We start from the raw sequence: 144,179 nt of genomic DNA, 5'->3' as shown, positions 1-144,179 counted from the left end.
ACTTCGGCACTTCGGCACTACTACACTTCGGAAATTCTGTAATTTCGGCACTTCGGGACTTCGGCAATTCGGCACTTCGGCAATTCAGCTATTCGGACATTCGGAAGCACCCGAATGTCCGAATTACCCAAAATTCGGCCGAATTTTAATTCGGACCGAAACAAATTGCACATGTCTACTCTATTCCCTCCCCCTACCTTCCACAAGTATTACCTCTTTTGTATCTCCATTATCCCCCTGTCCCTCCTCCATTTCTAACCTCTATTAGCCACATGACACCCACTTCATCATCAAAGTCCTTCTGTCACACTGTTTCACAATCTCTATTTCCCTCATAGTGTGTTTGCCTCTCACCCAAATTGTGTCCATATTATAAACTTACTATTTTGTGCTGGACTGGAGTGTTAGGTGTTGATCTTCCTGTGTACTCCCTCGCAGAGCTCTTCAGTGGCAGGCAGCCATTCTCTGTGTGGGAGTAGAGAGAGCATAACTCTGCCTCCCATGACTCACTCTGCACCGGGAAATTCCTGCAGCAGTGTGAAGTGAGAAATCCCCCGTGTGCACTCTCTCTCTATGACTCTAACAGCAGGGAAGACACTGCAGGGAGAGCTCAGATAGTCTTTCATCTCCAAGGTGAGATGAGCCTTCTGGCACCTTGCAATCCCTAAAACAGCCTGCCTGTCAGTAGTACTTGCGAGCTGTGTTGGCCCCATGGTGCCCTGTGCACAGCTTGCACATCCCTAAGACCGGCCCTGCCTGCCCGGCATCCGGAACTGCATGTCCCGGGCGTCAGGCTATAGGAATTACGCATCCCTGGAAATGGCGTTCCTGCTGTAGAAAAAGTGCAGGAACGCCGTTCCCACTTGTTCCTGCGGGACCCGAGCCCTGCACTGGGTCCATTGTGGGTGCAGGGTGTGTGTGTAATGTGGGTGTTTGGGGTTAAATGTTAGTGTGCTCTCCTGTCTTGATAATGCTTGCAATCAACTAGCCTGTACAGCACCACCTTTTAGTTGCAAGGATCTGGCAACTGAATAGCAAGGCTTCCTAATTTGCATATTCAGATCCACAACTTTATGTTGTTATGTTATGTTCTCTCCAGTGTTTGGGAGATGGACAGCTGAACGCTTCCATGGGACAGTGTAGAGATGCTGGACAATTGTGTACCTGTTACGCTACTAGGGGTGATTTGGATTGCAACTCAACTGCAGCTTGTAATCTCCCTAATTACAATAGTGAAGAAAGTATCAATACTGTAGCTTTAAGGAAAGAGAGAATCACTGGTAACTTGATTCAACCAAAGTTTTAATAAGTGTTAAACTTAAATTAATTGCATTTAGGCAACGATCCAATGAGAAGAAGTGCAAGTAATCAACAACACAAAGTTCATTATTAAGTATTTCTCCAGAGATGCATTAAAGGACCACTATAGTGCCAGGAAAATATACTCGTTTTCCTGGCACTATAGTGCCCTGAGGGTGCCCCCACCCTCAGGGACCCCCTCCCGCCGGGCTGGAAGGTGAGGAAGGGGTTAAAACTTACCTTTATTCCAGCGCCGGGCGGAGAGCTCTCCTCCTCCTCTCCGCCTCCGATCCTCCCTTTCGGCTGAATGCGCATGCGCGGCAAGAGCTGCGTGCGCTTTCAGCCGGTCTCATAGGAAAGCATTTACAATGCTTTCCTATGGACGCTTGCGTGCTCTCACTGTGATTTTCACAGTGAGAAGCACGCAAGCGCCTCTAGCGGCTGTCAGTGAGACCGCCACTAGAGGATTTGGAGGCTGGATTAACCCATTTATAAACATAGCAGTTTCTCTGAAACTGCTATGTTTATAAAAAAAAAAAGGGTTAATCCTAGAGGGACCTGGCACCCAGACCACTTCATTAAGCTGAAGTGGTCTGGGTACCTAGAGTGGTCCTTTAAGTAACATTCGTTCATGAGAATAATCTTCAATAGGAACAATAATCAAGTAGCTAAGAATATTTGCAAAGCAAGAACAGTTCATAGTGAATAAGCATGATGGGAGTTGTCCTTCATGAGATTAGTAACTTGAAGCACTGAATGTAATTGCAAAGCAAGAACAGTTCATAGTGAATAAGCATGATGGGAGTTGTCCTTCATGAGATTAGTAACTTGAAGCACTGAATGTAATTGCAATGCAAGAAACAGTTCATAGTGAATAAGCATGGTGGGAGTTGTCCTTCATGAGATTAGTAACTTGAAGCAATGAATGTTTGAGTAAGCAAGCATTAGTTAATTAATAAATGATATTGTAGACAAATAGCTGAAAGATATACTCAAGGTTAATATGGGTAGTCCTCCAATAGTTCAGAGATAGGGTCCACTTGTAAAGTAGCAAAGTATCCGTTCTCCAGTAATCCTTTATTGCAAGCAGCAATCCTTGCATTTGCTCAAAGGCTGGAACGGCTTGTCTGAGCTTGTGGAGAGGTAAGTCTGGTGGAAGTAGCTCCCAGTAGCTGAGCCTGTGGAGCCCGCGGTCTCGCGGAGGCAGCTCACACGTTAGCTCACACAATCAATCACCAAGCACCCTCTCTCTGGCCCAGTCTCCCTAAATACCGTCAGAGCTGTGTCAGAGGGGGCGGGGTCCGGCTCCTCACCGCTGAGTGCCGAACCCGGAAGTGTTACTCCATGACAGGACCCCCCACCTAAGGAGCACTCTCCGGGTGCTATTACCTCGGTTTATGAGGGTACCTCCTGCGAAAGGCAGTAATCAACTTCGATAAATGTATTTCAGAAGAATTCTCCCATGTGTTATCTTCTTCTCCATAACCCTTCCATTTAATAAGGTATTGTAAGTTACCTCTATGAAGTCTGGAGTCAAGAATTTTCTCTATTTCATATTCCAATTCTCCTTGTACTTCAATGGGGTCAGGCTTCCACAATTGTTCCCTATGGAAGGGATCTGGGAGAAAAGACTTTAGGAGTGAAACATGAAAAACAGGATGCAATTTAAGTGATGGAGGAAGTTTCAATTTTACAGCATTTTCATTAACAATGGATTCAATTTGAAAAGGTCCAAGAAAAAGAGGACTTAGTTTCTTAGAAGGACGGTTAGTATAAATATTTTTTGAAGATAGCCAAACAGTGTCACCAATTTTATATATTTTGAGAAGAAACCATTGGATTAGAAGTTGTCTTGGGAACTTTCGGGAGCAAGGAGGGATGGAATCCATAATTTGAAAAGAATGGTGTCATTTTGTTGCTTGTATGTATGCAATTATTATAGGCAAATTCGCAATGGGTAACCAATTACTCCAGTCATCTTGTAAATACGTACAGTAACAACGAAGGTATTGTTCCAGACATTGATTGACTCGTTCTGTTTGGCCATTTCTTTGTGGATGGTATGCTGATGAAAGTTTAAGTTGGATTTGAAGTGAAGAACACATTTCCTTCCAAAAATGTGAAGTAAATTGAGAACCTCTGTCTGAGATTATTTCTTCAGGAAATCCATGTAATTTGATTATATTGTCAATGAAAACTTTGGAAAGATGAGGGGTAACTTTGTCAAAGGAATGAAATGTGACATTTTTGTGAAAACGGTCTATGACATGGTGGTGTATTTCCCCCTCTCTGGCCCAGTCTCCCTAAATACCGTCAGAGCTGTGTCAGAGGGGGGCGGGGTCCGGCTCCTCACCACTGAGTGCCGAACCCGTAAGTGTTACTCCATGACAGTACCTGGCCTATGCTGGTGCAGGAACCCACCCTCCGAGCCACTTGTGAATGACTGGCCTGATAACCATGGAAATGACCCCTCTTTCTCCTCCTCTTCCTCCTGTGCCACATCCCCTTCCATCATCACCTGAAGCGTTTTTTTCAAGGAGACATAGAAGCGGGATAGTAAGGCTGAGAACGGTGTCATCGGCACTGGCATGTTGGTGGCAGGGCCGGCGCCCCCTGTAAGGCGACCTAGGCAGCCGCCTAGGGCACAACTTAGCAGGGGGCGCCGGATCCCTGTGCCCGGTGTGGCTCCTCATGCTGCGCCGCCTGAGCACTTTTACAAGCCTCAGGCGGCACTGCAATGCTGCATGGAGGGCGGCCGGGTTTGAGTGACCGGCAGGAGGGAAGCGCAGAGCGCTCCCTCCTGCCGGTCTCTCCATGTAGCGTGGCTGGGTGGCGCGGAACGTGGGACAGGAACCTCTGTTTCCTGTACCCGGCCGCCGGCGGAATGACAGGAAGGGCTCACACAGAGGTTCCTGTCCCGCGTTCCGCGCCGCCCGGCCACGCTACATGGGCAGGAGGGGGGGGTAAGGACCACTAGGGGAGGGAGGGGGGTATAAGGACCACTATGGGAGGGAGGGGGGGATAAGGACCACCATGGGAGGGAGGGGGGATAAGGACCACTAGGGGAGGGAGAGGGGGGGATAAGGACCACTATGGGAGGGGGGGGATAAGGACCACTATGGGAGGGAGGGGGGGGATAAGGACCACTATGGGAGGGAGGGGGGATAAGGACCACTAGGGGAGGGAGGGGGATAAGGACCACTAGGGGAGGGAGGGGGGTATAAGGACCACTATGGGAGGGAGGGGGGATAAGGACCACTAAGGGAGGGAGGGGGGATAAGGACCACTATGGGAGGGAGGGGGGGTAAGGACCACTATGGGAGGGAGGGGGGGATAAGGACCACTAGGGGAGGGGGGGTAAGGACCATTATGGGAGGGAGGGGGGATAAGGACCTCTATGGGAGGGAGGGGGGGATAAGGACCACTAGGGGAGGAAGGGGGGGATAAGGACCACTAGGGGAGGGAGGGGGATAAGGACCACTATGGGAGGGAGGGGGGGATAAGGACCACTAGGGGAGGGAGGGGGGATAAGGACCACTAGGGGAGGAAGGGGGGATAAGGACCACTAGGGGAGGGAGGGGGGATAAGGACCACTAGGGGAGGGAGGGGGGGAGATAAGGACCACTAGGGGAGGGAGGGGGGATAAGGACCACTAGGGGAGAGAGGGGGGATAAGGACCACTAGGGGAGGGGAGGGGGAGTAAGGACCACTAGGGGAAGGGAAGGTAAGGACCACTAGGGGAGGGGAGAGGGGAGCAAGGACCACTAGGGGAGGGGAGGGTAAGGCCCACTAGGGGAGGGGAGGGGGAAGTAAGGACCACTAGGGGAGGGGAGGGTAAGGACCACTAGGGGAGGGGTGAGTCAGGACCACTGGGGGAGGGGGGTGAAGGAACACAGGGGGAACGGGGGTGGGGAGGTAAGGACCACTGAGGGAGGAGGAGGGGAGGTCCACTAGGGGTTTGGGAGAGGGAGGACCACTAAGGGGGGGAAGGACCACCAAAGGGGGGGTAAGGAGGGAGGACTACTAAGGAGAGGGGAGGAGGGTAAGGACCACTAAGGGGGGGGAGATTACCACTAAGGGGGTGTGGGGAGTAGGGGAAGGTCTACTAAGGGGTTTGGGAGAGGGAGGACCACTAAGGGGGGCAGGGGTGAGTGAGAAGACCACCAGGGGGGGACTGCAGAGGGACAGGGGGCCAAGGGAGAGCACTAAGTGACAGAAGGGGAGAACACGGAGGGACAGAAGGGAAGGGGAAATCTATAATTGACCGGAGGGGAGAGCACCATGAATTTTTAAAAAAATAATAAAGAGCTGTTCCCCTCTCAGTCCCTATCCTACCGCACAAACCCTCTCTTTTACACTACACACATACACAATGCATCCCCCCCCACACACACACACAGAAACATACAATGCATTCCTACTCACACACAGACACACCCGAAACACACAATGCATCCCTTACGTTCTCTTACATAATTAATGCACCCCTTACAGACACACACTGCATTCAATTACATACACAGAAACAAACCTTGCACCCCTTACACACACACACACACACACACACACATAAACATACGTTGCATTCCTTACACGCAAACACACACTACATCCCCTATAAACACACTACATCCCTTACACAAATTGCACACATAAAACATCCCCAACTCATGGATGGGCCATGTAGGTGGATTTGTGGGTGGGCATTGTAGGCGTATGCCCCCTGGGGGCCCAGACCTTGAGCTGTGTAAGGGGCCCTAAAAATGGACCTGCTTCCTGTTTGTTAATTGTTGTGAGCACTGTTAAAAACAGTCTCCAGAGAGCCTCTTCTACACCAGACCTGTGGAGCCAGACTGAGCCCATCATCAGCCTCTTGTCCTCATCTGGTGGTAAGTAGGCAATCCAATATATTATTAGTGGCACTAATCTCTAATTTACCTCACATTAAATGGATACTATAGTCACCAGAAGCACTACAACATAATATAGTGGTTCTGGTGTCTATAGCCTGTGCCTGTAGGCTTTTTAATGTAAACACACTGTCTTTTCAGATAAAAGACACTTTGTGAAGACTGGCGTTGGCCCATATGGCAGAGCATATGGGCGGGGCATTGTGATGTCACATGGTGGGCAGGACATATGGGAGGGGCGGCAAAAATGTTTTTGCCTCGGGCGGCAAAAATCCTTGCACCGGCCCTGGTTGGTGGAGTACTCGAAACAGCGCAACATGGCACACAGGTCTCGCATGGAGGTCTACTCATTGGTGGTGAAGTGGTGCTGTTCCGCAGAGCGACTGACCTGTGCGTGCTGCAGCTGAAACTCCACTATCGCCTGCTGCTGCTCGCACAGTCTCTCCAGCATGTGCAAGGTAGAGTTCCACCTTGTGGGCACGTCACATAAGAGGCGGTGAGCGGGAAGGCCAAAGTTAAACTGCACCGCAGACAGGCGAGCAGCAGCAGGGTGAGAACGTGAAAAGCATGCACAGCCGCTACAGTGAATGTCACATACTGTTCAAGTTGCGGATCAGTCTGGTGATGGCTTCTGGTATCCAATACTCATATAACTGAAGCTGCATCAGGGTCCTGGTATGAGGCCGCACAAATGCTGGTGCTCAACACCAGGGGGCGTGCGTTTACCCTGCACCAGACCCTGCTGATCCATTCCACACTGTGTCACCTAACTTCAACATCAGGCATACTGGGTCCCGGTTGTCCGACCGCCGCCCAGACAGTGGCTGGGTCCCGGTTACTGGACTGCGAAACTGCAAATGGCTCGTTAAATCTGTTATGGTTCCTTTTATCGCTCCATCTGTTACATGGATAACTGTGGGAATCCTAAAGATAATACATGCCGACGAGAACTAGGGGATGGCCACTCCGCTTTTGCACCCTGCTCCTTCTAATTCTGTGCTGGTGCCTCTGTGCGACCAGCGCCTCTTCCTCCAAACTGCACATGTCACTCGCATGACCTTGATTCCATGTGGGGTCTAGGACCTCATCATCCTCCACATCATCTTCCACCCACTCCTCAACCCTGCACACTGCAGAAAGCTACAGCAGTTCGCACCTGTGTTTTTCCAGCATGTAAACTCTGCAAAGGACATATGGGAATTGTTTTAGAATTGTATCCAGGCAACCGTTTTCCCTTTAAACTGACCTCTCAGTTTGACTTGTGAGGGTATTGCCTCAGAATTACAATATTCTTATATTCGTATTTCACTGTTCTTTTTGACTGTCAGATATGAAGTGCAGGCCGCAAATGTACTATTTAGCACCAAAAAAAATTTGAATTGGTCAAACTGCACTGTAACCACAGTATTTGACGGTTCTATTTGACTCTCAGATATGAAGTGCACCGCAGGCCGCAAATGTACTATTTAGCAGCCAAAAAATGTGAATGTTTAAAAATGCTATGTCACAGCACTATTTGACGGTTCTTATTGACTCTCAGATACGAAGAGCACGCCCCAAATTTACTATTTAGCAGTTTTGCACCAAAACAATTTGAATTTTTACAACTGCGCTGTAACCGCAGTATTTTACGCTTTTTGTGACTCTCAGATATGAAGTGCAGGCCCCAAATTTACTATTTAGCAGATTAGCAGCCAGAAAATAAGAACGTTTACAATTGCGCTGTAATCGCACTATTTGAGGCTTCAATTTGACTCTCAGATATGAAGAGCACGCCCCAAATGTACTTCTTAGGAGCAAAAAAGTGGGAATTTGTCAAAGTGCGCTGTAAACACAGTATTTGACGCTTCTATTTGACTCTCAGATATGAAGTGCAGGGCCCAAATTTACTATTTAGCAGATTAGCAGCCAAAAAATTTGAATGTTTAAAACTGCTATGTCACAGCAGTATTTGACGCTTCTATTTGACTCTCAGATATAAGGAGCACGCCCCAAATTTACTATTTAGCAGTTTAGCACCAAAACAATTAGAATTTTTACAATTGCGCTGTAACCGCAGTATTTGACGCTTCTATTTGACTCTCAGATATGAAGTGCACCCCACTAATGTACTAGTTTGCAGAATTCTTTCCTAATCTGTCCCTGAAAGTGGCAGCATCCTCTCCCTACACTAATAAGAGCTCATGTGACGTGCGGCGCTACGTGACTCCAGCTTATATATAGAGGCTGGGTCACATGCTGCACTGGCCAATCACAGCCATGCCATTAGTAGGCATGACTGTGATGGCTTCTTAGGGCACACAAGTCAAACGCTTGTTTATTGGCTGCCCTGCAGCCTTTCAAAACGTGCCATTAAATCGCTGAACACTGAACTCCAACCCAAACATACAGTGATATGTCTGTGTTCGGGTGCGGGGTCCAGAAAACGTAATGTTCGGTACGAACCCGAACTTTACAGTCCGGGTTCGCTCAACTCTACTTGATTTTATCTTATTTGTATGAATATCTCTGAAATCTTTTTTTTCATTTAACTTTTAGTCACACAGTATATATGACACGGCTGATATCTAGGTATGAATTTATCAATTGCCGACTGATACTATATAAAATATGTTTAAGTCCTCTCACACCACTCTCTGCTGAAGTGACACACATGGTCACCAAACACGTTAGGCGAGGAGTAGACAAGTGCTTGTCAGACCAAATGGTGGAACTCACGCTGGTCTCTGACTGAAAGGACGGCTGTCTGCACATCACCCTATCCTGCTTCTCCCGGCTGGCAGGGCTGGATTAATGTAGGGGCTGATGGAGCTGCAGCTTTTTTTTTTTTTTTTTTACTACTCTTTACATGCTCTTGCTTAACTATGGAAACTTAAGAGGGATATAGGGGAACAAAACTAGATCAAAACTGTCTGACAATGAAATTAGTTAAGGTAAAGCTTGACTTTGCGCACTATGCAAATGCTCTTGCTGCTTCAGTCTCTCTAACACTGTTCCCTTTCTTCTACACTCAGTACATACACTTTTTCTCTGTTCCAGACTGTATAACAGGAGCTTCTACCTGCTAGTAAGAAGGTAAGGAGAGGAGTGGACCAGCGAGTGCTAGGGGACAGTCGTTAGAAAGCGTAGATCTAGCGTATCATTAGATGCATCTTTGCCAAGCCCAGGGTGCTGTCTGCACCATATGCCCTTGGTTGGTCATCCTGCATGATTGGCAGGCAGCCTGACGTGCATTTACTTAAAGCGGCACTGTCATGCCGAACTTACCTTTCCTCAATCTTTTCCTCTTCTCCCCCTCTCTCAGGATCTGTTCTTCTTTTCTTTCTGTCTTCTTTAGTTTTCTTTAAAATCACACGACAAAGTAGGGACTCTTTGCCTTATGGAGGTTTCCTCCGCTTGACCAGTTTGACCAGCGGAGGAGCAAAGTGTGCTTCATTTCCGCTGGTCAGAGCAATTTTCCCATAATTCTTACCTTTCCTCTGTGATCTCGCGATGCTTCCTGTCATTTTAGATGAAACCGCCAAATTGAGTTCAAACTGAATGAGAACAGTATGTTCGTTTGTTTTAGAACGCAATTCTGCACTTTGTTCTTATCGGAATTTCATTCAAATGAATGGAACTCTGATCTTATTCATTGCTGCGGCTGCATCTTGCAGCCGCTTGGTAGATAACTCCCTAATTCCCGCGATATCAGGGATCTATCTACTAAAAGGCTGAAATACCTAAATTGGTCTTTCAGCCACATTTCCTAATACTAAGTAAAGATTACTTAGTATTAGTAAATGATCTGCCCCTACTCGCTAAACCACGAGTAGGGGCATGTCTATTAAAACAGTGAGCAGTAAAAAAAAAAACTATTGGCCCCACCCCTGAGAGGTGGATGGGGGCCATAATGGACAATCAGGGGGGGACACCTACTGTCCTCCCCCCAGCCCCCACCCCTGCATGGTGGGTGGGGGTCATAAATTACAATGGGGGGAATAAAATAACTAACCTGTAAAGAAAAATTAAACTTACCAACTGACGTCTTCTTTTTTCTAAAATCTTCATTTTTCAGCCCCAAAAAGGCCAAATAAAAAACCATCATACCCGTCGAACTTAAAATAAAATGAAAAATCCGAGTGCAAAAAAAAAAAAACAGACGAAAAAGAAAAAACCTGAGCGCAAAAAAAATAATCCATCTTCACCCATGGAGGGCTCGCGCAGACTGAGCTCTGCAAGGCAGGGGAAGGCTTACAAAACCTTGCCCCGCCCTGCAATTAGGCTAAGAACACTCTGATCGGCTGGTTTAAGACAATCAGAGTGCTCTTTGTCATTTTACACAGCGTGGGAAAATTCCAAAGAACTTTCCCACGCTGTGTAAATTGACACAGCACTCTGATTGGGTGGCTTGAAATCCATCCAATCAGAGTGCTTTGTGTCATTTTACACAGCGTGGGGAAGTTCTTTGGAATTTTCCCACGCTGTGTAATTTGACTCATAACTCTCTGGTTACTTAATCCACCAATCAAAGAGTTATGAGTCAAATTACACAGCGTGGGAAAATTACAAAGAACTTTCCCACGCTGTGTAAAATGACACAGAGCACTCTGATTGGGTGGCTTGAAATCCATCCAATCACAGTGCTCTGTGTCATGTTACACAGCGTGGGAAAGTTCTTTGGAATTTTCCCACGCTGTGTAATTTGACTCATAAAACTCTGATTGGTGGATTAAGTAATCAATCAAACAGTTATGAATCAAATTACACAGCGTGGGACACATTGCACGACATCGCAGATGCAGCCAACTTCGCTGAAAGGATGGGTCTCCCCCACCTCGAGACCTCCAATGGCGAGAGATCTAACAGGGCCCAGACACCACCGACCCGGAGAGAGGAAGCACCACATCACCGACTTCGCTCACCTGCTGAAGACCTACACCCCAACGATCAGAACTAAACACCACCGACTGGCAAGAGGACTCCACATAAAGGCCACACCTGACATCCCAACACAGACTGCACAAAGTCACCCACCCAGAGACTCCGACACATGAAACCCCAAGACTCACCCGGAGCTGATGCGACGAAGATCTTCAACATCACCACAGCTAACCTGACGACTAAGAAGCCGACTCTTCATAACAGCATCATAAGTATTTCTTAATATTGGTAGGGCATGATTGCAAAACACACCACCACCCACCTCCGCACCATAGCTTAAACCACTTTCACCCCGATAACTGCCCACGAGACACCTCCACAATTGTTATGGATATGGGACAGAAGGGAACACAGCACAGGGGAGGAGGAAAAAGAAGGGGAGAAGAAAATAATATATAAAAAAAAAAAACAAACAAAAACAAAAAAAAAAAAAAAAACAAACAAAAAAAAAAAAAAAAAAAAAAATATACACATATAAGGGGGGGAAAAAAAAAAAATACACAAAAAATGGGGGGGGGAGAAAAAAAAAAAATAAAATAAAATAAAAAAAAAAAAAACAGTGAATAATGATAACATTACCCCATCAGAAACTACCACAAGCAATGGACACACCACAACCCCAACATAATAGAGAGCACCCACTACCACCATACACCATACATAATATTTGGGGACACCAGGGAACTGACCAAAACCAAAAAAAAAAAAAAAAAAAAGAGGAACAAAGCCAAAATGGTTCAACAGTGCTCCCCATGAATGCTTAACACCTTGAGTACAGGAGATACAATAAGCCTAGCATTGTAATAATAACCAGCAGTATAAAGCTTGCAAATACTGCACATCTCATAACGAATGGAGCACTTAAGGACTAGATTTGTACAGAAGTGTCAAGTGATAGGAGACGGGGGGTTTGATGAGAATGTAATGACATTGGGATTGTATTAATATTAGGTGTGCAACCAAAACGTTCTACTAATGTTATGAATATTGCTGATCGAATAGCAGGCGCTGTTATATAACTGATCTATGTTTATCTTGAACAGGAACGCTTCTGACTAACCAGGGTATACACACCACGATATCCTGCCCAACTATGATGACTAAATTACTAGACGAAACCCGTACTGGGACGCATCACCCTCTGGGGGAGACTTACAACGCTCAACAGACAACTGACTCTGGGTACAGTAAGCACCTCCACCACACATTCTATGGCACCACACTCCTGGGGCCTCTCCCCGTTCCTCCCCGACCGCCCCCGCCCCTAGGGGGGGGGCGGGGGGGGAGGGGGCGATGCCACAGGGCCCAACACATGGCATACACAATACTCGGACCTCGATACATTAGGACATTGCACCGACAAAAATATAGGACCAGAAAACGACTCTGGCTACCCGCCACCACAGACCACCACACTACCTACTCTTACCCCTACCCTATAAGGAGCGGTCAGGCGCACCACCCCACCACCTGCTGGCAACGTATAAGACCAGTAGTTTGGCCCCTAGGGCCCTTTTCAATAGAACCTCACACCCCCTACATCTCACCCTCCCCAACCCACACCCCTCCCTAGAACCCACCACTGAGGCACGGGATCACAGCCCGCAACCAGGCACATTCGCCACCTCGCCCATAACCCGCATAAAATCTACACTCCACGTCAAGAAGCAGAACCAGCATAGGATCTAAGCCGTTACGATGCCCCTATCAATAAAATGCGTTTCTATCAACGTTAACGGCCTCAACACACCCATTAAAAGGCACGGCCTACTACGATGGGCACACAGGCAACACATAGACGTACTGCTCCTACAGGAAACGCACTTCACGTCCACGAGATCGTTCCCCCTTACAAACCGTTACTACAAACAAAGCTACATGGCCCACTCCCCAGATACTAAAACTAAAGGGGTGGCAATTCTACTCAAAACCACATGCCCCCTGACGGACGTCGGGTGTGTCATGGATCCACAAGGACGATATGTTACAATAGAAGGAAAAATAGGCGCTACCCCCTATGCCATAAGCTCAGTCTATGCCCCATCTGTTCCTAACAGCACGTTCTGGCAACATTATGCATCGCACCTACAGGCGTATGCAGGCAAACGCTTAATAATAGGAGGAGACTGCAACGCCACACATATCCCGGCCATAGATAGATCAACTCGCGAGACGAACGCCCCGCAACCGTCCAGAAACGACACATATTTCGCACAATTCTTAGCCACACAATCATTAGTCGACATATGGAGGGCACAACATCCGACCACCCGTGATTACACCTTCTACTCACACCCGCACTCATCATACTCACGTATAGACCACTTTCTCGTATCCCCGAACCTGACAACGCAGATAAGTCACTCGTCCATAGGCACTATCTCACGGTCGGATCATGCCGACATAACTATCACCATCCGCATACCAGACCTAAAACGACCTTGGTCGTGGAGGCTGAACCCACTACTCCTACACGACACCCAAATCAGGCTCTCAATCGCCAAAGCCATAAAAGACTATTTTGACACCAACACTACCTCGGTTGCTTCCCCAATAACACTGTGGGCTGCACACAAACCAGTGATCAGAGGAATCCTCATTAGCTTAGCCTCTGCCCACAAAAAAAGAAAAACGCAACAAATAACGGAGACGCTAACCGAGCTACGAAAACTAGAAATGAGCCACAAACATAACCCACAACCACAAACGCTACGAGACCTAATTGCCACAAGAGACCTCCTCAAAAGACTCACACACACAGACACGACCAAAGCCATGATGTGGCTTAAGCAGAAATACTATGAAACGGGCAATAAAGCAGACACTATGTTAGCCCGGCGACTCAAGAAACGCATAGAATCCAAAAAAATATCATCAATACGCACAAAGACGGGCACAATTAGCAACTTGCCTGATCAGATAGGAGACACGTTCCAACAATATTTCAAATCACTATATAACCACTCCCCACACCTCAACCAAGAGAACGCAACATATCGGGAACAACTGGACAAATACCTACAAGGCACATCATTACCCGCCCTATCCCAGGCCGCCAAACAAACCATAGCAGCTGAGGCAACGGTAGAGGAGGTTGCGACAGCCCTCGGGGCCTGTAAACCCAACAAATGCCCAGGCCCAGACGGATATACTGCCCTCTACTATAAAGAATTCAGCCCCTTACTCCTCAAACATCTATGTGCAGTGTTTAACGCTACCCTGAAAGGAGATCACCTCCCACCCGACATGACGACAGCGAACATATGCCTACTCCCCAAACCCAATAAAGACCTCACAGAACCGGACCATTACAGACCGATCTCCCTACTCAATGTAGACCTCAAAATTATGAGCAAAATGATGGCTAATAGACTCAACCCGTACCTAGAAAAATTAATACACCCAGATCAGGTGGGTTTTGTCCCCAACAGGCAGGCACTGGATAACACGCGCAGGAACATTGACCTCATCTGGCTGACCCAACACCGCAAAATCCCCACCACAGTAATATCATTAGATGCCGAAAAGGCATTTGACCGCCTGCTATGGCCCTTCCTGTACCGCACATTAGAACACATGAATTTCCCGAGCTCATTTCTCGCATTCTTGCGGGCGACGTACCATTCCCCGCAGGGAGCCTTACTACTCCCCAACATCTCCCCACCTAGATTTCCGATCCTAAACGGAACGAGACAAGGCTGCCCACTTTCACCCCTCATGTTCGCCATATCCCTAGAGCCCCTTCTTCAGGCAATCCGTACCAACCCTAACATCGAAGGTGTCAACATCAGAGGAGACTCATACACAGTATCCGCTTACGCAGATGACATACTCCTCACGCTCACCAACCCAGATCACTCCATAGACCCCATGCTAGCCACCATACACGAATACGCATTAGTAGCAGGATACAAACTGAACATCGCAAAATCGGAAATACTACCGATACAACTGTCGGACTCGCAACTATCCAACCTAAAAAACAAATATCCATTCCGAATATGCCCCTCTAACATAACATACTTGGGAATTCAACTCCCAGCTGACCTAAATACATTATATGGGAAAAATTACACACCGCTTCTGCGTAAAGCACACACCGACCTCCAAAAATGGGAATCTCTGGGAATATCATGGCTAGGCCGGATCACATCAATTAAAATGAACCTTCTCCCCAGATTGTTGTATCTCTTCCAGGCACTACCCATACCTCTCCGCACAACAGATTTCAAAGCTTTACAAACAGCGGTTGACAAGTTCGTTTGGAACGGGCGTAAGCCCCGGGTCCGCAGAACCACGCTATATGTCCCAAAAAAACAAGGAGGCTTGGGGTTACCAAATTTCATACACTATCACGCAGCTGCACAACTGACCCAAATCCAACACTGGCATGCACCTCCGCAAACCAAACGGTGGGTAGACATAGAACACACAATTTTTGGAAGAGATCACCCGTCTCTCTACATGTGGGTCCCTAAACCATACAGACCACTGCCCCCCCCAACCGCCCCCTCCATCACTCACTCCCTGGACCTATGGGACAAACTACAGACCAAATATAACCTATCCTCTTTCCTCTCCCCAATGACCCCGATCTGGAGGAACAGACTGTTCCCACCAGGACTAACCCCGAAGCACTTCGCTAGCTTCGACCAAAGAGACATGGACAGGCTTAAGCACTTATACATAAACAATAAGGTGATACAATTCTCGGAAATCAAAGAGGCGGACACGCTGACGACATTCGATCACTTTAGATTCATTCAACTACGCAGCTTTGCCTCAAACCCGATAATTCAACAAGCAGGCACAGCAACGCCCTCCCGATTCGAAAAAGAATGCACACACTGCCCGACCAGACGGGGACAAATTTCAGACCTGTACACATCCATAGCAACTCACCCCACTCAAATCACGCTCCCGTACATAGCAGCCTGGGAGAAAGACCTAGGACCCCCGGGAGACAACACTGACTGGGCTGACATCTGGGACACTACAGCGTCAATATCTATCTGTGTAACTCACACAGAACAAGCATATAAGATGCTATTCCGCTGGTACCTTACGCCCAAACGCTTAGCAATTATACACAAAACACCCGACACTTGTTGGAAAATGTGCGGCGAACAAGGAACGTTCCTCCACTGCTGGTGGACCTGCCCCAAAATCAAACCCCTGTGGACGCAGGTCACTGCTCTACTGACAAAAATCTTGCACAAACCGTACCCACTAGACCCATGGGCGCTGCTGCTCTCCAGACCCTTGGAAGACCTAACCAGAGCAGAAAACAAACTTAGTGCCCGTATCGCCCTTGCAACAAGGAGAGCAATAGCGGAACTATGGTCGACCACTCGAATCCCTTCACCAACGATCATCACCAAAAAAATATTAGATCACATACAAATGGACAAACTTACGTCCTTGATCCATGACACACCTCGACGCTTCCACAAAATCTGGGACCCATGGATCGAGGGAGACACCACACTGCCATGGTAGCGCTAACATACGCAACAACAGACCCGCCACCTCTGGAATATGGGCCCACCAACACACACGATTGAAATGGCCCGCTAACTGTAAGGTCCCCATAGAGCATATCCACCACCTAACCCCACCGGGAACATCGGGCTGGGATCCCGTGCCGTACCTCACCCTACCTAACCACCCAAAGTACCCCCCACCGGGGAGAACTCTCCAAAGACTTACTCCCCACCCAGGACACCATTACCTTACCCCGACACCAGGCTCAGATACTTAGATTCCCCACTATATCATGACACACAAGCCCGAACACACGCAAACCCAAACTACAAAAGACGCTTGTGACTTAGGTCCAGAACTGACCCCATGAAACAAAAACAGACTTTCTACACCATAACTCACGACGACCAACTGCATCTTCTCTGGGAACCGCAGAGGGAGACACGGGAGGAGGGAGGGAGATAATAGAATGACTACTACCGGAACGCAACAAAGACTCCCTAGAAACCACAGAGACGCATCAAGCCATACGGGTGTACACTGGATAACGATGATATACACCAAGACAGCCAAGGTCCACCCACTATCGATTTTGCCCCCCCTCCCCGCCACACTAACTCTCTCGCTCTCAACACCCCGTTGAGAGACCAAACCCTTCCCAACGATGCATAGTGACAACACATATGACGGACAAGCAGATGAATATACGGGAAAACTATTCAGAATGCTTGGGGGTGAAATATACACCACCAACCCTCCCCGAAATTCCCCACATGATACCACACCCCCACTTATGTGGGATAATTACAGCAAAACCGAATAGGGCAACCGTACCCCCTCCCCTTCCTAGTTCTGTACCCTTCCCTAACCCTTAGAATCAAAGCAGCAACAAATGTTACATATGTAATACAAACGTACTAACAAACATCTAATAATGTAACCAATGAAAGACCTTATCTTATAAGTATCTCATGTATGTCTGTCATTCACATGGTAATTAAGCGTTTTGATCTTTGTAATAATATTAATCTTATTCCCTTGTTTCCTTCTGTACCCCCACCCCAATGACAATGAACACGTTATAAAATATGACAAAAATAAAGAATTTTAAAAAAATAAAAATGAGCAAACAGGGTACCCGTACCCCCTCCCCTTTCTATTTTTGTACCCCTCCCTAACCCTTAGAATTAGCACAGCAACAAATGTTGCATGGATAGCACAAAAGTACCAACATACGTATGATATTGCAACCAATGAAAGACCTTACCTTGCAAGTATATTATGTATGATTGTCATCACAATGGTAAATAAGCTATTTGACCTCTGTAACAATAATTTTATTCCCTTGTTCTTTTCTGTACCCCCACCCCATTGACATTGAAAACATTATAAAATATGACAAAAATAAAGAATTTAAAAAAAAAAAAAAATTACACAGCGTGGGAAAATTCCAAAGAACTTTCCCACGCTGTTTAAAATGACAGAGCACTCTGATTGGGTGGCTTGAAATCCATCCAATCGCAGTGCTCTGGGTCATGTTACACAGTGTGGGAAAGTTCTTTGGAATTTTCCCACGCTGTGTAATTTGACTCATAAAACTCTGATTGGTGGATTAAGTAACCAATCAAAGAGTTATGAGTCAAATTACACAGCATGGGAAAATTACAAAGAACGAATAGATGAAATTCCGGTTCGCATTTGGTGGTGACTAGGGGGTCAGTTAGATGTAGTGGAGTCGGGAGGGGGATTAAAAAACAACGGGATTCTGCCATGACAGTGCCGCTTTAAAGATGAAAGCTAGAGATTAGCATAGGGTACGTGTTTTCTGATCGCTATATCCCCTGAGTTTCCCTCCAGCACCACCTCCACCAGATCCATGACACTCGGGAGGTATAACTGTTTTACTGTTTTCTATCAATAAGATTCTGTAATTAGGCCCATCATATATGTCAGCACCAGATCCCATGGGCTCCTACTCAGGCCCTGCGGGCCGATGCAGAGAGGTTTGAAGCTGCATTGTAGGGACTTTGTTTACTGTTAGGCGCTTACTCACCATGAAATTGTGAATGTTCTTAATCTTTTTTTAATGGTTTTATTTACAGACTACAATATGGTCTGTCTGTTTTAATTCTAGGTGTGACTGAAGCTAAATAGATATTTTCTCTGTATCATTACTACCTTACTTTTAGCTTAAGGTGATTGATTTTATTATTATAAGAGATTCTCTGTACTTCTATGTATTGGCTTCTGATTTGTACTACATTGTTGTGTTTCTCTCTTGTGGCACTTGGTATACCATTTTCTACACTATTTATTTTCCTTTTTATCAATCTTTCTTTTATTTGAGGCATGTGAGAGGTAGAGAACCTACAGGTACAGAAAGAATATAGGAGTCATGGCAGAGGACAATACAAAGATATTGTCAGATCCACATACATACACCTCCTAAGGTAGACAGACCCTTTTTTTTTTTTCAGCTGTTATCATGAGAAATACTGATTGTGTAACAAGAGGAGACAACATGCCAATAGTGTATTGTAGCTGTATAAGATACATGGTATGCACAATTAAAGTAAAAACCTATAGAGGAATCAGAACACATGCAGTGAGTCGTAATATCAGCAGGTGATTAAGTAGCGACTGCGGTGACTTGTCTCAAACAGTTGAGAAACATGCAAGTCGTGCCCATAAGAGAAGCTCAAGTCAACCTACACCCTGCGTGGGTAAGGCTTTGCCCTTCAGATGGGGGGAACCCCTTGAGAGAGTGTCCCTATGAGACATGTGGTCCAGATGACAGAAGGGCAGAAGTGGATTCTCCCACACTGCATCATGCAGTTACCAGAGTCCCGATGAGTGGTATTTCTGGAACCCCTCCTACAGAAGCGGCATTGGCATAGGCCCCACATTCGCCTACTCCGTATCAGCAGTGATTGCGTTGCTCTATGCAATCGCTGTTCACTCTGCCCTTTAAGAGAAGCCACGTTCAAGCCTCGCGGTGCACCCAATGGTGAAGACCGAAGAGCAGTAGGTTGAAGCTGTATGCCTCTAGATGCCTTCAAACCGCACTCGAGTTTGGTCCAGAAGTCCTGAAATATTCTGTTGAGTCTCTCCAGGACAGGGGCCATTGTGGCAGACAAGTTGTGGCGCGGGCACATGGTGTGCGCCATTTCGTGTCAGAGAAGGTGATTATCGCTTGTAGTTGTTAGAGGACACCCACCGCAGCCCTGAAGAAGTTGCCAGGCAATGGGGGGGGGGACAGAGGAAGTCCCTTAGGAATAGCAGAATTTGAAACAGTCAGCACGGGGATCAGCCGCATCCCCTGTGCCAGCCGTTAGTAGGCAGCTTAAAGGCCGCAGGTCTGCCCCACTCCTGATCCGCAGAACTCGATTGGGTCGATGCCCAGAGCTACTCCACCAGGGCTCACACTGCACTGTTATTTCTTATGTTCACTGGTTTGCACACTTTTCTGCTTAATTTGTAGCTTTTGTCACAGAGCTCTCCAAGTATGCAACCTTTCAGTATGGCGGTCAGACTCTGCCCCCTTATTTTCCTTTTTATGGTCAAACTTATGTGGACCGCTTTTTTCTGGAACAGTTATAATATATTTTTACTGGTATTTTTCTTATTTACGATATGGTGTTTTCACTGGTTTTACCACTGGACAATTTTTATTTTATTTTATTTTTCAATTTGACACATTGTATTAAGGTTTTGGGGTACAGAAAGGAAAGAGGGGTTTCAGGGGGTGATTGTCAATCAAGTAATCGATGCATTGTTTGTCAAGAAAACATCACGTCAACATGGTAACATAAAAATAACATAAAGATAATGCAGATAATATAGGGATACACTCCCAGTATCTGGTTAGTTCTTCTGGGTCTGTTTTGGGTGTATCTACCATCTGTTCCGTTCTATCAAGAAACTAAACATTTTCTCTTCTTTAACCAGTCGTGGTTGAGGTTTAACGACCTGGGTTGACAATTGGGCAGGGTACAGAAAAGAAAAGAGGATGGGGGGTGGGTAGGAAGGGGACGCATATAGCAGTAGTCTCGTCAATGATTCTATCAATGCTTTGTTGGCTCATGTGTGTTTCTGTTGGTACACTTCTTGGCTGCGTACCTTAGTATCTTATGTTATCTTAGGGGAGGGTAGAGCTCCCCCCGCTCCTGGTCTTCCCTCGTTAGTAGCTTTATGTGTATAATTATCCCATATGGATTTGGCTTTGATGGTGTTGGGGTTAAATGTAGAAGTGGTGGGTGGGGGCCATGTTGGGGTTAAATGTAGGAGTGCGCCATTTGCTCGTAGTCCCAGTTAAGGGTTACTTGTTCCCTTAAGGCTTTTGTGCTCGGGACTTTACCTGTTTTCCAGGCTCTCGCAAGCAACGTGTTCACCACTATTAAGATCTGGAAAGTAAGTTTGGTCAGTGGTTTAGGTATATCTCTCGGTAATATGAACAAGATACAGTGGTTGGGGGTACAACACTGCTCTGTTTGGGTAACGTTTGATACCTCCTTTGTGACCATTTTCCAGAAGTCCTGGAGGCTCGGACAAGACCACCAGACATGTAACATTGTACCCACTCCCTCCCCGCATCTCCAACATTTATTGGATACATTTGAATATATGCGGGCAAGTCTATCGGGTACGTAGTACCATCTGTACATAAGTTTTCTCATCAACTCAAAGTGCGTTGCGCATGTTGTGTTACCACTATGCAGGGGCGGGCTGGGCCGGGGGGCACGGAGACAATTGCCCCCCAGGCCGCCCTAAATCCTTTTAAGACCGGCCGCGGCAGGCCGGCCCTTTAAATACTGCAGCCGGCTGAGCGCTCTGTTAAGAGCCTCAGGCGGCTACAGCTTCTCCCCTCCCTCCCCTCCCCTGTAGCGTGGCCGAGCCACTCTCTGGTCTGCGGTGCCCGGCCGGAGTGCTAGGAAGGTGCACGCTCAGTGTGCACTTTCTGTCAGTCCGGCCGGTTACAGGAAACAGAAACTCCGCGCGGAACAAGAGTGTGCACCTTCCTATCACTCCGGCCGGGCACTGCAGACTGGAGAGGAGCTCAGCCACGCTACAGGGGAGGGGGGTAAGAAGAAGGAGGGTAAGAAGAAGGAGGGGAGGGGGGGTAAGAAGAAGGAGGGTAAGAAGAAGGAGGGGAGGGGGGTAAGAAGAAGGAGGGTAAGAAGAAGGAGGGGTGGGAAGGTAAGAAGGAGGGGAGGGGGGTAAGAAGAAGGAGGGTAAGATAAAGGAGAAGGGGAGGGGGGCAAGAAGAAGGAGGGGAGGTAAGAAGAAGGAGGGGAGGGGGGAGTAAGAAAAGGGGGAGTAAGAAGGGAGGGAGGGGGAGTAAGAAGGGAGGGAAGGGGGCGTAAGAAGAGGGGGAGGGGGGAGTAAGAAAAGGGGGGAGTAAGAAGGGGGGGAGTAAGAAGAGGGGGAGGAGGTGGGGGAGTAAGAAGAGGGGGAGGGGGGAGTAAGGAGGGGAGCTAAGAAAAAGAGGGGAGTAAGAAGAGGGGGAGGGGGAGGGGGAGTAAGGGGAGGGGGAGTAAGGAGGGGAGATAAGAAAAAGAGGGGATTAAGAAGAAGAAGGGGGGAGTAAGAAGGAGGGGCGATAAGAAAAAGAGGGGGTAAGAAGAAGAAGGGGGGAGTAAGAAAAAGAGGGGGGAGTAAGAAGAAGAGGGGGTAAGAAGAAGAAAGGGGGTAAGAAGAAGAGGGGGGTAAGAACAAGAGGGGGAGTAAGAAGAACAGGGGGGAGTAAGAAGAAGAAGGGGGAGTAAGAAGAAGAAGAGGGAGTAAGAAGAAGAAGATGGGGTAAGAAGAAGAAGGGGGAGTAAGAAGAAGTAGGAGGGGGTAAGAAGAAGAAGGGGGAGTAAGAAGAAGAGGGGGGTAAGAAGAAGGGGGGAGTAAGAAGAAGAAGTGGGGGAGTATGTATGACCCTGTATGACCTGGTCTCTAGCGGGTGCGCATCTATCAATGCTGTGTAAGTGGTAGAGAGTGCTTTCCTCGGGGGGGGGGGTTCAACACTTGCATAAAAATGTTATTTAGACCCATCAACCTTAATGCTTTCAGTGACTCGTCCTGTATCCAATAAGATCTAAAAGAAAACATTCCGTACTAGACAACGATGAGAATACAAAAAAGAAAAACAAGAAGAAATAAAGACACTTAAAATAAAATACAAAGAACAGCAATCCAATGTTTTTCAATCTTTTGTCGCGAGCGACAACGAAGGGGTGGGGGAGGAGGTAGGAGTGTCTAAAAATGAAATGCCTATAGGCTCCTACAGAATAACTCTGGCCCTTAGTGTTAGATGTGTTTTGATGGGAAACATCTTGTATTACTGAGCGACTAACACGGAATCCAATCGGCTATAGGAAAATCCAAAATAGGGCTTTCAGACTCAGAACATTAATGTTTGTTTTAATATGATAATATACTGTCGTTCTTGAGATATTGCTTAAACACACTGGAACAAAATGTCTGTTTTCTGTCACCTTGCATACAGTAACACTCACCCCTGTTTAAATACTTTCTAAAAATACCGTCTTACTTTGATTGATCTCCGTGATCACTTCTGTACGTATACACTAATAGAATACAGTCCGATTTGTTTTGTTTGTGTGTAACACATAGGAAGGTGACTTGACGTCCGTGTCTGTGCATAACAGGAAATGAAGTAATCCTTTTTGTATTATTAATGATTCAGCATTTAGGTATCCTCTCAGTTCCAAGAGATATTAGTGATATAATATTTAGTTACTATAAACAATATGTTAGGTCATATACATCATTGGTAAAGCCATGTATGTTAAACAAGCTATTCAATATATATATATAAAGAGAGAGAGAGAGAGGGGGAGAGAGAAAGAGAGAGAGAGAAAAAGAAACACTTGAGTTCAGGAGATGCATGGAGGCTACTGTGCACGAATGGCAATTGCCGCGCCAATCAGCATCTACCTGATATACATCAGGTACCGAGTGTGTCCATTGCATTATCTACAATTCGGAGGGTAGTGAATAACTGAATTTCTTGCAGCCTTCCAGCTGTTTGTTCTTTCACTATGAAAGATGTGAAATGTAAACAATCCTTACAGCGACCCCACAGTAAAGTCCAATGGAGTAAAATCAGTGGCTTTTTTTTTTTTTTTTGTCATTCGTTCATGACAAATTATAGCTTTGTGTGAGTTTTTGTAACATATACAAAATCTGGCTTTATTAATGGTACATTCTAGGAAACTGTACCAAACTTCAAAGGACCACAGGCAAAATACATATCACATGGCTACGGCATTTATATCCATATATTAAAATGACTTTGTTTATTATATTTTGTAATATTGGAACATGCTAGAGAATTGAATTCTTTATAAACAGTTATCAATGTTTTATTATAACACTGGTCCTAAAGGCTATGTTTACTCAGCGTAGATCATTCTAGCTACCAAATTGCATTTGTCAATTGACTTGTTTAATTTCCACGGCTTACACTTTACGTAGAGCCATATTTGTAACACAGCAATACCATAGCTAAGAGACAAGAAACAGCCAACATTATCACCATAATACATGTGCACGTTTCCTTTCTGCAATTAAAGTGTTACTCCACCTCTTTGGGGGAGGGTTCTATATAAAATTCCATACTGGGCACTATTCGTTAGTTCCCCCCCTTTCATTGTGTAAACCTGCTAAAAGCAAACTGGAATCCGGCACCAGGTGAAGGTCCTGGCGTTGCCTTCAATGCCCCTCCCTGATGTCAGCCACGGCCTTGCTCTGTCCAATCACAGGCTTCTCATTGGACTGTTTTGCTGGCTTATAGCGAAATTCGAGCCAGGGAGGGGGAGTGAAGAGGAAGATTGGGAGCGAGTGGGTTGTTTTTAAACAAGAAATTTGATTGGAAAGCGGGGAGAGGAGAAAAAAAAACGTCCTTTGCCTATGTGCAGTGTGCGCTAATGAGTGACTTATTTAATGCACAGAATTGACAAAGTCACGTAACAAGCCCCCCAGCGCACAAGTGCAGATTACTCTGTATGTGCAGCGCAGTGGCAGAACTAAAGTAGAGAGGGCCCTGAAACAAGAATTGATTGGCGCCCCCTATCGCAAGAATGGAAAAAGGGTAGATTGTCATCTGTCGTACAACTCCCACAAAACGTTCCCAGCTTGGGATTTACCATTTGTCCATCCTTACAGGGTTGTATTTAACATTGAGCAGTGTTTGTATGTTTGAATGCAAGCATGTTTTTGTATGTGTGTGTGAATGTAGGGGTGTATTTGTGTGTAGTGTTATGTTGTGTCAGTTTATGTAGTGCTGTTATTTGAAAGCAGTGGTTTACTTGTGTTTAGTACAAAACTCAATATCCACAAAGAAAAAAATCAACAGACATAGGGCAGTATTGTCTGTATACATAGACTATAATAATTAAAATGATACACTCATACGGATGAGAATGTGGTAGGCTTATCACTCATCAAGTGCATTCTCCTACTTCTGGTCCTCGGTCTTCTTAAAGTTGTACAGGACATATGGATAAGCAAATATACACAAAATAGTACAGCACTTATCATTATAATTATTATTGCCATTTATATAGTGCCAACAGATTCCATAGCACTTTACAATATTATAAGAGGGGGGATTTAACTATAAATAGGACAATTACAAGAAAACTTACAGGAACGATAGGTTGAAGAGGACCCTGCTCAAACAAGCTTACAGTCTATAGGAGGTGGGGTATAAAACACATTAGGACAGGACATAGCAATCAAATAAGGCGGGAGTGAAGCAGAGCTGGAGAAAAGAGTAGAGTCCTGCCCTTTAGGAGAGAGGAAGAGACAGGTATGTGAGGTAGAGGTTACTCTGGGAGGCCATAAGCTTTCCTAAAGAGATGGGTTTTAAGGCACTTCTTAAATGATTGAAGACTAGGGGAGAGTCTGATGGCAGTAGGCAGGCTATTCCATAGGAAGGCATTCGCCTGCGAGAAGTCCTGCAGGGGTGAGTACTGCAGCGGACAGGAGAATGTCACGGGCAGAGCGGAGAGACCAAGAAGGGGCATACCTATGGATCTGTGAGGAGATATAAGAGGGGCTAGAATTGTTCAGTGCTTTATAGGTATGGGATAGCACTTTGAATTGACTCCTATAGGATACAGGAAGCCAATGTAAGGACTGACAGAGGGGAGAGGTGTGAGAGAACCGACTAGAGAGGAAAATCAGTCTGGCGGCAGCAATCAATACAGACTGTAGCGGGGCAAACGGTTTCTGTGAAGACCAATTAGGAGAGGGTTACAATAATTTATGCGGGAAATAATTAGAGTATGGACAACTTAGTGGCATCTTGCGTAAGAAAGGGGCAGATGCGGGCTATGTTTTTTTTTTTTTTTTTTTTAATTCTTTATTTTTGCGTGCATGGTATTACAAGGAAACATTTGTGATGCGGCAACAATTGTCATCATTAAAGAGGTGAACAAGCTTAAACAAATAGTTGTCTAACATTCTGTATTATGCACTTTTTTATATGTTTTCAAGCAAGCTGTGTGCAGGTTGGGATTGCGTGTTTGGATTGTGGGTTCGTGCTGTGCGTTTCAAGCTTGGTGGGGCTATGTTTTTAAGATGGATCAGTAAACTTAATTTCAGCTTTAATTAAAGCGATGACTTACAATACTAGAGCCTGTCATAGCGCACAGCAGAGCCAGCATTTGGATAGTGACTCTGCATCCTCTGATCTCTCCTGTTGGCATCGGACCATGACCATCGCGGCCCGATGGCCAGCTGGGCTTGGTACTACATGAGAAGCTTAGCCTTCAACCTTGTGTAAGGGACACAGCAATCAGGAAGAGCACAGAATCCTGACCCTCTTATTGGCAACTGGGAGAGTGCAGCCACTTTATGAAACTACAGAATTCAATTTGTAAAGTGACATAGAGGGACACTCAATAATACAGCACTTTGAGGTTTGGAGTGTTACTTTAAAGTCATAATTATAACTGAGGTCTAATTTCTGAAAGTGGAATTTATTTTATTTACTTATTTATTTACATAGCGCCAACATATGCAGCGTTTTACAACTATAGAAAAGGTAAAAAAAAGAGTTCCTTGCTCCAATGAGCTTACAGTCTATGAGTTTACATATTAGTGGTTCCACCTGCAGAGTTAATGTTATTTCATATATACTCCTGCCTGTTGTTTTTACTCTTAATAGCGTTGGGGTGAAATGTCAGCTCTTGAGCCAACACCGAGCTAGACAGTGTGGTATTGGCAGATGCAATGACACAGAATGACGTGTAGAGGGCGCCATACAGCCTCATCCCGATGCATCCTGCTCTTAGACCTCCCCGTTAGAAGAAGCTGTGAGCTGTGTTTTTTTTTAACTCTCACTGCCCCTCTCATTGTGTCCTGGGACCGCACTGAGCACTCTCCTTCTCACACTGTCTCTACATCCACCTCTCCCGGGAAGATGTCGCCTTTAGCTTGTACCAGCCTGTTTGTGGGATACTTTGTGGCTCTTTGCTGTAAGTTTCTGGGATCTGCTCCTTTCTGATCTTTTTGGCTGCTTTTGGGGGTCTCTCCCTGTTGGTTTTCCCACCCTTGGCTTGTTAAATCAGGTTTGGGCTTTGTGTTCTGCTTTTTGTCCTAATTCCCAGGAGAAGGAGGGGGGCTCCCACAAGGGGCAATCCCTTTAACATAGTTTGGGAGACTCTCCTCCCTCCCTATCCCCCTGCCCTGCATGCACTCTGTCTGCAATACAAAGCATGTCTCCTCTTTATTTATTGCACCCTTTGGGCTTTGTTATCCAATCTTTGTGCTGATGGTAAAATATTGAGAACCCTGTTTCAACAAGTGACATCTCTAGGGGCTTATCCACTAAAGTGAATTTCATATCTCAGGCCAAAAGTGGCTGCCCCGTAAGCCATAGCTAACTTGGAGTATTTTTCCTGTGTAACTATTGTCCTGAGATGTGAAATTCACTCTGAATCCTCACTTTAGTGGATAAGCCTGTATTTCTTCCAATGTGCTGTATTCTCTCTGCTAGGTGTTTGAAGTTTCTAGGGCTGGGATGACCAAAAATGTAAATCCCTAATTGTTGCAGGACTGCAACTCCCAGTAGTTGGAGATCTATATTTTAGACAATACTGTTCTAGAAGGTGTGTGCATGGGAATCTCAGGGGAATACAGAGCTGGAGTAGAATGTCTACTGTCAGGGGGAAAAGGGCTGAACTGTTCTAGCTATTGGTGGCTAGTCTGGGCAGATATTTGTGGACTACAATTCCCATGGTGCTCAGCTAGGAAATGAAGTCCACTAACATCTGCAGTGCCGAATGAGTTATTGCAGATTGCAAAGCCTTGAAATATCTTTATTGTCATAAATCCTGTTTTAACCGATCTCTCTTTAATGTATAACGTAATAATGTGTTTAGCCTAAAAATTATATATACCTATAACCATATACACAAACACGCTAAGGATGACACAAGTGTAACTCAGAAATAGTACAAATGTATTCCTATTTCAATAGAAGGAGGGTAACTACAACAAGAGATCCAAGATAGAGAAATCGAAAGGAAATTTTAGGGTTAGACTAAGGAAATCCTTTTTTTTTTTCACGGAAATAGTTTTAGATGCATTGAACTGACTTCCCAAAAGTTGGGAAAGACTGATAGTGTAAATAAAAGTGTGATAAATCTAAGTAAAGGCACACCGCTGTCCTGAGCGAGGAACAAAATGTACTTAACAAAACATGAATCATTAATAGGTATTTATTCTTTAAACCAGTAATTATGGAGCATTTGCAACGAAATTACAAACGTTACATCAAAATAGATAAACTGAAAAAATGGAATAAATTACCTAACTCACTTGGCTGTGTTGGCTTAAAATGTACATTTTCCTTGTTACAGTGAGTTTTATATTTTGTTTTATGTTTTGTGACAAACTTTACATACCGGTATATATATATGTATATATTTATTTTTTTCTATGTTCGAAGTTGTCTGCAGATTATGTTCTTAGTTAATGACATTCACAGATTTAAGTATTTTGGTACATTAATTTGCATTTCCAGTGAATGGTCGGCGTAAATGGGTCACTTTGCATTTGTTTGCCACCAAAAACCTCTGTTTTGTGTTTTACACATTGTATTATTTTCTGTGTTTGCATCCAGACAGATGAATTAAGACTGGTAGCCTGAAATATTTTGTCGTGGACTAGTATAAAATATGACTATTCACAGAGTATAAAAAATAAATTAAAATACCCATTATAAACCTTGATCTACCTTTTACATCATTAGATCTGAATTTTATTTTTAATGGGAATGTGTTGCGTTCCATAATGGTGTTCACTAATCTGAGGGTTGAGTAGATTTGGTATTATGAATATTAGGCAAAAGTAGCTCAGATAGAAAATTAGTCATTTTCATTTTTTCCCCTGTTTGAGCTATACACTCAGACACCTACCTACAATACATACCTTTGCCTAAATTATACAATCCACTCGTCACTCTTTCACAATTGTTTTAGTGAATAATCCCCTTAAATTTGCTTCAGACATAAAAACTTTCCCAGGATTTATGACCACAACAGTTTTTGAAGAATGTTGTCACACTTTCGGATATACACATTAAAAAAGCCATCAGCATTACAAGCAGTACTATCATTGGAAAATCTTTTGCATACACCACGAGAGCATGAAAATTGTTTCAATATTATGTAAACATTTTTTTAAACTCTTGAGGAGGATCTTAAGATGTTTACGATAATAACACTTGATTTTCAAGTTTCTACCTCTTGTAATAAGAAGATATGTTCCCAGCATGCACCAGTCCCATCGTCCAGATAAGCCTTTGATTTCATATTATATTTGTTAAAATAAAAGGTTCTACCGCAAATTTAGTTATTTAAAAAAAAGAAAAGGCCTGAATATTAGCTGCTGACACTCATGTTTTACACTTTAAAAATTTCACCTTATCTGACTAGTATTAACCCCTTAAGGACACATGACACGTGTGACATGTCATGATTCCCTTTTATTCCAGAAATTTGGTCCTTAAGGGGTTAAACATTACAGGAATTTGTAAAAAAAAAAAAAAAAAAAAGTAATCATTCTGGATTTACTTATTTATTTCTTGTTTGAACAAAGATTGCCATGGTTTTATCTGGTGACATGCACTTTCCCCAAATCTTCTATTATTGCTTTCAATTTGCTCGTTTTTTTACTAGTATTTACCAAGTTAATGACAAAATTTGGCATTGGCGTTACGCGGCTGAAGGGGACATAAGTGTAAAGTAGCGATTAGTAAGACACATAGCTGAAATATTTCAAAATCCCAAAATGTATTTTTATCTTGAAGGCGAGCTTGAAGAGTGGGCAAGGTTATTTATTTCGTTTTTAAATTAGGAGTTAAGAAAAAGAAAAAAAAATGTCTACAAATACAGTAAATCTGTGTAACATTTTATAACTCTTACCAGAAGTAGGAGATAAGGGGAGATTAAATAATTCCCTAAAACCCAGACCCCTTCCAGCAACAAGATAATTCAGACGTTTCACTTCCAAATTACATTGAAATTTGGACGACAGTAATAGGTCTCAAGCCCTGGACTGCAGCTTCAATGTTACTTTGTAGACCTAAAGCCCATAGGGTGCTACCTTGTCATTTCCTACATTATGGTTACTATTTACATAAAGTGTCTCCTGCTGATCTCTCTTGTGCTAAATATGCTGTTCGGAAACACAACCAATAATTTAACATTATCTGCTGGGATCCCTGACCGAGGAATGAGTCTTCCTCATTATTGACATGTTGATCATGCTAAACACATGCTAGACGTATTACAGATGGCAAACAGTCGCATTCTGAGGCAAAAAAAATGCACCGATTTAAAAGGAAGCAACTGGTTTGTGGTCGTAATAGAATTCCATTCTTACCTTTTTATTTTAATTATTTAAAGAATGTGGAATTTCTAACACGTGGTCAGGATTGTCTAAGGCTCATAACTGGAGGGGTGAGAGGAATTCAGTTGACAAATTCCCACAGGACAATCTAGGTTTTGAACCTTGTATAGTGTGTGTGATTAACTTATAGAAACTGTTTCAAAATTCAGAAATATTCATAATTAAGGGTTTTATATACTTGCTCGTTAGCAAAGCATTTTACTGAGGAGACTTTTGCTCTTCTATTTCTCTCCCCAAAAATATTTTGTGATTCCTAATAACACACTTTAACCTGTTGATCAAATTGTTGAACACAATAGCACGTAAAGGCGTACAAATATTCCTAACAATCTACTTTGTAAAGAAATGCCAGCCAGTAACTAGTTACTAGTATCAACTCTGTAATAGTATTTTTAAAGGGGATCACACAGAACTATTTCTGTTTAAATGTAGTTCATACCAACAGCTGACGAGTCTGGTCTCTGCTTAATTTCCAAAGGTTCACTTATATTTAAAAACATTTTGTTTAATTGTCTGAGCCCTTTTTTTATGTTTCTTCTGTGTTTTTGGTCACATTCCCACCATGAACAGATCTGAGCCAGAGGAAAGATTAGAGGGGTGACAGTCAGATGAATGCTTTATCCCGTGGCTTACATTAGGAGTAAATTATTAATTTTTTTCTAAGATTTACAGCTCCTGTGGATGAAGAAAATCTGTTCTGTTTCCATCTTCAGCCAATAGCAAAGATTATAGCCATCTGTGAATTTTCTGTAAAACCATACAGAGAATAATATACCACCATGCCCTGGAACTAGCTAGGTTTTTATATGGTGTCACTGGACTTGATTCTTTCTGTAGGCAGGGAAATTTATGTGTGTGTGTACCCCACAACTTTTGTTTTTTGGGCATAATTAGTCTGTTCCTGGACCCACACTAGGAGACACTGAACAAGAGAATTTGAAAGGTTCAATTCTAAAAGGTTAGAGTGTAAACTGAGGTGGAGAACCTAGAACCTAGATGTTTGGCTGGTGTGAAGACAATGTAGGACAATGGTTCCAAACTTTGTCTTCAAGGCAAACCAACATTACAGCATTTACCATGTTTAGTTCTCTTCCAGTGAGGTTACTGCGAAAACATGGGCCGCTGATACATAAGCCTGACGCCCACAAACAAAAGGAAACATTGGCACTGGAGATGTTAGTGAACTACATTTCCCACAATACTTATCTGGCCTATTTAGACACCATAAGAAACACAGATGTAAAACTTTATCAAAGCAAAATTGTGTTCTCAGCATTTGTTGTTTTCTGCATTCATGGTTGCCAGGTTCCCTTAATAATTTGGATGTCCTCAGTAAATAGCATGTGTTCCTTGTCTTTATTTTATCTTCTTGGCCTCTTTTCACTTTTCCTGCACATGACATGAGCTTTATTCCTGATTTTTATTGAAATAATCTTTCTAGCAGTAGGACTATGTTAGTTACGGTGATCTTTACTAACCAGCAATTTCGGGTATCTGTGTGTTTTATTACTTCTATATAAAAAAAAAATAAATCAATAGATAGATTGTAAAAGCTTCTGGTTTGTCTTTGTTTCGGTGAAGCCCCCAGGCTTCCGTGCATAAAACGGATCGTTAGTAGGCTTAGCTGTAGTCCCATTGTATGCTCAGGCCTGCATTGTTTGGTAGCTCTTTGCAACTTGTTGAAGGACATCACTTTCTGGGAAATCTGTTCCTCAGTCGCTAACAGTCTCTTAGATGATATTTAAGACTTGCCAGTGAATCACAGCAACTTATTTTCCCATAGAGCCCCCAATGAGAATGTTCTTTAAACAAAATGTCAGTGTTTGCGTCTTTGTTTTGTTACCTTTAAACTTTGAAGGATGAGAGGGACCCCTGGCAGTGAAGCTAAAAAAGGAACAACTAAGCATATTTGTGACTTGTTTCTTATTCCTAGGGTACTATGTCGTTTTTTTTAAAAGAAATGTTGCAAAGCTCCAGTCCCACTCTCCTTTCCTCGGCATCTCCTATGTTACCAGCCCAGATTTGGCTTTGGTAGTGAATCCATCATACTGAAATGCACTGCATTTGCACATATTAATGCACTGAATTAACAGCAATGCAGATATCCTGTCTGAGCTGGTTACTTCTCAGAATCAAAGGAATCCAAGAGAATCAGATTTAAATGCCAGTTTTACAGCTGAACCTGTGGCATCAGAGGAACTGCCAGTTTTTTTCTATAAAATCTTGAAAGTGAAGCTAATATTTATCATTCTGGATCCTTAGACTAAGCTATGCTGGCATTTAAAATGAACATTCTGCTAAGATAGCTTGGATCCTTGGTTAAAATGACTATAAGTTGCTATTAGTGGTCACTTTTTTGGGTAGAGAGGTTCCCTCTTTAAAACTGGAGGCTTTTTCAAAAGAATATAAGTGAATAAGTGTATAAGTGAATCACAGAGCTCCATAGTAAGAGAACTAACAGTAAATTTGTGATGTGTATTAGTGAATCACAGAGCTCCACATCAATACAACTAGCAATGTGTGATGTGCACTAGTTACTCAGAGTTCCACTGCAACAAAACTAACATTATTATGTAGTATGTCTGAGTGAATCACAGAGCGCAACAAGAATAAAACTACTAGTAACATATCAGTGTGTGCGAGTGAATGACTGAGCTCTGCAGCAATAAAACGGCATTACTTGTATGTTTTTTAACCACATTACTTCTTTGCTGAAAGTGCTCTTACTTTAGTAATAAGAAAACAATAATTAAAAATTCCCTTCGCTGTTCCCGCAAGCTCATTCCTACACATTACTCTCCTTCTCTGAAGTGCTACGCAATACATGTTCAGCTCAGAAATGCGATTTCCATTTTAAGTCCTATAGATCCCTAAGTTTAGTGTATCGTGCATATTCTTCATGATGATAGGCGTTTAGAACACGCCAAGCATGCCCGAACATGAATGCCGTGCTGATCGCATGCTGATATACAGATATTTATATATAGTTTCTCTTCCACCAATGGCGTTTCTGCCACTTCTATATATACATATGTGTGAATGTGTATATATATATATATATATCCATTTTGGGTTTTCTAGAAAGCTGCTTGGAATGGTGAAGCATTTTAAACATGCCGTGTGCTGTCATGGGTGGGTTACTTGCATGGTTTACACGGCGGAGAATATTTTTGCTGCATACCACATCAGTCAGATCCTTATATAATCACTCAATACAAGAGAAAGCTTAGAAATGTTTCATCTTGCTAAAGTTTACAAGTAACAATAAAAAAATATCTCATATAGTACATGATATTTTAATTTTTTATGTCTTTTAGTTTTCATTTGGTATTTCCCACAAACTATTAGATTTAGTGTTATGTTTACAAAACAATGTTTCTTTATAGCACAGTAAAGGGAGCAAATATATTCTATATATTCTTATATGTTAAATATGTTCTTACATATTTAATATTGCTTGTGATCTGGCTTTGATCAAACACCCTCTCAATAATTTGACAACCTACTGGATTCTCAAAACGCTGATGTAAAGGGTTAACATATCATAATCAAGGCAAATAACTAGTAAAACATATAACAGTTTTTTTTGTAAACGCAAAGAGCAAAGTTATTTTAGATTTATATGATGTCTGCAATTTAAATCCCAGTTATTCGTTCCCTGAGAAACAGGTGTGCATGTGATGATGAGGTTGTACAACGAGCTGGTAAGGATACAATGTTGATACTTGCAGGTACACTTTGTCCTGGCTAGATTTGAATGCAGCGAAGGTATGATAAGTACGAGAGTGAATGGGCTGTGGTAACTGTAATCAGGTCAATGTACTGGACTGCGAGAACAATAAAATCCTTGGATGTGGATTAGTAAAATCTGGGGTGATTAGGATGCAGGGAATGCAGGTGGGACGATTTGGCTGTATCTATGGATGGGTGATAGGACGTCGAGGCCATTTCTTTCTTGTATGAATACCTATGGTGCGGAGACTGCAGGTGCATCCCTACTGAGAGCCAAACATGGATAGATGGAAATTGTAACATTTGGAAATTCAATATGGCAAAGCAGGTGCTATTTTTAATACAAAGTGCTAAATGTTGAGAGACATTCCATCGGTTTCCATGGTGATTTCTCCTTTCCCCAGAATACCACCTGTTTTTTTCCTTACTAAATCTCCCTGTTAAGAAACATTCCATTGGTTTCCACGGTGATTGCTCTTTTATATAGCACTTTGCCTCAGAATAGCACCTGTTGTTTTTCTTTATAAATATTCCCAGTTAAGAAACATTCCATTGGTTTCCATAGTGACTGCTCTTTATTTAGCTCTTTTGCCCCAGTATAGAACCTGTTTTGCCATTGGTGAATATCCCCTTTAGTGTTTTCTTTTGTCATGTCAGCTATATAGACCAAATAATTTAAATTTGTCAGCTCATCCCAGCTTTAAAGGGACACTATAGTCACCTGAACAACTACAGCTTAATGTAGGCAATCTAATGTAAACACTGTATTTTCACGAAAATACAGTGTTTACATTGATTGATAGAAATACCTCCAGTGGCCGTCACTCAGACGGCCACCAGAGGGACTTCCTATCATGTAGGGCCCTAAAAAAGCCCTGTACACGTCATACGTATTAAAATATGTCTGACGTGTGCAGGAGAGAGAAGGCACTGTGTGCGCGCCTTCTCTCTCCAGCCTGTCAGCAGAGGAGAGGGGGCTGGCAAAGACCGCGAGCTGAGCTGTCAGTCATCTCAGCTCGCGCCCGCGCGCATGTGCGGTAGTGCGCTCAGGACTTCAGAGGGCGGCATGAATGCCGCCCTATGAAGTATGTGTGCATGTGCGGCAAAGCCGCGCATGCGCACAAGGGAGCAATGACGCTTCCAAATGGAAGCGTCTGATTGCTCCCTGCTCGTGCCCGCCTATTTCATCATTTTGACGAAATTGGGGGCGCAGCTTTACGAGGCTCCCGGCGCTGGAACCAGGTGAGTAAAATACTCTGCCTGGAGAGTCCCTTTAAGAGTAAATATAATAGGAAAATAAATTTAAAAAAATAAGTTATCTTCACGTACCATTCAATATAATGTAATGTATATTTTTTTATTCTTAAAACGTTATTTTATGTCGAAGATTCCAGGTTGTATTTCTGCGATGCTCACATTTTGAGAGTGGTCAGTTGTTTTGCTCAGTTAGCCTCTGTTTACACTATTACTTGATCTATACATTTTCTAGTGATCCTACCAGTGTGATGTATAGATTAAATTGTATTCTGTCATATTAATATACTAACGTTTCATTTACAAACAGTGAATCTCAGTATCCTCAGCCACTAATTGGCCGGCTAAAGATATAGGAATGTATTGTTTTGAAGAGCTGAAATCGCATGGTGTGTCTGATGGCTTGTGCCAACTATATGATTTTCTTTCCCCAGTGATATGGTATACAGCCAATACACTCACAACTGCAGTAATTAAGTGAAGTGCCTATAATTCAATCAAGAGCTGTAATAGCGTGCTTCTGGGTCAGCAGTTTTAGCTTGGATTCAGGATTTTAATTAATAAGGTTTGAACAAAAGAGAGCTACTTTGTAATTTATTCAGGATGTACAGTATTAGCAATGTGAGGCCATACCTGAAATAACAAAATGTGGGAATTTTAAAATTCAGGAAAAAATCATATATTTAACCCAAAGTTACATTTTTTATTCACTATTGGGAATTTGGGAGTCAGATCCAGACATTAGTCCCAAATATACAAATATAGTTTGGTGTCTATTAAAAAAAAAATTAGCCAAACATGGACAAATTAAATAAAAAGTATAGAATAGCTATTTAGTTGGTATCTGCTAAAATTTTGCTTCAAAAATTCTGCTCACCACTCTGGGCTGCATGAGAATAATGTATGTAGCTCATTTTAGATCATGTTGCAAATGATCTAATTCTAATTAATAAAACGTGTGACATTTCACCTCTGGAGTGCCTTGGAACATTTTAAAGCAGGGCTGTCCATAAAGTAGATCTCCAATTGTTTTTTTAAAGTAGAGGTGCCCAAAAAGTAGATCCACAGATGTTTGAGAACAACAGCTTCCATGATGCTTTGCCTTTATGAAATACTCAGACTGATTGCGCAGAAGTAGTATGGAGTACTTTGTCTCATGGGCAAGCCTTAGGTTGGCACAAGTTGACAAAGTTGGAGCTCCACAATCAGCTTTTCTCCAATCCCAGCATCTGTGGGATTCAGACATTGTTTTCCTTTTGCGAGATGTTATCTATGGAGGCTCCGGCAGTCTCATGGGATCCTTCTTTGACCTCAGTGTTGGGCTTTTGTGCTTGTGCAAGGGTACATCACTGACATGGCTTCTGAGAGAGGAAGCTACAGGAGCTGAAAAAAGGTTTAAAGGAAAAGGATTGCGGTCACTGAGAGCGACTGCTTCAGGAAAGTAAACCTACATTGCACTGTACCCTATGGCGCCCTGATGCTAACAGGAGAGGTCACCTTAAGTGACAGATCTGCTTTAAGGAGAGCTGAACTATACTTGCTGCCTCTTTGAACCACTCTTTATGTAATGTTCATACATATTTATGGCTTGTCCATGGATTATCTCTGACCAAGGTGGAAGTCATTCATTTTCCTTTCAAATTATCTACTGTAGCTCAAGGGATCTATAAAACATTAAATCAATATTTTTTTTTCTAGTTCTTAAAATCTTGGAGTTAACAAAATCAACTGCTGATAAATAGCTGTTAGCTACCCAATTTAATAATATTTATTTTATTGAACATGGAGTAGTCATGTACATTAGTACAGGAGTCTGACTTATTCAGCAAGACTTATAGAGTCAAACTAAATAAAAGAACATTTAATGTTGGCACAAGCTCTGCCACCTCTCGCGTTTACCCTAAGCCTATGATGGGGGGCAGTGGGGGGTCAAACATTAGGTCAATGAATCCCAAATCTCCTTGCCCATTTAGAATAACATAATCTGAATGCTGTTAGAGAGAGGCTCGAATCCTATAGCACAAATTTGTCCATGCACCCCATGATCCTAATAACATATCCCCTAACACTGAGAGGTATGCAGGTCGGGCCGCATGTATGGGCCTTTAGGGTCCTAGTGTCTATGCACGGTGCGAGTTTCCTGGTGTTCCCAGCTGCAGGACACCAGGGAACTAAATCGAGATAGCAGGAGAGGAACTTGAAATCAGGACTGTTCTGACAAAATAGGGACTGTTGGGGGCCTGTAATTAGTAACATTTTAAATCTTTTCCCCTGTTCTATGAGTTACCTTGAGAACATCACTATGCATCTCAGAAAATCGAACACAGAATAACACCTGTGTGAATAAAAACTTTACAGCAGAGGCACTCAGATTTATAGCTCCCAGCAGAGTCATAAATCAGATTTTTAGAACAGTAATTTTCTCAATCAGTGGGGAAGAAACAGAGGTCATGCCGGGAAATTCTCTACATCCATCAGCTTAAAGTAGTGGGCGTAACTTTATTTACTCAGCAGGGAAACTATAAAATAACTTGGCTCAGGAGCTGATAAAGCCGTCATCATGGACCACTAATCCTATGATTTAGGGTTCCCCATTAAAATATGGGCCTAAATAATATTCTTCAAGTAATTTCCTTTCTGTGACTCGCCTTTTGAATCTAAAAAAGCCCCGTAAACACCTAGACTGTAATCTTTTATTTTTGCATCAGTTTGTATCTCTAAAGTTTTTGTACTTTTTTGTTCTCTTTACAAAAAACGCTCTTTGAAGTATTTTGCTGATTGTGTACAATTTTATTCATTGCCCTTTTACTGCACTTTTTTTCAAAACCCAAAACTGCAGACACCATGAGTCAGCACTTGGCAAGTTCCAGACGATTGACAATGACTCCTAAAAATATGTTGGATGTACCATTTGTCTGATTTCTAATAATATCAGACTGGCTTTTAACTAACTTATGATGGCTCCTGACATTTTTAAAACATTTATCTATAATGGAAATGCAATAAGCAGAAAATCCAGTATTGAAAATTAAAATGTTACTTGATTGGTGGAATGTGCTGGGATTATATCAAGGACCTAACTTTTACTCCAGAACATCTTGAATACTTATGAGTCAAGAATAAACAGGTTCCTGGACAAATCCACTTGGCATTTTTTTTTCTATGTTGGCTTGATAACATGATGAGATTTTTTTTCTGAATATTCATATTGTAAACCTCTAGACTCATTTTATACAAAAGGCATTGTATGTGATTCAGATCTAGGGAACTGTGCAGGACATACATTGAATGCTTGTAGAACCAGCTTGAGATGATACCTTTTTACAGAACGTTATACCATAGGAAGTATTCTCTTGAAAAATTGATTAACTGTAACCATAAAGTAATGTGTTCTGAAAGGCAATGTTCAGATTTTTCTTATTCTAATGATGTGGAGAATATTTTCTTGGTATACATTCACAAAGTGTATACCATGAAAATATACTCCACTGCTACACCATTCTGTGTATACTAGGCAGGATGGATCCACTGGTTCATGTCGTTATTGCTATAATTTTACCCTATAGTATCGAAAAAAACAAATCAAATTGAAGGGATGTGGTAGGTGAAAGTGATATAGCTCAGGAGGGAAGATCAGGATTACCCAGATCAATCCCCAGCAGACGGTGACATGTTGCAAAGAGTGGTCATTGGAGTGTTTATTGCATTTATGTCAGCTTCCGAGGGTCTGGTCATTCTTCTCTGACCTCTTTCATTAGCAAAGTGTTTTCACTCTCAGGACTGCTGATCACTGGTTGTTTTGTTTTATTGTGTCATTCCCTGTAAACTCTACAAACTATAGTGAATGAAAATCCCACAAGGGCAACAGTTTCTGAGATGTTGGAACAAACAATCAATCATAGCATGGTGAAAGTCATTTAGATTACTTATCTAATGCCTTCAGCAACTGAACCCAATGACCATTTCAGCTTGCTTTAAAGGGACTCTCTAAGCACCATAACGAGTACAAAACCACGTTAGTGTTACAAGCCTGTGTGCTTTCCCCAGGATGCATAGCCTACCCACTACTCTACATTATTAGGTGCACATCCATCCAATCTGTACATTTGATAGGCAAAGAACACTGTTCTAATCCAACGTTGGATGGATTCACACTTAATAATCAAAATTGAAATTTTTGCCATGTTAGTGCAACCGCCGAGGGTTGGATATGGGTGCTGGGGGAGAGTCCTACTTCAAAACGGTTTGACAGTAAAACAGGAGATAATACCAGCCCAGAAAGGCACCTGCAGCGGTTGTGGTCCAAGTTGGCTAAAGACATTGATCCAGGAATAGAATGGTTCCCTCTCAACCTACCAATCCTCACCAACTGAGGTCATGCTCCCACACGCAATTTCTGGCTTCTCATATACACTTACCTAGCTACTTATAGGTAATTCAGAGTATACTTACTCATAAACATGTAATTAGCTACACAATAACGTAACACAACATTCACATCTAATTGGGAACACACGCACGTAGCCAGTTATACACTCACTTCTACAGATACACACAAAAACATACACTCACATGCAAGGTTACAAAACACTAACATACAATGACATACAAAGATACTCTCACTCACAAAGATACATGTATGCATATATATTTACATACATACAAGAACACACAAAGTCACACACAGAAGGATTAGCGGCAAAATAAATTCCTCATCTAATTGGGGTCCACAGGGGCACACATGAACCCTTTATTGATTGGACCACTTAACCAAAGAGAGTGGACAAGTGAGTGGAAGGAAGACTGGGAGGGAGGAGAGAAAATAAAAAAAATTGGTCTGCTCGGGTAGGCAGGAGGGCTGTTCACAAGAAGAGGGTGGGAGGGAGGGGACACCCAGGCTTCCCTTTGTTGGACCCCTGCAAGGGGAAGCTGATTACCTCTGTTGTCCGTGTGCTGTACGTGCTGATGAGGGAGGTATTTTATGCACAGAATTAACATTTAGCAATCTGGAACAGAGGTCTGGCTGCCAAAGGGTAACTAGCCCCCGGCACATAAGTGCCAATATTTCAGTAAGTGCAGTACTGACTTATATCACCATGATCACTTTTGGAGAAACCCTTTAAAGAAATTTCCAACATTGAATCAAAACTGGCTTTGTGACGAAAAGCTCCAGAAGGGGTGAAAACAGAGTTGTGCATGGATGGATATTAGAACGTAGTTTGGCATATAATAAAGTAGCTCATTGCAAGGAGAGCTCATTAATAATCATTTCATTATGTGGGTACTTTAGAGGTCACCTTTATTAACATCGTCTCTTCACCTGGCAATTATGTTTTTTTCCCCCGTTGCTTGTCAAGTAATACAGATAAATATGTAGATTAATGACACATTGATGCTTTTTTTAGGCTCATTACAATGCTAATTCCATAATGCTAATTTGGTACCTACTAAGTTCCACTGTCTGATTGTACATGTTACATTACGGCTTGGAATGGAAAACTGGGGAATGTCTCAGTCTCTTGGAGTTATAAATTATTTTAAGACACTGGTATTTAGTTGTTGCCCTTCCTAGAGGTTTTCACATACCTCTCATAGTCCTAATATGGCTCTGAGTCAAAGGCCAGTAGTCATCCATTCATAGCACTTGTGAGGCTACTTGTTTTTTTTTTTTCCATGCACAGACAATATGGCAACCCAACTTTAATTTTGAAGTTTACTATAAAAAAAAAGGAAAAATCCTTTATTTTCAAAAGTCCTGGTGAGATGTCTTAAAGGAACACCATATTCACCCATACCACTTCATCTTGATGATCTGGGTGCAGTATCCCTGTTCCCTTAACTCTGCAATTTAAAGCACGGCAGTGTTTGGAAACTAAAATGTCTACATTGCAGGTTAAGCACACTTCTAGCGGCTGTCAATATGACAGCCACTAGAGGCGCTTACTCTGAAAAACTGACGCAAAAGCCCCCATGGGAAAGCATTTCTTTAATTCATGAAGAGCATTGGATTGGCCATGCCTGCTATATGACATCACAAGAGGCAGAGATGAGATGTAAGTAAATCTTATCTTATAACATTTTTATGGTTCCTGGGAGAAGGGGCAACCTGTGTAGAGTTAGAGACAGGGGCACTATAGCGTTAGGAATATATGTTTATATAGTGTTCTTTTAAAACACCTATTGTAATGCCAACTGACATTGTCTCTCCTGAGACAATCCAATCAAAAATTCATAGAAGCCAAATTCACATAATTAGAATCTTTGTAATTATATACACCACTCGAATACAAATATTGAATTTTTTTTAAGTACTTGGTATATTCCTCACTTCATACCAGTGCTCATTTTACCTCCGAAGTGTGCATTTGTATGAAGATCAAACAGTACAAATATTTCATTTTTAAATGTGATTCCACGCCCTCTGTATGGGTTTTATAAAACCAGCATTTCAAGAAAGAAAAATCTACACAGTGACTTGTCCAGAATTGGTGGAGTTTTATTAATGCTATATGCAATAAAATACAGGCTCTGAATATAACATTTGGTTCTCCGGACAAATAGTGGCTGGACGCCAACCCTTTAATCTCCGATTCTTTATTTGTATGTGTTATATCCTCTCATCTTTGAGGAACCGCTAGATATCATTATTGAACAGAACATCTCTCCTTATCTGCAGGAAGGGAAATGTATAAAGGGACATACAGAGAGGGGGGAGATGTTTTATATTTCATAGTGTTTCTTCAGTTGAATGTTTTGGCACAAAAAAACAAAATGTTGATTGAGACTTGTGCTTATTATGGGATTAGACTTACGGTACGTTATAATAGTTTCTAATATCTACTACTGTATGACTCTTAACTGGTCAATAAAAACATTTAGAATTGTATAAGACATATGATCATTAAAGGAACACTATAGTCACCTAAATTACTTTAGATAAATAAAGCGGTTTTAGTGTATAGATCATTCCCCTGCAATTTCACTGCTCAATTCACTGTAATTTAGGAGTTAAATCACTTTGTTTCTGTTTATGCAGCCCAAGCCACACCTCCCCTGGCTATGATTGACAGAGCCTGCATGAAAAAAAAACTGGTTTCACTTTCAAAAAGATGTAATTAATCTTAAATAATTGTATCTTAATCTCTAAATTGAACTTTAATCACATACAGGAGGCTCTTGCAGGGTCTAGCAAGCTATTAACATAGCAGGGGATAAGAAAATCTTAATTAAACAGAACTTGCAATAAAGAAAACCTAAATAGGGCTCTCTTTACAGGAAGTGTTTATGGAAGGCTGTGCAAGTCACATGCAGGGAGGTGTCACTAGGGTTCATAAACAAAGGGATTTAACTCCTAAATTGCATAGGATTGAGCAGTGAGGCTGCAGGGGCATGTTCTATACACCAAAACTGCTTCATTAAGCTAAAGTTGTGTCCCTTTAACCCCTTAAGGACACATGACATGTGTGACATGTCATGATTCCCTTTTATTCCAGAAGTTTGGTCCTTAAGGGGTTAATAAATGCAAATTCCTGAATACCATGAACCAGGGGCCACTCCTACATATACCTGCTTTTAAGAGCCATTATCAATTCTACAGTAGATCCACAGACTATAACTCCCATGATGCTTTGCATGCCTTTAGAATGACAATGCATCACAGAATCTGTAGTTTTAAATCATCTGAGGGTCTACCTATTGGGCACCCTGTTCCAAAGATATTCTAAGAGCATGCAAAGAAGCATCATGGGAGTTATAGTTCTACAACATCTGGAGATCTACCATTTTGGAACCCCTGTACTACACTATATTGCTGCTATTTTCTGCTCTTGTTTTTTATACCACTTGGAGCTCTCATACAGGAACAGGATATTCAGCAGATGCAGAGGCTGGGTTTGTACCGCCCAGGCACAGATTATTGGAGCTTAATATCAGCTCCAAAAATTGTAAGTGTGTTTCTTTTATTGACTCCAATAATAGCATCAAAATACTACACAATATTTTGTACCCTGCCCTCTTGTTTTTACATATTGACCTGTCCTGATTTGGATCTGAGGACATTTCCAAGGCGCTGCTTCCCTTTACGCCTTCACATGAAAATGACTGATGGTGGTGACACTATATATTAAAACAACTTTATTAACAAATCAACATAATGAAAAGTTAGGCAGAGTTAATGAGCACCTCAATATGCACCTGGGCCCAAGGAAGATAATGGTTTTAGTCTGCTCTTCCTTGTCCTTTTAAATGTGGCCTGGGAATATGTCATTACAAATGTTGGGCCTACACAGAATCTACACAAAGAACCTTTTTGCTAAAAGGTTTCTTTGGGAATGTGGTGCCTTTAGTAAGTCTAGTCCTGTGCAGTGAAACAATCAATCTCTATGGTATGCTAGCAGATACATAAAGGATATAAAGACAAACTTAACCTATTAAGGAAGCATGACAGTCTGTACCGTCATCTGTCCGTCAAACTTCTTATTTCAGACGAGATTTGCCAGAGGTCATATGGTCTTTAGAAACCACATTAGGATGGTGGCAAATGGTGTTTTATTCATTAAAATCACTGTTCGTTTGCCGTCTAAATACTAACCTACTAAATGCACAAGCACAGGGCACTGAGCTATAGATCGCATACAGTAATGCCTTAGTAATTAAAATAGAAAACAATTGAATGTCAGTTCAGGAAATATATAAAGTCAAGGCCAAAAAAAAAAAAGCCTAAAGCAACTAATCTGCTCAGTTTCAAAAAAAATGTTAAGTAACCTCAGAGCAAAGAACAAAATATTCTTAGTGCCAAATATGACTTACCTAAACCCTGCAATATTGCAACTACAGTTAACTTTTAGAGTACCAGTAATATGGGATCATTCATAATATTAAACCTAAGATTCCAGAGGCAGATGCTATGTTGACGCATGCAATCTACCCATCCCTGCTTTAAAAATGACAACCTTTTGTATTGAATTTATATTCTGGCTTGTACAGTACTCGTAAGCCTTCTTGAACTTTTCCACTGTATCGCTAGACAAAGTTCTATAGACCCTAAAACAAAGAGGGGTCTACTGACTACCCATGACTTTATAACTGTTCACAAGCAAATATGCTGCTAATAATATGACAAGGCAACATTTGTAACTACACTAACTGCCAACATATTCAGTTACTTGTCAGAAAAACAGGGTTACAGTCTGGGTTTAACCTTGTTGCCACAATTCACCCTGTTACAGGGCCTCAGAATACACAAACAATTTCATTGCATGAATGCTTTCCATTTGCTTTTTATCTCCCCCCTCTGATTCTCAGCAGAAGTGTTTCTCGGCTTCTGTGATTTTGTGGAATGCTTAGGAATGTTTGTTACTGTTGAGTTGCACATGAAAAGCTCCCCCGGCATTCACTCATATGCTACACGGTTGATACCAGCCACAGGGATCCCTTTGAGAACTCTGGCTTAATTAATTGATTGTACTATGCAGCATATTAATGCTACATACTGTTGTGAACTGTTTTACAGACCCACAGCACGAATTAATAATTCTCATGCTGCAAAAACATGGCCTTCTACTCAAATGTTTAAAACAAATGACAGCGGGTAACCAAAATAAATTGGGAACATATAAAAACATTCCTATCTGATACCCAGACTATTACATATTACGGCTGCAGATGCTAAGAGCTACATACCTGCCTCCCACCCCCCAATCCCCGGTTACTGAAGGGATGAAAACCCCTTCAGTCACTTACCTCAGGCAGCGACATATCCCACGTCGCTGCCTGCTCCTCCCCCGCTGCTCCACCTTCTTCCTCCGTCGGCCGGTGGGCGAGACTGATCCCGCCCACCGGCCGAAGAGTCCCAATGCGCATGCGCGGCAATGCTGCGCATGCGCATTGGCGCACCCCATAGGAAAGCATTGAAAATTAATTTCAATGCTTCCCTATGGGGAATAGAGCGACGCTGGAGGTCCTCACACAGCGTGAGGACGTCCAGCGACGCTCTAGCACAGATAATCTGTGCTAAGGACCAGGAAGTTCCCTCTAGTGGCTGTCTAGTAGACAGCCACTAGGGGAGGACTTAACCATGCAAGGTAATTATTGCAGTTTTTAAAAAACTGCAATAATTACACTTGCAGGGTTAAGGGTAGTGGGAGATGGCACCCAGACCACTCCAATGAGCAGAAGTGGTCTGGGTGCCTGGAGTGTCCCTTTAAGGACATTTAAGTAGTGTCGCCAGATGAAGGACACCAAGGAACAAACTCGAGAAAGTGTGAGATGAGTGCAAAAGCAAGACTATCCCACTTAATCCCGGACTGTTTGAGCTGTTTGTTGACACCATGTTAACTTCCAATATCATTCTTTACTGCTTTGTTTTTCGTTTGCTTTTTTTTTTTTTCTCAAAATCAATTTTGATTGGTGTAGCAAGATACAGCAAAGTAAAGATGTCAGCATTATTACACAGTAATGAATGCTGCAGAGAGTGAAAATTATAGGAGCAACATGTTAAAGAGTTAATGTCACCCTGTATAAGCAAAATTGATATATCTATCACCGAAGGACCCAGATAAGTGTCAAACCAATTGAAAAATTGTTTAACTACTTACCGTTCGATAGTGCCACTGCCAGGAGACTGCAGTGCACAACAGTGCTTATGGTTCCTACACTGACCTTTTAAGTGACAATCAAAAAGTGAAAATCTAACATTATGAATTATAAGTGAAAGCTTAACGGTGAGAATTGTAAAAGATCTAATGTCATCAAGTGACACAGCTGCCATTATATATCATTTGTAAGAATAAAGTGTTACCGTCAGACGGTTTAGTGTCTCTGGGCTTCCCGTTAGTCTCTGTTTTATCAATTTTTGCTGGTAGTTTGTAATACAGGAAGTGTGTAGAACATGTATACTAGCATCTTGTCACACAAGTACATGAGTTCACGCAGTAACTCAGAATAAAGCAGGGAGTATGAAATTGATCTCTTGTTCGTAGCCCTTGCTTGGTGCCAGTGGAAATCTAATTCTAACAGAGTCCTGAATATTATTTTTTATGGGCCCAGAAAGGTGGACATTACACATCTGAGATTTAGTCTTTAGCGATGTCAGTCAAATGCTCAAGATTGCACCACTGGTTCGGACTCCAAATGTCTATTACAACCTATCACATGACATCAAGTGTTTAAAATTATTTGAAAGATAACATAATTTTATGTTTCAATTTGTGCCACTTCAACCCATTTCCTTTACATCTGAAAACATAAAACATAATACATCTGAAAACTGACAAACCGTGGTTAGTTAACTCATCTGACCCGTTGGAAAGTACATATAATTTTTTAATAAGACAGTAAACCACACTGACATCTAAGCTCACGCTGACATTCGCAACTGATAGATTATGTTCTGTAAAAAAATAAAGAAAACATAATAACCAATTTTTATAGACCAAATGTACGAGTTTAAGTTTTGCTCAGGTCGCTGTTCATCTTACTGCAGAGTACTGTACCCTGACTGTGTTTACGTTCATTTTTATTAGTCCTATATAAAATGTCATATATAGAACCGAGTATGAAACAATCCAACTGGCAAAGGAAAGAGAGTTACATTTCACTGTCTGCCCACTTTTAATTGTTATTGCAAGAGCACTACACTATATGTCGATGTGATACATAGAGACACTCACAAAGTAAATGCTTACATTGGCTTGTCATAACAAACTTAGAGATGTTTGACATGCGTGAGCCTTTATACATTGTAAATCCAATACATGTGGGACAAATCTCATCTCTTGATTAATGAGCATGTTAATGGAAACTCCCACTTAAGGGCTTAACCCTTATACTACTCTATTCGGAGCAGCCAAAGTAAAGACCACCAAGTATTGCCGTACTCATTTCATGGTGCTTTACCAACCTTCAAGTTGGTGATCTTCCCAATCTTCTCTTACACAGTTTCAACACAACTTGAGGAGATTTTAAAACCATTCAATTAGGTTGTTTTGTTTTTGGGTTGTGCTTTTAAGATTTATGGGTCTATTCAGCAAAAGTCTGGCAAGTTCTGTTGATTGTAAAATCCCCTGGATATTGGGCAAAAGTAACATCCCCAGGACGTACTTGGAAACCAAAGTAATCTGAATGTACCTTTCCTGGTTAAATACTTTGTTATTATTATCATTGTGATCTAAATTGCTAAAGTAATAGACTTGGTCATTAATAATACACAGCGTGGCTTAAATGGATGTTCAAGCACCATAACTACTAGGGCTTGTGGTGGACAAAGTGTTTTGAGAAAAAGTTAAGGGATTCACATCACGCAATGCGTGATCAAGCTGTAAAAGTAAAACCGCTGGTAAACAGGTTAGTGAGGATTCTGTGTCAAATCAGCCCATTGACTTTGCCAAATAGACTCGAGCTACACATGCCAATTTGATGGGACTGAAAGGGCAAGACGGCCACGCTGAAAAGAATAATAGCTGAATCCTCCTTTACCCCAGTGTCCTCCATCTTTTTGCATGACGTGAACACTGGGGTTAAAATGTCAATACGTGAGCCATTGTTTCGGAATTGTTCTCTGTGTAGAATTTCTGTATATATATTCAAGTCATCTGCAAAGGCAAAGAAAATGACCTGTACAGACCTTAAAGTGCAGGATGTGTTTTGCAAGAAATGCATATAGAAGGGCTGCACTGGCACTAGCAGAGTATCGGACAAAACAGATTTCCGTTAAATCATTCAGGCATATTTACAATAGGACAAATGGAAAATTGTTGCTTAAATACACTCAAAATGGATGATGTAGTCTTGACTGTTTATTAAATCATGGCTGTCCGACCCAAGGCTTTTGGGTAATTCTTGCTTCGTCTACTCAAATGGTTGTAGACTTTTCTTTAAATCCTAAGTGATTCAATGCTGTTTCTTGGCATGTGGCCGCTGTTAATGGGAGCCGCAGTGCTTAGTGGTGGATATAATAATGCATAAAAAAAAGGACTTTAAAAGTTGCATCTTGTTGCTGGGCTGATAACACTGTAACGGCAGAATTTCACTTCCAAATACTCCTTGTTATTGTACTTTGAAAATACTCCATTGAAAAGATTGTCATGACATTATTTGTGACTAAAAACTGTTTTAGACGCTGTTTTTGCAGTTGGCTCCCATTATGATGGAAATATGCTTCACAAACTGCAGCGATGTTAATGCACATTCCCCAATTTTCACAGATTCGGTTTAACAGTCCTATTTTGGGCTGCTTATCCTGTTGTCTCGAGTTCCTGGTGTCCTGTTCCTGGTGACACCATATATATGTCCCCAACAAGCTGAGAGTGAAAGTGTTGTTAAAGGGATACTATAGGCATCAAAATAAGTTTAGCTTAACCCCTTAAGGACCAAACTTTTGGAATAAAAGGGAATCATGACGTGTCACACACGTCATGTGTCCTTAAGGGGTTAAAGTGACACTATAGTCACCAGAACAACTACAGCTTAATGTAGTTGTTCTGGTGAGTAGAATCATTGTATGCAGGCATTTTCATGCAAACACTACCTTTTAAGAGAAAATGCAGTGTTTAAATTGCCCCTAGGGACACCTCCAAGTGGCCACTCCTCAGATGGCCATTGGAGGTGCTTCCTGGCTCAGTGCTGCACAGTAGGCAGCAGTGCCGTTCAGCGTCTCCACGCTCTGCATGGTGACACTGAATTTTCCTCATACAGATACATTGATTCAATGCATCTCTATGAGGAGGTGCTGATAGGCCAAAACTGGTTCAATGCATCTCTTCAAGGAGATGCTGATTGGCACAGTGTGACGTTGTGCTGTGCATGCGCAATAGCCTCCTAATGCTTTCCTATGAGAAAAAATACAAAATTATGATCTCGTGGGAAAAAAAGATGTTTAAACACCTTTTTACTGCAGTCTAAGGGGGGTCGGTTGCCTAAATAGTTAGTTTAACACTGTAGTGTCAGGAATACTTTTGTATTCCAGACACTGTAGTGTTCCTACAGAGCCTAGATTACCAGACTCCAGTTGAATGCATTAAATGGCTATAATACCACATACTGTCTATGTAAGTACACAGATATGTGTATTGAAAATTAAATCATACCATACCTCAGTCTCATAATGCACCAAGGTTCATTTCTGGATCTTCTCCTTACATGTGTTCTGGTACCTTAAATGAGCACTATAGGGTTAGGAACACAAACATGTATTCCTGACCCTATAGTGTTAACACCACCATCTAACCCCCTGGGCCCCTCATGCCTCCATAAATATAGTAAAAATCTTACTGGATTAAAGCTTGAAGCTGTAACTCTGCATGCTGTTAGACTCAGAAAAACAAGCAGTGTGCTGACATCATCAGAAGTGGTGGCCTGATCCAATCACAATGCTTCCCCATGGTATTGGCTAAGACTGACAAAGAGGCAGATCAGGGGCAGAGCCAGCATGATTCAAACACAGCCCTGACCAAATCAGCATCTCCTCATAGAGATGAATTGAATCAATGAATCTCTATGAGGAAAGTTCAGTGTCTGCATGCAGAGGGAGGAGATACTGAATGTTTGGATGCATTTTAGGCAGCCATGACCCAGGAAGGATCTCTAACAGCCATGTGAGGAGTGGCCAGTGAAGTTATCACAAGGCTGTAATGTAAACACTGCATTTTCTCTGAAAAGACCGTGTTTACAGCAAAAAGCCTGAAGGTAATGATTCTACTCACCAAAACAAATTCAATAAACTGCTGTTGTCCTGGTGACTATAGTGTCCCTTTAATATTTGCTCATGATTCCGTGGCTAGTTAACCTTATTGTTGCAGTCTAAGTTTGTACTAAATATTAGCTTATCATCTACCAGTTATGTCTCTGTCTCTGTAGATCTGGCTGTGACAGACTGCACATTTCTCTATAGCAGTCTGTTTAAAGGCTGTTTACTTTTCCCTCCTTGCTTGCTAAGCGCAGTATTGTCAAGTACACAGAAGCGGAACATTAGTAATTCAAACAGAGAGAGTAATGCTACCCCAAATGATTGGGAGATATGTGATACAAGTACCCACCCAAGGTTTACAGGTTTACCGTCAGGTCGCTTATCACGGATGGCTGTCTGTCTGTAAACCGCATGGTTCGAACCAATTAATTAAATAATGTAACATTACATAGATAGGCATGAGAGATACCGGTTCTTGCCATACAGATCACCTAATGGATAGATTAAACTTTGTTAAGTGGGCTGGCAAGAAGTTTGTTTTGTATAATTTATTGGTAGACACTTTGCCAGTTGCTTCTAAAAAAAGTGGTGTTTACTGACTTGCACTGCTGATAGAAAGAAAACAATGGTCAAACTATTATTTTACAGAAACAACTCAAGCATCACAATCATTATAGCTCTCTGTAGTGGTTATATTATCAGAAGTGCCCTGGGTGCACCCACATTGTAAGTAGTCACGGTGTTTTTACATGGAGTGAATTTTTAACTTGCGGTTGGCCAGGCAATGCTACCTGCCTCCACTACCAACGATGGAGAACCGGAAGTTCCTAAGCAGGAGCTTCTGTTGGCTCTCCTAAGCTAAACTCTACAGTAGAAGGCTCAGCTCATTGGTTTAACCCCTCAAGGACCAAACTTCTGGAATAAAAGGGAATCATGACATGTCACACATGTCATTTTTTTTGTAAATCTCTTTTTATTAAGAGGTAGAATTGTAGAAATCAGAGTGTGAGGCTCGCAGGCCTCTAAAACAACGTTCGTAGTATGAAAAAGCATTGATGGATGCGCAGATCCAGACGATTCGCATAACGTACATAAATCAACAAGATAAACAGGAAGTACTTCAATAGGAGACATTCGTAGTGTATGGAACATATGATCAACGGCTAGCATACCTATTCAGGGGTAGGGTTCGTAAGTCCGGTTACGTCCCCATGAGGAGGCATAGGATGCAGTTACCTTCTAAATTAGGGATCATACGTTAGTGCCCTGTTACGTACTAACTCTATTTCGTGTGGGTCAGCGGGCTGCCGCTTTGTGTGTTTATATGGGTGCTATCACCACTAGAATTACTTACGACAGAGCTCGAGCGTTGCTTAGGTCTTAATACATTGTCCCCAAGGTGTGCCATCTCTATATCGGTCGCTATGTGTGAGATCATCTCAAACGATCTAAGGTGGTCGCCTTACTTTGTGTGTGAACGCATTGGGGGGTACATTTATCTAGAGTACGCTGAATTGTGTGTGTTCCATTCGACTTCCCAGGTGTGCCCGGGTTCCCGGTCCTGGGACGCCTCAGGTACCGTGGTATCTGGTGGGTGTCCCTGACTTTACGTCAGGCCCCTTTCTCTTCTATTGGTGTGGTCGTGTATGTCTTCCTTATTTATTGTGTGACATGTAATGATCCTGCTTAGAGTCTTTATGAATCCGTAACCCGTTTCCCCGAGTTTCGGTGATCCAGCCAGAGAGGGTAAGGAGGGGGTCAAGAGTATTGAAGGGTAGTAAAGGCGTAAGGGTTAAGAAGAAGATTAAGTGGGGTGTGCGTCCCCTACTGTCCCCGTCCCGGCAACAGTGGTATCCCCCTCCCGCCGGTAGCGGGCGATGTACAGGAGCCACAGTGTCCACATTTCAGTGTGATGTCACACATGTCATGTGTCCTTAAGGGGTTAAAGTAGGGCTAAGCAACCTTCGGCACTCCAGATGTTTTGAACTACACGTCCCATGATGCTTTGCCAGCATTATAGCTGCAAGAGTATTGTGGGAGATGTAGTTCACAATATCAGGAGTGCCAAAGGTTGCCTAGCTCTGGTTAGAGCATCAGCTGATACTCAGAAAGAATAGGGTCATACATTTTTGTTTTTCAATTTTAAAATGAGGGCCAAGAGTACTGTGACACTCAAATCAGAGCTCCGTGCTGGGGATCCGCTGTCCCCAATATTGGATAAAGATTTGTTAGAAGGAGCGTAATAAATTGAATCCATAAATTGATGCTATATTAAGAATGAGAGAAAGAGCCTGTTTCACCTTTCTCGTATACGAATTACATATATTCTGCTATATTAGTATTGCATTGCCTTCCTGGAATGCTGACGTATAATTGCTGTATTAGCTGGGACACCTGCCAAGCCGAATTTTGGATCACTGCAATAAGTATTTATTGTACCATACCTCTGTGAGATATTTTTTCATTTATATTCTCTTAATTCAGTTTAGAAAAAAAAATTGCTGTTAATATATTCCTAATTTTCCTAGGATTTTAACATTTTGTTTACTTACCCATATGTTTAACATGTGTTTGTCTCAGGTATCGAAAATAAAATTAACTTCGTTATTCACTAAGTCAAAATTGTCAGGAAAAGGACTCTATAGTCACCAAAGCAACTTTAGCTTAATGAAGCAGTTTTTATGGATAGATCTGAGGTCTCAGTGCTCAATTCTCTAACATTTAGGAGTTAAATCAGTTTTGTTTCTATGAATGGAGCCCTAGCAACGTCTCCCCTGGCTGTGACTGAAGCAGTTTTGGTGTACAGATCATGCCCATGCAGTCTCACTGCTCAATTCTCTGCCATTTATGAGTTCAATTACTTTGTTTATTCAGCACTAGTCACACCTCCCAGCATGTGACTTAACAGCCTTCCTAAACACTTCCTGTAAAGAGTCATCTAATGTTTACACTTCTCCTGCTCTGCTAATAGCTTGCTAGACCCCGCAAACCCACTTGTATGCAGGGTTGCCACCTGACCCGTATTTTAGCGGCACAGCCGGTATTTGAAGCTGTGTGGCCGGTGCCGGTATTGCCGAATAACTGGCAATGCAGAGGCCGGTGTAGCGTTACTTACCTTGTCCAGGGGCCGGCCGAGGTCCTCTGTTCCCGGCGCGTTCAGAGCGCGTCACGAGCACTCTCTTAAAGGGGAAGTGGGAGCCGAAAATCAAAAAGGTCTCCCGTTGGCCCCTGTCACCCCACACTCCCCATACTCTCGCATTTTGGGGGCATGGATATGACAGGGGCCAATCAAGAATAAGTTGAAGGTATTTAAACTTACCTCTCCCTTTACTCCCTGCCCTATCGTGGTTTCTGTTGCAGTTCCTTTAGCGCTTGTTGTGTTCAGTTGTGTTCCTTCGTATTGACCTTGGCTTTGTTTCTGACTACGTTATCTCTTTATCCTTATCTGTTCTGTTTGCCGGCTTGCTGTTTACTGTGTACCAGACTCCGGCTAGTCCTAGTTTACGCTGTCTCTTTGTACCCTTGACCTCGGATCGTTCCTGACTCTGTCTCCTCTCATATACGTCGAGTTGCGAGTTGGGGTATATTTTCGTTACAGCCGGTATTTCTGTCTTCTGAAACTCTGACAGTGTCTCCCAGATATCTCCCCATGCTTCCTGAGACAGCCAGAGTGGGGAGATACATAGTTGCAGATCTGGGAGATCCTCTCAGATCAATGTTTAGCTCCGCCCCCTTCCTCCTGCTTCCTTCTATGTGTAGATTTTATAACTATCTGCCTGTATGTTTTTGTATCTTTGTGCATGTATGTTTTTTTGCCTCTATATCTATGTCTGTCTGTCTGGCTGGCTGGGGAGGCAAGATACCCCCCAAAAGGGTTAAGGCGGAGAGAAAGAGACACACAAAGGGGCTGGTGGGAAAGTAAGAGACACTAAAAAGGGCTGGGGTTGTAAGAGATACACAAGGGGATTGTAGGAGATACACAAGGGGATTGTAGGAGATACACAAGAAGATTGTAGGAAATACACAAGGGGATTGTAGGAAACACACAAGGGGGATTGTAAGAGACACACAAGGGGGATTGTAAGACACACAAGGGAGATTGTAAGAGACACACAAGGGGATAAGACATTAAAAAAGGGTATAAGAAATACGAAAGTGGCTAAAGAAGGTAAGAGATTTAAAGAGAGGGGTATGAGACACATAGGTAAAGATGCATTTTTTTGGGAGGGATGCGACAAAATGCATCTTAGCCTGTGTAGCCAAAAATCTTACACCCTCAGTCAGACAAGGTATACACATTATGGCACACTGCTACAAACACACACAGCATACACAGTCTTAAATGGTATACACATGACTGCTGATCCAGAACAATAACACTACACAATAGTTATGGGTAAGGGCAACAGCCACAGCTTTATTAATTCTTGACACAGACCAGCTTTCCATCCAACTGCCAGCTGTTGAGAGACTCCTCCCAACAGGCAGATACCACTTATTTGTCCATGAGTTCATATCAGCCTGCCTACCTCCATCAGCCCTCGGCAGGCTGCGACTCCCCAAGTTGACTCATCAATTTATTTCAATTTCCAATGCGCTGGCCAGGAACACCGCTGCAGCTGTGACAACGAGAAGAAAGAACATGTTCAATTTTCGCCGAGCCCGTTCAATCCCGCTGGTGTGTGGCAATGCCCGCCAACAGGGGTGCGGAACCATTTCGGACTAAATAAGCGTGAGGTCTCGGAAGAGCGCCATGCATCTGGCCAAATCCTGTTTAATCATGAAGAGGAGATCCACGGCCCTGACCCGACCCAAATCATTGCCTCCCACGTGAACCACTAACGTAACAGGCCCAGAAACAAACCTCCGTAACTGAACACATTCTGTGAAAAACTGGCCCCAGGAGAGACCCCGAACGCCTCGCCACCGAACCCTGGCCACTTCAAAGGGAAAGCCTAAGTTCCTCCCGTAGGACCTTTCCTCGGCTCTGCGTGCTGCCCAATAAATATAGGAGTGACCCAGAATCCATACAAAACGAGGGGAACCTACAAGAAAGAAAATTACAACAGATGCGGCCGAATATATAACTTGAAGCGCCCCGACTCCCACCTGCTCAACCGCTTAATCGAGGCCTCCGAAAATCCTAACATGCCCGCTTGAGTAGCAGCTCCAATCCGAAAGGAGTGAGCCGAGTATCCAGAAACATCTACACCGACCGCCAAAAAAGCCGCCCTAAGCTTAGCTGAGAACTGATACCGAGTTAACGGGGACCCATCAGCATGAACCAATAAGGAGCCCTCCCGGCCCAAACAAACTAATAAGTACGATTTCAACAATCGCACTGGGCAGAAGGGGCCGCTGGCAGCACCAATTCGCACCCAGACACCTAGCCCAGCACGGTCGGTTTTTGACCGACGAACCCGAAGGTCCAGAGCCGAGGCCGACAGATGCACATCCGACAACGACATAGGAGATAACGACCGTAAGTTAGGAGCCACGAGCTCCCCCACCCTGAATGCCCCCAAAAACATAAAGAAAAGGCTACCCGAAACAGTAACACCTCAAAATCAGAAGCACATACCTTCAGAAGGTCCTTCAACAAAAGCTCCAGCAGGTCCGCAGAGATCGGTCTATGGCGATCCTTACCCTTTCAAAGTCTCCAACCCTTCAATACTCTCTGAATAATGAATTCTTTGGAAAGATCCCTCCAACCCAGAAACCGAAAGAAAAAGGACAAGGCAGACATAGAACGCAATGCCACCGCACTGGACTTACCTTGAGACTCCAAAGAGGCTAGGAGAAGCAGAGTGGCCTCGAACCGGCCCTCATCCGATAAAACCCCTTGAGTCCTATCCGCCAAGGACAGCCAGCGAGACCATACCTCCTGATAGGCCTCTCAGGCCTCCAAAGCCAGGTCCCATAAAGATGGAGGACAGGACCGACCCACTCGATCTGCACCGGGTGCCGCCTCTCAAAACCGGTCCCACTGAAACCGAGAAAGAGAGTCAGCCACCACATTCAATACCCCAGGAACATGACACGCCTTAATCCAGACATTGAAGCTTAAGCTCAACAGCACTAAGCGCCGTAGCAGGGCCAACACCGGAGGGAAGGCAGAAGTAGCTTGCGTAATAACACGAACCACGCTCAAGTTGTCAGTATGAAAAACGACAACATGACCCCGCAAATCTCCACCCCAAAGTTCCAAGGACACCACGATAGGGAAGAGCTCCAAAAAGGTGAGATTGCGCATGATATCCCTACCTTTCCAGCCCACAGGCCATGATTCCGCGCACCACTGACCACGAAAGAACGCTCCAAATCCCACGGAGCCGGAAGCATCCGTAAAGAGATCCAACGATGCATTGGGTGCAGCCTCCCATAGCCAACATGAGTGGCCATTGTAAGTGCCCAGAAAGGAACTCCAGACGCGTAAATCCTCACGCATGCGATTGTTTACCCTGATGAAATGATGCGGTTCCTGAATACCAACTGTGGCCAATGAAAGTCGACGACAGAATGCCCCACACATGAGCAGAACCCGACACGCAGAGGTCAGGTGACCCAAAAGGACCTGCATCTGCCGCAATTGAACCTTCCTAGCTCCTTTGATCCGGTCCACTAATTCCAGCAGAACCGTGAGCTTATCCTCCGGCAACCGGAAAATCATATTAACAGTAGCAATTTCGATACGGAGAAACGAAAGTACCGTCACCGGGCCCACTGTCTTATTCTCGGTGACCGGAACCCCAAACTCCTTAGATATAGCCCGAAAGGAAGACAACAAGTCCACACATACTTGGGAGCCCGCAGGTCCCACGAACAGAAAGTCATCCAAGTAGTGCGTAACTGAGTTCCGACCCGATTGCTGAACCGTAACCCATTCGAGAAAGGATGCAAACATCTCGAAGTAGGAGCAAGAAATCGAACACCCCATGGGCAGGCACATATCATAATAATAATTACCACAAAAGTGGCAACCCAGAAGGTGGAAGCACTCGGGGTGTACTGGTAACAACCGAAAGGCAGACTCAATGGGGAACCCGCTCCAGCAGCCCGAACCAGTTCCAAAGCCCTATCAAAGGATGCGTATCGAACCCGACACACCTCATTTCCGATGTCATCGTTCACTGATCCTCCAGCCGGGTAAGATAGGTGATGAATTCATCGGAAGGAGCCGGGCTCTTTTTTGGGCACTAAGCCCAGCGGCGACACGCGGAGATTGTGAAAAGGCGGGAAGACAAAGGGGCCGGCCATCCGTCCCAGTTGAATCTCCTTATTCAATTTGTCCTGTAATTGATCCTCCATCCCGCGGACTGATTTCAAGTTTTCCGCAAAACAAAAGGACTCAGACAGGACAAAGGGAATCCAAAAGCCCTTAAAAAATCCCCCTAACAGAACTGCCGCGGCACGTCTATTGGGGTACCGGTCGAGCCACGGCCGCATCCTTGTGACGCTCACTGGAGTCCTCGCCTCTAGGTACGTCATCCCTACCGGCTCCCTTCCCCAGAAGTCTGTCTCCCCTTTTTAAAGCAGCACATAGCGGGGTGTGCTCCTCCGCAATGAGAGCATTCATGTCTAAAGCGACAGGAACTGAACCATTTACACTGGCTGTCGTTGAACAGCCAGCAGACTCCTCTCTTGTGGCCTGCCGGCGCGCCACTGTGCACGCCGGCAGGCCCGGGAAAGGGAGATGGCGATGGCCTACACAGCGTCATCAGAAGTAGCCATAGGCTACCATCCTGCATGCTGAAGTCCATATCCGGGCATGCTGCCATTTTTTGCCTAAATTGTTGGTCGTAGCGAAACCAACATTGACCCCCATAAATCTTATAAGCCCCCCAGATTAAATCCAGATACCCAAATAGAGAGCTAGCCTTCTCTGGAAAACGACGGACTAGAATACTAGAATAAAAATTAAACCCCTGAAGCCAGTTCCCGAACGTGCGAGGAATCTGCTTAGAATTGTCGCCCTCTTGCGGATCCCCCCTACGTGGCCTGATAACAGATTCCCTGTCAGGGGGAACCAAGGACACGAAGTCAACGTACTCACCATTACAGATCCTGTCCTGCGTCTCCTCGGGGATATGGACTTCCAGGGGGCATATGATACACCCAGGCAGACACGGTCTAAACCCCCCTTGAACCCTCCTAGATACCTGCGCACTATTGCTCTGCGCCTGCGACCCCCAAAACAACTGTTCTAATACTGCGCGCAGTAAACTGAAAACCTCCCTAGAGCTACCCTGATCCCCAGGCAGTTCTCCCCAGACGCTCGCGCAAGTCAACTCACCCCTGGAGAGTGGCACAGGCGGCTCCTGCACTTTAGTCATGACAGCTTCTTCTTCATCTTCTGTCCAAGAGTCTGCATCTGACTCTTCCCGAGCAGCACTCAGTCTCCTAGCACTCCTGCTGTCTGTCAGCAGAGTTGAGGATCTTCTGGTACTCCTGCCTGTCTCTGGCAGAGTTGCAGCTCCACTGGTACTCCTGCCTGTCCCTGGCAGAGTTGCAGCTCCTCTTGTACTCCTACCTGTCTGTCAGGGTACCTGTAGTCTCTACCTCAGAGGAGGTGAGAGACTTAGACGTTTATCCTCCCAGAGGGGTTGTTTCTTCCGTTCCTCGCGGTTCTCTCGGCCATTTACAAGCCGACCGCGAGGGATCCACTTCCTTATATGACGCGACGCTCAGTAGTCGACGTCATGACGCCAACCCGGGTCGACCTGTCGGTCAAGTCCCGAGCACTAATCAGGACTCGTCGGGGGCGTGATTACCCTCTAGAATCAAGGTATAAAGTAAGGCTTTCGGCATCTGCTCATTGCCCTGTCGTGGTTCTAGCCTGTCTAGTCACTCAGTGCTCTTGTATTCTAGTTGTCTCTTTGGTTCTGACCTGGCTTGCTTGTACTACCCTGTTTATCTCTGTTACCCTTTGACTCGGCTTGTCTCTCGCTTACCTGTCCTCTCGTTCCCTCGACCTCGGCTTGTTCCTAGACCATTCTCTACTTACTCCTTATGTTAAGTCCGGCCATTCTAAGGTCCGGTATACGTACCTACCACCTGTTTGTACTCTGCGTGTTGGATCCCTGTCCCGATCCTGACATTACGACAGGGCCAATGGATCCTGCAGGTACAAACACTCAGGTTGGTCCTTCTGACTCTAGGTTCGACGCCATGGATCACAGAATGGACCAGATGGCTCTAGCACTACAGGCGTTACTATCTCGTTCTAGTAATAAACCAGAGGAGATGCGTAATACTTCTATCTCTCCTGTGAGTTCAGGTCTAGAGGTAGCCACTGTAGGTGCTTCTTCCCGTATCACTCCACCTGTACGTTATGGTGGTTCTCCAGAGAAGTGTCGTGGTTTCTTAAACCAAATAGGTATCCATTTCGAATTACAACCCCGCTCCTATCCTACAGATAGGGCGAAGGTTGGATTTATTATCACATTACTTGTTGAGAAAGCTTTGAGATGGGCCAATTGATTGTGGGAAAATGATAATCCGTTAGTATATAATTATAATGCCTTTGTAGCTGCTTTCAGAAGAACTTTTGACCCTCCAGGTAGAAAGGTCAATGCAGCTAGATTACTGTTGCGCCTTAGACAAGAAAACCGAACACTTGTGGATTATGCACTAGAGTTCAGGTCCTTGGCGGCAGAGGTTAAGTGGAATGAACAGGCTTATATAGATGTATTTTTAAACGGGTTATCAGACATAATCCTTGACGAGGTTGCTACTAGAGAGCTTCCTGAAAATTTGGAGGATTTAATTTCTTTTATTTCTCGCATTGACGAACGTTTAAGAGAGAGGCAGAACACTCGAGAGAGAAACCGTAGACCTTCCTTTAAACTAGCTCCTTCATTTCAAAGTTCTGAATCCACAACCTCACTTTTTCCAGAACCTATGCAGATAGGCAATACTCGCCTCTCAGAAGAGGAGAGACAGTACAGGAGAAGGGAGGGGTTGTGTATGTACTGTGGAGTCAGAGGTCATTTACGCCTAAATTGTCCTAATCGCTCGGGAAACGCTCGCACCTAAGTTTCTCTAGAGGACAGGCCTTGGGTGTTTCTATTTTGTCCTCTAATCTTAATTATAAAGATCACAGGCTTCTGCTACCCGTTTCTTTAACTTGGGAGAAGGGAGTACTAGAAACTATGGCATTGATAGATTCCGGAGCTGCTGAGAGCTTTATCGACCAAGTTTTTGTTACCAAACACGCTATCCCATCCCAGTTAAGGGAAACACCCTTGGCCGTTGAGGCCATAGATGGTAGACCTTTAGTTGAGCCTGTTATTTTCCGTGAAACCATACCCGTTAAATTAACTGTTGGTATCTTACACGAGGAAGACATATCTTTATTGCTTATTTCTTCTCCTTCTGTTCCCATAGTCCTGGGGTACCCTTGGTTAAAAAAAACATAACCCTATTATTGATTGGGAATTAGGGGAGATAATCTCATGGGGTCAGGGTTGTCAGGACAGGTGCTTACGGACAGTGTCACCGCTTTGCGCAGTTAACACACCGATTAATTCTACCTACTCTACAGAGGTACAAATACCGCCCCTGTACCTTGATTTAAAGGCAGTATTTGACAAAAAGAATGCGGATACTTTACCTCCACACAGGTCTTTTGATTGTAAGATTAATCTACTACCTGGTACTATGCCCCCCAGGGGTAATGTATATCCTTTGTCCACTAAAGAGAACTTAGTCTTAGAGGAGTATATTCGTGAGAACCTTGAAAAAGGATTCATTAGGAGATCCTCCTCTCCTGCCGGGGCTGGGTTTTTTTTTGTTAAAAAGAAGGATGGTACACTAAGACCTTGCATTGATTATCGAGGTTTGAACAAAATAACCATTAGAAATGCCTACCCAATTCCTTTGATTACCGAGCTCTTTGATCGTCTAAAAGGCTCCAAGATTTTCACCAAGTTAGATCTCAGAGGGGCGTATAACTTGGTGAGAATTCAGCAGGGACACGAGTGGATGACGGCGTTCAATACCCGTTATGGGCACTATGAATACACAGTAATACCTTTTGGCCTCTGTAATGCACCGGCAGTATTTCAGGACCTGATCAATGAAGTTCTTAGGAAATTTCAACATGACTGCGTTATTGTATATCTGGATGATATACTTATACACTCTAGAGAGATTGAGACTCACCACAGACAAGTCAGAAGGGTATTGCGCAAGCTTCTTCAACATGGCCTGTACTGCAAATTGGAGAAATGCAGCTTTGACCAATCCCAGATAAACTTTCTTGGTTATGTGATTTCTGGGGAAGGGTTTAAGATGGACCCGGATAAGCTCCAGTCCATTTTGGATTGGCCTTTACCCAGGGGCCTCAAGGCCATTCAGAGGTTTATTGGATTCTCCAACTATTATAGGCGCTTCATTAAGGGTTACTCTTCAATTATAGCTCCTATTACCAATATGACCAGACAGGGGGCTGACACTAAGAACTGGTCTACTGAAGCCCTTCTTGCCTTCAAAACACTCAAGGAACTGTTTGCTTCTGCACCAATTTTAGTTCACCCTGATACGACTCTGCCTTTCCTACTCGAGGTAGACGCCTCAGAGACAGGTATAGGTGCTATCCTGTCCCAAAGGTTAGGTGTGGATAAGCCCTTACATCCATGTGTTTTTTTTTCCAAGAAACTATCAGGCCCTGAGAGCAGATATGACATTGGTGACAGGGAACTACTAGCAGTTATCATGGCTTTAAAGGAGTGGAGACATTTATTGGAGGGCACCTTACATCCTGTTACTATTTTGACAGACCACAAGAACCTGTCCTATATTGGGGAGGCCAAGCGCTTGTCCTCCAGGCAAGCTCGTTGGTCTTTATTCCTCACGCATTTCAATTACGTGCTCACTTATAGACCTGGTTCTAAGAATTCTAAAGCCGATGCTTTGTCTCGACAATATGAACCTTCTGCGATATCTGAGCCGGTTTTGTCTTCTATAGTACCCAGGTGCAATATTATCGCCAACACGAGTCTTAAGATTCACTCTCTGTTGCTTGGTCAGATCATGAAGTTGCAGCATCTGGCGCCTAGACAGACTCCTGGGGCAAGGCATTTCGTTCCTCCTGAACTCCAACTGGAACTCTTACAGTGTTTTCACAACAGTAAGGCGGCTGGGCATCCGGGTATTCGCAAGACATGTTCCTTGATCTCTAAAGATTTCTGGTGGCCTTCTTTACGGAAGGATATTAGGGATTTCATCGGAGCATGTGAGGTCTGTATGAAGACTAAGCAACCTCATACGCTTCCATGTGGGTTGTTACATCCCTTGAACATTCCAGAGAGACCATGGTCCTGTTTGGCTATGGACTTCATTGTAGATTTGCCTGTTTCTAAAAAACAGACTGTGATCCTCACGGTGGTTGATAGGTTTACTAAGATGGCTCATTTCGTGCCCTTAACTAAACTCCCGACTTCTCCTGAATTGGCGGAGATATTCGCGAGAGAGATTTTTCGCTTACATGGGATACCTTCCGAAATTGTCTCCGATAGAGGTTCCCAATTTGTTTCACGTTTTTGGAGATCCTTCTGTTCTCAACTAGGCATCAAATTGAATTTTTCTTCTGCCTATCACCCTCAGTCTAACGGAGCTGCTGAACGTACCAATCAAAAGATTGAACAATATTTGCGTTGTTTTGTTTCTGAACACCAGGACGATTGGGTCGGTTTGATTCCTTGGGCGGAGTTTGCACACAATAATCTCGTTTGTGATTCTACTCGTTCCAGTCCCTTCTTCATGAATTATGGCTTTCATCCTTCCATTCTTCCCTCGGTTTCTCCTTCCCAAGGGGTACCGTCGGTTGATGTTCATGTTGCCAATTTGAGGAAGTTGTGGGATCAGACTCGACAAATTCTCCTACATAATTCCATGTTGTTCAAGAAACACGCTGATAAGCACAGAAGGGCGGCTCCGGTTTTTGTTCCAGGTGATAGGGTATGGTTGAGTACTAGAACCAAGGACACGAAGTCAACGTACTCACCATTACAGATCCTGTCCTGCGTCTCCTCGGGGATATGGACTTCCAGGGGGCATATGATACACCCAGGCAGACACGGTCTAAACCCCCCTTGAACCCTCCTAGATACCTGCGCACTATTGCTCTGCGCCTGCGACCCCCAAGACAACTGTTCTAATACTGCGCGCAGTAAACTGAAAACCTCCCTAGAGCTACCCTGATCCCCAGGCAGTTCACCCCAGACGCTCGCGCAAGTCAACTTACCCCTGGAGAGTGGCACAGGCGGCTCCTGCACTTTAGTCATGACAGCTTCTTCTTCATCTTCTGTCCAAGAGTCTGCATCTGACTCTTCCCGAGCAGCACTCAGTCTCCTAGCACTCCTGCTGTCTGTCAGCAGAGTTGAGGATCTTCTGGTACTCCTGCCTGTCTCTGGCAGAGTTGCAGCTCCACTGGTACTCCTGCCTGTCCCTGGCAGAGTTGCAGCTCCTCTTGTACTCCTACCTGTCTGTCAGGGTACCTGTAGTCTCTACCTCAGAGGAGGTGAGAGACTTAGACGTTTATCCTCCCAGAGGGGTTGTTTCTTCCGTTCCTCGCGGTTCTCTCGGCCATTTACAAGCCGACCGCGAGGTATCCACTTCCTTATATGACGCGACGCTCAGTAGTCGACGTCATGACGCCAACCCCGGTCGACCTGTCAGTCAAGTCCCGAGCACTAATCAGGACTCGTCGGGGGCGTGATTACCCTCTAGAATCAAGGTATAAAGTAAGGCTTTCGGCATCTGATCATTGCCCTGTCTAGTCACTCAGTGCTCTTGTATTCTAGTTGTCTCTTTGGTTCTGACCCGGCTTGTTTGTACTACCCTGTTTATCTCTGTTACCCTTTGACTCGGCTTGTCTCTCGCTTACCTGTCCTCTCGTTCCCTCGACCTCGGCTTGTTCCTAGACCATTCTCTACTTACTCCTTACGTTAAGTCCGGCCATTCTAAGGTCCGGTATACGTACCTACCACCTGTTTGTACTCTGCGTGTTGGATCCCTGTCCCGATCCTGACACTGTCTCAGGCAGAGTTGCAGCTCCACTGGTGCTCCTGCCGGCTTCCGGCAGAGTTGCTGGGCTCATCAGAACGGCTCGAGAAAGGGGAGGCGGGGCCTGTGACGCGGCAGCTTCCAGCTGTGCCCGCGGCACGTTCGCGCCCCCCGGTGCTGCGTCTGCCGTCATTATTCTGCGCCCGTGCGTCGGGCGTGATGATGTCACTTCCGGTCGTACCGGAAGAGACGGCAGACTCCTGGAACGCACCTCCAAGCTGGCGCCATCTTGGGCCCTTGCCCCCGACACCATGGCAGAGCGCCCGCGCCTAGTATGGACCTAGGGGGCCTCCTCTGCACGATCCGCACCGGAACTCCTCTCACCAATCCTCCGATCTCCGCTCCTGGTACCGGTTCTTCTTACAGGACTGGGGGATAACCGCGTCGGAGGCCTTGTCCTCCGGGCCCTCCGACCGTCTGCAGGGGTGTCTACCACCATCCTCTCCATCCCAGTAGTACCCGAACTTCCAGCGACGCCGGCCATCACTGCATCCAGGGTGCCTGAGCCATGAGACTCCAGGTAAGCCCTCGTCATGTCAACCAGTGCCTCCTGGGACACTGTTGTTGAAGTAGATGCCATGTTGATAGAAGAAAAACTGCAACCTAACACTAAGTAAGTACTGCAAACCTAACACTAGATCTAACACACTAGATCTAACTCACTAGGCCCTAAATTAGTACGTTCTCACTCCTCACTTTACTGAGCAATTGATAAGGCCCCTCCTCTGCCCTGCTTTATATTTAACATTGCAACAAAGTATCCAGTATAGCCACCCCCCCTTACTGCTGGCCTGCAGTCATGCCCTCCCTTCCTTTTCAGTCCAGGGAGATACTCAATACTACACCCACACTCTAACACAGTATACATACTTACACTTACTGCTACAAATACACAATGCTACACACTCAGTCAGACATAATACACACTGTAAATAGTATTTTAGCAATTTAGGGAACTTTCCTCTTCCAAATGTTACGTAACATCCTGTGACGTCTTGTCCGGTGACATCAGGCATACATAATTAATTATGCAAATTAGCATGGCCAGTATTTTTTTCCAAAAATGGTGGTAACCCTACTTGTATGTAATTAAAGTTCAATTTACAGAGCAGGAGATAGACACTTTTAAAGTAAGTTACATCTGATTGAAAGTGAAACAATTTTGTTTTCATGCAGACTGTGTTAGTTACAGCCAGGGAAGGTGTGAATAGGGCTGCATAAACATAAACAGTAAATTGAGCAGTGAAACTTCAGAGGCATGATCTGTGCACCAAAACTGCTTCATTAAGCTAAACTTGTTTTGGTGACTATATATTTATATATGTCCATTTAACCTCCATCCACAAGGTCACGCTATAGCAGGAAGTAAGAACCATAAGCTGTTAAAGGAAACAGGGGGTGCAAGAGAAATAAGCAGGGGTGCAAAGAGACACAAGGTGGTGCAAAATAAGCAAGTGAGGTTCAAAAGACACTAAGGGGGGGGGGGTAAGTGACACTAAAGGGGTGATAAGTCAGTAGTAGTAGTCCGGTATTTAACAGCTATTTCTTTATTAACGTTTTGCTGCCTTAAAAAAAGTCCCACCATATTATTTTTGGATAACAGGTATTCCCTAAAATTCTCGTTTTTTATGGGAACGATCCTTATAATCATAGAGAAAAGACATCAGACTTTTGGACAATCTATGTTTTTATTCGATGTTATGGAATGTGTTCATTCGTGTGTTCAGATCCAAACTGAGCCTTTACCTTCACTCCGATGCTCTCATCGCTGTTTCATATCAAGTGATGCAGATGTCGCTGTGCTACATATTTGGAGCGTAGTAATTGTGCAGTTTTGGTGATCTTTATCACTTTTCTAGCTTGAGACCTTTTAGGGAATATTTCAAATGTGTGAAAGATTCTCAGTACTAACGAATCTTCTATGTTCGGAATAACTGGCGTTATTCATATATCTTGTCCACAAGATATATCAAATTATATACGAGTGATTAAATATACATTTTAAGCTCAAGGGTCACTAATTAGTGAATAAGACTCTATTTATCTTTATGCTATAATATTTTAAAAGATGGTGACAGGTTATGTTGAGATTTCTCTGTTTCAGGTTCAGGGATCGAAAACAAAGCAAATGTAAGCTATATGCCTTTTGATAAATAAAAAAATTGCAAATAGCTCAGAAATGTATTGTGCTGTTAGTTATTATTATTATTATTTATAAAGCACCAACCAATTCCGCGGCACTGTGCAATTGGTTAGGTCACTGTTGAAAGCAATGAGCATTTATGGAAACTCACATTTGTGGGAAACTGCAAGTGATTTTGCATTAAAATTGTTTAATAATGCTTACATGCTTGTCCAGTGTCCAATCAATATTAAAGACGGCCCTGCCTACCCCACCTCCTTGTCTGAGATAATCAGAATTGACAATCTCATCCAATTCAATGCTTTTCTATGGGATCATCAATTCTGATTGTGTCAGTCAAGAAGGCTGATCGGGGTGGGGCTACTGATGGAGGGCTCGCACGGCGCCAGAAATAAAGGTTAGTTGACATTTTTTTAACCCCTTAAGGACCAAACTTCTGGAATAAAAGGGAATCATGACGTGTCAGACACGTCATGTGTCCTTAAGGGGTTAAAGAGGGGCTAGTGGGGGCCAGGGGCCTAAACTACATATTTAACACTATAGGGTCAGGATTACACGTTTGTATTTCTGACCCTATAGTGTTCCTTTAAGAATTTTTTTTATTGATCTTGGCAGTAATTAAAGTGATTGGGTAAGCAATTTAGGACTAGTATCTGTTCTGCAGAAAATGAAAGATGCCATCTGTTGGTTACTAAAGAAATTGGCAGTTCACGGGTCCTAAGATCATCAGATTTTAAGCATTCTGCAATTATTGTTATTCATAACCTATAGGATAAGCAAATATTACGCCTCTTGTCTTGCCATAAAATTATATTTATCACTATTATCATATCTCTTTCATTGAGTTTAGCAGAATTATTCATGAATTCAAAGATAATTTGAAATTATAGACCAAACTAGCTTAAAAAAAATCTGAAATTTGATATTTTGGCCTAATTCACACTTTAGTAAATAACCCTTCAGATATATTTTTGATCAGCATTTTTTTTTTTTTTTTTTTTAATAAAAAGCAAAACGTTTGCATGCTTAATAACCCATGCTTGTCACTTCTTGGGTAAAGCTTAAATAGTTTAAATGGGACTGACCTGACATTCATTAGTGACATAGTGATGACATGCATGACCTAATTTTAAATATAACAAAAGGAAAATGAAAACATTTGAAAGGAGTTGGGAGCAGCTGTTTCACTCTGTAGTGTCTGTAGTGGGAAGGGGGTTAGAGTATGTTGAAAATTTGGGAATTTCAGCATTGAAAACACCAGACACCAGTACATTTATTGTGAATGTGAATTTCTGGGCATTCAAACTGAATTAAAATAGCCGATAGCGGATTTCAAAATAGCCGATCTAAAAACATATCCGACTTGGAAAAATGTTTCCAGGTCATCTTCTGTGGCCTAAATTGTGAAATTCACTTTAAATGCCCAGCAATTTACTCTTTATGGCATAAACCTGTGTTTAAAAACATTGTGGGATCTAATAACTTCATTCCAAATTCTACTGAATTTAAAGCCATATAGGAAAATCTAAGAAGGAGAATTCTTCCCGACCAGCTATAATACCTGAATTTTGCAGTTCCGTTTTTTTTTATTTAATTCTATATTTTTTTACTCTAAATTACCCCACTTTATATCTCACAAGTTCATTCTAGAACATACATTCTATGTATGAGTGCTATATAGGTTGCAACATATCCATTGCCCTGGCATTTGCAGGGTTAAGGTGAAACCAGTGCGTTGTTGTTTTTTTTGTTTTTTTTTTCTGTATTCCCAGAATTCCATGGCTTCTTAACATGCCAAATAACTGTGCTGAGCACATAGCACCATCTTGATGCATTCCAAAAAGTCCAAGAATACATTTTAGTCTCAGATGGTTAGAATTACCACCTGGCACTACTGTAAAAAGTAGTGTCAGTTGTGTAATGCCTCTTGCTTCGTAGAAGAAGCTGTGAAGAGCACAAACACATTTTCACATACCATCAAATGTGGATAACCACTGATAGTCCAGCTGCTGCCTTAGAATTATGGGAGCTGTAGTATGGAGCAGCTGAGTAAATGCTCACCATGCCATATAGTTCATCTCGCTTATTAAACTGTAATCCTCTTTTACAATTTAATTAGCCAAAAGCATCCTTTTTTTATTTGTAAAGGAAATGTATTAAAATTCTAAATCTGAGCCCGCAAATTCCTCATCAATCTCACTTTCAGTTTAGTGTTTTTGTTGTTTTGTGGGTTTTTATTTTGTTACAGATTTTTTTAGGTGTAGTATAGTAAAAGACAATGTCACCGTCGGGGGTCATAAATATATAAGCTTTCATTCAGGATTTTAAACCGTCACGCCGTACTTACCTCTTCCCAATCACTTCCTCTTATCTTCCTATTTCCCACTCTGTCTTTTTTTTTTGTTTTTTTTCATCTATTTCTAACTAAAAACATAATACAAAGTAGTTGATACTTTGTATTATGTTTTTAGTTAGAAATAGATGAAAAATGACACTACACCTGCCGTCACCAGTGATGGCTGTCGGGAATTGGCTCTGTCTTTGGAGGATATCGCCGTCTCACAGGATCCTCCATAAAGCTGAAGAGGACCCGCCAGAAGAAGATGGAAGCACCCACAAAGGACATGTTCGGGTAAGTAGAGCTCACCTTTCCTTGTCCTTCCCTCACCCCCTGCCACCGGACCCCCAGCAGTGATGTCACCATCAGGGGTCTTTTACAAATTCTGCATGGTCTCCAGACAGTGACAGCACCACTTTAAGCTTCTAATTGCAGCGTTGCATGCTATACAGGAACACTTCAGACACTAGCAAATAAACTAATTCATGTATTTTTCCAAATTCTGTTTCCTTTCTGAGATATTTTCCAGAGAGACTGTAGATTGATAGTTGCCATTCACCGCTGGTTACAGTTTTTACAGGTGTAATGACACTGCTGCCTAATGCAGATATTTCATTGTATGTCAGTAATGTCACTCACAGCGTGGGATACAAAAATATTTTTGCACCAAGGCCATTTAATATATTGTTTCCAATTGTCATGAAAAGGGCCCAGAACAAAACAATAGACTTTCCTATGTTTTTCGCATCTGAGCATAAGATCTGAATGATAACATCCTGTACAGTGTCAAACATACTGCTGATACTATATATGGAGCTCTTTATACATATAAGGCACGCCGCCTCTGTACAGCTACTGTTTTCATATGGACATAATTCATTTATTTACAGAGCTTCTGAATATGGAAAGAAGTCCCACTCTCAGTTAAGATTTAGATTTAAATAATAAATTGCTCGGAGACCATCAGAATAAAATATTGTGTTTGGAGATAATTCTCATACAGTTTATTTCCATATACCTATCACTGCAGCCGGTCTCAATCTATGGAAAAGTTGGTGGTATGTCTCTGTGGCTTGTTTAGCTGCGACAAAGTTGCCTGTTTTGTGGAATGGAGTACTTTTAATTTTGAATTTCCATCGTTACACCTCCCAACATTGGGAGAAAGATGCACAACTATTCTACCTTGATGGTAAGCTCATGGGCTATCAAAGTGGTCTGTGTATATTGTACGTTCTCCCCTATTTGTACAGTGCTGCAGAAAATGTTGACCCTTAATAAATAAATACATACATACATATAAATAAATAAAATAAATACATACATAACAGTTGGCCACACTTCTGGCACTGGAGGGTCTCTATGCTTAAAGGGACACACACACACTGTACCCCTCACACACACACTGCACTCCCACACACACACACTGTACCCCTCACACACACACACTGTACCCCTCATGCACAAACTGCCCCACATACACACACACACACACACACACAAACTACATCCTTCACAAACACAATGCACCCCTGTACACACACACTGCGTCCCTCACACATACATTAAATGCAATGTAGTGGTTATTGTGCCTGGATTGTTTCTTTAAATAATCTACCAGTGCCACTCCCAAGATTAGGGGCCCAGTATATGCAGCAGTGCAGTACATATATACAACCTAGAAAATTGTTTTGACTTGGGGTGCCTTGGAAAAATATTGAAATATTAAGGGCGCCTTGAACCTAAAAAGTTCAGGAACCACTGCATTAAATAATGCTTTCCTATGGAGAGATCCTAATGCGAGCGCGGCCATTGCAGGGGAAGACCGTGAGCAGTTTTACCCCTTCAGTGACGCCAAATAGGGGGCGGAAGGTAGGGGGGCACTCCAGGATTCTACAGTGCCAGGAAAACGGGTTTGTTTTCCTGGCACTAGAGAATCCTTTTAAGGAGATTATAGAGTGAAGTCCCATAGGTCACAGAACTTCTGAGTCAAAAAACAAAGCACAAACACAGTTGGCCCTAGTGAAAGCCCAGGAGACAGTATAGTCCAATTAGGCCATGAGACATTACAAGCCCAGTAGGCTGTACAACAGTACAAACCCAATAGGCCGTAAGACAGTACAAGCCCATTAGGTCGTACGACACAATAAGCCCAGCAGGTCATAAGACAGTATAGGCCTGTTAGGCCATAAAACAGAAAAGTAGGCAGTAAGACAGAACAATCACAGTAGATCATGAGACAATACAATCCCAGTAGGCCGTATGACAGAACAAGCCCAGCAGGCCATAATACAGTATAGACCCTGTAGATCATGAGACAATACAATCCCAGTAGGTCGTATGTGTAGCGTTACTTACCTTATCCAGGGGCCAGCCGCGGTCTTCTCTTCGAGCCGCGCGCGGTCCTGCTGCTGCACGAGCCGCGCGCGGGTCATCCGACGGCTTCAATAGGATGCACAAACTGCCCCACATACACACACACACACACACACACACACAAACTACATCCTTCACAAACACAATGCACCCCTGTACACACACACTGCGTCCCTCACACATACATTAAATGCAATGTAGTGGTTATTGTGCCTGGATTGTTTCTTTAAATAATCTACCAGTGCCACTCCCAAGATTAGGGGCCCAGTATATGCAGCAGTGCAGTACATATATACAACCTAGAAAATTGTTTTGACTTGGGGTGCCTTGGAAAAATATTGAAATATTAAGGGCGCCTTGAACCTAAAAAGTTCAGGAACCACTGCATTAAATAATGCTTTCCTATGGAGAGATCCTAATGCGAGCGCGGCCATTGCAGGGGAAGACCGTGAGCAGTTTTACCCCTTCAGTGACGCCAAATAGGGGGCGGAAGGTAGGGGGGCACTCCAGGATTCTACAGTGCCAGGAAAACGGGTTTGTTTTCCTGGCACTAGAGAATCCTTTTAAGGAGATTATAGAGTGAAGTCCCATAGGTCACAGAACTTCTGAGTCAAAAAACAAAGCACAAACACAGTTGGCCCTAGTGAAAGCCCAGGAGACAGTATAGTCCAATTAGGCCATGAGACATTACAAGCCCAGTAGGCTGTACAACAGTACAAACCCAATAGGCCGTAAGACAGTACAAGCCCATTAGGTCGTACGACACAATAAGCCCAGCAGGTCATAAGACAGTATAGGCCTGTTAGGCCATAAAACAGAAAAGTAGGCAGTAAGACAGAACAATCACAGTAGATCATGAGACAATACAATCCCAGTAGGCCGTATGACAGAACAAGCCCAGCAGGCCATAATACAGTATAGACCCTGTAGATCATGAGACAATACAATCCCAGTAGGTCGTATGTGTAGCGTTACTTACCTTATCCAGGGGCCAGCCGCGGTCTTCTCTTCGAGCCGCGCGCGGTCCTGCTGCTGCACGAGCCGCGCGCGGGTCATCCGACGGCTTCAATAGGAAGGCGGGCAGTGACCACGAGAAGCGGTCACGTGTCCTGCCTGAATCTAAGAGCGTGCCGCGAGTCTCGGGCGCGCTCTTAAAGAGACAGTGGGAGCCTAAATTGCCAAAAGGCTCCCATTGGCCCCTGTCATGCCACACTCGCCATACACTTACCTTTTAGAGGTGTGGATATGACAGGAGCCAATCACATTAGTTTAGAAGCTATTTAAACTTACCTCTGCCTTTACTCCCTGCCCTATCGTGGTTTCTGTTGCAGTTCCCTTTAGCACTTGTTGTGTTCAGTTTTGTTCTTTTGTATTGACCTTGGCTTTGTTCCTGACTTAGTTATCTCTTTATCCTTATCTGTTCTGTTTGCCGGCTTGCTGTTTACTGTGTACCAGACCCCGGCTAGTCCTAGTTTACGCTGTCTCTCTGTGCCCTTGACCTCGGATCGTTCCGGACTCTGTCTTCTCTCATATACGTCGAGTCCAGCCATTCTAAGGTCCGGTAGACGTATCTCTCCTTTGTGTTGTCTTTTGTCGAGTTGAATCCTGCGTGTTGGGGTATATTCTCGTTACAGTATGACAGAACAAGCCCAGCAGGCCATAATACGGTATTGTCAGGGTACCTGAGGTCTCTACCTCTAAAAGAGGTAGAGACTTAGTAGTTTATCCGTCCAAACGAGCTGTTTCCTTCGTTCCTCGCGGTTCATCCAGTCACTTAAACACCGACCGCGAGGAATCCACGTCCTTTTCTAGCGGGACGCTCAATACGTGACGACATGACGCTATCACGAGCGACCTGCCACTCAAGTGTCCGATAGCCAATCGGTACTTGTCAGAGGCGTGTCTACCATCCGGAGCCAGGGTATTTAAGCTTACTTCTCACTTCAGCTCATTGCCCTGTCGTGGTTCTAGCTTGTCTAGTCACTCAGTGCTCTGGTATTCTAGTTTGCTCTATTGGTTTTGACTCGGCTTGTTGTACTACCCTGCTTATCTCTGTTATCCCTTGACCCGGCTTGTCTCTCGCTTATCTGTCTTCTCGTTCCCTCGACCTCGGCTTGTCTCTGACTATTCTCTATTACTCTCGGTACGTTAGTCCGGCCATTCTAAGGCCCGGTATACGTACCTTTCCACTCTTTGTACCCTGCGTGTTGGATCCCTGTCCCGATCCTGACATTACGACAGGGCCAATGGATCCTGCAGGTACAAACAGTCAGCTTGGTTCTTCTGATCCCAGGTTTGACGCCATGGAGCATAGGATGGATCAGATGGCTCTAGCACTACAGGCACTTTTGTCTCGTGCTAGTAACCCACCTGAGGAGACACGTACTCCTTCTATTTCTCCTGCAGTCTCAGGTCTAGAGGTAGCCACTGTAGGTGCTTCTTCCCGTATTACCCCACCAGTACGTTATGGCGGGTCACCGGAGAAGTGTCGTGGCTTTCTGAACCAGATTAGCATCCATTTCGAATTACAACCCCGCTCTTATCCTACAGATAGAGCGAAGGTTGGATTTGTTATTACTTTACTCATTGAGAAAGCTCTGAGATGGGCCAATCCTTTATGGGAGAATGATAATCCACTAGTCTATAATTATAATGCCTTTGTAGCTGCGTTTAGAAGAACTTTTGACCCTCCTGGCAGAAAGGTCAATGCAGCTAGATTACTGTTGCGCCTTAGACAGGACAATCGAACACTTGTGGATTATGCACTAGAGTTCAGGTCCTTGGCGGCAGAAGTTAAGTGGAACGAACAGGCTTATATAGATGTGTTTCTGAATGGGTTATCAGATGTAATTCTTGACGAGGTCGCTACTAGAGAACTCCCTGAGAATTTGGAGGATTTAATTTCTTTTATATCTCGTATTGATGAACGCCTAAGAGAGAGGCAGAACACTCGAGATAGGACCCGTAGACCCTCCTTTAAACTAGCGCCTACCTTTCAAAATTCTGAGTTCGAGGACTTACGTATTTCTGAACCTATGCAGATAGGCAGTACTCATCTCACAGAGAGGGAGAGACAGTACAGGAGAAGGGAGGGTTTATGTATGTATTGTGGAGTCAGAGGTCATTTAAGCCTAAATTGTCCTAATCGTTCGGGAAACGCTCGCACCTAAGTTTCTCTAGAGGACAGGCCTTGGGTGTTTCTACTTTGTCCTCTATTCACAACTACAAAGAGCTCAGGCTTCTGTTACCCGTTTCTTTAAAGTGGGAAAAGGGAGTAGTAAAGACTATGGCACTAATCGATTCTGGAGCTGCTGAGAGCTTTATAGATCAGGGTTTTGCTGCCAAGCATGCTATTCCATCCCAGTTAAAAGAGACACCACTGGCTGTTGAGGCCATCGATGGTAGACCGTTACTTGAGCCTGTTATTTTCCGTGAGACCATACCGATTAACTTAACTGTTGGCATCCTACATAGAGAGGACATATCCTTACTGCTCATTTCTTCTCCGTCTATTCCCATAGTCCTGGGGTACTCCTGGTTGAGGAGACATAACCCTATTATTAATTGGGAGTCAGGGGAGATAGTTTCATGGGGACAGAATTGTCAAGAGAAATGCTTGCGGAAGGTCTCACCTCTCTGCTTAACCAACACCTCGGCTAACTCTGACAATCCTACAGAGACACAAATTCCGCCTCAGTATCTAGATTTAAAGGCAGTATTTGACAAAAAGAAAGCCGATACCTTACCCCCACACAGGTCCTTTGATTGCAAAATTAACCTACTCCCTGGTACCATGCCGCCCAGAGGTCATGTATACCCGTTATCTACGAAAGAGAACTCAGTTCTAGAGGAGTATATTCACGAGAATTTAGACAAGGGATTCATTAGGAGGTCCTCCTCTCCTGCCGGGGCTGGATTTTTTTTTGTTAAAAAGAAGGATGGTTCTTTAAGACCTTGTATTGATTATCGAGGCCTAAATAAGATAACCATTAAAAATGCCTACCCGATTCCCTTGATCACCGAACTCTTCGATCGTTTGAAGGGCTCTACAATTTTCACCAAGTTAGATCTCAGAGGGGCATATAACTTGGTGAGAATCCAGCAGGGACATGAGTGGATGACGGCATTCAATACTCGATATGGCCACTATGAATATACAGTTATGCCTTTTGGGTTATGCAATGCACCAGCTGTATTCCAGGATCTGATAAATGAGGTTCTTAGGGAATTTCAGCAAGATTGCGTCATTGTATACCTAGATGATATACTCATACATTCTAGTGAGATTGAGACTCATCACAAGCAAGTCAGGAGGGTTTTGCACAAGCTTCTCCAGCATGGCTTGTACTGCAAGTTGGAGAAATGTAGCTTTGATCAAACCCAGGTAACCTTTCTCGGCTATGTGATCTCTGGGGAGGGATTTAAGATGGATCCGGATAAGCTCCAGTCCATTCTAGAGTGGCCTTTACCCAAAGGTCTTAAAGCCGTACAGAGATTTATTGGTTTTTCTAATTATTATAGGCGCTTTATTAAGGGTTATTCTTCAATTATCGCGCCTATCACCAATATGACCAAACAGGGGGCTGATACTAAGAATTGGACTACTGAAGCTCTTCTTGCGTTCAAAACTCTCAAGGAGCTTTTCGCTTCCGCTCCAATTTTAGTTCACCCCGACACTTCCCTGCCTTTTCTACTTGAGGTAGACGCATCAGAGACTGGTTTAGGTGCTGTCCTATCTCAAAGGTTGGGTGTTGATAAACCATTACATCCATGTGGATTTTTCTCTAAAAAATTGTCTGGTACAGAGAGCAGATATGACATTGGTGACAGAGAATTACTAGCGGTTATCAAGGCTTTGAAAGAGTGGAGACATTTATTGGAAGGTACATTACATCCTGTTACCATTCTAACGGACCACAAAAATTTATCTTATATCGGAGAGGCCAAGCGTTTGTCCTCCAGGCAGGCTCGTTGGTCGTTATTTCTTGCCCATTTCAATTACGTTCTGACTTACAGACCTGGGTCAAAAAATTCTAAAGCCGATGCGCTATCTCGCCAATATGAGCCTTCTGCTTCAGTTGAACCACTTTTGTCCTCCATTGTACCCAAATGCAATATTATTGCTAATACCAGTCTCAAAATCCATTCTCCGCTACTTGACCAGATCTTGAAGTCACAACATCTGGCACCCGGAAACACTCCTGAGGGAAGAAACTTTGTCCCTCCTGAACTCCAACTGGAGCTCTTACAATGTTTTCACGAAAGTAAAGTAGCTGGTCATCCTGGTATTCGCAAGACTTACTCTCTGATATCCAAGGATTTCTGGTGGTCTTCACTACGAAAAGATATTGAGGAGTTCGTCGCAGCTTGTGAGACTTGTGCCAAGACTAAACAACCTCATACATCTCCTTGTGGTCTGTTACACCCCTTGGACATTCCTGAGAAACCTTGGTCCTGTTTGTCCATAGACTTTATCGTAGATTTGCCTGCTTCCAAGAGACAGACTGTTATTCTCACGGTGGTGGATAGATTTACTAAGATGGCCCATTTCGTGCCATTACCTAAACTTCCGACTTCTCCTGAATTGGCAGAGATTTTTGCGAGAGAGGTTTTTCGCCTACATGGGATTCCTTCGGAGATTGTTTCTGATAGAGGTTCTCAATTTGTCTCACGTTTCTGGAGATCCTTTTGTTCTCAAATGGGAATCAAATTGAACTTCTCCTCTGCCTATCACCCTCAGTCTAACGGAGCTGCTGAACGTACCAATCAAAAGATCGAGCAGTATCTACGTTGCTTTGTTTCCGAACACCAGGACGATTGGGTCGGTTTGATTCCTTGGGCGGAGTTCGCACACAATAACCTTGTTTGTGATTCAACTCGCTCTAGCCCTTTCTTCATGAACTATGGCTTTCATCCTTCAATTTTTCCTTCGGTTTCCTCTTCCCAGGGGATACCGTCGGTTGATGATCATGTCGCCAACCTGAAGAAATTATGGGATCAGACTCGGCAAATTCTGTTACATAATTCCTCGTTGTTCAAGAAACACGCTGACAAGCATAGAAGAGCGGCTCCTGTTTTTGTTCCTGGGGATAGGGTATGGTTGATAGGGTATCGCCTTGCTCTGCCACCTGCCTTACGCATTCCTAACTCTTTTCATGTCTCCTTGTTGAAACCTCTTATTTGCAACAAATTCTCCTCTAAGGTTTCCTCACCTCGTCCTGTTCAGGTGGAGGGTCGGGAGGAGTACGAGGTCAGCTCCATCATTGATTCCAGAATTTCAAGGGGAAAATTGCAATATCTGGTCAACTGGAGGGGATATGGTCCTGAGGAGAGGAGTTGGGTACCTCAGGAGGACGTTCATGCTTCTCGCCTTCGCAGAGCATTTCACCTCCGCTTCCCATCTCGTCCCGGTTCCTTCCGCCCGGTGGGCGTATCTGAGAGGGGGGGTACTGTCAGGGTACCTGAGGTCTCTACCTCTAAAAGAGGTAGAGACTTAGTAGTTTATCCGTCCAAACGAGCTGTTTCCTTCGTTCCTCGCGGTTCATCCAGTCACTTAAACACCGACCGCGAGGAATCCACGTCCTTTTCTAGCGGGACGCTCAATACGTGACGTCATGACGCTATCACGAGCGACCTGCCACTCAAGTGTCCGATAGCCAATCGGTACTTGTCAGAGGCGTGTCTACCATCCGGAGCCAGGGTATTTAAGCTTACTTCTCACTTCAGCTCATTGCCCTGTCGTGGTTCTAGCTTGTCTAGTCACTCAGTGCTCTGGTATTCTAGTTTGCTCTATTGGTTTTGACTGGGCTTGTTGTACTACCCTGCTTATCTCTGTTATCCCTTGACCCGGCTTGTCTCTCGCTTATCTGTCTTCTCGTTCCCTCGACCTCGGCTTGTCTCTGACTATTCTCTATTACTCTCGGTACGTTAGTCCGGCCATTCTAAGGCCCGGTATACGTACCTTTCCACTCTTTGTACCCTGCGTGTTGGATCCCTGTCCCGATCCTGACAGGTATAAGCCCAGGAGATCATGACACACAGTAGGCCGTATGACAGAACAAGCCCAGCAGGCCATAATACAGTATAGACCCAGGAGATCATGAGACAATAAAATCCCAGTAGGCAGTATGACAGAACAAGCCCAGAGCAGGCCATAATACAGTATAGGCCCAAGAGATCATGAGACAATACAATCCCAGTAGGTCGTATGACACAATAAGCCCAGCAGGTCCTAATACAGTATAGGCCCAGGAGATCATGAGACAATACAATCCCGGTAGGCCGTATGACAGAAAAAGCCTAGAGCAGTCCATAATACAGTATAGGCCCAAGAGATCATGAGACAATACAATCCCATTAGGTCGTATGACAGAACAAGCCCAGCAGGTCATAATACAGTATAGACCCAGTAGATCATGAGACAATACAATCCCAGTAGGTCGTATGACAGAACAAGCCCAGCAGGCCATAATACAGTATAGGCCCAGTAGATCATGAGACAATACAATCCCAGTAGGCCGTATGACAGAACAATCCCAGCAGGCTATAATAGAGTATAGGCCCAGTAGATCATGAGACAATACAATCCCAGTAGGCCGTATGACAGAACAAGCCCAGCAGGCCATAATACAGTATAGTATACTGAGTGTGCACCTTCCTGTCAGTCCGGCCGGGTACAGGAAACAGAAACTCCTGTTCCGCGCAGAACAGGAGTTTCTGTTTCCTGTACCCGGCCGGACTGACAGGAAGGTGCACACTGAGCACCTTCCTATCACTCCGGCCGGGCATCGCGGACCGGACAGCAGCTCGGCCACGCTACAGGGGAGGGGAGGTGAGAAGCTGCAGCCGCCTGAGCGCTCTTAAGAGAGCGCTCAGGCGGCTGCAGCATTTAAAGGGGCGGCCAGGCCCGCTGATGGCGGGCCCCCCTCCCGGCCGGGCCCTCGGACCATGTCCGAAGTGCCCGACCGGTCAGTCCGCCCCTGGGCCCAGTAGATGATGAGACAATACAATCCCAGTAGGCCGTATGAGAGAACAAGCCCAGCAGGTCATAATACAGTATAGGCCCAGTAGATGATGAGACAATACAATCCCAGTAGGCCGTATGACAGAACAAGCCCAGCAGCCATAATACAGTTTAGACCCAGGAGATCATGAGACAATACAAACCCAGTAGGCCGTATGACAGAACAAGCCCAGCAGCCATAATACAGTATAGGCCCAGTAGATGATGAGACAATACAATCCCAGTAGGCCGTATGACAGTGGAAGCTCAGCAGGCCATAATACAGTATAGACCCAGCAGATCACGAGACAATACTAACCCAGTAGGCCGTATGACAGAACAAGCCCAGCAGCCATAATACAGTATAGGCCCAGTAGATGATGAGACAATACAATCCCAGTAGGTCGTATGACAGAACAAGCCCAGCAGGTCATAATACAGTATAGGCCCAGTAGATGATGAGACAATACAATCCCAGTAGGCCGTATGACAGAACAAGCCCAGCAGCCATAATACAGTTTAGACCCGGATGATCATGAGACAATACAAACCCAGTAGGCCGTATGACAGAACAAGCCCAGCAGCCATAATACAGTATAGGCCCAGTAGATGATGAGACAATACAATCCCAGTAGGCCGTATGACAGTGGAAGCTCAGCAGGCCATAATACAGTATAGACCCAGCAGATCATGAGACAATACTAACCCAGTAGGCCGTATGACAGAACAAGCCCAGCAGCCATAATACAGTATAGGCCCAGTAGATGATGAGACAATACAAACCCAGTAGGCCATATGTGAGAACAAGCCCAGCTGGTCATAATACAGTATAGGCCCAGTAGATGATGAGGCAATACAAACCCAGTGGCCGTATGACAGAACAAGCCCAGCAGCCATAATACAGTATAGGCCCAGTAGATGATGAGACAATACAAACCCAGTAGGCCGTATGACAGAACAAGCCCAGCAGCCATAATACAGTATAGGCCCAGTAGATGATGAGACAATACAATCCCAGTAGGCCGTATGACAGTGGAAGCTCAGAAAACCACAGAACACTAGAAGTCCAATGAATCAGCACCTCTATATCATGTTTAGTTAAGCAGGCAGACACTCCTAGATTGCATTCCTCCTCAAGGACAGTAAGAAATAACAAACATTCACACTTTACAAACAGTACTCATTTCAAAAATAATATTTTGCAAAGCCTTCAAAGCTGCAGTGTTAAAGCAGAAAGATGATTATAAAGGGTACCCGGGGTCAGCTGTCCACTTAGTACAATCCAGGAACGTAAAAAAAATGTTCAGGTTTTCAGAAACGGATTTGAATATAAGCTCACTTGGACAGGGCTGTCTCAGGGCTGTCTCTGCCTTCTCTTTTCAGTTAACTCTTGTTTGCTGCGTATCCACCATTCTAATATTGCAAAGTGCTAAATGCTAATAAAACAATAACGAATCTCCCATAAGCACAGCGATCACATCACACTGGGCTAACACAACCTCTTTCTTATCACTATGTGCATGCGCAAATTTCTAGTTGTCTGCAACTTCCATGTGTTTGGTCTCATTCACACCTAACAGTGACAAAAGCAACAAAGGATGTGAGATTAGCAATAAGATTAGCCTTTTATTATCATAGATACCTCTATATCACCCTACACATAAAGGAAACCTGCTGTTTACAAATATGTATATATATTTTTATAATAAGGTAAATATCAACAAATAATGCCACAACGTATTACAATTGGTTGACAAAAGTTGGTTAAAATATACAACATTGGGCACACTATCGCAACATAGGAAGTCATACAGGAACTTAGAATTTACCAAACTGGTAAAAAAAAAAAAAAAGTAATTGAAAGGAGCCATGAGTAAAAAGAGAAATATATCTTGTCTGACAATGCAATGTTTTGCTTCCTTTTAAATGTACGTTAAAGACTTAGCAACTGATATCACAATCCACTTCAGTCCTGGTGGCACAGCCAAGGCATGCCTTGCATTGGAGAAGGAGAAACATTATGTGCGTTTTCCTTCAGTTTTCAGCCTTCGCAAACAAGTATTTCTTCAATATATGGGGTAATTAAACATCATTGTAAACATTTTAGGAAATGACTGTTTACATTTAACTTTCTAATCTTATTTAGATTACGGATGTCCCATGATGAAAAAATAGTAATAATAATAAAAAAATAAAAAAAACATAACATATAGAAACAAACTTATTTATTCATTGCCTTGAATTTTGCCATAAGGAAAACGTTAGTTAAATAAATCTGGATCAAGGTCCAATTCTGTAATGTAAGCATTTATCTGGAATGACGTTCATGAATGGATACAGTTACATATATGACATTGGAACTATGCGCGTACATTGTTTTGCATAATATGCAACAATATTGTTGCAATATTTTTATTCCTTACTGTTTTCCTCTTTAGAAATAAGAGTCTAAAATTTTAAAGTGAAAGCGTCAAACAACTGAAAAATGTATGGATTTGGACAGTGCCTGAAGATGGGTAAAATAGGAGATTGTTGGCCTTCATGCAGTGAATCTAGTTTCCGGGACTTAGTTTTGCAAATTGCCAAAACCAAAGTAAGTCATTGACTTAATGAAATTATCTGGCACTATGTCTGGGATATCTAATCTAACCCTGAATGTCCAGATGTTACAGAGATAAATTGTCTGTGGTGCTCAGCCTTAAAGGACCACTCCAGACTGATTTATTTTTTATTTTTTCTTAAATCAACATCACTGTTTAGTAGATGTACCCACAATGAATACATGTGTGCATTTTTCATGCATATCTTATCTTAAAAGGCCTTGCAAAAGATGCAGTTTTTATGAACTGCAGTCTTTAGAAGCATTCCTCTTTTCCCCGAAGAGAGTTTCTTAACAGTGAATAAACTAATTATCAAAGGCTTCTCATTGAGAAGCACTCATCTGGTCTGAGGTCCATGGGAGCTGGTGGAGCTGAATACACTGATCTGAGATCTGTGTGGGAGGAGGCAGTAGAGCCACTTCTCATGGGAGCTAACGGAAGGAGGCAGCAAACCTCCCTGTCTGTTTGACAGCCAGGGGGATGATCCATCATTTCTCATAGAAGTCGACACTTTTATAAACTAGGGTTAAAATAGGATATTTCTCACCCATAAAGCTCTTCAGCAGGCTGGGGTTCCTAAATGGTGTGTGCTGGTCCTGTAAAAGGACATTCTAAGCACCAAAACCACTTGAGCTTAATTAATGATGTTAGTGTATAGATCATGCCCCCACAGTCTCACTGCTCAAATCTCTGCAATTTAGGTGATAAATTACTGTTTATTCAGCCTTAGACACGCCTCCCCTGCCCAAGACTCATACAGCCTTCATGGACACTGCCTGAAAAAGTCTACATTTTTTTAAGCTTCCTTTTTTGCACAGTGTGTTTAATTTAGAAATTATTACCTCTTGCTCTATTAATAGCCTGCTAGAGCCTATAGGAGCTTCCTGTTTTATAGTTATGTAATTAGTTATAGTTATGTAATTATAGTTCAACCAACAGAGCAGGAGTTCAGAAATCTAACAAAGTAAACATTCTGTAAAAATGAAACCTTTTTTAAAAAAAGGTTGTGAGAGTCCTTTGGTCCCCTGTTTATTGTCCAGTGTCCCAATGTTCTGAAACTATTATTACTATTATTATAACCATTTATATAGTGTCAACATATTTTGCAGAGTTTTACAATATTATTAAGGGGAATATTTACAATAAATGAGACTATTATGAAATGTTACTAAACTATTACAAATTGTTACAGGGACAATAGGTCTATGAGGACCCTGCTCGAAAGAGCTTACAATCTATAATCTAACTATCATTGCTTCTGTCCAAGGTTGTTTAAGTATGGACAGTATGAAAGTAAAAGTTCTGCCTCGCATCAGCAAAGGGGCCATTCTAAATTACAAAAACACATTTTGTCAAATATAAAAGAGTTTGACAAAAAAATAATTATGTGCAAGCATCTAGAGATTCCTCTCACAATAACCACAACAATTTTTTTGCTTTATCCCCAAAATGACAAATAGCATAGTGTGTATATTATGCGACAAGATGATTTGCCATACCCCTTGTCATGAAGGGGTTAAAGTATTCCTGAAAGTACGCTTGCTTATGTAATGACTATCAGTGCGTTCGTCGATACTGGCGTGATAATAAATACATGATATGGGGGTTCTCAGAGTGGTAGTACATGGTTAAATTTCGCGGCAGACTTTGTGTAAGTCAGATCTTTTTAATTCGATCACATGCTTGCTTGGTGCCTTATGAAGCATGAAGATTTACTTTGGGTTCCCTCTTGAATCAATTATCTGCATCTTTCTGCATTTGCTCTGGCTCCGAACTCCAGTGTAGCTTCGGAGTTGGCAGCTGGGTGCACGTCACGCTTGGAATGAGGAGTTCTCAAACTGTCATTGAAATGCAACTCCCAACATGCTCAGTACGTCTGAATGCCATTAATGTCTTTTGGGGTTGATGGGTGGGGATGTTTAGCAACAAGAGGACCCTAGTATGAAAAAACTATGGATTGGCTTAACACGATCAGCATGTATATTCAGCAGGTTCCGTAGAAAGCACTCAAAGGAACTTTCCAAGATGCTTGAAGTGTTAAGAGATAATATCACTTGATCCCCAGTGTACACCATTTGAAGAATTTTCCGTGGGTTATCCTACAACAACTTCATACTAAATAAAGATGCTGGCTGGCCAGTATCGATAGAAGTGGCTGGGGCTCAAGTGTTCATCAAAGTTGAACTTGGGATTTACTATTAATGGGACATTTAATGAAGTGGTCTGGATGCCAATGCTCTCCACCCCTCCACCACCCACCCATTTTAACCTTGCAGCTGAATACATTGCCGTTCTGCAGGGTGTAAATACCTGTAGTCACTCAGACAGCCAATAGAGGTGCTTCCAATGAAATAGCAGGGTAAACCTCTCTGAGACCATCTGATAGGAGCCTCTCAAAGCTTTCCTATGATCGCAATGGTTTCAGCCAAGGAAGCGGAACATTCCCACAGAGACCAGCACTGCGAGGGAGAAAAGGTAAGTAAAATACCTTTTTTTTTCTCCCTACAGGTGGGGGCTGGAGACCTAAATGGCCACCAGGGCACTATACCGTCAGGCATCTGTATTCCTTTAATTCAGGGGAGCACGAATGGTAGATCCCCAGATGTTGTAGAACTGCGCCTCCTATGATGCTTTGCATTCCTTTAGAATGCCTTTAAATGACAAAGCATCATGGAAGCTGTAGTTTTAAGACATCTGGGGATCTACCTATTGGGCACCCCTGCTTTAAATAGTCCAAACGTGGGTTTAAACTAAAAAAGACAGCATTTGTAGAGACGTGCAGGTAGGAATAGCCCTAGTGCTCACAGCTTGGATTACCTGTATTTAGCTGAGGAGACCAATATCCGATGTGTTATTTGGCAACCATGTAAACAGAGACTATTGAGTTGCCGGTGTCGAGGTCATCCGGTCAGGCCGTCCTGTTGTTGCATTCTGCCGTTCTATAGAAAGTATACGCTATTACGGATCATGACTTCACAGATTAGGGTCTTTGTTCAAAACAAAATACCAAAATGTAAAAGTTTAAATAGTGGAGTTGTAAGAAAAAATAAATATAAAACAAAACAAATGTTAGAATTTTGCAGACCTGGAATGATTTTCCAAGTCCGTTATTTTGTCCCATTGTTACCTTGGCTGCAATAATGTTTATAGATTTCCTGCCAAAACAGTGATTACAATGTAGGCAGAAAAACATGATTATGAGTTTTCCTTCAACAGCAGTGTTTGTGTGCTTCCTGCATTAATGTCTTTGAATTAGGCAATTGTGCAATTGGTTGAAAACAGAGGGGTGTGTGTGTATATGTGTTTGTGCATATGTATGTATGTAAATGTGTATATTTATAGTTGAGATTGGTATATAGTAGAGATTTTTATATATATATAGATATAGATGGGTGAAGAGACGTAAATTTTTTATTAGTGTTATCATGTTTTTTTTTAATAAGATAGTAATTGTGTCATATTGTGCAGAGAATTTAGCATTTTAGACTAAAACACGAGAATCGGAATACGTTTAACTTGCAATTTACAATTCCCTTGTTGAGTCTCCAGAGTTCCCAGTTCAGCAATGGTCAGAAATTTTTTGTGTGCATGTCAGTGCATGTGCTCCAATTTTAATGGATACTATTGTGCCATTAATACAAAGCTGTTAAAACCCTTTATTTATTTACCTGGTCAAAGCGCCGAGGAATATCGCCTCCTCCGGCTACACTTGATAAGGTGGTGTAAATGCGTATGCGTGGCGAGTGCCACTCGCACATTAGGCACGTTCAGCATCAGCGGACCAAACGTCCTTTAACATTCGGAAGAGCCTCTAGTGACTGACTTAGTGCTGCAATGTTTTACATTGCAGCACTAAGTGCAATAGGGACAATGAGCTGAAGTGGTCTGGGTGACTATAGTGTCCCTTTAGGAGACATGTATATCAACACAGACCTAACTGAGTTTCCATTGGCACAGTTAGGGGTTGTGCTATTATATTGTGCATTCTTGTGCAACTGTATATTCTGATTTAACCTTAGTAGCTGTTATAAATTTTAACATAACTTTTTTTTTTTTTTTTTTACGATAAGTAAAGCTGTTAAGAAATGGTGACATGTTGATCTTTATGTTTCCACAGGTAGAGATGCCTTTGGAGTGGATGTGTGGTCGGATAATCTCGATGTAAGAGTAAACGAGTTTGGAGGTACTATAAGTCTTACTGTATTTGACAGTTAATTTTGGGGTCTGTTTACTAAAATCCAAATAGCCCGATAGCAAATAGGGCAAAACCATTTGATTCTATAATTGGACTATTTGGAATGCAAAATACAGATTTTGCTAACCAGGCTACGAACAAGCCTAAATTTGGTGCAATAGTTAATGGTTAATTAAGTGGCTGCTGGACAGCGCTTGCTAGCCAGCCGCCACATTTTAAAATAAAAAGTCTGTGTGGATCAATATGACCCCATATTATTATATGAGAGGTAAAAACTGCAGGTGAGGGCAACCATGCTAGCCGTAGATGAGGCTCATTGCAAAACAGTTTGCCCCATTACTATGGAGCAGCATCAGGGTTTTACTACCATCATAACTATTACAGCGGCCTGAGGTTAATTATGAGGTTTGGATTACGCGTTGATTGTAAAAAAAAAAAAATTAACAAAAACATTACTCAAAAATATATAAATACGGGGGGCGGAGTCTAACCACTGAAGCGATCAGACGCATGGCCGCAGAGCTCCGGGACAAAAACGGAAAAACAAAGAAAAACAACTGAAAAAAGGGGGTTACGCCACCTCAGAAATACACCGGGGGGACCACTTACCTCACCTGAACCACATGGGCCGAAAGACTAAAAAACAAAAGCCCGACAAACCCCGGCCGGGCATGAGCATCGGGGACCTCTGGAAGCAGGCCCTGAATACACCAGGCCCCAACATGGCGTCTCTGCACGGCGGCTGTTCGGACTTCGACGACGAAATGTCGGATGAAACGGAGGGGGAGTACCTACCGGTACCACAGAGGCAATCGCCGGCAAGACAGGTACCCCCACCGCCTACAGCGACTTCCACGACGGTCACGATGGAAGCAATTAGCAAGCTAATGGCGGACCACCACCAGAAAATCTCAACAGAGGTGGCCGCAATTCGTGACGACCTACGCGGACTGTCAAGCAGACTGGGAGTAGTGGAAAGCACTTCCAACACCCAGGCGGCCCAAATCAAAGAGCTGCAGCAAGCAGTCCAGGAGCTTAAACAACATAGTCTCCTCGCGGAACGCAAGCTCAACGCCCAGGAAGATAAGCGGCGCCAGAACAACTTGAAAATCAGGGGAGTAGCTGTAGACATTACAGAAGCTGAACTTCCACATTTCACCAGGCGGCTTCTAACGGCACTTTTGACCCCCAAAATGGCCAAAGCGACCCAACTAACGGGCATATTTCGCTTGCAGAAACCAGAAAAGGCACCGGCTTCAGCCACCGGGGACGTGGTGATTCAGTTCCTAAACCGCAGAGATAAAGCTACGATACTAGCAGCCTCCAGAGGTCAGCCAACCTATGATTTCGAGGGGATGGAACTCTCCTTTTATGCAGACCTATCTGGTGGAACGTTAGCATGGAGGAGGTCGCTGAAACCGTTCACCACCTTACTGCGCACACATCAACTGCAGTACCGATGGGGCCCAACCAACACACTGCTTATTGCCAAAGGGGACATAACACATGTCATACACGACCTACAAGAAGCTGCAGCAGCATTAAGAGGCCTGGACCTCCCCTCGGACTCCTTAAGACAAGAGGCACCTACTTCCTCACGAGGCCTAGACCCCGTACATGCACCGGAATTCCAACCCAGACAGAGAGCCACTGAGGCCTACGCAGCGGCCACATCTTGAACTCTCTACTGCATTGGACTCGCCAACGCCGGACTTGGGCTGAACTGCCCACCACGCTGCCCGTTTTCAAAGATACTCCAGACCAGGACCGGAGCGAACTCTGACTAAAGAGACATACCTGGCCGCCGACATCTTCCTTCGGCCAAAGGCGCACTGAACTTCCACCCCAGCACGGCCCCTGGCTGACGAAGATGGGTGTGCTGCTGCCCGCTCTTCACACTCGCAGCTTATACGTTCTTTGGGACTTACTCAGGGGTTCATTATCGTTGTTTTTAACGTTATAGATTTAATTTATATTTGGTTAACCACTGGTAAACTATTTGTCGTTGCATGTAATTAGTTCCATTCCAGCTTACCCTAGCGACACTAGACCACCACGATACTCCGTGGAGTGCAAACAATGCATGCAAACGGTCTACACTAGTACAGCAGGCAAACATCAGGAGCCAACAGTCTATACACACATTATATGCAAATACCGTATTCATCAGTTCAGCACAATCGAAATATGTAATTATGTTATGCAGACTCCCTACGCATTCACTATACGTGACCACTATGTGCACATGATCAACACGATTCACACATGCAAAGACCTTAAGCGACAGGTATAAGCAAAGGTTTCAACACAAACACTCTACCCAACCGTAAGAGGCAACTACTGGGTACATATGGCCTGGGCAACCTCTATAGGTAGATCCCTTATGCAACCATACTGTGCACCAGTTATAGGCAATTACCCTCAGCATACATTTTATGCAACCGTTTCCCGTATCTGGTATATGCAGCCGTTATATACAATTGTTGTATGCCAACGTTATGTGCTATTACTCATCGGAATGTTACTTGAAATTGCGATAAGCGCACGGTCTCTGTAAATGTTATGTAACTGTTAGTGATACATAGACAGGCCTGCCCGAACAGCGGGTAACTTGACACCCAATCCTTACACACCAATAGGTACAGCTAGGTAAAGCTAAATGAGCCACCACACAGCATATAAACACGCGACCACCAGGTAACTCATCTGGCACGTAACCCAGTAAATAGACCTACCAACTCGAGTGCAGCCACTCTAGCATGGTATCACACAACCTGATTCTTAATTTCTCCATCTGCATTTATTGGCACTAACGCCCTTACAAAAGCAGGCACTAACGCACCCATACACACCGGACAAGAATAAAACATACACGCCCTGGAATTCTGCAGCGTGCTTAGCTTATGACACCATGTCGATATTGAGACCGGAAAATAGCTTAGATAGGCATTACTGGTATTATCTATGTGCTACTCACATTCATTTCTACCGAAAAAGAAAGCGAATATGATTTGGAGGTTTTTCCTTCCTTGTCACATTCACTTGCTAGTAGCTTTTACTTTGTTATAATCACGCTGGAGGAACAGCTAGCTAAAGGATGTCAGGCCAATTATGTCATATTAATGCTTCCATGTACCAACTAAATAGTTAACCTTTCAACGCATTCAGACTAATGCATTGACAACTTACATGTTTTTACTACCTTGATGTGTTTAAGCTTTCTACGTAAAGCTAGTTCTATGTTTATAAAAAAAAAAGGTGCAATACGTCTTGACAAAGCTTGTATCCAACATTGCACATCAAAATAAAGAATTAAAAAAAATATATATATAAATACGATTTTAAAAAATCTAAAAACTGCACATAGGACTTTAAATTACAGTTCTGAAGATTTTCTCTTTGAACTTCACTGCATAATTCTAGCATCGTTAATAGTATTATTCCCTGCTGCAAATTGCAATCTGTAACCCTGCTCTTTATGGCTAAACTATTCCAGGAACTGAGAGCTGACAGTAGAGTGGTTAGACTCCGTTGAGCCCCCACATTTCACATTATAAAAGCTGGGGAGGGGGAGGTCACAGACTAGAATAAAACCCTATGATTTCTAAAATCCATAGGTATTTATTCACTAAATAGTGAAGTAGGGTAGCTTCATTCAAATGTTTTTTTAATCTTCGTCATTTTAGCCGACATTTTGCAAGTTTGTTGTCAGCTCGTTGCAACTCACTGTTTAATGAATGACCCGGGGGAATGCCATGTGACAAATAACACAATTCAGAGCTGTAAAGCTGCTCCAACTCATGTTTTCTTTTTTTTATTCTTTTCATTGTCTTGACAGAGGTGATTCTTTCTTGTAAATACAGACTGGAGAAAGAACAGCCTGCAAGGCTGGAATGGAAAAAAGTATCGCCAAACGGAGATATTTCATTTGTCTACTTTGGTAATTCCCTAGCAGGTAAAACGTCATTTATTTTAGCATCTAAGAACCAATATCTACATGTATTTCACAGGTTGGAAATTCAGAGGTATCGATATATGTTCTTCCAGAAAGGAGTCACCTGAAATACGTGGAGAACTAGCTTGGCTGGAAACATGTAGTTTAGTTTCAATCTAAATGTAAATTTGTTGTTTTTTCAATATTCTTTGTCGATTTTTCATACCTGTCTATCCACTATCTCGTATTTTACTGAGAATAGAAAAATTTAAATCTGTCTCATTCTGTGTACTATTTTTATAGCTACATTATTGAAATCTTAAAGGGACACTCTAATCTCCAAAATAACTTTGGCTTTATAAAGTGGTTATGGTGTATATATCATGACTCAAGTGTCACACGGCTCAATGCTCTGCCATTTAGGAGTTAATTTAACTTTTTATGCAGCCCTAGCCACACCTGGCTGTGACTTAAAAATCCTCCCTACACCATTCCTGTAAAAAAAGATCTAATGTTTAAGCTTCCTTATTCCCCACTGTTTGTTAAATCTATAATGATGTACCCCCAGCTCTAGTAATAGCCTGCTAGAGCCTGTGTCAGGCTCCTGTTTGCGATTAAGGTCTATTAACAAACTATTAACTGTGCTGGAAGATCTGATTGAAATTTAAACATGTTTTCATGTCTATACACTAGAACTGCCTCGTTAAGTTGTTTTGGTACTTAGAGTATCCCTTTAAGAAAATTGCTTGCTAAAAATATAATAAAATAACACACTGCATCATATGCAGTTATGTTAACATAACATGAAGTTGGAAAGCTTGTGGACCCAGAGCAAGAATAATCCGGAATGGACTTTGAGGGTGTCTTGAGGCTGCTACACAGTTGCAGGAGTTGTAGTTCAGTAGTACTTGTATATCTCTCTTTATATAGACTGAGGTGAGATCAACAACCAACTTGCTAAATTTTTAGCAAAATAACCATTTCGAGATGACTTGATTTCTTAGTTTGCCTGCTGTGGTCTATATTTTGCTTGTTTAGTCAACTTACCGCAGCTCTCAAAAAGTCCCCTTAACAAAAATAAGTAAACAGGCTCCATAAAATAAAAATTACAATTGAAAGTGGAAAAATGTTTTTTGGAGTTTTCTCCATCATTACATGTTTTCCTTTAAAAGTTTACCGTGCAGTGTTTGCCCCTCTGGCACAGTTAGGGCTAGCATTTTGTGTTGGTATGTGAAGCATGATAGTTGTGTAGAGCTATCCAAGCACCCAGCTAGTAACAGCAATAGTAAAAATAACCACAAATATCTTACGAGAATTAGACCTTCAGACATGGTCATTCGTACTGAGCATAAAGATTAGACCTAAATATCTAAACCAGGATCGACCCAACTACAGCCACCATAATTTGTTAGAACATCATTCCCGTAACTTTTTGCTCTCTTCCTGTTTTTAGTGAAGGGTAGGAGTAGAGTTAGAATTTAGCTGACTGTGAGTATTGGGAGTTAAAGTTTGATATTTAAAGGAATGGCTTTGGAAATTGTCTAGGTCATATATTGCATGTGGGTTTGATCAGTGTTGGTGGATGCATTTATGCTGTGTCTAACAGGAGTGTGTCATTTGAATACACAGGTGATTTGTTGGCACGTGCAGAGATGATGGATTCCAGTATCAGAATAAAAGCTGTAACCAGATCGGATTCGGGAAAGTATCGCTGTGAAGTCAGTGCACCTCAAGACAGCAGGATTTTTCAAGAAATCACAATAGACTTAAATATTTATGGTAAAGCAACAGACAAAACAGTTTACTTGTAAAAAAAAAAAAAAAAAAAAAGGGCGTCCCTGCCTGCAGATGAGATAGAAATACCCACATAAGACAAAATATGTAAATTTTCATTTTGTTTTTGACAGAATATTTAATTTTTGATTTTGTGCCAAAGTAGAATTTTTGCAATGCAGCTATTCTTGTCTTACAATTTGCAATTTGTTTTTTCGTTAACCATCGGTAAACATTGCATGGTCTTATGTGTTACATAGCAATAGTATTTTTAAAATCAAGGGACAATTGTTCTACATTTGTTCATAATAGGCTTTCTTCCCCTGACTGTGCTACCCCTGCGTCCCTATCTTATGGTGGACTCCGAATGTTGCCTACTCCCAGACGTCGTGACCATAAGGGTACAGGATCTCCTCTCATCTCATTATACTTTTCAACTTATTCCCTCTGTGCCTTGACTATTTCTCTTCCTTTGAGATCCATGCTTCGCCCCTCCTTACTACATATTGATATTATTGTTGGCCACTTCTTGGAACTCTTCTCAGCCTGGCTCTCTCATTTCCTGTCTTTCGACATACCCTCCAGTATCCTTGGGGACTTTTACATAACTTTAGATGCAACAATTAGCTCTGGGGCCTCTAAATTTCTCTCTATGACCACCTCCATAACTCACGCAGTGGTCTACTACCCCTACTCATCACGCCAGCAACACTTTAGACCTTATTTTCTCCAAACATTGTTTTATCAATAACTTCACTTACATACCCTTCCCTCTTTATGATGACCACCTCCTAAGGAGAAATCGTTTCTTGCACCGCAGCCAACCACCCTTACCTCAACTCAGAAATCTGTAATTCATTGATCAGCCGCTTTCGATAGATATCCAACTCTCCACTCACCGATTTTGAAAATCACATGTCCTTCCATGGCAACTACCCTCTGTAGCTCTACTTCTCAAGTACCATAGATAAGCTATTTCCATACGCTGTCCCCCCTCTTTATTAAACTAACTACCAAGCCTGTGTTACTGGAGTAATTTCATAGTATGGCTAATTCCAGCACTATAAACTTGTGTGAGTCCTCTCTCGCCAAACAAACATAATTCATCTCCCTTCACCACCTTCTCACATGATCCCAAGCGCCTGATTGATAACATCCAAAAAGAAATGGTCTTACTAACTTTTTTCCTCAACTGTACAACGCACTGCTGGACCTCCTCTTCTAAACTTAGTATCTGCTTAAAATTTTCCACCCGTCTCTTTCCTCTGGCATTTTCCCATCATCCATCAAAAATGCACTGATCTCGCCCATAGTAAAAAAAAAACTTCTCTTGACTAAGATGTTTTGCTTGGCTTTCATCTTATCTCTCTTCTTACCCTTACCTCCATGCTACTTAAAAAGGCTTGTTTATACTTAACTTATCTGAACTCCCATACTATCATAACCTCAACCCCACAAGCATGTTGCCTTGATGTGTTCTTTGATTCTGACCTTTCCTTCACCTCTAACACAAAATCAATCACCAAATCATTTTGCTTTCATCTTAAAAACATTTAAAAACATTTCATATATTTGTCCTTTTCTCACTACACGACAGACGGAACTACAATGCTTGTCGATGCTATCATTGTTTCCCACCTTGATTATTGTAACTTTCTGCATATTGGCCTATATTGTGCCCAGAATGACACTTTACAGTTCACAATGAAGGTCCAAGACTCATCTCTCATCCGATCCTTCACAAAATCCTTAATTACATGTCTTTACAGAAGCATAGCAGTTTGCTCCTTAACTCTCTTAACAACCTTCCTCTGCTGTATTCCAACTACTGTGCTCTCTCTTCTCAAATACTCCTCTCAACCTTTCAGGTATATACAGATCATTTGGTCCCACCACTTACCATTTTGTATTTTTCAACCAGTTTGGCAGGGCCATCTTTACCTACTGTACCCCTATGTCAAACATGTTTTGTTAGAACTTAATTGTTTTCCTTTTTTACCTATTGTTCAGCGGTGCAGAATATGTTGGTGCTATACAAATAATCATAAATCATTCACAATTTTGCTTTACATGAGATATATTACTGTATACACTGGTTATCAGTGTGTAGTTTCAGGTACAAACACATTTGACAAATTCTAAATTTAAAGGGACACTATAGTCACCAGAACAACTACAGCTTATTGAATTTGTTCTGGTGATTAGAATCATTACCTTCAGGCTTTTTGCTGTAAACGCTGTTTTTTCAGAGAAAATGCAGTTTTTACATTACAGCCTAGTGATAACTTCACTGGCCACTCCTTAGATGGCTGTTAGAGATCCTTCCTGGGTCATGGCTGCCTAAAACGCATCCAAACATTCAGTATTTCCTCCCTCATGCAGACACTGAACTTTCCTCATAGATTCAATTCATCTCTATGAGGAGATGCTGATTGGCCAGGGCTGTGTTTGAATCATGCTGGCTCTGCCCCTGATCTACCTCCTTGTCAGTCTCCTATGGGGAAGCATTGTGATTGGATCAGGCTACCACTTCTGATGATATCAGCAGGCAGTGGGCAGGTCAAAATTAAACAGTGACAAAGCCAGCAGCTTCAGGCTTGAATACAAGTACGATTTTACTACTTTAGGGAGGCATGAGGGGACCAGGGTGGCTAGATGGGGGTTTTAACCCTATAGGGTCAGGAATACATGTTTGTGTTCCTGACCATATAGTGCTCCTTTAACCCCTTAAGGACACATGACGTGTGTGACACGTCATGATTCCCTTTTATTCCAGAAGTTTGGTCCTTAAGGGGTTAATAAAGTGACTTGTGCGGAAAACCCAAAAACAGTTTAGATGCCCCTGTTATAATAGTTTATTGGTCGATGGAATAAATGTGACCGAGGGAGAGGGATCTAGTACAATGTATCTGGGTTATTATTTAATTTACAGTAGGTGTGCGTTACGTCAGTTGCTGTCCTTGGCGGATTGATGAATTAACCCCTATAGAGCACATTGAATCATCCCATACGCAGAAAGAGACATTCTAGGATCTGCTTTATATGACAGAATTTATAACACCTCGCAATACTTGGAAAGTCATATGTTTATAGTCCTCGCATTGGCAGTTTCTTCACTTGTTTTCCATCCAAGGAGAATATCCAGATGTTTCTGGTTTGTTTTTTTAAATAGCATCTTCAGAAGGTTAAATTGTAAAGAAGAAGACACCCCAGTGTGAGACATCCCAGCGTAACTATATAAGCAGAACCCGCAGCTCCTGTGTATCAAGTCAGCAACATCTCACAAGTTGTGCAATTTGTGTTTTGCTAAATGCTGCCAAGTTACTTTTCATTTATATTCTGCCCAGAATGGGTTAATCATAATAAAAAGAATACTATTTATATAATTAGTTAAGGCATTATAACAAGTTAAAGGGACAATCAAGACTCCTATGTGAAGAGTGTGCCCTCTTTTTTCATTTTACAAAAAGTGCAGATTTGAATAGAAATTGTCACCTTTAGAAATTAAACTTGTCACACACCTTGCTGTCAATCAGACAACCAGTCCTGTTACTTATTTGTGGTTCAGCTCAGTGGAACTAATCTCAAGAAGCAAGCAGTAGCCCACAGCACCTACCTTGCAGTCTGGAACATGATTTCTGATTACATTCATTTCTTGCACTATAACCACTACATCAAAGTGATATATAGGAAGTGAGATAAAAATAAACATGGTCACCCGTGGAATAATCACACAATTCCACCAATTTAAAACACACACTTAAAACAAGGTGAATATGCACATATAATGCCGAATATAAAACATGCAACATATACCTTCTTGTAGATATAGGGGGCTGAAAGATAAGCTAAAGATAAAGAAGAATATATTGTGCAGTATGTCTGTATATATGAATGTTTGGAAGGTTTTCACTTTAGCAAATGGAAACTCACATTTGCCTGAGCCTTACAATACTGGCTCAAGCAACATGGCTTGGTTTAAAGGATCAGCTACCGACAAGAGAGTAGAGATAACCCCAACATTAAAGCAGTATACAAATATGTATTCAAATCAAAATAACTATACATGTACGGTTGCAAGAAAAAGTATGTGAACCCTTTGGAATGATATGGATTTCTGCACAAATTGGTCATAAAATGTGATCTGATCATCATCTAAGTCACAACAATAGACAATCACAGTCTGCTTAAACTAATAACACACAAAGAATGAAATGTTGCCATGTTTTTATTGAACACACCATGTAAACATTCACAGTGCAGGTGGAAAAAGTATGTGAACCCTTGGATTTAATAACTGGTTGAACCTCCTTTGGCAGCAATAACTTCAACCAAATGTTTCCTGTAGTTGCAGATCAGACGTGCACAACGGTCAGGAGTAATTATTGACCATTCCTCTTTACAGAACTGTTTCAGTTCAGCAATATTCTTGGGATGTCTGGTGTGAATCGCTTTCTTGAGGTCATGCCACAGCATCTCAATCGGGTTGAGGTCAGGACTCTGACTGGGCCACTTCAGAAGGTGTATTTTCTTCTGTTTAAGCCATTCTGTTGTTGTTTTACTTCTATGCTTTGGGTCATTGTCCTGTTGAAACACCTATCTTCTGTTGAGTTTCAGCTGGTAGACAGATGGCCTTAGGTTCTCCAGCAAAATGTCTTGATAAACTTGGGAATTCATTTTTACTTCGATGATAGCAATCCGTCCAGGCCCTGCCGCAGCAAAGCAGCCCCAAACCATGATGCCCCCACCACGATACTTCACAGTTGGGATGAAGTTTTGATGTTGGTGTGCTGTGCCTCTTTTTCGCCACACATAGTGTTGTGTGTTTCTTCCAAACAACTCAACTTTGGTTTCATCTGTCCACAGAATATTTTGCCAGTACTGCTGTGGAACATCCAGGTACTCTTGTGCAAACTGTAAACGTGCAGCAATGTTTTGTTTGGACAGCAGTGGCTTCCTCTGTGGTATCCTCCCATGAAATCCATTCTTGTTTAGTGTTTTACGTATTGTAGATTCTCTAACAGGGATGTTAGCATTTGCCAGTGACTTTTGTAAGTCTTTTGCTGACACTCTAGGATTCTTCTTCACCTCATTGAGCAGTCTGCGCTGTGCTCTTGCAGTTATCTTTACAGGACGGCCACTCCTAGGGAGAGTAGCAGCAGTGCTGAACTTTCTCCATTTATAGACAATTTGTCTTACCGTGGACTGATGAACAGCAAGGCTTTTGGAGATACTTTTATAACCCTTTCCAGCTTCATGCAAGTCAACAATTCTTAATTGTAGGTCTTCTGAGAGTTCTTTTGTGCGAGGCATCATTCACATCAGGCAATGCTTCTTGTGAAAAGCAAACCCAGAACTGGTGTGTGTGTGTTTATAGGGCAGGGTAGCTGTAACCAACACCTACAATCTCATCTCATTGATTGGACTCCAGTTGGCTGACATCTCACTCCAATTAGCTCTTGGAGATGTCATTAGTCTAGGGGTTCACACACTTTTTCCACCTGCACTGTGAATGTTTACATGGTGTGTTCAATAAAAACATGGCAACATCTCATTCTTTGTGTGTTATTAGTTTAAGCAGACTGTGATTGTCTATTGTTGTGACTTAGATGATGATCAGATCACATTTTATGACCAATTTGTGCAGAAATCCATATCATTCCAAAGGGTTCACATACTTTTTCATGCAACTGTAAGTAAAAAGCTTCTCAACCAGTAAGCAGCAGAGAGCACTGCAAAATGGATTTACAGCTTAATTTAATAGTTCTGGAGTATACAGCCTATCCCTGCAGGCTTTTTCAGAGAAAATGCAGTGTTTACAATGCTCTCTAGGGACACCTCCAGTGGCAGTCACTCAGTCTCACAACGTGCAGCACTGACATTTAACGTCAGCCAGCTCTGCATGGAGACGCTGAGCTTTCCTTTTTGAGGGGATGCTGATTGGCCAGCGCAACGTTTGGCTTTGCATCCCGCCCAAAATCGTTGGCTGAGATCATCAGAATTAATGATCTCAGCCAATCCAATGTTTTTCTATGGGAAAACATTGGATTGGCTGAGATTACCAATTCTTATGGTGGCAAGGCTAGAGCTGGAATAAAGGTGAGTTTTTACTCTGTGTAAGGGGGGCAGAGATTTTCCAGGAGTGTAAAGTGCATTTTTAACATAAAAGGGTCAGGAATACACGTTTCTATTCCTGATCCTATAGTGTTCCATTAACTCCTCTGCATGCCATTCGGCACACTTCCGGGATTGTATTCACCTTCAAATTTTAGTGGAGCTCCGATATTCTGCTGCTTGCTGGTTGAGAAGCTTTTTACTTACTTACATCCTGTTTTTACTGTTTGATAGGGATCCTTTAACCCATGCTGTTTTACTTAAAGGACCACTCTAGTGCCAGGAAAACATACTCGTTTTCCTGGCACTAGAGTACCCTGAGGGTGCCCCCACCCTCAGGGACCCCCTCCCGCCGGGCTCTGGAGAGAGGAAGGGGTTAAACTTACCTCTTTTTCCAGCGCCGGGCGGGGAGCTTTCCTCCTCCTCTCCATCTTGATCGCGACGTCATCGGCTGAATGCGCATGCGCGGCAGGAGCCGCGCTCGCATTCAGCCGGTCGCATAGGAAAGCATTTACAATGCTTTCCTATGGACGCTTGCGTGCTCTCACTGTGATTTTCACAGTGAGAAGCACGCAAGCGCCTCTAGCGGCTGTCAATGAGACAGCCACTAGAGGATTTGGAGGCTGGATTAACCCTCATTATAAACATAGCAGTTTCTCTGAAACTGCTATGTTTATAAAAAAAAGGGTTAATCCTAGAGGTACCTGGCACCCAGACCACTTCATTAAGCTGAAGTCGTCTGGGTGCCTAGAGTGGTCCTTTAAGCTCAGGAAAATGTTAGTCTACAATTTGCTGAAGTGAATACATTCCAAATATTCCTTTATACAGACATATTGCGCAATATAATATTTTTTTGTTTGTGTCTTTCAGCCTGTGTTGCATGTTTTTTAGACTGTAAGCTCGTTTGAGCAGGGTCCTCACCTACCTATTGTTCCTGTGTCACTGTGTAATAGTCTCATTTATTGTAAATCCCCCCCCTTCCCTTTCATAATATTGTAAAGCGCTGCAGAATTAGTTGGCGCTATATAAATACCAATAATAATAAGAATAAGAATAAGAATAATATACTGCATTATATTTGCATTTTTCACCTTGTTTTATGTGGGCACTTCTTTAATACATGTCTCTTAAATTGAATAAGGACAGTAAAAAGAGTCTTTATTTGTTTACTGAAAGTTAAGTTGGTAGACAAAGAATAAAAATGGTTCATTATGCCCCAGAATTGCAAGCTATCAAGTTGTGAATTAATTCGACATCGGCACACAATGTTGAAAGTCACTTTGATTTCCCAGTGTAAAGAACATTGTGTTCCGAACCGTTTAAGTATCTTTAAACTGCATTGGACCCTGGTATCTTCCTGTGTGGATTAGGGACTGACGCGAGCTTTAGAGAAAGGGAAGCAAGGCAGCCAAGTATTAGTAAGGCTGCCTTAAAATCACTTTTTTGTTTCCACACCCTAGACATGTGATGGTGCGTAGTCCTGGAATGGTAAGATTGGTTTCCATGGCAACTTGGATGTTTAACCCCTTAAGGACCAAACTTCTGGAATAAAAGGGAATCATGACATGTCACACATGTCATGTGTCCTTAAGGGGTTAAATATGCCTGTACTAGATGTTATGTGAACACAGACTTTTTGTGGTCTTCGTTGCTGTTTTTTTGTTGCATTATAAGTGGACTTAGAGTGTAGAATCTACGTATACTACACAGGGCTGTGGAATATGTTGCAAGTGTGTAATTATTAAAAAATAATAAATATGAAAAAGCAATGTTTACCCAGTGACTAAGCAAAGCTAATGAGATTTAAGAACCTTTATATATTATAGATTTTTTTTTACTTAAGTCCCCTTTCTTTCCTCTGTGAAAGGTCTTCCATATGTATCCAGCTAACTCTGCTGTTTTAAGACTACATTACCCATAAATCTTTGTCAGCTGTCGATCCACAAAAAATGATGTACTTTTAATAATTTCAGTACCACGATTGAATATCTATGATAAATATGTACCAATGTTCTGAGTTTGGGTCCGAATTGCACAGCAAATTCACGATTCACTTTAACCTGGCCTGATCACTAATTCATTGGCCCAAATTAATTCTTGAGATCAAAGGAACTCAGGTAGTACTAAGTCTGAATTGAACTGCGTTCTTACAAAAGGATGCTTTTTGTAAACATTTATTTTCCCCAAATTGAGTCAGAGTGAATACTCCCGGTGATAACTGTTGACTCATGGTTTAGTGAATAAATCCTAGAGAGGACGATTAGTGAAAGCCTGAAACAGCCTCCTAGATCTGAACTGGAAAAATCCAATTTCAGAACTTAAGGAATGTCAACTACACACATATGTATTGGGAAATAGGACTGTGATAAAAGAAAACGTTCAAGTAATATGCTGAGTACAGTAACTAGCCAGCTTGTCTTTTGTTTGTAATTATTGGTGTTATAGATAGATAGCGATTTGGGGGTCAGAGTTCACAATTTGTGGAATGTTCCTTCCAATTGCTCCTCTTTCAGGAATTTGTGTAATAATTGCTCATTCCATTTCCAGCCACACTTTGTGACCTCCCCCATTGAAGTATTTATAAATATAAGTGCGATAACATTGTCTTGTCAGCCGTTTAATGCTGGTCATACGTAATTCTGTTGGCTGCCATTATGAAAAATTCTAAACAATGGTATAGAAATCTGCAAACTGTTGGTTGGCGCTTTTTCTTTTCTTTTCTTTTGTCAATCTTTATTTATGCAGTGCTTTGAGTTACTAACAAGCTTAAGTTGCCACAACAGCATGTTCAAGCTAATGAGAAAATACAGAGTAAACAGTGTTATGGCATTAGTTAACGGCACCATTTTTTAGTTAGTAGTTAGGTACATATTAAGGCATTGAAATCAATCAATGGATGGATAGGTGTATAGATCATTGGGTGGATCATTGGATGGATGGATAGATGATTGGATGTATGGATGGACAGACAAATGAATAGACAGATGGCTATACATTTTAATGATTTGTTTTGTGTTTTCACCAGTTGCTCCTAGTGTACCAGTATGTGATATCCCTAGCACAGCGATGAGCGGCTCTGTAGTGGAATTGAAGTGTCGAGAAAACGAAGGCTACCCAGCTTCAGAATACAAATGGTTTAAGAATGGTGTTCTACTAGACAACCAGGGGCAAAATTCCAAAGCTACAAATGCGACTTACAGAGTGGATAAAGTCTCTGGATCGTTGGTAAGTACGGGGGTATGTTTAGCTTGTGTTTCCATGTTTCCATTACTAGAGAATTTCATCAGGCATAGGTACCCAAATTAAACTATCAAAGAATCCACGAGCTAATCTGGTACAGAGCATGAATGTCAAGTGCCAGATGTGAGATGGGAGAGGCATTCTATGTCCTCTTGGCATGCTAAACATCGAGCGTTTCTTGCTAGCCTTTATCATGTCCATTCTAAACTGCTGATTGAACAGATCAGAGAATTCCACTTATAGTCTGAAGAGTATTTAGGGCATGTGCTATTCAAAAATAACATAGTGCAACATTATATCCAATAAAATAAAATAAAATTTCTAGAAAATGTATGGATACAATTTTATGATGATTCAAGCTATTACCCCTCTGCTTAAAGATGTAGGTGTAGCATATGTGTGCTCAGAGTAAAATCCTTAAAAAAGAACTTTACTTACCTCTACTCCAGCATCAAGACTACCTTGGTGCTGCCAGCCACTCTGCCCCCATCATCCAGTGTTCTTATTGGCGTCCAAGCCAACACACCGCATTAAAAATTGATGTTGGTGTGAAACAAGTGCCATGCATCCAAATGCTTTTCACAGCAAAGCATTGAATTCAGTGATTTCCTATGAGCTTCTGTATCACGTGACTGGGTGTACATGGTGCCCGCAGTGGAAGCGCCCTCTAATGGCTGTCATGAAGACAGCCACTTGAGATGAAATTAACCCCGCAATGTAAACAAACTGCATTGTATTACATTGCAGTATTAAAACTGAAGAATGATTGCATCCAGACCACTTCAATAAGATGAAATGGTCTGGGTGACTATAGGGCTCCGTTAAATGTAGAAATTGACACCAGTCTATTTAGCGATATCCAGAACTGAGTGCCTCCATATTGGCTCCCTTTCAATCATTCTTGTAGGCTCTGCCTTTTCCTTTCATTAAACATAGTATGTTAGTATGTACAGAGAAATTTCAGTTTATTCTCTTACAAAGCAAAATATGTGGCCTGACTGTAGATTGATGTAATTTGCTGAATCTTTAATACATGTTGGTAGGTATACAATGTAAGCATTGGCACAGTATTATAAAGAGGCATTACATGTGTACTGGTAAATACTCGCAGCATTGGCACCGTGCATTACAAAGGTGCTATTAACCATAAGTGTTTAGAGGTTTAATATCAGCACTTTGTGCTGTATATACAGGCAGGATTCGCACTGGGTTATACAAAGGAAGAATTAGAACACTGTTATACACAGCCAGGATTATACATTGTTATACCGTGACTGTATTTACAAAGGCTTTTGCAGTAGAATGTATTACACAGGTTTTACAAAACATTCAATAATTCACTTATGTAATTTACTGCAAAAAGGTTCAGATTATTTAAATTTAATAATAATAAAAAAAAAAGAATAAGGTCTTAAAAATGTACTGTTTTGTACATAAGACTTGAGTCGTTTAGGAACCTCAAACCTTGCAGTAGAAGCAGGCTAACATACAAAGAGTTTATTACCTCTACCCAGAGCCTGGCACTGTGGATCATAGAGATACTAGTTGGAAGGTAAAAACAGCATAATTGCCATCTACCTTGATTTGATTGCAAACATGGGTAATAACTAAACAAAAAATGATAAAAAATAGCAATTATGAAAATGGGTGATGCAATATTTACTCACAGATCAATATTTTAGAGATGTGAGAGAGTCTCTGCTTGACACTGTGTTATATATAGATATTTGTATGTATACATGTGTATATATATAACCTGGAATTTAATTTTGTTTGACTACCTTATGGCCCCAGTGTCCATAAATGTCAATAAATTGCTTCTACCACTGACTACAGATCAGTATGATCACAGCAGATTTAATTAACATCGGGCTCTATTGATTCATAAAGATTTATACTATCTTGCTTGCAGTCCATGTATGTAACTATGTATCTCGTTTCAACCAGCATTTCAATGTAGTGGCCAAAGCAGACACAGGCGAGTATTACTGTGAAGCCTACAACACTATTGGAGTGGCTCAGAAATGCTCTGCTAAAAAGATGCAAGTGGGTGAGTAATCAGAGTGGCTCAATTAAACGGCACTTTATAGTGAGCCGGTGGGTGGTGTTGTGTCTATCAGTGTGTCGCACAACAGTAACACTTATGTCCTGAATAAAAAGAATATTTGTTATTTGTTATCATTCATTTTGTTTTAATTTGTATTGTATCTTCTGTATAATTGTGGACCCTGTACCTATTCGGCATTTATTGTGTCTCCCCTGTGCCGGTATGATAGCAAACTGCTTACTTTCCAAATTTTGTGGAATAAAATTCCTCTTATACTGAGAAATAAGGATACTGTGTACAGAACAGCTGGGATGCAAGAACTTCTCAGTCCCTGCTCTAGCTTCAGTGAACCAGACTCACCTTATAGTACTAACGTACATCAAAGCGTTACCAAATTTAAAGGGACACACCATCCTTTTAAATGAATGTAGTGTTGGGAAACCATGAGTTCTAGAGTAAGATCATCCACTGTGTTGCAATGTGTTGGGGAAGCCTTTTTAGTGGCTATTTCAGTCTACATAGCTTGTTGTAAAGAGAGGAATGATACATGCTATAGTGCATTGGTTATATAGTTATCGTAGATCTTCGGAACTCATACAATGTAAATTGGGTTGAAAATATTTGGAATCAGTCATATATCCCACTGCTGTCACCTGGTGTAACCTAGGTTTGGTGGCTTGCCACAAGAGCCAGGGGACAACAAACCAGTATGGATTACATCAAGCATGAACAGTGGGACTGCCAGCAGGGTTACATCAATTACTGAATATATGTAAAATGTATTCATTATCAGGCACTGATATGCACATCATTTACAGATGCAACTCTACCCTTTTACCTCCCACACACCCATCCCCCAAAAAAGGATGTGACTCTCCATGTTTTATAAATGGGAATTAGCAGGCCTAGAACCATCAACATCTATATTCACATCCGGTGTGTGTAGTAAGAATGAAAGAAAGTGTATATGCATTTAGTTGTGTAGTATAAAAATGTATTTGACTTGTCCAACATTTACCTAAATAATCACAAAATTCATTTTATAAAGTGTGGGGGTCACCTTATTTTTTCTTATTTTTTGGGGGGGGGAGGGAGGCCGAGGCATGTTAGGAGTTCACTTCTATGCCTGCAGATACAGATACCTCATAATACGTACAAATTATGTATAACTACAATAACTGAAACTACGTGTAACTGGTTATATTTATTTTCACTTTTCTCTATACAGATGACTTAAACATTGCTGGAATTGTTGCTGCAGCGGTTATTGTAGCTCTTGTGATTTTACTTTGCGGATTCGGAGTGTTCTATGCTCACAGGAGAGGATACTGTTCCAGTAAGTGATGTTCTTACACATGTAATGCAGATGTATGTATGACTTCATACTGATGAATAGATGAGCAGCAGGCCATTACTGACTCGTCAAAGCATAGCCATCTTTTATTGGCTGCTGACCACAGCCCACGATTCTCTACAGCTGCACTGCTAAACTCTGGACAAATGGGCCAAAAAGTTAACTCCAACGTATTTTCAGGCTCAGCTCTTGCAAGTGTGGAAGAAAAAATGTCTCACTCTTAACCACCATCCAACATCCAATACCCTTACCCTCCCATTAGGTCTCAAATCTTTACACATCACTCAGTTTGCTAAAATCCTTTACTACACCACGGCCCATTTCAGGTTCACCCACCTCTGTTTCTATGCCATGTATTTGATTGGTTCACCCGATCTCTCCTTGATTTCTGTTTCCACAACCACGCCATTATCTTCTTTGAGTGGATTCGTGTGTAAATATTACTCCAGGGTATTGCAATATACATACATGATTCTTGGTTGGGTCATTCAAACGAGCCACACATTGATGACTGTTAACCTTTGTTTTCATTTAATGTAAATCCACGTTTAGCTTGTATGTGTATAAACAAGCATGAAAACATGTGTGTAGGTCTGTCTCGGATGTGTACGGTATTTGCGGCCTTGAATGCTTTACTGACCTTGCTTTATCTAGAGTGGATGGTTACGCAATGTAACGGACACTGTGTTTGTTTATGTCAGATGACACTCCCTTAAAAAGCATCACTTACGATAATGACTGTAAATAATGGCTGTCAGAACAGTTATCTTTGCACTGCCTGTAACAGATCATGTGCGGAATGTTGCAAGAACATATGCAGTATTCTTTGATGTGTCTCTTTTACTGAACTGCAAACTTTTTGCTCATCTCTTTCACGGACTTATCGATTGAAATGAACAGCCAGGCAGGCACATGTTTCAAAGTTAAAATTAGTTGTGGATACCATTACCCTGAGAATGGGGAGCGGTCAGTAATATTAATAGGCGCAGAAGGTAATATTTCTCCTTGTCTGTCTCTGTACCTGTTAAAGGGACACTCCAGATCCTTGAAGCACTTCAGCTTGCTGAAATGCTTTATGTGTGAAGAGTGGGTCCTCTCCTTTTCATTTTACAAAAAGTGTGGGTTTCAAAAGAAATTGGCACTTTCATAAATTCAACCCCCCAGATCAGACAACAGTCCTGTTACTTCCTGGTAGTTAAGCTCAGTGGAGCTAAACTCAAGAGGCAATGCTCAGATCTTGCGAGAGTGAACTCTAGCCCGTAGTGGGGCTAGAGTTAGCCCACGACTGGACCACCAGGGATGGCAGCAGCACGGTCCCCCCACCTTACAAAAGGTAAGAAGGGAGGGGGTATATTAACTAGATGGCTCCCGCACCCCCACACAATACAATACACACACAGCACACACACACACACACACACACACAAACAGCACCCTCACACTAACAGAACCCCCACACATACAGCACCCTCACACTTACATCACCCTTACACACACACACACACACACACGCACAGCACCCTTACACACACACACACACACACTAACAGCACCCACACACTAACAGCACCCTTACACATATACACACACAGCACACACTAACAGCACCCTCACTCACACACACACAGCACCCTTACACACACACCAACAGCACCCTCACACACACAGTGCCCTTACACACACACACACCACCCTCACAAACACACACACACAGCACCCTTACACTTACACACACTAACAGCAGCTTCACACACACACACACAGCACCCTCACAAACACAGCACTTACACACACACATCGCCCTCACACACACACACACAGTGCCCTCACACACACAGCGCGCACACACACACAGCACCCACACACAGCAGTGTATGTGTGTGTGTATATAAATGTGTGTATATATATATATACATATATATATATATATACATACGCGGCGTGTGTGTATGTGCTTTAGGGTGCACACCCTTATGCAATAGGCTGCGCATGTCTATGCCTATTTTATTACATAAGACATTGATAGTTGACTGAAAATAACTGGCACTCATGTCCAAGACATCTAAATTCACTACAGCTGGTATTGTCTTGACTCTCCGATGTACTCAGCTCAGGCAGACTGAATGTTAAAGGTGTTCTTGACTAGGGCAGAGATTTAATTTTTTTAAATGGCATGGCTCTTTGCTAAATTGGGAATTGTCAAGAATTCCAACTGAATTTTAAGATTTAGGCAAAAATAGCTGAGTTGTGAAAAAATAGCTGTCTTTGAGAATATTTCTACTCTAGTTTTGGACTAGAATTTAAATCCTTTAAATTCATATTTTAGTGAATAACCATTTGGGTAGCATTTGGGTGATACCCCAGCTCCCAACTAGTTGTAGAAATAGTAAATCATAGTTAAAATCCCTGCTAACTACACATGACCATAAATATGGATATACTTTAAAGGAACACTACAGTCACCAAATCAACCTTAGCTTAATGAAGCAGTTTTGGTGTATGGATCATGCCTCTGAAGTTTCACTACTCAATTTTCTGCCATTTCAAAGTTAAATCACTTTTGTTTCTGCCCATGCAGCCATAGCCACACCTCCCTGGCTGTGACTCACACAGCCTGGATGAAAAAAAATGGTTTTACTTTCAAGATGTAAACTTACTTTGAAAGTTTTTATCTCTTGCTCACTTAATTAAACTTTAATCACACACAGGAGGTTCTTGCAGGGTTTAGCAAGCTATTAACAGTGCAGTGGATAAGAAATTTAAATTAAACATAATTTGCCATAAAGGAAGTATAAACATTAGATGACTCTTTACAGGAAGTGTTTATGAAGGCTGTGGAAGTCACATGCAGGGAGGTGTGACTATAGTGCATAATCAAAGTGATTTAACTTCTAAACTGCACAGAATTGAGTAGTGAGACTGCAGGTGCATGATATATACACCAAAATAGCTTCATTAGGCTAAATTTGTTTTGGTGACTATAGTGTCCCTTTAATTTCAAAGTTCTGTTTTCCAATTTACAAACACTTCCATATCTTTTTTGTGAGTTGCTGTATAACATATATGTGATGTATTGCTAAAGGATTAGTGCCACATACATCTCAGGGTTAAACTAAAACTTCCTAAATATGAATTAGAAGCTGAGCCCAATGACTTACTGTACTGACAAGAAACCGAATCAAAAGATAGTTTTTTTTTTATCTATATGTAAATAATAGATGTCACAATATAGAAATCAACCATCTTGCAAACATCTCTAAAAAGTCTGCTGGTGTCACTGCTGATGTAGCGTTTATTGCAAATTGTATCATTTTTAAATTAGTATCCTCACATGACTTTTTTTGGAAAAACAAGAAGGCGGCTACATATAGCTTTATTTTGGTGACTTTAAAAACATTTTTTTTTACTGCAAACATCAAAAAAGTAACGCCATATAATATTGCATTGTTTTGTAGCCAATTATAGTATTTTGTTAAAAACAAATAAAGGTTAGAGGACAAGGCACTATATTATTGGGCAGTGGGGCAATCTGCAAGCAGATGCTTGTTTTATCAATCCATTGTCCAATCACAATAATAAACTAATTTGCAAAGAAAGAGCTGATATGAATGGGCCATTTACTAGTAGTGCAGTTTTCCATAAATAACAAGGGAACGCCCAGAGACACTGATCTGGTGCCAAATTGTACACAAAGGCAGGAAAGCAGGGTCTAACCGTACTGTCAGCAGTCAATGGGAATTAGTGGTGTTTATTGTGGGGATGCAGAGGCTGAAGGAAATAACTGTACACAGAAACAGCAGGTAACAGCCAGACAACACAGGCAGGCCTTCGATTTCATCCCTCCATCAGGGTAAGCTACCATGTCTTGCAGCAGAAGGAGGTTATTTTCACAAAATGAGAATTGTGGCAAATAGCAGCTAAGCTACAAAATATAGGTCACAACAGTCAAGAAAAAAAAAATACAACTCGACGTTTTCCAGCTCAGTTATTCTGTCCTAAATTTACATTGTCACTTGTCAATTCTCATACACATTGCGTATTTGCGTTTTTTGAATTTCTGCGGATGTCTGTGGTACGGGCATACACACTAATCGGGTAAAAGCCGAATACCAAAATCCCGGACTATCCAGGAGTATTTGGTCGGCAGAATAAAGACATTTTTCTCAAGATTTATAATGTCTAGATTTTGCAACACTGTGTCCGAATTACCTTGAATATTGTCTGAATGCAAATGAATGGATGCAATTTGGATCTAAACGCAGATTATCCAGATTATTTGCTGACCGGCATTACTAGCAAGGTGTGGGAAAATAGTTTTAAAAGCTACGTGATGCAGTGATCTATAAATGGGGTGACTGGGCAGCTTCTGTTCGTCAGCCTCCATGCTAAAAAGTAAATAAATAAAGGCAATTTGACCGCCGTGTGCTGATTTGGTTGAAGTAACCAAATTAGAACCAGTTTGGCTATTATTAAACATGTTAATTTGATTTTTTTAACCAAATGTTGTCCATCCAGAACATATTTGGAGTTTAGCGAATATTCATGTAAATAATTTTTGCCTGTTGGGGAGAAAGTTATCATAACAGTAACATACACAGGGTTATCCACTAAAGTGAGACTTGTCACGAATTCAAAGTGAATTAAAGTGATTGGAAAATTAAGGCCAACCTAGCTGAACTGGAATTCACCAAGTCAGCCGTGCAGCTACTTTGGTCTTTATTAAGAAATTCACTTTGAATTCTGTCTATTCTCACTTTAGCGAATAATCCTAACAGTTACATTTCTGAATAAAACTGTAAAAGCTTCCTTAATGCATTCTCGAGCATATAAAAGGAGAAATGCAGAAAAACTCCCAATCCCAGAAGATGCCTAGCTAAGAGTTCTTACTTGAGGTGTGTCTTACAGGCTGGAGTTATAAATAATCATTCACGCACAGAGTGTGTAATCCTAAATTCACAATTATGACTTTTACATTGTACTTGTTAAATTTCCTTTGCACTATACCAACCAAAAATCTATATAATACTATTTCCTTGATATCAACTGTGTAGTTGTATGTGAAATTAAAGTAAACTATAGGCACCCAGACCACTTTAGATTTTCCCCCTAACCTTGCTATGTTAATTAATGCAGTTTATGAGAATCTGCAATAATTAAATTGTAGGACAAAGACTGCCTCTAGTGGCTATCAGGCAGACTCTAGAGGTACTTCCTTCTTGCTAGGCGACTTTGAGTCTTGGAACTGACGTTGGACGTCCCCATGCTCTGCATGAGGGCATCCAGCATCAATTAAATCCCCATAGGAAGCATTGCAGCAATGGTTTCCAATGGGGAGGGCCCAATGTGCTCCCAGTGCTTGCCGCGCATTAGCCCCCTGTCAGATGACATCAGAGGAGGTGGGGCATTGACCAGCGCCAATGGACTTTGGCACTGAAATCGGTTAAGTGAGTAAAGGATTTTTTAACCATTAAGCTACTGGCGGTGGGGCAGAGGGAACTATAATGTAAGAAATACAACTTTGTATTCCTTACACCATAGAATTCATTTTAAAGGAACACACCAAGCACAATAACCAATAAACAACTCACTATTGTGGTTATGGTGCCAAGAATGCTCCGGTATCCCCCACTCCCATTATAAGGACTTCTCACCTGGGGTCCACCAAGCGCTGCTCTGTCACTCAAGCGCCGTGGCTCCTGGTAAGAACTCAAACCGTTCAAAAACTATAATAACAATAACAAGAAAGTCCCACCAGAGAAAAATAGTCACCATAAACAATCTATTTCAAAGAGATTGTTTCTGGATTTCTAGATTTGCCGAACTTTTTACCCCAAACATTCTAGCAATGAACTCAGGACAGTTCTGCCCTTAAAGAATGCACTATAAGAGGATATATGGTGAACGAGTTATCCTAAGACGGCACAGCCTCTAGTGAGTACACTAAAAGAAGGTAGACTGCAATCAAGCTAACTCAGGACACCTCACCCCTTAGTGAGTGCACTGTATGAGGGTTGATGGTGATCAAGTTAACTCAGTCCTTAGTGAATGCATTTGAAGAGGCTAGATTGGAAGCCTCAGGACAGCTCAAATCTTAGTGAGTGCACTATAAGAGGGTGATAAAGTTAACCCAGGCTAGTTCATCCCTTAATGCAAGAGTAGGCAATCCAGCACCCCAGATATTGTGGACTACATCTCCTATAATGCTCTTACAGCCATAATACTAGCAAAGCATCAGGGGAGATGTAGTCCAAAACATCAAGAGTGCCAAAGGTTGCCTACCCCTGCCTGGTGGTAGTTCAGTCTTTCATAAGAACATATCTCCCAGCGTCAGTGTCCCATGAACACCGGTGGGCGTGTGAAAGGGGGAAGGCCAGTGACGTAGCCTGGAATAATAAAGGGTCTGCCTAACGGATCCCTATTTTGGGCCCAAATTTCTATGTCCATCTTTTCTATCCTAATGTCCCCTTTTTTCTAGGAGCTCCATATTGTTGGTGTGTATAACAGAGCTCCACAGCAATAATACTCACATTAATGTCTCTTTAAATTACAATAACTGTGTTTAAAACTCAGTCTGTGTAAATAAGACACATTGTTCTTGTTCCAATTGCATTTCAATTACATGAAATATTATTGAGTAACCTAAAATTTCTCAGAGCAGCGCCGCCCCTGGCCACACGACCACTCACTCACCTAAAGTGAGGGTCCCTCTTTGTCCATTTGCAATGTTATTTAGTATGTTGGTTGTGTTGTTGTTGATTAATTGTCATGACAGCTGCTTTAATCTCTGTTAATTATTGTTTCTGTTTGTTCTTTTCCTTTCTAGGGAGGAAACCCTCAGAGTAAGTACCTTTTTATGTTTCATATACTCTGTAATCAGAAAGCTGCTGGGGCATAGCACATCTCTTTATTTCTACAAAAGGAAACATCTTGCCAGTTTTCAGTCATTCATGAAGTGATTTGGAAATTCAGCCATCTATGTAATTAAAATAAAAGAAAAATATATTTCTGAAATGGCTTTCAGGCTTTGTAGAACTGTCGGTATCAGCAGGAGAGGCGTGGAATGCATTTTATTCAATGTCCTTTCTGTCACTAATATTGTAGCTGTGAAGGATAACGTGCACATAGGAACTAGTTTGTGGGTAATAAAACTATGCATCCTGTTAGCATGGAGAAGCCCTCTTTGTATATTATAAACATAAATCCATATTTGGTGGGGTTTATTTGCAGTGGAGAAAATGGGATTGTGGGTAACTAACGGTTCTTTGTCTAAACATGTGTCACCTTGCTGTATATTAACTCTGATATTGTACATTACACCCTACCATCAATGGGCCACTATGCCAATTATGCCTATAATCCAACCACAGTCCTGTGTCACTTGGAAACCCAGTATGGATTAAATTACATCATTTAAAAACGTACATACTGGAGCTATCACAAAGGGGGTCACATTAATCTCTGTATAGATTGCTGCCTTATTATATAGCAAATATGACAATTATGCCATATGACCTCCTTGACTAAACTATACTGCCAAAATTAGCACTGACCCCATTCTGCTAGGGCTGGCTGACAGCTAATAATCACACACCCCTCCACCACCCATTGACCTTCATAACCCTCCACCCAACACTCCAATAAATATTATCTTCCCTGATTTGTCTCTCTTCTCTTTCATACCACTCACACTATCTTCAACTATTTCCTCCCTATATCACTCTCACCTCTTCATCGGGCCTGAGCTTGAGAGTTGGTCCTCTTTCGGTTTGAGAAGCTAATTTTACCTTATGGTTCTCTGTATGTGATTTTATGACAGATTTCTCACTTTACACTGACGTAGACAATTGTCATCACCTCAATCCTCAATTTAAGTCCCGTTGTACCCATATGACTGTCTCACATTGAAACTAAATGTAAATCTTAAGCAAATACTAACAAAAAAAACCTCTTATATTCCCACAAGCCCCTATGATGGCATTTAAGTGTCATCTTGGGGGGCAAAAAATTGAAAACCCTGTAAAATATACAATGTTCAAAACAAAATCCTATTATCCCAACACTTTTGAAAAGTTCCATTCCACCAGTGCCTTTATTTTATTATAATTGTCCACACCCTTTCGTGTATAGGGTGTGGTGATAGGGAGCTATTGTTCCTCTTGATTAATATCAGATTCTAGTGTTAAAAGGCCATACAAAACAAATGTGTAGGACAATAAATAGTTTTCCTTTAATAAACAATCCTCTTGGTTTTGAGAAGGCTTGCTTAGCGTATACGTGCTCTGTAAATATGGGCTCAATACTCCCTCTACTGGCCAAAGCACTAGAAACAAGCATTATACTTTATTATTAGCATCAAGCACAATAAAGAGTAACTAATTACTAGTAAGTTTAATAAGACCCAGTATTCCCAGTTGGAATACATTATATCTAGAACAGAAGTAAATCGTTCTGTTTCATGCTGTAAACGTCCTTTATGTAGTTGTCTAGAAACGGCAGTGTAATTTGCCAGTTTATGTTGTAATAGCAAAGTATTAGTCGATTTCACATGTAGCAATAGTTTTATATAATGGTACAGTTCACCTGCAGCCCTGTATTAACCACTGCTCTGTATCTTTATTTCCCATTTTCCAACAGGAAAGAAATTACAAACAAAGAAAGTGTAAGTACAGTATTCATAATGAATAAATGCCTACACCATCACTCTAGATCTGTATATCTCTCTATTTATGGATTTAATTTAATATGTTGGATAAGCTTTTCAAATGATTTCATATTTACTTAAAGAGAGCATAGATAGTCGTTGGTCTGTAAAGGGTTCACATGGTATAATTCCCATTGAAACCAGTTGAATATATCTCTTGATTGCTCCACTTGTACAACCCCAGAATATTTTAATTAACTGATAAAGTGTATTTGTTATATAGTTAGAATTCCTATCATCCTGAGCCTTCCGTACGCTGTATTTCATCAACAGTAGCAACATACAGTACTCTGTATATGTTTCGTGTTGCACTAAGGAAGGATGTCATATTAATTAATATATGAGAAAACAGGGGGCTGGCTGCATTCACGTGAATATGGATAAGTAGTGTTGACGGTTGACGTTGTGGCAGGCTTATGCAATGTATGATCATATAATGTAACTAAACCCCCATTATTTTTTTTGCCTGGATTAGGTGTTTTTTAAAAAAAAACAAAAAAAAAAAACTAACTAAATCTGTCAGCACTGAAGTTCCTGTTTAGGGGATAATGGAGTGCGCTGGATTTTCTGTTTATATTATTTAATATACTGATGAGTCTTCTAACTTTTATTCTTACAGGACTTCAAACACACAAAGTCGTTCGTCATATGAACAGACATTTTGTAATGGCGGCCATGTTAGCTGCTGACTTCACGTCTTGCGTTCTTGCATTGAAGACACCATTGTGAATATGACAGACTTGGATAAAAATATATATTTTTTACATGACAGAGATAAAGCCAATGAATATGTTCCTTTGTAAAGAGATGTTAATGTTTTACACTGAATCTCTGTGTAAAGTCTGTAAAGGGTCAGGCGTTCTGTTCACCCTTTGCTGCAATACAATGTTTGAAAGACATCAAAGAGTATATACTGGAGTGTCCAGGAACCAATTAAAGCAAGAAGCATGGATCCCAAAGCTGCCGTATACTCCATTTAAGAGCTCCATCAAGTTTCTGTTTATCAATAAAAGGGAAACTCTTGAATAGTCATGTTTACATTTAAACACAACCTTAAACGGCGTTTTATAATTTTGTTTTTCTTTTAGTTCACTTTAGCAGTTTGCATTTACTTCAAAGTTTTTTTCTTTCCTTATTCATAGATTCATGTTTTCAGATGCTTCAAGGTTCGCAGTCCTACGTTTTGCAATCAGTGAATTAAATCAAACTGTAGTCCGACTCTGGAATGCAGTAGATGAATATAAATACAGCCTTGCTTTGGTATGCAGTCGTTTACTTTTTGTGTCTTATTAGAATGGTAGGTTTGAATGTTAGTTTCTGGTGGAAACTCAATAGAATCTGTAAATCTCTGACTGTCATTAAATGACCTAGTAAGAAAATTCCATAAAGAAACACCTTAGTCTGGGGATATATAGGGGGTATTTTTTTTTTTTTAAATGTACCCTTATCAGCCCAGAATTCAGATCAATAAAACCTAAAGTTGGTCACCCTCTATGTTACTTAGTTGTATTTTATTTTGTATATAAAGCAATTAGCTAAACAATGTATCAGGCTGACATAGAGTAGCATGCTGTTCAGTGCATACTAATTTAACCTGTTTTAAAATCAGGATAGAACAGAATAGAATGCAGTATTACTTGATGGAGGCTGCCATTTTGTTGACAGTGTTGGTTCCATTACTGATGACGGACTAGAAAACCCTGGTATATTATAAACCACCATCTGTGGGTTACAAATACAGTCCTGCCCTTCTTTTTGACTAGACGAGTATGGGAAGGGTTACATTTTAACAGAATGGAAGGTATCTAGTTATGGCACTTCAGAAAAAAAAATACATGGTGAAAAATATGAAAAAAATATTGTGCCTTGAATGTGTCATGCTGATAGGATCTCTCTGAAGATTCTTAAGTGGATTTGTTAAGTTCGAGATTTTTGTCTCATTAAATATATGTGAATAAATCTACTATGATTTGTGTCTTTATTTTAATGCAGCGGACTTTTACTTTTAAAAAACCCCATAAATACTACCTGTTAAGAGTGTTAATTTTGTCGACTAACAATTTTGGTCGACTAACATTTTTGAGATTTAGTCGACTAAAACTAGACTAAAACTAAATTCTGATGACTAAAATACGCATAAAAGTAAAAATGTCTCTTTAGTCAAAAGACTATGACAAAAACTAAATTGACATTTCTGGCAAAATTAACACGGCACAGAGGGGCTGTGGAAGGAGCAAAAGAGACAGACCAGAGCTTGGGAGAGAGACACCTAGAGGAGTTTGGAGGGCACAAAGAGACACAGAGGGGCTGGGGAAGGGGCAAAAGAGACAGACCAGAGCTTGGGAGAGAGATACCTAGAGGGGATGGGAGGGCACAAAGAGACACAGAGGGGCTGGGGAAGGAGCAAAAGAGACAGACCAGAGCTTGGGAGAGAGACACCTAGAGGAGTTTGGAGGGCACAAAGAGACACAGAGGGGCTGGGGAAGGGGCAAAAGAGACAGACCAGAGCTTGGGAGAGAGATACCTAGAGGGGATGGGAGGGCACAAAGAGACACAGAGGGGCTGGGGAAGGAGCAAAAGAGACAGACCAGAGCTTGGGAGAGAGACACCTAGAGGAGTTTGGAGGGCACAAAGAGACATAGAGGGGCTGGGGAAGGGGCAAAAGAGACAGACCAGAGCTTGGGAGAGAGATACGTAGAGGAGTTTGGAGGGCACAAAGAGACATAGAGGGGCTGGGGAAGGGGCAAAAGAGACAGACCAGAGCTTGGGAGAGAGATACCTAGAGGGGATGGGAGGGCACAAAGAGACACAGAGGGGCTGGGGAAGGGGCAAAAGAGACAGACCAGAGCTTGGGAGAGAGATACGTAGAGGAGTTTGGAGGGCACAAAGAGACATAGAGGGGCTGGGGAAGGGGCAAAAGAGACAGACCAGAGCTTGGGAGAGAGATACCTAGAGGAGTTTGGAGGGCACAAAGAAGCACAGAGGGGCTGGGGAAGGGGCAAAAGAGACAGATAGAGGCTTTAAATAAACCAATTAGATATTAGCCGTGTCTATTATAATCTACTGGAGATTTAGTCAACTACAACTAAAACAATTCAGATAACGAAAATACGACAAAAACTAAAATGGCTTTTTAGGCAAAGACTGTGACTAAATTGAAATTTGCCGCCAAAATTAACACTTTCTGTTAAGACCTCTGCAAAGTTTTAAAGTTTTGTGTTTTGCTTTCATACTCCTATTATTTCTAATTCTGCCTATTTATTAACTCACCCCCCCACCCCCCCCATTTCAGGCACTCCCCATGCTTCCAAGCAGAGCAGGAATTTAACAATGGGTCATATCATTCCTACAGTCAGGGAGAGGGAGAGGGAGGTGTAGAAGGACTCTTCCATTTCACTTATAGTATTACATTAGCAGTCCAGACATTGAAAAAGATTGCTATAGTAGTTGTAAACAACTTTATTTTAGAAATATATGATTTAATTGTATTTACTGTATGTGGGCATTATGCTCAAATGCAGGCATTCTTTTTACATTCTGTTACAATTTGTAATAAACTATACTGTTAGTAATGCATTCAAGTAATACCTATTAGCAAGGTAATTGGCTAAATTATTTATCTAGTTTTGTCACACCTATTGTATGTGAGAAAGTGTAATTGTTGCTAGTATACTAACATTTCTGACCCAGTGTGAAAAATTGCAAGATAAAGGACACTGTTGATTGTAAAAACTTTAATTTCCCAAATATTTTTTTTAACGGCTGAATGAAAAATAAAATTGTGTAAATATACAGAATTTTAATATTTTAATATTTCCATTTGTCTGCAGAGCAATATACACACAAAATGCTGTGTTGTGATATGTTTTGTATGCTAGCTGTGCATTCCATGCTTCAAATACAAGTTATGCTAATATGTTTTTCTATTAAAAAAAATGTTTAGTAGTGAAGAAATCAATTTGTGTTGCTTTGAGGACCATTCTGTTTCACACATTAGCTTGGGTGTGCAACTGTTGACTATGTGGTCTTGTAGTATTCTATCTTTCTTGGATTTAATACAGTTTTATAAGAATCTGGATTTTTTGCATATTTGTATAAAAAAAAAAAGTTGCAAATAAAAGTGCATCATATTAAAGTTTAATATAACCCCAACAAGGGCTTATCAGATGTATAGATCCACTACGAGCAGTAGTCCATTCATCACATCTATATTGTGTCCCTATGCATTTTACCCCATTTTTTTCCCTTCAATCTTTTTGCTGTTTTCAGACAAAAACTACAATACAAGCTTTATTACAGAACACATATATATATATATATATATATATATATTTTTTTTTTTTACCAGGAGTGAGATGTGAGGCTAATGACTAAGTAGAAGTTAGCCAATATTATGTTGCTTATCAGATGGTCTGGCTCTCCATAACTTATTTCTAGAAGGTCCTATGACCCAGAGGATGGGACATAGGGTCAAAATCATAGCAGACCCCTCGAATTATGAGACAGTTGGAAGGTATAATGTGGATTTCTTATTTTTAAATGTGTAACGTAATTGATACCAAAACGACTGTTTAGTATTGCACAGCCTGTGTCTAGCTAACTGATTTGCGATCTTTAGTTAAAAAATGAATGTATCATTACTAATTGGGTATAGCTAGGATGCCATCTTAAACAGCAAAGGACGCACAGATTATTCATGCCTCTGTCCCAAATTTGCCCACTTTCTTTTCACTCCCATGAGAGCCAATTAATTTATTTTTAAGGGTCAGAAGTGAGCAGATTGAGCATTAATATGGCCAAATAATAGCCTCAAGCATGAGTAGCAATCCTATGACAAAACAGTCCTGCTGAATCATCTGTGATAAAGAGGTTAAATATATCCTGGTATGCAGTAATCTCACAAGCATGACTTGGATACAGATTCGTGAAAGTACAAATTAAGGGAACAGCTCACAATCCAAAAATACAGATTCAAGTCTTACAACCTTACGGACAATCATCTATCTAAAACAAATAAATATGGAGATTTAGACACATCATACGGTCACATTGTATTTACCACTGCTTACAAAAATCTGCTTATGAATGGGTCACCTGTGAGTAAGCAGGAAGGAGTTGCTCAACTCAAAGAATGCCCACTTTTTCCCTAAATGCCAATCTACGTAATTTGCATTTTAAAATCTATTTAGCTGCGTGCATCCTAGTAAACTATCAGTTTCAATAACTAATCCTAAATATGGGGTTTTCTTAATTATTTTTTAACGCCTATCTATTGTCTTTGGTTGTTAGGTTTAAATGGTTAGTTTAACCCGTTGGAGTGCGGGACCTTTTCTGTGTAAATTGCCATATTGTGAATTATGGAAGGTCCTCTCACCTCCGTTTGCAATAAAAACTGTAATAAATGCGGCTTTTACTTAACTGAAATTCAGCGCTGGGCGGAGATTCCAGAACTGACTTCCACATGTCCTCACGTCACAGAGGCCTCGCTCAGTACAATCATAGGCTTCTCATTAAGAAGCTTGTGACTGCACTTTTGCGGTGTCAGAGTACATGTGCGCCATCTGGGCCAGGGAGGGAGGGGAGCAAACTGGGAGTGGGATTTAAATTTAAAATAATATTTACAAGTACTATACAACTAAATGAGGAAGCACACAATGGAAGGGAGGGGAAATGTATCTGCCCTGCACACGTCTTTAATATCACTAAGAAAGTAGGACGAAGATGGCAGCGTCAACGAGGGACAACATGGCCGACATACCCACATTGGAGGGGGTCTTTGTGGAGTATACAAAAATCACAAAACTGACAGATCCACTTTAAGCTCTGTATCATTATATATGTGCTTATCCTGATTAAACAGAGCTTGATTGCTTAAACATTGCCTCCTATTTAGTACAAAGAAGACAAATGAACAAATCCTACGAAACTTTAAGATCATGTGTGAGTCATCATGTCAATATGATTTTGCTAATAGAGGAAATATCAGAAGATATGTGAGACATCGTGTTTACAGTGCCCCATTGCCTTAATAATATGTCAATGTATGAGAAAACATGGTTTGAAAGTCTCAAGATGATCGTAAATATTAGGTGTCACGAAATGTCTCACTTTCTCCCACAATTGTTTATCAATGTGGAGCTCAATTAAGCTCTTTGAAACAGTATCTGGAAAATGATTGTTCTACGAGACGCCAATTTTGTCCCAGTAGATATATATAACCTGTGACAAGCTCTGGAATCTGTATAACTATTTCAATTCCCATAAAACATTACAAATCAATCCAAACTGCTCATTTACATAACCAGCTGGTAAAAATGTCTTCCATAGAACTTCTGCTGAACATACATCACCCACATTGCTCTATTGATAATAATATGGGCGACCAAATGGGTAAAACAAGTCAATCTATCACCGGGGTTATAATTCATCCAAAGATATTCAAAGACATAACAGAGTACAGTCTGTGCTATGCTGATGTGACACATATCTTACTATTCCTAGTGAACGGCTCAGTGCCATAACATTGCATTGATGCCCTGTTTAGGTTGTCCCGCGATTTGTCAAGTTTAGATACCAGTCAAGGCGAAAACTAACTTGCGTATGACAGAGCATCTTGACTTCTAAATGTGGACCAGTATAACCGAAAGATGAATATACTTTATAATTTGAGAAGAATATGATCCTTTATAGGAACACATTTTCCATAAAGCCAGCTAGATCTGATCTATATGTTATCAGTGGGTGGTTGCATTAAGAAGCAATGCATGAAGAAGCCAATGGGCAAAATGTTGCAATGTGATGATGCCTATGTAGGTGCCAACACAAAGGCATTTTCCTCTGTCCAAATCTCACGTGATTGGTCTCTGAGATGCTGGTGCTATGTCCTATAACTTATTGACCATGCAAAGGATAAAATGAAGGGTAGAACTCTGTGTCAACTGTCATGATTCTAGTCTTTTTTGTTGTTTTTTTTTATTATTATTTGAAACTGCAGTTTGATCCTGTAATTCTTTTCATGTTGTATTAGCTCCGCAACAACAACAAAAAAAAAGAAGTAATTAAAAGAATGACAAAAGGAAAAAGGCATGTATTCAAAACCTTTCTTGTAGATTTTACCAAGCAAGCAACTCACATACCAATAAAACCGAGCTTCCATTTACTGGACAACGGCGCCATCTTCAGGATCAATTACAACTGAAATTCTGATGAAGGAATCTTTGGAGTAGACAAGTAGAGAAGTAGACAAGTAGTTGAGTTAGATCAAATTAAACTGTCCCCCCAAATAGTGCTGGATTTTCATTTATAAAATGAAGAATTATTTACGTATATTAGGTTTAAGGATTATATAGATTAAAATAGGAATCTTAATGACATAGAGGGTACCAGGGTACCATGTGTTATGTGTTTGCATATGAGCCAGTGGATAAGGTTTTTTCATAAGCCATGGGGGCTTTGTTAAAGCTAACCGCTCCTAAACTATTATTGCAGGCTGAAAACGGAAAAAGGATCTAAAGATGAAAATGAAAAGAGAGGTGTGGCATTTAGTCCTTTAAAAAATTGTAATTTAGTTTAAATTTAACATAAATTTTATTTAAAGTAATGGCTCCTGTCCAGATTGGATAAAATGTTTATCTCTCCAATATGCTGGAGATGTAATAAGCAACTCTGTTACTTTACCCATATCTGGTGGGATTGTGCTATAGTTAAATCCACGTGGAAGGAGTTTTTTGTAGAATTAGAGTTAATGCTAAATAAATCTATTCCTAAAGCCCTGGGGAATGCTATTTTACATTGGAACATCAGACATCTTCAAGAGAAAGTTGTTTTTACATATATCCACTTTATGATTGCAGTCAAAACTCTCATTGCCTGTAATTGGAAATCTTTAAAATCTTTCACACTTGCTAAGGTGAAATCACATGCGCTCCTTCAGTTAAATATGGAAGCACAATAACATAAGTCTTAAAGGTTAGATCCCAGGAAGCTGTATTTGTGTGATTTATAGATAAAAGAAAAAAGAAATTACTGATCTCTCTTTAATCAGGCCTTTTCTTTCTACGCTGATCAATTTCCACCAAACACCATTCATAGGCGGTGTGTGTTGTGTTGTGTTATTTTCTATTTTGTACAGGTGAGAATGGGTTTTTTATGTTTTTTTATTTGTTTTAAAATATAATAATTACTAATAAAAATTAAATAAAAAAGAAAGAAAGAAAGAAAGAAGGAAAGAAAAATACTGATGAATGTGCAGTGCCAGGGCACTATCCTCAATGTACACCAACAATAATTTACACAAAGTTAGCAATTAGGAGCACAGCAGATTCATTAAACATGAACTTGTGTATTCCATCACACAGACACTTACGCACTGTTTCTTATAGGGAACAAAACAGGGTTACTACAGGACTGCATTAAGGCTAGGGTAGTATAAAGAAAAACAAAAGTAAATTAACTCCTAAATGGCAGAGAACTGAGCAGTGGTACTGCAGGAGCATGATCTATACGCCAAAACCACTTCATTAAGCCAAAGATGTCTTGGTGCCTAAAGGGACCCTACAGTGCCCCTCTCCCACCCCCCATCCCAAGTCGTTGAAGGGGTTAAAACCCCTTCGGTGACTTACCAGAGTCAAGCGCCAAAGTCCCTCGGTGCTGGTCAGGCTCCGCCTACTTCCCCCCCCCCCCCTCCGACAGGGGGAGACCTAATGTGCATGCGCGGCAATGGCCACACACGCGCATTAGACCTCCCCATAGGAAAACATTATTCCATGCTTTCCTACTGGGATTTTGGCGACACTGGAGGTCCTCACAGAGTGTGAGGACATCCAGCTTCGTTTAAAACACTTTTCGTGTTCTAGGAACATGGTAGTCCCCTGATAGACAGCCACTAGAGGAGGACTTAACCCTGCAAGGTATTTATTGCAGTTTATAAAAACCGCAATAATTACACTTGCAGGGTTAAGGGTGGTGGGAGTTGGCACCCAGACCACTCCAATGGGCAGAAGTGGTCTGAGTGCCTGGAGTGTCCCTTAAATGGACACATTCCTATTTTGAGTTTATATATTTTAGTTTAATAATCACAGTTAAAAAGGACACACCCTGCATAAAGACATCAAATACTGTTTATGTTTTTACATAATGTAAGAGGGCAAAAGAATATATAAGAATGTTCCTTTAAAAAAAAAAAAGGAATCTAAGGATAAAACAGAATATACCGTATATACTCGAGTATAAGTCGACCCGAATATAAGTCGAGACCCCTAATTTTACCTCCAAAAAACTGGGAAAACTTATTGACTCGAGTATAAGACTAGGGTGGGAAATGCAGCAGCTACTGGTAAATTTCTAAATAAAATTAGATCCCCCCAAAATATATTAATTGAATATTTATTTACAGTGTGTATATATAATGAATGCAGTGTGTGTGTGAATGCAGTGTGTGTGTATGAATGCAGTGTGTGTGTGTGTATGAATGCAGTGTGTATGAGTGCCGTGTGTGTGTGTATGAATGCAGTGTGTGTGTGTGTATGAGTGGAGTGTGTGTGTCTGAATGCAGTGTGTATGAATGCAGTGTGTGTGTATGAGTGCAGTGTGTGTGTGTGTGTATGAATGCAGTGTGTATGAATGCAGGGTGTGTGTATGAATGCAGTGTGTGTGTATGAATGCAGTGTGTGTATGTGTATGTGATGCAGAGCCTTGGTGGGGGGTGGGCATTTTTATTATTTTTTTTATATTATTATTATTATTTTAATATATATTTTTTTATATTATTAATATTTTGTTTTATTTAATTAAAATGTTTATGTTATTTTTTTTGTCCCCCCTCCCTGCTTGTTAGCTGGTCAGGGAGGGGGGCTCTCATTCCCCGGTGGTCCAGTGGTGTGCACTGTGTAGGAGGGGGCTGGCAGGAAGTGTTTACTTACCTTTCCTGCAGCTCCTATCAGCTCCCTTCTCTCTCCTCCGGTCCGGTCAGCTCCACTGTAAGTCTTGCGATGTGACTGCTGCGCAGAGCGTTGCCAGGTTAACCCGTGGCAACGCTCTTACCCCGCGGCTCTTGCGAGACTTGCAGTGGAGCTGACAGGGGAGCTGACCGGACCGGAGGAGAGAGAAGGGAGCTGACAGGAGCTGCAGGAAAGGTAAGTAACAGGACCGCCGGGCTTGTAATGAGCCTGGCGGTCCTGGTCTGTATTATGGCAATGTAAGTTGCCATAATACAGACACTCACTCGAGTATAAGACGAGTGGGGGGTTTTCAGCACAAAAAATGTGCCGAAAAACTCAACTTATACTCGAGCATATACGGTAGCTATTAACATGAAAATATGCAAGGCATATATAGAAGAATAAAATATAATATAGAAAAAGCTTGCTAGCAAATTTTTAAAATACACTTTCAAATAAAGAGGGGACTGAGGATCATTAACTTAGACAGTTTAACTGTATTTAGCATGCTGTGCACTCACAATAACTTCCGAAGTGGTTTGAAGAACAAATCACCTATCAAGGATTTTACAAGTTGCCATTTTCCATGAAAAAAAGACTGAACAAATTGGACACTTACCTGCCCAAGTATTAGTTCCCCTTCCTGTATTAACAATTTCAGATGAGTTTAGACATTATTCAATATCTAAAAGCATCAGCCAATGAATCAAAGTACAAATTGGGGTGAAACGGATATAGCTATTGCGGAGGGGAAACTGGACTGTGGACTGGATATCTTTAAAAAAATGTTTTGACTCCTTACCGTGAGATGGTACCCAGGGCCAGTGCAAGAATTTTTGCCGCCCCCTCATGAAAGCATATACAATCTCACAGAGGTTTACTGAAAACCAAATTGCAAAGTTTAAGCAAAAACGGCTGAACTGGGACTGTAGCCGAATTGGAGAATTCTTCGAGATCAGCTATTTTGGCCTAAATGTTGCCCTATTGTTTTCAGTTAGGTCTGCCTAATACACACATACTGCTTCATGCGTACATCCATACACACACACACTGCCTAATACCTATATCCATACACACATATTGCTTAATACCTACATCTATACACATATACTACCTTATACATGCATCCATACACATATACTGCCTAATTATTAAAGGAACACTATAGTCACCTAAATTACTTTAGCTAAATAAAGCAGTTTTAGTGTATAGATCATTCCCCTGCAATTTCACTGCTCAATTCACTGTCATTTAGGAGGTTTTTTTTTTGTTTGTTTTTTTTTCAATAATTTATTTATTAGTGTTTTTTTTTTGTTTTTTTTTATTCTTTATTTTTTGTGTGCAATATAACATATTCCCGCACTACCACAACAGCAGATGCAGGGGCAATAAAATAGACATACATCCGGTTCAGCCAGACCAACGGGTTGTGATCCGTGAGTAGCGAAAAAGTTTGTCCATACAAATAGGGCTGCAGTTTCTTGAGGGCCCACACCACGGCAAGGCATTCCTTTTCGATGGCGGCGTAGCTTACTTCTCGGGGTAAAAGTTTTCTGCTTAGGTAAGCTACCGGATGTTCGCCGCCATCTGCTCCGACCTGGCTCAGTACTGCTCCCAATCCAAACACAGAAGCGTCTGTATGAACGAGAAAGCGTTTAGTTGGATCAGGAGCAGCAAGAACAGGTGCGTTAACCAGAGCAGTTTTCAAGAGTTGGAATGCCTGTTCACACTCTGGGGCCCATACTACTAACTTAGGGAGGTTCTTGCGGGTTAGATCGGTGAGGGGTTTGGCTAGGGTACTGTAATTAGGTACAAACTTCCGATAATACCCTGCGGTACCCAAAAATGCTAGTACCTGGGTTTTAGTGCGGGGGGTTGGCCATTGGGCTACGGCCTCCATTTTGGCCGGTTCTGGCTTCTGTTGGCCACTGCCTACTCGGTGTCCTAGGTATTGGACTTCTGCCATCCCTATATGGCATTTACTGGGTTTAAGGGTTAACCCTGCCTCCCGGATACGGTCCAAGACGGCCCCTATATGGCTCAGGTGATCAGTCCAGGAATAACTAAAAATCGCTATGTCATCCAAATAGGCGCACGCATATTTCTGGAACCCATCTAATAGTCGGTCCACCATCCTCTGGAAGGTGGCCGGGGCATTTTTCATCCCAAATGGCATGACCCTAAACTGGTACAGGCCAAAACAAAGGCCGACTTGGGAATGGCGTCCTCGGCTAACGGGATTTGCCAATACCCCTTGCAAAGGTCAATGGTGGTTAGATATTTACCCCTGGCCATCTTGTCTAATAACTCGTCTATCCGGGGCATGGGATAGGCGTCGGACACTGTTTTATCATTGAGCCTCCTATAATCTACGCAGAAGCGGGTTGTTCCATCCCGCTTCGGCACTAGTACCACTGGGGATGCCCATGGGCTATCCGAAGGCTCAATTACTCCTAACTGCAACATTTCCTTAAGTTCTTTGTACATATTCCCCCTAACTGCTTCGGGAATGCGGTAGGGCGGCTGACGGAGAGGTGTTTGGTTTGGGGTTTCCACCCGGTGGGTGGCTAACGGGGTATATCCGGGGAGGTTGGAAAAGGTAGCTCCTTTTTCCCTAATTAACCTTTGGGCCTGAGCTTTCTCCTGGGGGTTCCGCAGGCAAGTCCTGTATCATCCCCACTTCCACTTGCCCTGCCCCTGCTCCCCAATTCAAATGTAGTTTGGCAGTGGGGACCTTGTAAATGGCTCCCCCTGCCACCCGTACTGCTATACAGTCTCCCGTGAGATGTTCCTTTGCCACTAGGTGGTTCCGGACCAAAGTGATGGTGGCCCCGGAATCTCTCAACCCTTCCATACGCTTTCCTTCGATATAGACCACTTGTCGATGACCTTGGCGGTTGTCAGAGGCCGCTTGCACCGGGTTCACTTCGTGGAGGGTGCCTAGTGGTTCTTCCATCTGGGTGGGGGTGGAAGGCTGGACAAATGCTCCTGTCTGATAGCAGTGTACTGCTGCTCGAGGGACAGGTGGTTGTCTTTGATGGGGCCAGGATGGTCGGGCCCTGTTTCGGGGACAATCCCTTTGTACATGTCCCAGCTGGTTGCAGGTATGGCATCGGATATGTGCCCGGTTGTTGTATCTGGGAGGCTGCTGATGGTAGGTCCTTCCTGGCCGGGGAGGAATCGACCAGGGTAGGTCGGGGAAGGATTGGCTGAGAAGATACTTTATGTGATGAGCGCTGTTCCCGCCTGGTGTCCTGGTGCTCATCAGCTAGTTTAGCGGCTTCTTGTAAGGTACAGGGTTTACGATCCCTTACCCAGTTCTGTAGTTCTGGTAATAAGCTCGTGTAGAACTGTTCCAGTAGTAATAACTGCATGATATCCTGCTGAGTGGTGGCTTTTGCTGCCTCAACCCACCCAGTGGCTGCTCGCTGTAGACGGTGTGCGAACTCATCGTGTGAGTCCTTCTCCTGTTTTTTCAGTTCCCGGAACTGCAGTCGGTATGCCTCAGGTGTAATGGGATATCGTGCTAGGAGGGCTAGTTTTACCTTCTGATAGTCCCTGCTGTCCTCTTCAGGCACGGCTCGGTACGCTTCTGCTGTGCGGCCTGATAGGTTACCAGCTAGCAAGGGTACTTGATCTTGAGGGCTGATCGCATGCAGCTTGCATAACCGTTCAAAGTCCTGCAAATAGCCATCAATGTCGCCCTCTGTATCCGTAAAGGCTTTAAACGCTTGGTATGGAATCTTTGCTTTCCCTGGCAGGGTAGGGACAGGCGTTGTGACTCCCTCCCCTGCTTGCTGGTTCATCTGCGACCTTCGAAGCATAATGTAGTCCTGCACATCTGTATAAACCCTGTCAGCCATCTGTTCAGCTAGGGCTGGTGGGAATAAAGCCATCCTGCTCCTATATTCCTTAGCAAATTCGGTTTGCTCCTCCTCCCTTGGAGGTGCTGCAGCAGCTGCGGCTCTGTCTCCTTCCATGAGCTCTGCGATTAGAACAGCCTTTGCTTTGTTGCTTGCTATTCTCTCTCTCGCTTCCAGTAATTCCTTTAATGTGTTCCGTTTCAAAAGGGTATAATCCGTTTCCATTCACCGGCTGTTCGTGTGTTTCTCTGTATTCCCGAACTCCGGTTTCATCCGAATGGTTTAACGGATTATTGCTCCTTCCTTTCAGTTCGTTTAAATTCCTGCCGAAAGCTTCTTGCTGTGTAGTTAAGATCCCACCGGTGACAGTATCATGCATACAGCAATACAGCAATGGGTCATGTAGTCACAGCGTGTCAAATTTGTTTGTGTCTGTCTGGATTTCTAATATCCGTCGGGGGGTGGAATACGCTGTGTCTGTGGATGACCCGTATGTTTTAACCTTGGTATATTTCTGTCTTTCTGAAGCTCCCAGCTTTCGGTTTATGGTAGAGTGTGTGTCTGTGGTTGTCGGGGAGGCCGGGATTCGCCAACGTTGACTTTACTATTCAGCGGTTTGCTCATCAGCTGGGGCCTTCAGCTTCAACTATCGGTGAGGTGAGTATGGTCTGTCGAGGGCCAGTGTGGGTGTTGGTGGTCAGCGTGGTCGCCGTTTGGCCCTATTGGTGTGGGTCTGCAGTCTAGTGGTTGTACGCTTCCGTGCTTCTGAGACCTATCAGGCCCCTAATGTTTGGCTTTGCATGGTAATTGGAGGTGGGGGGGGGGGGTAGTTGTCGTCGGCCGGTAAGTCTGGTGCCTGTAGGGTGTGTTGGGCATAGGGTGGACGGCACTTAAAACAAAAGCAATATATTAGTTAAGGTCATCATGTAAAACTTTGGGAAATAAACAACAAAACCAGTCTAGTAGGACCGGCAAGCTACAGTCCCGTTCTGGTGAGCATACAGGGCTCGTCGGGTTGTGGATAGTCTCAAGTAGTGGTGGCCTCGTAGGCACTGGTTTCCGCCTGTTGTGGGACGAAGGGGGTAACTTTGGTGGGATCCCTTTCCCCTTCCGCGGGGGTTTGGGCTGTCCCGAGTGAGGTCAAGAGTTTCCCGTAGGGCATCCGCTTCGGGCAACTCGTGTATCGGATAGTTGGAGCCTCCATGGGTAACCAAGAGAGTCTGGGATGGCCTCCATCAGTACTTTATATTCCGGTCTCTGAGAAGTCTGGTGAATGGTTGGAGCGTTTTCCTCCACATCATGGTGTTCCCCGAGACGTCTGCGTAGAATGATAGCCTCATGTCTTCGAATGGGTATTGGGAGGATCCTTGGAGTGCCGCCAATACCGCCGATTTATCCTTCACGCTTCGAAAGCGCACTATTAAGTCTCTGGAGGCAGCCGCCGGGGCCGTTTTCAGTTTAGGGATGCGGAATACTCCGTCTAGATCGACGGCCTTCGCGTGTTTGGGTGTGAGCAGTGCCACTAGTAGGCGTCTTACCAGGTTGGGGAAGTTCGTCCACCGGGGTTTCTTCAGGTATACCTCTTATTTTGAGGTTTTTGCGCCGTCTCTGGTCTTCTATGGTGGCAAACCTCTGGTCTGTGTTAGTTTGTTGCTGCTGGAGGCCTTTGACCTGGCGCTCTAGTGTCTCGATCCTCCGTGTTTGTTCGTCTGAGGATGTCTCGAGATTGCTCAGCCGTCCCACTACGCTGTCTGTGCGTAGGGAGGCTACATCAGCCTGGATGGTCCTCTGGAGGCCTGTGAGTAGGTCCTTCAGTGCCCCCATCGTGACTGGCTGAGTGTCTGGACTCCGTTGGGTTCATGGTGCAGGCGCTCGCGGTGCTGGGTCTTCAGGCTCGCCATAGAGCGGGTCCTCGTCTGAGGATTCTGTGACTTCCTCCAGGTAGTCGGCCATCTTTGGCCTTGCCGCCTCATGTACTTGCCGGAGCATATCTCCGATATCCATCCCCATCCGGGGCTTGCCGGCCCGTGCTTCTTCGCTTTCCTGCCCATGCTTCCTGGGGTTGCAGCGGTACTTGTTTATTTTCGTCATTTGTTGATTTTGTCAAGTTAATGGCTTGTCAGTGCCGGAGCTCTGAGAAAGTGCGTCCGTCCCCTTCTAGCATCAGGCTCCGCCCCTTTTATTAGTGTTTTTTATAATATATTGTACATACATAAAAAACATACAAAAAACAATATATTGTATACATACATAATTACAAAGAAGTATATATATTATATTGCACAACATGTATATCAGCACCAATATTGAACGGTATTACTGCTCTCCAAGAAATATACTTCAAGCATACAATCATCAGTAGAGGTGAAAGGGCCGGAAGCTAAATGTCCCTCACTTCCATCACTACTCTCATACAAATAAACAGACAAACAAACAATAAAGTTGACATTTCTTTCTTTATCATTCATATTGTAATTTATACCTCTCTTAGTTCATATTACAATCCCCCTTTTCTGGAAATCCCTATTTAATGTCACAGTATTCTTTCCACTGTTGGATTTTCAAGGACCTTTACCCATTTATCCCAGATCTCATATTGGCGAATATTAATACTTAAATTGGAGGCTATACCCCTTTCCATTTTCCATTGGGTTATAATGATTGCCTTAATATGCGGCCATGAATCGATAGAAGAAGATATTTGGGAAACCAATACCTTGTTTATGCTTCAAATATAGGAGATCCTGCCCTATTCTGGGTTTCTTATCAAGCCAAATTTAATCTCTAAATATCTTATTTATGAGTTTGAGCCGTTGGGGATGATCCGTCATTTAGGAGTTAAATCACTTTGTTTCTGTTTATGCAGCCCTAGCCACACCTCCTCTGTCTATGATTGACAGAGCCTGCATGAAAAAAAAAAACTGGTTTCACTTTCAAACAGATGTAATTTACCTTAAATAATTGTATCTCAAGCTCTAAATTGAACTTTAATCACATACGGGAGGCTCTTGCAGGGTCTAGCAAGCTATTAACATAGCAGGGGAAAAGAAAATCTTAATTAAACAGAACGTGCAATAAAGAAAGCCTAAATAGGGCTCTCTTTACAGGAAGTGTTTATGGAAGGCTGTGCAAGTCACATGCAGGGAGGTGTGACTAGGGTTCATAAACAAAGGTATTTAACTACTAAATGGCAGAGAATTGAGCAGTGAGGCTGCAGGGGCATGTTCTATACACCAAAACTGCATCATTAAGCTAAAGTTGTTCAGCTGACTATAGTGTCCCTTTAACCTCTACCACTTCAGCTGGAAGGTTATTCCATGCATCCACTACCCTCTCAGTATGTGTGTTTATGGATGTAGGTATTAGGACCTAATACACCAGCCATAAACACACATACTGCCTAATACATGTATCCATACACACTTACTGCCTAATACCTACATCCATAAACACACATGGCCTAAGACATGCATCCATACACATACACACATACTGCCCAAGACATGCATCCATACACACATACTGCCTAATACATACAATGTACAATGAATACATAATTTATTGCGGTGATAAATGATGTATTCAATGCATTTGGGGAATTTAATTCAAAAGACCAGCACAGACGGGCACACACACAGTCACTGACAAGCACAAACACACACAACTCACTGACATACACTCACTCACTGACACAATTTTATTTTTTGAGGGCCATCTAGCCTCCCTATCTCCTTGGGGTCCAATGTGGGACAGGTCCTCACTTCTCCTGCCCTCTGTTTAGTATGCTGAGGCCGGAATGATGTCATAAAGGCATCACAAAGGGCGCGCGAAGGAGGAGTGAGAAGCTGCAAGAACAGCCTCACTCGCCCTCTCCTCCAGTATCTGGGTAAGCAGGTGTCTGCTCTGCCATACCTAAAAAGTACAGCTTCGTGGGCGCCCTAAGGTGGTCAGATGGCCACCTCCTGGCACCCCTTTGACAGGGCTCCTCTCGGCCTGGAAGATCATAATACTGTTTGCTTTTACTGCAATAAAATACACATATTTGTATTCAGGGATGTCTCATGTGTAAAACAGTACCCCCTATGTATAGGTTTTCTTTGTGCTTTGGGTCAAATATAGCATGTTACATTTTTCAGTTTTGGTTACGTTGCCTTTGAGAGCGTATGGTAGTCCAGGAATGAGAATTACCCCCATGATGGCATACCATTTGCAATAGTAGACAACCCAAGGTATTGCAAATGGGGTATGTCAAGTCTTTTTTAATAGCCACTTAGTCACAAACACAGGCCAAAGTTAGCGTTAATATTTGTTTGTGTGTGAAAAAATTAAAGAAACTAATTTGAATTTGCAATACATTGGGTTGTCTACTTTTGCAAATGGTATGCCATCATGGGGCTAATTCTCATTCCTGAGCTACCATACGCTCTCAAAGGCTAAGTAACCAATCAGGTGAATTTCAAAGTGAAAAAACTGAAACCCAAACCTTATATTTGACTCTGTAACTTTTGAAAACACCATAAAACCTGTACACGAGGGGTACGGTTATACTCCGGAGACTTCACTGAACACAAATATTAGTGTTTCAAAACTGTAAAACATATCACAACAACATCGTCAGTGTAAGTGCCGTTTGTGTGTGAAAAATGATATCATAATAAATTTTACGGTTTTAATATTAAAATACACTTAGGGTATGTGTGTGTGTGTATATATAATAAATATATGATCCAAGTATATATTATTTAATTTTAAACTGTTTTTTTGTTGAACTTTATTTCAGGCAGCAGGGGGACTACCTGTCATTCAAGGACCTCGCGATCACATGGCCCAGGAGGGTGGGATCATACGCAGGGGAATTGCCTGGGATGCCAGGCAAGTCACCGGCGGGGGATCATCAGTGAAGCAGGTAGGTCCCCTGGACGGCCGACTCTACTATGCCGACTGCCGGCATTTAGAGTCGGGTCCCCAAGGACGGCCGCCATCCTTAAGGGGTTAATGGGAGCCGAGCTGCTGTTATGTCACAACCCCAGAGACAAGCAGGGTTGTAGCTTTAACCCCTTAAGGACCAAACTTCTGGAATAAAAGGGAATCATGACGTGTCACACACGTCATGTGTCTTTAAGGGGTTAAAAAAAAAAAAAAAACACACTCAGCCCTGTTTGGCTTTCAAACTTTGGATGGAAAAAACAGTTTACTTACGTTCACTCAGAACTTATTTTGATACAACCACAGTGACCAATAAAAGTCGTATTTATATAAAAAAACAAAACAAAAAAAAACAGGGCTAATCATTAAAAGTAAGAATTCAAAGTGAAATCCAAATTTAAGGTCAAAATAGCAAGTGAGCAAGTCATTTAGATTTACAGTTTGGCTAATGTGACCGTAAATTTTAAATTCACTTTGACTGCTCACTTTACTAAATAGCGTAGAAAGTTTACGTTTTCTTTTTAAAGGATCACTACAGTTAACATATAAAAGCAAGAAAGACAGGTCCCCCAGCCTTCTTTCTTGCTTTTATATGAACTTGCCATTAAAAAAATATAAATCCAAGCCCTTTTTATCATATAAACTTACCTCCGTTCCAGTACTGAGCTCCTCGTCCTTCCACGCCCCCTTTTTTCGTCAAAATGATGAAATCGCAGGGCCCAATAGGACGCTTCTCTTAGAGAAGCGTCATCGCTCTCTGATGCACATGCGTGGCAACATGCTGCACCAATCAGGTTCTTCATAGAGCGGCATTGAATGCCGCTCTATGAAAGAACTGAGCGCTCTACCACTGTTTATGCCCGCCCCCCTCCAGCCCAAAGTAAATATACAAACACTATAGAGAAATCTCTATATATATATATAGTGTTTGTATACAAACACACCATAAATGAATATTGTTAAACACACACACAATCTATCTTTTTCTATCTACCTCTATCTATTTCTAGATATCTCTCTCACCCACACTCAGTCATTCATCCACTCAGTCACACACAAAATAAGTTTACTTACAGTTGTGATCCTCCCCTCCTGCTCGGTCTCCAGCCTGTCAGCTCGAGCCGACGCTGTGTGCAGGAGATCTTATCTCCCACACTGTCGGCTCTTAATCGATGACAGGCTCGGGGTTACTACAGGACATAAAAGGTGCGTTCACAGTGGCTCCTATATGCTGATAGCACGTTTCAGGTCTTCACCCAAGCGTGAAAACGTCAAACGTTAAGATGAATGCGAATTATGCATTCATCAACTCGGAAGTCCCTCTGGTGGCAGCCTGAGTGACTGCAACTGGAGGTGTTACTAGCTTCCAATGTAAACAATGTATTTTCTCTGAAAATACAGTGTTTACAAGAGAAAGGCTGCAGGGAGCTATAGTTCTCACCTGAACAACTTCATTAAACTGAAGTTGTTCAGGTGACTATAGTGTCCCTTTAATATAAAAAAAATGTTGCACGTATATATTACACTATGTTAAAGTGTTATTAATTACACTAAGACACATAAAATGGAGTAAGACGGTTTTGTCTCCAGAGCATTTGGATTTCTTTGCAACTTTGATTTAGAAGGTTCTGGAATTTTTGCAGAGTTATTTACTAGAGTGAGATATGTGGGGAATGTAAAGAGGAGATCAAATGTAATGCCAAACTAGCTGAACTGAATACATTGCCAACTTGGAGAATTTTCGCATTTCAGATATTTTGGCCTTAGATTTGAAATCCAATTCTCTCTCTAGTAAATAACCTTGCTGACCTTACTGACTTGAGAAGTCAATTTTCTTTTCAATGATGCATTCATGCAGTAATAATAAAATTTCGCCTTTAAAAGGAGACCCAACTGCACAGAAAACTGGGGATTGTGCTGACCAGTGACGTAAACCAAAATCTATACAATGTTCCTGTAACCAGCTTTAAATGATAAATAGTTTGTGATAGTGGCATATTAATCTGAAAACGAATATGCATGAAAGAAATACACATGGCAAACAATAAAAAGAAAGTATGTATGGATTCAACTTGTATAGGGGGGCAGCTGATCATCCATATTTTGTGCCAATTATAATGGACAAAGTCCATTCCAATGACATATAGAAATGTTAAAACTATGAAGATAAATATCAGTAAAGGTAACCTTTATTGTACAGACACACAACAAAAACTGCAAATGGATCAGCAAGATGTTTTATTAAATTATCGGTGTGGGCAATGCAACAGAAGTACAAGAAACATTTCTTCTTACAGGCCAGAAGCGGTTATTTTGAAGATTCCTCAAATTTAGGTTCTGAAAGAAGATAAAACAAACATTAAAACAACGTGGATTCTGTTCACGGAGTCAACAATGCCTTTAAAAGCAACACTCCAAGAACCATAACCAATTCAGTTATATGATGGTTATGATACCTTGGGTGCTCAAAAACCAAATATAAGTAGTCTAATCACTTATAAACTTGTGTATACATTTCTTGAAAAATAATTATATTTTTGTATTATTTGAAAAAGACCCATAATCACCTCCATACAGGTAAATCAGGAAAAATTCTTAAGATATTTTTAAGTTTGTGCAAGTGGTCAGATTATTTATTAACAGATAATGCTAGTCAGAAAATCTGTTTTAGTAGCATGGTAGAGAGAAGAAAAAAATAAAAATAAATAAATAAATACTGCTACCGCACCATGGCAGAATAACCACTACATCAGGCCCCTCTCCTAAGATGCTTTATAGATATGCATGAGATATTTTTTTAGCCTGGTCTGCCTATGGATTAAAACAGTTCATACAAATGAAATTTTGAAAACCGAGCCATTATCTGAAATAAACTATTAAATGTAGAGAAAAAAAAAAAATAAAGGAACCCCTCCCCACACGTCTTATTGTTAAAACACTTTCCTAAGGGTTTAAGATCAATTCATTAAGGTAAGCTCATTTGAGCAGGACCCTCCTTGAAACCTTTGTTTTATCACTTTGTAGTGTAGAGTTCTTCTTTATACATTAATACAGCACCATGATATATGTTGTCATTCTGTAATAATAATGCCCAGTCACTTTTCTCCACCCTACTGTGAAAGATATGCTATAAAAGGTTAGAAAGTTTTAAATAGAAAACAAAATGTACCCAACTTGGAACAGCTGAAACACTAAATTGATAATACGATTTTAATTGTCAGTTTTAGGTAACAGAACTTGCCTTCAAACTTGAAATCTGGGAATTTGGACATGTCCCCTCCACCGAATAGCCTATTAAGTTTGCTGATATCTTCACTCAGATCTTTCTGGTATTCAGCACCGGCATCAACAGGGCCATTGAGTTTCCTTTAAAATAAAGAAAAACAAAGTAAAGAAAATAAATATTTGTTCACAGCTAGTTTTTAAAAAAGAAAAATCTTGTTAACATGTATAGTAATGCAATATATCCAGCATTTCAGAAGTAATATAAAACATTGACGAGTGTATAAATTATATTAAAAGGACCAAACTACCATAACTACTACAGCATACCATATAAACTACAGTGCAAGAAATCTATCGGCAACATCCCACTGTTAAAAGTCAAGCAGTTTAATAGTTTCACACTCATCTAGGTCCTCTTCCCCACCCTTCTCACAATATAAATTCCATTTGTCTCTTGAATTAATGCACTGGTTTAGAAGTTTCAGCTGACACCCTCAGCCACGGAAATCAATCTAAAAGACAGACAGACAGACAGATTGATACTGCTAAAGAAAAAAGGGGAACTTCCACTTTAGTGATTTTGTGAAAAGTGGCCAGACTGCAAGCAATTGGGAGACCTAACCAAATGTCAAGATACAGTGATGGCAAGGAGAGGGAGAAATTTGTATTAAATGTATCTCCCCCCCCCCCCCCCTTAGTATTAGGGCAGTACCAATAGGTTGTTCCTCCTAGTAATGAACAGGTTACCTCTTATAAGTAAAAATAAAATATGTCTCACTCCCTGCATTCTATAAATAACTTAATACTGCTCCAAGTTCCTCAGTAATAACAAACACATAAACATAAATTTGACAAACGTATAAACTTGTAGTGCCACCAATACGAAAAAAAAGAAGGTATATGGCAAGTAGAAATCTCTTGTTTTCCTAACATATAAAAGCAGTATCAATGGGATAAAACAAGATCTTGACTAAAGTGGGTAATTTGCCACAATGGCCTGTAATACATTTTGCCCAAATGAGGCTCTAGGTCAGGCTTCAATGTCCAGTCTGCAGTGCTTAATAAAAGTGTTGAGAGTAGACCATGTAGCTGATTTGCAAACTGCTTTAATAGATGGCCTAGCTCTTTCTGTCCAGGTGGCAGACATAGCGCAAGTGGAATGGGCTGTAAACGTCTCTGGAAGGGTTCGCCGTTCGCGTTGTATGCAATGACTATGGCTTGTGCAATCGATCGTGCTATGGTAGAAGTAAATTTCTAGTTTGTGGACAAAGGAATTGTTGTGAAGGTGTAAGCATGAACCTTATTAATTATATCAGTTTTGATGGTACTTATTATCCAGATATACGCTGGGGTTCTAGACCATTGTTGGAAAAAAAAAAAACAACATCAAAATGTTCTTTTTTTAAACCTCTAAACGTGGTTGCTTTATCTTTCAATCTGGTCTAGATCGTCTCTGAAAGGAACTAAAGTTCTCCTCTTTGTATGGGTATTGTCTCCAATCATGATAGAAAGGTTTCCTACTCCATCTAGGTTTCTGTCTTGTAGAAGGTTCTCCTAGGTATCAGACATCTGTTTTAGAGCTTCAAATACAGATCTGAATAATTTCTCATTTTCAAAGGGAACTTTTAGATGCTGAATTAGCTGACCAAAAAGATGAGCCCATATTTCAGTCAGAAAGCTTTAAAGCTTCCTAAGGTATTTCTGACAAGAATTAATTAGCCAGTCTCTTTCTTAACAAATCAACACCCACATTCCAGTTTCCCAGCCAATGTTTCAGCTCTTGTAATCAAATGCTAAGCCCCATTAACTGTGGCTCCAGTGTTTAAAGCTTTGCTCTGATATACAGACAAGTGGAACATTCTTCTACATGAGGTATCAGCCCTCTTGTCCATCAAATACATTTGAGCCTGTAACTTCTCTAAAATGAGTGGTTATTTTTGGATAATTGAGGAATTGGGACATCAACCATTGGCAGATGATCCTTACATGCATCAGAATTCTGCAATTTTACATTTAAATGTATTATAAATGAAGGCTATTATATTCTGGATGGGTCCCACTAGCCGTTCATAAGACCCTGGAACTTTTCCAGGAATTCCAAACTTTACCTTTCCAGTCCTGTTTCTCGGAATCCTCCATAGTTTTGCAAACTTCTCTTCTAATTCTGCTAATTTAAAGGGATCCTATAGAGCCAGGAAAACAAACCCATTTTCCAGGCACTATAGGTCCCTACAGTGGCCCCTCCCTCACGACCCCCCTCCCATGGGCCTGAAGGGATTAAAACCCCTTCAGCCACTTGCCTGAATCCAGCGCCAATCTTCCTCGACGCTGGGTCAGGCTCCGCCCACTCTCCTACTCGGCAATGGCCGCATGCGCGTTATGCCTCCCCATAGGAAAGCATTATTCAATGCTTTCCTATTGGGAAAATCTGATGCTGGAGGTCCGTGAGGAAGTCTAGAGTCAGATAACGGACAAAAAGTCTGTTTGGATTCTGGAAGCGCCCCCTCTGAGGGCAGACTTAGAGCTGCAATGTAAATGTATTACACTGCAGCACTATGTGAAATGGGAGACAGCACCCAGACCACTTCAATGAGCTGAAGTGGTCTGGGTGTCTGCAGTGTCCTTTTAAGAAACTGTAAATCCTGTCTCCTGGCTAATCCAGGTCAGCATCACCAATGGGTTAAGCTCCTCCCTCTCAGCTCATAGGACAGGAACAAGAAACTTTGAATTAACATAAATAAGGACCCTCCTCCCCTATACTGGCAATCTTTTTTCCTGTCCTCCAGCATTAGGCAGCTAAAGATATTTTTCTTTTAAAGCTCACCTGCCATAAGTTTTTCAATATGGCCACCTTGGGAGTTCAGATTCTCTCCCCAAGAAAGAACCCAGATACATCCCAAGCAGTTTGGGACTCCCTGGGTTATGATTACTAGGATATAGTAATTGAAGAAATCTCTCCGGATTATCAAAAGCTAGAGGTGGTAAGGAAGCCCCCTTATTTGTTTTTCCCTCTCTCTGTTTCCCTACATTTGATGTGCTTATATAGGGAAGGGCTTTTTTTATTCCCCTGCTAAGCCCAGGGGCTGGAACCCTTACAATTTGTGTTCTCATTACTAAAGGATTGGCCGAAAGAATCAATTTTTCTTTTCCTTTTGCCCAACATCTGCTGGACTGTCCTGTTTATCAGTAGGTATTGGGGTGAATTTGTGTTTACAAGTACGGTCTTTCCTTTACTTACCGAGCTCAGCTCTCTTTCCTGTGTGTTCGGCAAATCCTAGATGGCCGACCAGCGTTTCTCGGGAGTGAATGCGCAAGCGTCCCTTAAAGCGCCAGTAGCATGTAAAAGGTCAGTTAAAGGCGGCTATAAAATTAGGATGAATCCTGCTTTAGGTGAACCTTTGACAGTGTTTAATTATCCTAAAATCTGCTGCAAGGTAAGAATGTCTTTCTTTAACATAAAATTCTTATTTAATTTATATTGATTTAGCCATATGTATTTGGGTAATTCGGTTCAGTAGATACATAGAGGTACTTCTGTATGTGTAGGTTTCCAACTCTAAATCCTTACTGGAATATTCTGACAACTGTGCTTCTTGAACACTCTCCAGGCGAGATCTCTGATGATGAAATTGGTCACGTTTGCACAGGCAGGTGCAGAGATTTTCTGTAGTGCTTCTTCTAATGTCTGTTGTAAAGTTTTGTTCTTTTCATTTATGTAGAAAGGAGGGGTACACCTATATCAGCTATAAAAACTAATTAAGCAAATATTCTTACCACAACATCTCTTAAGTTGCAGGTATATATATATGCCTCTCCCATTAAAGACTCCAGACTATGTGGGAGGGCTGGTGGACACTGTTTTAGCTGAGCTGACATTCACCCTGTGGTCAGACAGTCATTAAATAACTTGGCCCAGCTCACATTTTGTCACCAAAACTGTCTACATTTGCGCATGCATAGGAGTACAACAGAGAGGAGGTGGAGAATGCGTTCCTCTAGCTGTGCACAAGCTCCCTGCTCGCTTAACTAATTTCCACCTCCTGCTCCATAGAAAACAGGGGGTATTTGATGCTCCTTCTGCAAGGCCGACTACCAAGTGAAATATCTGACACCCGGCTGGCATAGTGCATACAGATATAAACAGCTCTTTCCCCCCCCCTGGATACCCGTCAACAAGACAAGTAAGAACTGAGGAACCGTGGCTACATTTAGGTATTAATAGGATGCAGGGATGGGACACGTTTACTTGTTGGAGGTTACCTGTCCATTAGTTGGAAGAACAACCCTTTGGTACGGTCAATATAAATTAGAAATAAACATTTTTACTGGCAGATTAATGTTATTATACATACTGGCTCTTAGTGTTGTATTCCCGAATCTTTTCCACAAACAGCTTTTGGACAGGATCTAGCTCTCTGGTCTTGTTGAATGCAACAGCCGTCAATCCAATATTCCTACGTAGATGGATAGAGACTGCGCTCCGTAAGACAGATGAGAAACTAAACAAGCGCTGAAGAATCATGGTTACACGTGATGCTCACTTAGAAGAAGAACAAGACAATAAAGACAGGGGGAAAAACAAAAAATAGTTTTAGGATTTTAGGCTTAATGTACAAATCCTACAAGTCAAATACAATTAGTAGACGGAGTATGGTAGCTGGTAATAAAAGTATTTTAAAATATATAAATTATGAGTATCTATTTTCTCTGCCATACTGTCCCCAAAGAATGCACCTGTCATGGTTGATTATATATTTCCTACCTGTTCTATGTTTTTTGTATTTTACTGTACCCTAATGTATCAATGCAATGTTTTGTGGACCCAGGACATACTTGAAAACAAGAGAAATCTCAATGTATCTTTCCTGGTAAAATAGTTTTATAAATAAAAACAAAAAATAAAGTGAAAACTTTAAGGGACATTTTTAGCACTAGAACTACTATAGCTACATTACACGGCTGTCTTACAGTCTAAACGTGTAAATACTGGCTTTTCCAGTATTGCAGGAATAATAAGTCACCCAGCCCTGCTACCAGTTAGGTATAATAATAATGTCCCCCAGCCCTGCTCGGATACCAGTTAGATATTATAATTTTATTATTAAGTCCCCCAGCCCTGCTCGGATACCAGTTAGACAGGGCTCGACAAATCCGAGGCGCCAGGTCGCCATGGCGACTCAATATTTTGTCCTGGCACCTGGGATTGGTCATCCCAAACCTCCTCCTCCTGTCTCGATCCCCGTGCAGCGCTGTGTGTGCCGGGAGGAAGTGAAGAACTGTAATTACTTCCTACCTGAGCAGAGGCAGCGCAGGGGAATGACAAGCTAACCTGGCAGGACACCAGGTAAAGACAGCTCTGCTCCCATGCCGCAGAGCCAGCTAGCCGCCCTTTACCCTGTGTGACCTCAGCGCCGAGAGGAAGTTATTACAGCTCCCTTCACTTCCTCTCGGCGCACACGGGGCTGGAGAGACAGAAGGAGGCGGAAGCAAGGAGTCTGAAACCACGGCTGCCTACTTCCATTAGCCGCAGCCAGCCCCACTAACCAGTTGTCACCTGCAGCTGCCCAGTCCCACTGGACCCCAGGGGAACCACCCTCCTGAGCTGAAAATTTAGGAGGGTTGCTAAAAATATGTATATTTCTTTTCTAATTTCTGTGTATTTATCATGTGTGTATGTCTGTATGTGTATTTGTCTGTGTTACACTATATATATATATATATATATATATTGTATCAATAATAATACTTTGTGTGGGTCTGTCTCTGGCAAGTGTGTGTGTCTGTCCGTCAGTGTGTCTGTCTCAGTGTCTCTCTCCGTGTGTGTGCCTGCATCTGTCAGTGTGTCTCTCTCTCTCTCTCTGTCAGTGTGTGTGTCAGTCCGGGTGTCTGTCAGTGAATGTGTATGTTTAGGTCACCGGCCCCCTCCGATCGCAATGGGAATTATGGTTTTACTTATCTTTTACCTAGCGCCCTACCGGTCTCGCTATAGCTGGCCCACCTTCTCAGCTCAGATTATCAATTACCAATCAGAATCTCCTCATAGAGATGCATTAAAATCAATCAATTAAAAGCATCTCTATGGGTAACGCTCAGCGCCTCCATGCAGAGCGTGGAAACGCTGAATGTAGGTGCTGCACATTGTGGACTAAGATAGGAGACACTTTAGTGGCCATCTGAGTGACAGCCATTAGAGGTGTTACTAGGCAGCAATGTAAAAACTGTCTTAGGCAGCTTTTACATTGAAAAGTCTACAAGGACAGGCTATATACACCAGAGCCATTACATGAAGCTGTAGTGGTTCTGGTGACTATAGTGTCCCTTTAAAAAATTTATTTTTGTGGGGGGCGCCGAAACTGGCTCCTAACTTTTTTAGCTGGCTCCTAGATTGAAAGCAAATTTGTCAAGCCCTGCAGTTAGATATTACAATTAATAATATTATAATAATAAGTCCCCCAGCCCTGCCTGTATAAGAGATATCCATTATAATAATGCTCTATGGCCGCCCTGGCTGCAGGTCACGCTCTATTCACACCAGGCCGGGCTATTTACCATTCCGTTCGCCTATGAAGTCGCTCAGCCCGAACGACCTACCTCTACCTCTACCTACCCACCCACTCCTCCAGCCCGAGTCCCGGGCACACTTACCTCTCCGGGATCCAAACAAGCGGTCACCTTGCACCTCTGTCACACTCTGCCGACGCACGCTGATTGCGTCACGACAGGGAGGATGCCGGGAAAAAAGCCGTCCTTCCTTGGCTGCGGTCACGTGAAGCGCTGTGACAGCTGGGAGGTCACATTGTTATTCACTGCTCTTGTCCCTGCAATGGGCTAGCTCTGCTCTGCTAGTCTAGGGATAACCTTCACCCCCCCCCCCCTTCTACAGCTCTCATCATGCTCAGCCAGCTGAGTTTTAGCAGAAAAATCATTTAAAACAGCTGCAGATTTCTAAAGTGAACAGCTATTGAGATTTTCTAAATTATTAAAATTTACTGTTTTGAAAATGATTTTAGTTCTTTCCTGTGAATGTAATTTTTTTTTATAGCGTTATAATATGTGATATTTTTTTTTAAATTTACATTAACGCGATTTTAATGCATTTTATAGATAATATATTTCAATTCAATACATTTCATAGATAATATATTTAAAAAAAAAGCAAAATAAATAAATAATTATATAATAATAGATGACTTTAAAGCCATTCATGATAGGGCATGAAGAATGGTAAAAAATAAAATAAAAATATTGTCTGATTATTATTATTAGAATGGCTCTAGCAGCATGATAAGATTAAGCCAAGGACTGGAAACAACCTTGACTCCATTGAAAATTAAACACTTGGTTACAGAGATTATGGGCAATATTCCCTATAATTTTTTTTTTTTTAGTTTGTGTGTGCGGAAATTTTCTCTTGTGCAAAATATTTCCTGACCCAAAATTGAATGCGCACTGAATGTTTGTGCTAATGTAAACCTGATTTTTTTTTTTCTCTATTAATTTTGGTACAGCATCTCTATTACAGCTTAAAACACTACACTGCAGTGATGTAGTATTAATAGTCACATAACAGTGACTCCTAACAGAAGCTAGGAAAAAATTATAAAAGAACAGCACCTGTCAGAAAGGGCAAGAACCACATAGAAGTGACCTGAATGCATTTCACACCTGGCACAGCACTTTCTAAAGAGTTGAGAAAGCGCTGTGCCAGTTGTGGAACACGTTCAGGGCATTTTGGTCCCACCTTTGATATATATTTGTTTCCCAGTGGGATTTACTGCATATTATGACAGACTGGGACCACAGACCATGTTGTTATCAACCTTCACATACTATATGATATTGGACTGGCGCATATGAGGACTGTTTTAGGCAATTGTTTGCTTGTATTTCCGTGTTTTATATTTTTTGCAAATAAATGTACCTTTTCTAAGAAGATTGGTGTGTTCAGTGGAATGTACTACATTAGGGATCATTTGGAGATACGTTTTTCTATTGGAGTTTTACCAAGTCCAGCACCAAGGATGTGTATGTTCAATTTTACCCACATGATATGCGCCTAATAACCGTCAAATATATTCTATAAGATCGTAGTTGCTCCAATCTGTTCGTTTGATTGTTTAGTTCATAAAAAATTCGACCTTTCATCCAGCCAAAAGACAATACTGTATATGTAGCTTGTTGACTATATTTTGGAAAGCATGTTAATTCCCCAACTTTAGCAAAAAACGTTAAAGGACCACTCTAGGCACCCAGACCACTTCAGCTTAATGAAGTGGTCTGGGTGCCAGGTCCAGCTAGGGTTAACCAATTTTTTTTTATAAACATAGCAGTTTCAGAGAAACTGATACCGGAGAAACTGACGGAAGCCAAGCACAGAGAGATGGACACAGGTTTCTTCAGGAAGGAAGAGATTCTTTATTGGATCACCGATCGGGACTCAGAGGGACTAGCGTCACCAAAATACAGCAAAGTCTGAGTACTGAATACATAGAGTACATTCCTTATATAGCACTGTAGCTCCTCCCACAATTAACTACACCCACACATACCCTTAACCTATTTAATGAATAGAGTCTAAACTCATCCATCCGGTCTAACCACGTGGCTCATCTGATACAAAGGAGAGGGACGCGTAATTCCAGTTCTTACATTCCTGCACCTGGTCAGTACAGTGATAACAGTATCTTAGCTACGTGTAATTAACTAACTGATACTACAAACACATATACATACATATGCCTTGTGGCAATCTTAGCCTGCTAAACTTGTATTTTACTGGAATTACATCACATTCCCCCCTTTGATGCCTCTGATATTTCACAATTACTTGAGGCATCACTTAACCTTGGTTTGCATATACCTCAGGTTACCATGAACCAGACCAGACTTATCTTATGATGTGAATCTTTTAACACTCATCTTCCTGCATTGGTTCTCCTTGATCTAGAGCCTTATACTTATATATCGCCATTATCTGTGCAGCAGCCTTCCTCTCTGCTATACTTCCTATCAGGCTTTGCACAGACCTAACTACTAAGGGTATAAGACACGGTAGGAGTAGACACAACAGTAAAATCAGTAGGACTCCACCTACCACTGCCTTAAGCCCTCCAAACCACTCATACCAGC

At 42.2% G+C, this 144,179-nt stretch overlaps 2 protein-coding genes across 3 annotated transcripts; one reads left to right on the top strand and one right to left on the bottom strand.

The window, feature by feature from the left end:
• The first annotated feature begins 26,922 nt into the window (after positions 1-26,922).
• Positions 26,923-115,057, top strand: JAM2 (junctional adhesion molecule 2). The gene is made up of 10 exons (XM_063448314.1): positions 26,923-27,109; positions 85,858-85,923; positions 89,774-89,890; positions 91,499-91,648; positions 100,782-100,981; positions 102,944-103,046; positions 104,272-104,379; positions 111,221-111,236; positions 113,032-113,056; positions 113,718-115,057. Exons 1-10 carry the CDS (start codon positions 27,055-27,057, stop codon positions 113,748-113,750), a joined length of 873 nt encoding a protein of 290 aa, XP_063304384.1. The 5' UTR covers positions 26,923-27,054; the 3' UTR covers positions 113,751-115,057.
• An 18,939-nt stretch (positions 115,058-133,996) lies between these two features.
• On the bottom strand, positions 133,997-141,798 carry ATP5PF (ATP synthase peripheral stalk subunit F6). Of its 2 annotated transcripts, none has more exons than XM_063443016.1 (4): positions 141,696-141,798; positions 139,403-139,590; positions 135,067-135,191; positions 133,997-134,162 (listed from the first exon to the last, which is right to left on the bottom strand). In XM_063443016.1, exons 2-4 carry the CDS (start codon positions 139,570-139,572, stop codon positions 134,134-134,136), a joined length of 324 nt encoding a protein of 107 aa, XP_063299086.1. In that variant the 5' UTR covers positions 139,573-139,590; positions 141,696-141,798; the 3' UTR covers positions 133,997-134,133. The 2 variants fall into 2 exon arrangements, with proteins under 2 accessions (XP_063299086.1, XP_063299094.1); XM_063443024.1 differs by lacking the exon at positions 141,696-141,798 and adding an exon at positions 141,600-141,618.
• Positions 141,799-144,179: the final 2,381 nt, after the last annotated feature.

Source organism: Pelobates fuscus, chromosome 1, assembly GCF_036172605.1.
Source record: "Pelobates fuscus isolate aPelFus1 chromosome 1, aPelFus1.pri, whole genome shotgun sequence".
Lineage (NCBI taxonomy): Eukaryota > Metazoa > Chordata > Amphibia > Anura > Pelobatidae > Pelobates > Pelobates fuscus.
The sequence above is the reverse complement of the archived record's forward strand: the minus strand, read 5'-3'. Positions and strand labels throughout refer to the sequence as shown.

What these genes read in the sequence shown, in the direction of transcription:
- JAM2 (XM_063448314.1), top strand. Translation starts at nt 27,055, where the DNA reads ATGTCGCCTTTAGCTTGTACCAGCCTGTTTGTGGGATACTTTGTGGCT. An exon ending in AAGAGTAAACGAGTTTGGAG is followed by an intron (nt 85,924 to 89,773) that starts GTACTATAAGTC and finishes TTGTCTTGACAG; the next exon opens with AGGTGATTCTTTCTTGTAAA. An exon ending in CTTTGGTAATTCCCTAGCAG is followed by an intron (nt 89,891 to 91,498) that starts GTAAAACGTCAT and finishes TTGAATACACAG; the next exon opens with GTGATTTGTTGGCACGTGCA.
- ATP5PF (XM_063443016.1), bottom strand. Translation starts at nt 139,572, where the DNA reads ATGATTCTTCAGCGCTTGTTTAGTTTCTCATCTGTCTTACGGAGCGCA. An exon ending in GAATACAACACTAAGAGCCA is followed by an intron (nt 135,192 to 139,402) that starts GTATGTATAATA and finishes TTTATTTTAAAG; the next exon opens with GAAACTCAATGGCCCTGTTG. An exon ending in CCCAGATTTCAAGTTTGAAG is followed by an intron (nt 134,163 to 135,066) that starts GCAAGTTCTGTT and finishes ATCTTCTTTCAG; the next exon opens with AACCTAAATTTGAGGAATCT.